Source organism: Oryza glaberrima, chromosome 11 (genome assembly GCF_000147395.1).
Source record: "Oryza glaberrima chromosome 11, OglaRS2, whole genome shotgun sequence".
NCBI lineage: Eukaryota > Viridiplantae > Streptophyta > Magnoliopsida > Poales > Poaceae > Oryza > Oryza glaberrima.
The window spans coordinates 2,419,470-2,557,652 of NC_068336.1; the positions used below are offsets into that span (position 1 = coordinate 2,419,470).

Genomic DNA, 138,183 nt, shown 5'->3' on the forward strand with positions numbered 1-138,183 from the left:
AAAACTGTTCAATTTAATTTTGGTCCATTGTAACTGAATTTATGTGCTATGCAATTAAGTGTAACTGCACCGTAACTAAGTGTAACTACAAATTTAATAAAAAAAATAAATTTTGATGCAAGATCTTACGGGCGAAAAAGTGAAAGACAGAAGCCAAAAAATATGTCGTAAGTGAAAACAAAACCAAAAAGAAAAGAAAAATCCAGTCGCAGGGGTTCGGAGACCGTACCAATTCCCGAAAAATTATGCCAAGCCCATCATCAGTACAGCCCAATTCTTGGGCCTAAACCCCCGTGTATATCAGCCCATCCGTTGGACATCAAGGCCCAACTTCTAATGGGCCCCATCACTGTAGCCGTCTCCAACTCAGAGGTGCACAGTGTCCTTCCTGTTGGTGTGATAGTTCCAGAAACATCCTCCTCTTCGCCATTCCCAACTCGATTGCTGCGCTTCCCTCAGATCCAGCGCCTGCCCAAGCCTACGCGGGATGCCACCGCCGCCGCCGCCGCAGCCGCAGCCGACGACGACGGCGACGACGTCGGCGAACGGGGGGAAGGTGACCCCGAACCTGACGATGGACGCCGAGGGCACGCGGCTGCTCAACCTCACCGTGCTGCAGCGCCTCGACCCCGCCGTCGAGGACATCCTCATCACCGCCGCCCACGTCACCCTCTACGACTTCAACATCGACCTCAACCAGTGGGTGAGCGATCCCCCCCTCCACTTCTCGCGGATCCGATCCGGTTGGTTGCTTGCTTGGTGATCCTGTGAGCTCACTCATGCGCTGTGTTTTTTTTTTCCTTTTTTGTTTCAGAGTCGGAAAGATGTGGAGGGGTCGCTGTTCGTTGTGAAGAGGTGAGTGTTTTAGGGTTTTGGTTGGGGTTTTGATACCGTCTGAGCCTGCGATTTAGGGATCTGATTGATTCGGGGGTGGTTTTGTCTCATTGTAGGAATACTCAGCCGAGGTTCCAGTTCATCGTTATGAACAGGCGTAACACGGGTATGTGAATCTGTGATCTAACCCTCAACTAATTCATCATCGAATGGATATGTTTAGGCATTGAACCGATTGATATGTAGGGTCGATCGCGCGCTTTCAGTCTAGCTGAAAAACTCCCAAGTTTGTCACTAGATCCTATGATTAACAAATGCTCTTCTGAATCTGAAGTTGTACTTTAGCGCTGCGTATGGAGTTACTCGATTCATTTGCTGGGTTTCTCCTGAAATGATCGATGTTACCTTCTTGTTTTACTTGCAAGATAATCTGGTGGAGGATCTATTGAGTGATTTTGAATATGAACTTCAACCTCCGTATTTGTTGTACCGCAATGCTGCCCAAGAAGTAAATGGTATCTGGTTCTACAATCAACATGACTGCGAAGCTGTTGCAAGTCTTTTTGGAAGGTAATGCTCTCCCCATGGTCCTGTTCTCGTGCTGGAGGCATATTCTGTTGTGGCTATGATGTATACTGGAATCACATAGTACAAGGTAGTGAGATTGTTAATCTACTTGGTGTGTATGCCCGCAAAAAAGAAAAATCTAGTTAAGTAGTTAGTGTGTAGATTATAAACATGTAGGAGTGGATAACGTTAACAAACGAGATTGATAGCAGGCTGGATCACATTCTGTCGACTTGGTAGAAGGAACAATACTTATGTGATGGATATCTTTTATTACTTTCTAACTGAATTCTGATGAACACACTCGATGTTCTCTTCAAGGCAATCTACTAATTTTCCTGCGATTAAAAGTGTGAAGGCTATTGGGTTCCATTCTGTTGCTGTATACATTCACCAAATTATAAATTAGAGTACCAGTTGCAATAGTGGGGTCTGATCCGACATTTTGGGAGACACTGCTGCATGATATTCAGACATAGCCATTTTTTTCCTCCTTTTTGGCTGGCAATATGAAGCAACTCAACACAAACTTATGCGCTGTAAAAAGTAAAAAAAAAAAAAAATCTCCCTTAGAGTTGCAGCTTGCAGTCTACAAGTGAGATCCTCCATCACATAGAAGCTAGAACATGCTCATGGTCGTTTGATACTCAGAAGTAATGGTCCGATGATTTCTTCTCACCTATTCGAACAGTAGGACCACCATGCTCTGAAATTTCATGCTGTAGGGAATTATGTATTCTGTATCTAGAAAGGAACAGTATTCTGTATTTTACATAATGAATTGATACTCTTATTATTATTTTTTTACAATATATCATGTCCTACAAATTGTGTTTGCAAGCACTAGTATGTAGTGCCTTAGATTGCTGTAATATGATCTTTGTTGTGTGAAGGTCCAGGTATTTCTGTGTCTTCTTTTGTTCTTTTCACTATTACATGTTGGAATGTCCTGGTTCAATTATTTGTGAAAATTTTATGAAAATCACTTCTCAAGTCGTGTTCCACTCCCTTTCCTCGGCAGAATACTGAACGCATATGCCAAAGTGCCTCCAAAACCAAAAGTGCCTTCCACGAAAAGGTTTTTCATCTGCACTTCTGAATGGAAACTAGTAAAATATGTACAAAGATTTGCTTAAGCTAAGTTCGTCTAGTTGGCAACAGTGAGTTCGAGGAATTGGAGGCTGTGCCTACATCTGCAGCCATAGATGGTCCCCTTGAACCTTCGCCAGCGACCACCACTATAGTTTCTGATGCTCCTGACGAATCCCTGGTTAATTACTTCAGTGTACGTTCTCTTCAAACTTCTCTTGCTTCTTCCTAAAAATATTTTTTTCCCCTAATGTTCACATTGTTTCGTCAATCGTATATTCGATGTAGATAGATTCTTAAACTTGTTTACTGGGATTCTGAATCAATTTTCAGTGCCAAATGCTAATGAAATGTCCTTCTAAACAATGTACAGAGTGCTGCTAGCATTGGCAGTGTCTCAAATGCTCCAATGGCTGGAAGGGCGCATCCATCCTCTGAGAGTGTTGCAACTCCCCATGTGCCCTTGATCATTCCATCTGCTACTCCGACACATCAAATACCCCCTCCTTTAGTCGGCTCATCAGCTCCGCCACTGCCCCTCCATGATACTAATGTCCACACTGCCCGTTCAGCAAATCTTGTAACACCAGCATTTTTTACGCCTCCGTCATCCTCTTCTACATCAATGGTGCCTCCAGCTTCATCCATGATGCCAACAGCACCACCTCTTCACCCAACTTCTGCATCTGCTCAACGAGCAACATATGGAACCCCCCTACTCCAACCTTTTCCACCACCAACTCCACCTCCATCTCTTACCCCTTCATACAATGAGGGGCCTATTATTTCACGGGATAAAGTTAAGGAAGCCCTCCTGAGACTTGTTCAGGTATGGTTCACATTGAACTGATGTACAAGGTATGATATTTATTCGTTATATATGGTTCTAACTATTGCCATATGCCTAACAGAATGACCAGTTCATCGATTTAGTCTATCGGGAGTTGCAGAATGCACATATGTAGACTAATTATTAAGCTGTATGGAGTTGTGGCCGCCACAAGAGTGCTTGTGTTCTTTGTGAGTTTTGTATGCTTTAGTGCTTGGACTTCTGTATAGCTGTCTTCATTGTGGTGATGTAGAGTCCTTATAGCAGTGGTTGGCAGTATTTATCATATTCCTTATTTCACGTACTGTCAATGTCATAGTATATTTATGTAACAAAAAACGGAAGTAAAACAGGACTTGTGTAAGGGTGTTAAATATCATAATTTTTCGTGTGATTTACTGAGCAATGACCACCGCGGTGTCGGGGTTTTCATAGAGGTGTTTGCTCTGCTATTGATCATCATATGTTCTTCATGCCAGCACACATTAGTGATTGTCTTTTTGGATTTAGAGCAGCGGGATTCAGCCCCACCTAATTTCCACCAATGGTGCAATATGAACGATTCCAAACCAATGCTATGCAAATGCAAAGCTTGCAGCGAATTACCCATTTCAGTCATTATTTCGTTGTTCATTCTTAGATACGAAGATGGATACTTAAAGAGGGGTTGTTTTGATATGTCCAACAAGGATGATTTTTAAACATGATTTAGTTGAAGTTTAAAATATTTGAATCTGGGTTCTGAAGCGTCAAACAAGAAAAATAGTGGGAGTATTCCTTTATGTAATGAAAACATGAACTTTGCTGCATTTATGTTATTCAGGAGGATTACTGTATGAAGTGTAGAAAATAGGAAGAGCTAAATATGAGTAAAGAGATTGCCCACGTAAGTAGCATTCCAGATGTCTCAAATCTCTCTCCAGGCATTAATAGCAAACAGGAAAAATTTGTTACTATCAATTTAGCCAATTTTGTGATAACACAGTTCCTACGACACTAGTACCACTTTTATCATATTTACATTTCTTGCCATTCTCAACGAAATTGTACGGTACCCAGCTACGTACGCTGCTTATGCCGTTATGCCTGCCCCGCCGCTCGCCGGACGCCGCCGCATGATCACCGGAAGGTGAGCATGACGAGGAAGCCGACGAACGCCGCCGCGCCGACGCCGGAGCAGCAGAGGTCGACGATGCCCTCACGTCTCGCCTTCCACTCCTTCCTCGCCCTCTTCCCCTTCACGAACTCCTCGTACCGCTGCCTCGCCGCCGCCTCCGCGCCCTTGCCCCGCCGCGCGCCCGCCATGGCCGCGGCCACCGCGCCCAGCCCGTCCTGGCCGCTCACGCCGCCGCCCTCGCCGTCCTCGACGCACAGGCTCACCTCCCTGACGTGCCCGTACCTGTCGTCGCAGGTGACGGCCGCGTCGAGGGCGACGCCGCCGCCGAGCATCACGGTGAACCGCGCCACCGTCTCCCCGGTGAGCCACTTCCGGTCGACGGCCACCGGGCGCCGGCTCGAGGCGTTCATGGCGCGGCCGGACGCGGGGTCGATGAGTATCCAGCTCAGCGTCAGCGAGCTCGGCGTGATCGGCGACGGCGCCGAGAAGCCCTCCTGGACGAGCGCGTCGACGCGGAACGGCGAGCCCAGGAACCACGCCGACGAGGTGTCCGTCTCCACGACGCGCGACATGATGCAGACGCCGCCGTGGTGCAGGTCAACGGCGGAGACGAGGCGTGATGGGAGGGACCCGGGCACCGGCGCCGGCGCCGCCGACGCCACCGCCGCCGCTGCCTCCGGGAACGGGAACGCGTCGGCGAAGAACGCACGGTACCCGTCTCCGCCGCCGCCGCCGCCGCAGCCGAGCACGTCGCGAACCGACGGCCACAGGGCGAGGCAGAGGCCGCGCCACGTCTCCTGGTCGACGGCGAGCTCGCGGAAGCTGGAGCACGCGCACCCCACCGCCGCCAGCGACGCGCCGTCGAGCCGCCGGAGCACGAGCGCGAGGACGTCCGTCGGAAGGTCCTCGATCACCGTCCCGACGCCGCCGCCGTCGCCGCCGCCGCACGCCGGAGCACGGAGCTCATCCATCGCTGCAACCCTTTTCTTTCCTTCTGTGTACGTGTCCGTGACGTGTGCTGCGACTTGGCGAAATTTGTGAGGTTTTGTGTTTGTGTTCGGTGTGGATTTGAAGCTTTAGTTTGGTTTGTATATATATTTGTGAGGATGGTAAGTGATCACGGTCTGAAAGCGAGAGGCTTTTCCTCCTGCTGCAGCTCAATTTGGGAGCATACGCAATGCGCTTTTGAAACTATAGCTTGCGTTGCTGAAAAGCAAAGTTGTGCACAAAATTAAATAGATGAAAATTAATACTAGATGAGATGATAGCGTATCCAAGTCACTGACAGGTGGGCTGTGGCGTGTTGGGCTTAACTAGCTGCTTTGACCGACGTGTCAACAAAGGGGTGTCCTTGTGCTTTAGCTGATAGTATATGGATAGAGCAGGGCAAATGCATTATGCATCTCCTCTGTTAGGTACTCCAGTTCAAAACAGATTTTTTTATTAAATTATTGTAGCGAACTTAATTGCAACGACAAATCAAATACTATTATGTACTCTCTTCGTTCGATATGATTATTGTCTTAAATTTTTTTTTTCAAACGCGCAAAAGGATTGCACGTCAATATATTAGCAAGATTATTGTCTTAAATCAAACCTCTTAAGATTTAATTAAGTTTTTCTTAAAAAACATGCCATCTACTTATATCATATTAGTTCCACCATTTATTATTTTTAGTGTATCTATTTTGGGTTAGAAATGCTACTGATCAAATTTTAAGAACTTTTTTTTTATATAGGATAAATATGAAATGACTTACAATATGAACCGAGCCAGCATCAAAACTACCTAAAAAATAGCTTAGAATATATGTAATGTAGTAGGAGAAAACATTTTGGGAAATTGTATTTTTCAATCCTGGAGTAAATAGTTCGCGACGATAATATAGTAAGTCTGAAAGAATGTTTTTCCTTTAGAAATCTTCTAGAAAGGAAAGAAACAAAAAGGTTTGAATACTATAGAGATGGCGGCTTGTTATACACAGGAACAGAGGTTGCCATCTCTTTGCCTTTGGTTGAGACCGTATTAATGGCACGGACAGTAGAAACAAATCACAGGAGGAGAGCGTCCTAATCGCGTTTTCTACAGTGCATGTGATAGCTAGGCATCGGATGAAAAACGACGCAAATACTAAAGAAGAACCTAATATTAATTTATTATAAGGGACGAGACTTCTAACTCAGATTATCTAGTTCAACATGTTGTGAAGTTAGCCGGAGTATCTACAGACGTTCTTATGACGTCGGATGGACAATTACAGCATGTCGCTTATGAATAATTGGTTCTCAAAACCAACGGATTTTGGATGTTGTTAAACATGTAGATCACAAGAACAGCAACAGTCACACGGCTGAATGGTTGCGTGCATCTGAATTCCGACATTTTCTGGGCTCGTACGGTGTATGGAGTTGTAATGTTAAATCTGGATGTCATCTCAAATCTCAAAAGTAAAATGGCACAGTGTTAGTAGCTGATAATCTCTGCTAATAATTGTGTACATGTGTTTAAGTTTCAAAGTAAGAAAGAAGTGCATGCATCGGAAGAAGAAGTGAATGCATGCATGTACCGAATGTATATATCATAATCTGATCCGTTCCTCTAGTAGATCATCTGTTTTGCTGTAGTTTAGTCTTCTAATTAACTAGTGCTAGTACTGCTACTTCTTATGGTTTCAGATTGCATATAGTTTCTGGTACACTCCTTTCCAGTCATTAATACATGACGTTTGACGGATTATCGCTGTGATTAAGTGTTTTTTTTTGAAAGAGGTCGCTGTGATTAAGTGACATAACAGTCAATTTGCTACCCTAATTACTAGCTACAGTTCTCTTCTCGCAAAATTGAGTTCAGATACAAAGCTGCATTATTTTCTTCTTGTAAAATTGAGCAAGAAACTGTACAATATGGGGTTGCCTTCATGGTTCATTTCTAGCTTGGAAATATACAAATCTCACAATTAAATTTTACGCAGCACGGCCAAATTAAAATCTTATATGAAGAATCAACGCTCAACTCACTGCAATAGGGCTAAAGTACACACGGTACGTGCAGTACTAGCATCATATTTTCTTCGTTTTCGACAAGGTCAAATTTGATCTGCGAAATCTCGTCCAAAATTCAGCAGCTCTTGCACGGGTGTGAGAAACAGTCAAGTCAACCAAACCCTGCAATCCATTGGCCACCAACTTGTAGGTTAAGCCGTCGCGAGTCCTCTCTTTTTCTGCATAAGAAAACCAAACCTTTTTTTTTCCCTTGTCTGCACATGCAATCGCAATTGAGGTTCATGACGACGTCGAACCACACGATCGTGCCATGAACCTACCTCCATATTTTCCTTTTTCTGAATTCTGCACACGATCGAAGATGATTTGCTCCTCCTACCCGGACGTCTACTTGTAGTACCATAGTACCAAGGACGTTGGCGAGTCACTCTCTCATCTCGTCCTCTTTCTCTCGCTCATCTATCCATCTCCAGGAAATCTTTTGCATTTAGATTTCACTATTCAGTGAGCATTCATGCATGCATATGTTTCAGGATTCAGACCAATTCCGTATGAATCTCCGGAATTCGGATCGCCGATATTGATCACTAGAACAGAATTGCTTGATTACTGTCGACAGTTTTTTAAGGGAAAACTTTCGATTTTTTAGACCGTTAGATTTGCTCTAAGATTCGTGCTAGCAAGTATGAGAAAAAATAAATTGGCAAGTGCATTTGCTAAGATTTAACCTCACGCCCTTGAGTTCATTGAGGATCTATGCTACCAGTACCACCGCGCCATACAATTTTTGCGATAGTTTTATTCCAGTAACATATGAGTTACAGTATACTTACACTCTAGTTAAACTATAGTTGCATTTGAAAGTTTTATAAAAAAAAACTTGCGACAGTTTTAAATCAAGCTTTTTATGGGACTCTCTGTCCGCTATGTAAAATATCAATCCGTTCCTAAGCAAAAACCGGAGTTAATATTTTTCTCGGTTTTCGTGAAGACCGCTATCTCACGACAAAGGCTGTGTTCGGGCCTTGACACGTAAAACGAAACTCGTATTATTGCGTGATTAATTAAGTATTAAATTTTTTTTTGAAAAATGGATTAATATGATTTTTTAAAACAACTTTATATAGAAAGTTTTTGCATAAATCACACCGTTTAGCAGTTTGAAAAGCGTGCGCGTAGAAAACGAGAGAGATGGGCTGGGAAAATGGGGAAGAACACAGCCAAAGTCCGGTCAAAATTTGTCAGAATTTGAAATTCAGTTTTGAAATTTATTTTTTTGAATTTGAGGAGAAAATTGAGCGATTTATGTTCTCGTGCGTCACGCAGGAAGTCTGGTTTCGCGTCGGTTTTGTAAACCCTGTTGTAAATACAGTATTCCGTCCAACTTTCTTGGATGTGGTGCATGCATGTACACGCAGCGCAGGAGCAATTAAGCCGATTGGTTGGTTAATTTCGTTTTCATCTGTGCTTTTTGTGTGGCTCTCCTAATCTTGATGGTCCTTTTTTTCGAGGTTTAATTAAGACGGTAGAGACCTGTATCACTGTATGTCGCTATACATTTTTCCCTTTTTTTCCACTCCACTCTTTGCATGCGAACCATCTGAAAAGCATGATTAGCTTCAGAATTAAGTGTGGTCACTTGGTCAGATCTCAAATTAATCCAACAGTGCGAAATGTATACCACACTTAATTCTGAAGTGACTCTGAGCTTTCATAATTTGTTAGTAGTTGTTGCCACATCCTTCTCCATGTCACACAACCCTTTCACTGTGATTATAAGATTAGGACAGAGTTTGTTTTTTGCTTGATATACTTTGATGGTTTGAGATACCTGATAAGTAGTGAAAAAAATGAATAAAGCTCGTAAAAATAATTTACATGAAAAATATTATATTTGTGTTATTAGGGTTTAAAAGCCAATGTCATAAAATAGACCGCAATGAAAATACCCCAAATCTTTAATACCGATTTCAAGGCCAAGATTCTAGCTTACCATTGGGCCACGTGGCAGCCTCAAAATTTAGCTAGACACCTTAGAAATCCTTCCACGTGTCCATCTGTATAGTTCTACCTTTCTCCAGCTTATTGGTACACATGTGCCACTTGAACTTTAAGATAAATCTTAGAGGGAAAAAGTGTCCAGTAGAAAAATTACAGATTCTAGATGCTTCCAACTATCTAGCTGTTTGCAACATCTAGGCTCCAAGAGGCATTAAACTGTTTCATTGAAGATAAATCATAATTGTTTTGGGAAAAAATATAAATCCAGTAAAAAAAAGGTGCAGAGGGCCGGCTCTTACAAATACAAGTGACGCGACGAAGAGAAAAGCGGCATCGAGGAAGACAACATAAATATACGGTAGTGACTGAAATATTTTTACTATGAGTCAGAACAGATATATCCTGGTAACTTCCAATTAAACATACTACCTTCGGCTTTTAATAGATAATGCCGTTGATTTTTTATCAAACGTTTAACCATTTGTCTTATTAAAAAATTTATGTAATTATAATTTATTTTTTAAGTCGTTTTATCACTCAAAGTATTTTAAGCAAGATTTATATCTTATACATTTGCATGAATTTACCATCTATTAAAAACGGAGGGAGTATATACGGATTTAGCCCTCTTCGGATTTTTGTACTATAATTTCTTCTTTTAAAATCTGTATGAGAATAGATTTTTATCGATAAGATAATTATGAAGCAAAAGACTTAGGTGTGTTCTTTTTCCTCTTACTATTATGGATTATCAAGGGCATGCTTCACAAGCTTATGGTTTATTATTTGATTTGTTTTAAATCAATACATCAACTTTATAATATTTAATCCATTTATTTAAGCTCTGAAATAATTGTTATACACCAGTTTCATCTATAGTCCATCATCAATCGAAACTTAAACGCTGCATGAGCATCGTTAATCGAAACTTAAATACTGCAGGAGATTAGGCTAATAGGATGATATGCAAAATAGAATATTTGATGAAAATCGAGATAACTCATAAAAAATCCTGTAAATTTTTCATATTCTAAACACACTCTGGAAAATTTACACATGTTACATAGCGCGCTAATTTTCTAGTCAAATCTAAAATTAAGTTGTAAGAAAAAAATATTTTTTTTTGAAACTAAACAAAAAAAATTAAATTTTGACTGTATACGAAAGAGGCTGTGGTCATATGTACAGTACTCCTATTTGTTAGTAGTTGCCATATCCTTCATGTCACAACCTTTTTCACTGTGACAGTGAGTTTATGACATACACTTGTTTATGCTTGAATTGAGAGAAGCTAGCAGAGTGACTGAGCATCATACTGTCATTAACGAAGGGATTCCACTGCTTTCAGATGACTCAGCTTCTCAGTAGCCTTTGTAACTAACAGCAATATTATTATATTATTCTACAAAGCGGTTGGTTGTTCAGGTTAGCAGTTCCTCTTGTGCATGAGCATGATGGCATCCACATATAATCAATTGAAAAGTGGCATGATTCGTTTCGACTTGACAACTCTTTGACTTGTAACAACCAGTGCTAGACAAATTTAATTATATACTTTGTTGTTGTTTTTGCAGCGGTAACATGCAGTAGTAGTACATAAACACTGATTATGCTTTTCAACAAATCACAAGATGTATTAGTTCAGTAGAAAGCTCACACAAGTAATCAACAGACAGAAACAAACACATGAAAATTAAGGAGTTGAAACTATGACCTGCTCACCTGCAGCTTAGCTAGGCTGTTGGATTTCATGCCATATGCAATCTATCATCTCATCTGAGTTGTCAGGTTATGGTCAATGAACAACCGGCAATCCTGAAAGTCCAAAAACAAAACCGTTCATTCAACCAACTCCCAATGTCCAATGTCACCAACTCCACTTGTGATTTAGATACTAATAATCATATGCATCCATGGCAATATGCAGCGAGAGAATTTAACAACCAGATGTTCATCAATGCATAATCTGCTGGATACCATGGACGGATACCTCGAACTAGGTACGTACCAATTGTTTAGGATCCAGGCAGACAGATCATTGCATCTGCAGTGATGAATAATCAATCAATCTTGGATGCATATAATTGATTATGAAAATGGAAAAGGAGGATGAGATGACAGATCATTGCATCTGCAGTGATGAATAATCAATCAATCTTGGATCGCCGGACAAGCGCGATCCGCCGCCGGCGGCCACCGCCGCTCGTGTTTTTTTTTTTTTTTTTTGCGACAAGCGTGTGGGCCGTCACGGCCTCACGGGGGTCTAACCTAAAGTGCGGCCCATATATGATGGGCCGGAATGGTCATGTAGGGCGCAAGGAGATTACGGCGAGCATGCGGCCCGCAACGTGCGGAGGGCTGTGGCTCTTTTAGGTTGGGCCGGAACGGCCCAACTTAAGACTAGCGTGCGGCCCATGCATCGAACGTGAACCATAATTAATATGGGCCGAATGGGGATAAAAGTGAGGCCCGTAACTGGTCCGGAAAGGGATCATGGCATAAGTTCACTTTAGGTCCCTCTATTTGTCGCCCAGTCTAATTTTCGTCCTGAAACGCAAAACCGGTACAGCCCGTCCCCCAACTTACAAAACCGTGCAAACAAAGTCCCTCGGTAGTATTGTCCCCGGTTTTGGCTGACGTGGCGCCTACGTGGCACTCCATTGGCTAGGTCTTCGTCCCACATGGCACTGACGTGGCGCTTACATGGCAATTCAATAAAATAATAATAAAATCCGTGGGACCCACGCCAATTAAAAAAAGTGGGACCCATGTGGCCCCATATGTCATCCTCCCTACTCTCTTCTCTCTATCTATCGTTTTCTTTTCTTTTTCATTCTTTTTTTTGTTTGCTTATGTAGATGGCATCCTGTGGCCGGCGGTAGCGCCGCGCCGGTGGAGAGGGCGACCGACGCAAGCTTGTCGGGCCGGCCGACGGGAGAGGAGCGGCGACGCACGCCCGGCCGGCGGGTGGGAGGGAGAGGAGCAGCGGGTGGGAGGGAAAGGCGCTCCACCTCCGGGAGCACTGCACCAGCGCCCTCGTCTGCCACGAGCTGGAGCGGCTTGGCCTCACCGCCCGCGTGGTCACCAGCACCGGCGTCGTCGCCGACGTCGGCTCCGGCCTTCCCCCCGTCGTCGCGCTCCGCGCTAACATGGACGCCCTCCCCGTCCAGGTCCCACCTCTTCCCCTTTCTCTGATTTCGGTCTGGGTGATTGATGAATGGTTGTATTAGCTTGTAGGATGCGGAGCAGCTTCTGATCGCTCATGCTTTGTTTTAGTTCGTAGTTCCACTCTAAATCGCTTGTTTTGAGGGATTGATTAGTACTATGACTGGCTTTTCTCTTCGTTCAATTGACTTCATTCGGTTGTTTGTGATGGTAAAGGAATTAGTGGAGTAGGAACACCAGATCAAGGCGGCAGCGGTGGCGAGTTGGGGGAGAAGGAGGCGCCGCATTTGGACGTGCGTCGTCGTAGCTGAGGGCATGAGGCTGAGATGTGCTAGGACGACGATGGCGGCGACATTGCTGTTGGCACTAGTGGTGGCGCTGTGCTCGCGTCCGGCGGCTTTCGGTGCGCGGCGACGTCGCCGGCGCCGATGGGGGAGAAGACGGAGTACTGGGACAGGCCGGTGGAGCACGCCTTCATGGGGCTATTCGCGTGCAAGATGGAGAGGTACGCCGTCGTCTCCAGCTCCGGCGAGAAGGAGAAGAAGAAGAAGAGCTCGTCAAGAAGCTCTACCGCGCCAACTCCAGCGACGATGACCGCCCGCGGTACTGCTCCTCCGGTGGTCCATCCCCCGTCGACAAGATCCCTGTCACGCACTAGCTCATCAAGGTGGTGGCCGAGGTCAACAGAATCCACGGCGGCATCGGCGGCGGCGGCGGCGGCAGCGTTGCTCCTCCACCTTGTGCAGCCGAAGACGAGCGGGTGCGACAGCTGGTGGCGGTGGTGGGTGAGGAGGAAGTCGAGGGAGGTGGCCAAGCAGCGCCAGTCGCGGCACACGGCGTCGTCGCTCCTCCGCTTCGCTCGCTTGCGGAAGAGGAGATGAAGAGAGGGAGAGGGAAGAAGAAGATGAGAGGGGAGAGGGAAGGGGAAAGAAGGGAGGTGTGAAGATGGCATGTGGGGCCCACGTGGATCCTATCATTTTTTATTATTTTCCCGGTTCGAATTGCCATGTAAGTGTGACGTCAATGCCACGTCAGATGAAGACCAAGTCAAATTAGTCACGTAGGCGCCACGTCAGCCAAAACCGCTACCAAAACCGCTGAGGGACCTTCTTTGCCCGGTTTTTGTAAGTTGGGGGACGGGTCGTACCCGGTTTTGCGGTTTAGGGACGAAAACCAGACTGCGCGACAAATAGAGAGACCAAAAGTGAACTTATTCCTTCTTGAGGCCCCGCTTTTGTTGGGCCGGGACGAGAAATATGGCGCACGTGAGGCCCACAAGTGTTGGGTATCATTGATCAGGCACATCTTGGGCCATCTAAACCTCATAGCTAATAATGGCCATTGAATAATTATGTATTAGCGGTGTTGTGTAACAAATCTGAAGATAGGTTTCTCGTGGATCGAATCAGAGTAGAGTAGAGAGAAGGTTTATCTTCATCAAAGCATATATATACAGCATTACAGAAGCAGGGTAAGAATATACCTCTTCTCTATCTCTATTATTATAAAAATTGAAAACATTTTTATCGTACTTTGGTACGTCATTTTTGTTTGAGTCAGTTTTTAATTTCGTTGGCTTTTGGAAAAATATATTCGTGTTTGAGTCCAATTTTATGTTTGTTCGTTTTTGAAAATACAAAATGAGTCACATAACAAATATCTTTTAAAAAACTCGTATGCTAACTTGAGACGAAAGTTGAACTTCTAATTACAGCTCATGATTTTCTAAAAAAAATTCAATCGAATTTTCATAGTAAATTTACTCTAACTAAACCATACAACAATAATAAGATTAAAATAGTCTTCACCCGTTGCAACGCACGAGCATTTTTTTCTAGTATATCTAACTAGATGATGACACTCCACGTGGTGTAGTGGGATATTGGTGTGTACAATACAATTGCAAAACTTCAATACATATAGATATAAGAAAGGTTATATATAAGATGATATCGACTATAAAAGTTTTATTCAGTGGTGTCAAAAATAGGTGATATGCAACTTCCTTATGGCAATAACATTATGCACTAACTAAATCACTAAATGGCGACTTATATACCAATTAATGAGAAATAATAGCTACTCCCTCCGTTTCAGATTGTAAGACGTTCTAGCATTGCTCATATTCATTTAGAAGTTAATAAATCTAGACGCATAGATATGCTTAGATTCATTGACATCTATATGAATGTGGGCAATGATATAAAGTTTTACATTGTGAAACGGAAGAAGTACCAAATAAATGGTTGTGATTAAGCATGAGAATGATCCAATGACTCTTCTTTCTAAATAATGTGACTCAATACATGTTAATGGTCACAACTGTAGGATATATAGATAAAGAGAGAGGTTTCACCCTATATCGTTTGCGTCAATTGTCTACTTTACTATAAAGGAGAAGAACGTGAGTGTTTTGTATCTACTCATATCTTTACTGCTATGAGAAGGATATGGAATAGATTCGGGGATTCGGTAATAAACGCGTTGGTTTATAATACAGTGATCCGCTAATATAAAGCTTTACAGTTTATTATAACAAGCTGTATGCACTCTGTCTCGTCAATGATCACATCACGTCACACGGGCCACTAATCATAATCACTCTTTTTTTTTCCTTTTTGCTTTTTTTTCGAAGCGATCGGTTAATCACTTTGGCCATGCAAAATATTATTCTCTCTGCCGCTAGCTAGCTCGTCGACACAGGTCGATTGATTGATGTCGTAGCAATGCACAAGTTGCTTGTGTATAGCATCAAGCAAAGCTTACAGTTACAGCTACGATAGCAAGTGATCCATTGGCCGAGACTCTGGCCGGCCCAATGGACCAGATACCATTCTGAAAGAGCTCTGCATGCTCCAATGGGCGCGCGTGCACGGTCGGCCTATACCTACCTGGATCCCTCTGTCCCAAAATATTATAATTTAGTACTATAAAATTATACACATGTAATTTTATTATTAGCATCAAATTAAACATTTAATTTCGTAATAGTATTATGTGTTCATCTTGTACCATGTTACTATATTTTTAAGATGGAAGTAATATTTCTTCCGTGTTTAAAGTTAAGGTGGAATTACTTTGACAACTCCTAATTAAATTTTGCTTAACTGAAAATGGATGACGTCTAGTATATCCAACTACTGGCTCCAAATTATATATGGTCAATCTAATAGCTCATTCATACAACAGTTACTCATAAACATATATTACACCATCAGTATATGGTCCCACCTCTCATACACATATAACGTATTGGAATCCGTATATGCTGTAGCCGGCTACAAATATATAGCCCACTTTCTTTCTCTCTTCTTTCTTATCTCTTCCACATGTGCTTATAGCTGGCTTGTAGCCTGCTATTGTACTTACTCTAATGGTACAGTTATCAGTAAGAGCCAAATATATTGGTTATTAAATGGATTGAGAAAATAGTAGTAGTACCTAAAGTTTTTTTATATTGATGAACAAATAAAGAAGTTCAAAATCCATTATATTTGTGAAACAAAGGGACTAGCTAGCTACTACTAGTACGTAGTGCTGATCGATCTGCTCACCAATATGATTCCTGATTGGACCTGCCTGCCTTGATCATATCGCATGGATGCAGCTAGCTACAGTAGGTGCTAGCCTCAGTGACTCTGATCATAGTTTGTCGGCTGACTGTTCCAGCCACTGAATTAATAATGCAGATATCATTACACCATAATGAAAAAAAAGTTTGCTGTTTGATACTACTCCACCTCCCTCCTAAGAGCAAGGTCAATAGTATATAGCCAACTACGGCTCCAAAACATCTATAGCCAATCTAATAACTTATTCATACAATAGTTAACTATAAAAATATACTACACTATTAATACCCGGTCCCACTTCTCATACACACATAACATCTTGAAGTCCGTGTTGTAGCCGGCTACAAATCTATAGCCCGCTTTCTTCTCTCTCTTCTCTTTTCTTCTCGATATATGGTTATAGCCGGCTTATAGCCTGCTATTGTACCTGCTCTAAAATAAGTGTAGCCATGAGAATTCGTGTCCGACGTTTGACCGTCCGTCTTATTTGAAAAATTTATGAGAAAATTAAAATAAATTAGTCACACATGAAGTGCTATTCATATTTTATCATCTAATAAAAATAAAAATATTAATCGTAAAAAAATTACAAATAAGACGAACGGTCAAACGTGAGACATAAATAGTGTAAAACTGTATTTATTTTGGAATGGAGGGAGTACTCACACACTCTGCCAAATTGACTATTACCTAGAAGTACATGCTAATAATCTTGCCAGTTGCCACTGTCGCAAGCAAAAGCAGAGATCGATCGAGCTGGCCAGCTAGCTAATTAACTGGAGTAGCTAAGAACTGTAGGAGGTAGCTTAGCTAGCTCACTTTGTGCTGTTTGTGTCAAGTTGAGGCAACTGGATGAGAGACAGATATGGGTGCATGGCTAGCAATGTACATGTCGTCCTCCTTGACAAGCTCCTTGCTCGTTGGATGGTAATGGTGGCCAATGGAATCTCTTGGGGTACTAGCTTAGCTTCCTGCTGTCGTCTGTTTGCAGTGTGTGTCCATGGAGCCTGGGACAAGCTTCCTTTCAGGGCCAACAAATTGCTGAAACAACCAATCTTAAGCTAGCCAGCCGACATCATGCATCGATTCAGCATATATTGGATTGTAATGTAGTACTACACGTTAGTAGTAGCCGTCGTCCTTTTTGAAGGAGGATTTTGTACTACTCTTTAGTTCCAACAACCGATCGATCATGGATATTGTCGTTGTGTGCATCTCGATGTACTAACGTACGAGTACGATTGATTGCTTCCTTTGTTGCACTACACTGCTACAGTACTCATGGAAGTAGCTATAGCTAGGGGCTTTTGCTGTTAGAGTACAGGCCGGCGACCGGTAGGTACCGAACATCGGCGCGCAAGTCACGGCGCCCGGCCCATCCCTGCCGGCCGGCCTATATACTACCTCCATTTCCAAATATTTGACGCCGTTGACTTTTTAGCACATGTTTGACCGTTTGTCTTATTAAAAAAATTTAAGTAGTTATTAATTCTTTTTCTATCATTTAATTCATTGTTAAATATATTTTTATGTAGGCACATAATTTTACATATTTCACAAAAGTTTTTGAATAAGGCAAACGGTTAAACATGTGCTAAAAAGTCAACGGTGTCAAACATTTTGAAACGGAGGGAGTATCACATTTGTGTTAAACTTTTTTATTAACCAACCACACGAGACAATGCAGGGTTTTAATTTTATGTTGATATAACAGAAAAAAAAGTACAAGATCATAGCCCTAGGAGGCTATAAGGGCAGTAGTAGTACAAACTACACCAACTGAGTTTCCTTCTTAAAAAAAACTCCACGTAGAATAAATCACTAATAAGTCACATTTCCACTGTGTGGGGGTACCCTTGGAGCTCCTTGCTATGACTGACAAGGAATTTTTTATGGGGACCGTCTCGTGGTGAGGTTGTGGAGATCATGTCGCAGCGGAGCACCCGTGCCCAAACCGAGAACCGAGCAACCATATAGCATTTGTGGTAACCCTATATTTGTCTTAATTCAGTCGGTTATATGTATCTGACACTTAATTATTTTACGATTTTCATAAGTTATCATGAACATGTACTGTAGTCCTTTTTTTAGGGGCATTTGTAAATTTGCCACCTTTTTTTTCAATTTTGCAAGGATGTCACTCGAATGATAGTTCTAGTGGCATTTTTGTATTTTTCTAGTGGCAGTCTTGCTATAACGATTCAAAGTAGTGGTAAATTTTCAATTGCCCCTATTTTTTAATATTTGAAACTGGTTATTACATAAGATGGAAAAAATATAGTATTGAAAAAAATCTTAAAGATAACCAAAGTAAACTTTGTGTCGAATAATTTTAAGAAGATAGTGTGAATATGCGGTTAGTTCAACATGGGACACAAGGTTGAAACGATACACCTCTACCACTACACTAACAAGCGCAACTAAAAATAAAAAAAGAGAGAAGGTATTGAGAAACAAAATATGCATTAGAACCAAGATTTATGTGTAGTGGAAAGGAGATGCATGTAATGACCTTGATCCTTTGTGCTGGCTACAACAGCCAACAAACTGCACGGTCTTGTTGCAGTTGTATTAAATCAGCTGTTTAGTGTAGATCAAGGCTGGCTGACTAAGCTGTACTATGGCAGCCAATACTATCGATCAGGCTCAATTTCTTCTTATATTACTATGGATCATTTTTTTTCACCAGGCCCAGCGGTGGAGCCAGCTCCCGGGCAGATCAGGCAGCTACATACAGGCTACACTGCTGCCGCCTCTATTACTAACAACCGACGTCTATAAAAATTTTGATACCGAAAAAACACTATTAGTCATCTTGGCTGGATGGTGCCCCTGCTCCACCACTGGCGCCCAAGCCTATGAGTCATCTATAGCTTTTTTCTAGATAATGGATGAGTCATCTATAGCTAATTAAGCTATCACAAGCTGCACACACCTAGACTCCCATGCACCAATATTGAACCACCATCGATCTACTCAAGTAGAGTAGTACTGTATCATATATGAATCAGCATCAGCTGCTGGCTAGCTGAACATATATGCCTCTACAGAAACCTAACTCTTTTGGGCCACCTCTTTTGCTCGATCGCCTTGTACTTCAATTACTTTCATGCTCTACATCAGGCGCCGTCACTTCTCCCTTCGTATAGTAGATAGCTAGGCTTAATTTGCAGCTCAGAACTGCTAGCTAGCCTTTCCTTCTCTCTGGCGTCCATTATCGATCGAGTTATGCATGTTGCCATTGCAACTGTAGCTTAGCTAGCTACAGGCGATGAGATTAACGACTTGACAACACCCTGTCTTTTATATATACTTGTATATATGGTCGTCATTTCGGTTAACCAAATCGATCAGCTAGCGATATGATATGATCATGCATGCAATTCTGTGGTGATCCGCCCACTGTTTCTTTAGTGCCAATTAATGGATAGCTAGAACGTACGAGTGATCGTCAGTTTTGCTCGTGTAGTCTATATCTTGGATCCGTATCTAGAATTAATTCTAAGATTATAATTAGCGTCCAGTGCGCACATCATTATCGAAGTGATTGCCCTGTCACCAATTGCCAGGAGAGTAGTGAATGTGCTCTGATCTGAAATTAAATCTGTGGATTCAATTTAGCTGTTTTTTGATCGTTCTGAAACTGAAAGTGATGTGTGTGGATTAGACTGGAAATAAAGCTGCTGGAGATAGCTTGGACATAATGATGTTATTAATGAACTATATCCCTTTAATTGGAGCTAGATTTGAGTTGAGTCCAGCAATATTAATGTTGACTGCATGTCTGAATTCATATATATGCATGTGCATGAAGCCTAGCTAAGGATCAGATCAGAGGCATGCAAGAACCCGAGTAGTAAGATTTTGTTGTTCCAGATTGGTACTGATTGATCGACTCAATTCGAGCCAGCTTTTTTGGGGCATAATCATTTGGGAAGAGGCAGCTACCACTACTACTACTAATTGGTGGTAGTAGCAGTATTAGCAGATAGCAACAATTAACAAAGTTGGTGCCTGCTGCTGCATGATAGATATGCTGATCTCCTTCAGTTTCTTTCAGGTTATAAGAGACGACGAAGACGCCTTAAAGCAAATTAAAGATGATCTCTACTGTTGGCGTGCATGGCTGCAGGATACCTCAAGCTACCATAGCTTTCTGAGGTTCCCAGCTGCTAGCCAATGCTTTTTGCTAGCTAGGTAGATGCATGATCAGCATCAAAGTTTTGTTGTGAAAAGACTTTAATCAATTCTTACTAATTAATTAATGTTGGTACTTAAAAATTGTAGCATCAAACGATTGTGATTTGCAAAAAAAGGATAGCTAATAAAGTGTGTTTGTCATGATCTTCAGTTTAATTAATACTAGAATCAAGACCGAGGTTCGTTCATGTGCCCTTGATTAAGGCAGAGGTTGGAACTATACACTGCATCACTTAATTGCCATGCATGGATGTATAATTAATTAAATCGAACACTACTATATGCTGCAAATTATTCAAACAGGTAGAATGCATGCATTGAAGAATATATGTTCCTGAATATATAATTTGTCGATATCCTATATGTGATGTAGCAACAACGACGAATATATACCGATGTCCTTGTGAACATAAATATATGCCTCCAATTGATAGAAGCTTTCCCCATGCTGCAAGTTCATATGAGTACGTAGGTACTATATTAACTCTATATCTACATAGTGATGTGATCAATGCAAATCACACACGTTTGGAGAATCAAAAAAGGATAATGGCATGCATGCATATTATTGAGCCAATCTTTGTCATTCATCTATACGAAGTGATCATATCGTCAGCTTCTAAAAGAGGCCTTTAATTTGTGGATATACTATATACGTTCTAACTTCGCCAGTAGTAACTTTAATTATTGTTATACTGAGCAGCAAAGCTGTGTGCTCGTGTATGCCGTTTTCACTTTGGAAAGAGTGTGGCTTTGTGCTAGTGCTATATTAGAGACGGTTCTCACGGTCCCATCGATTGGCTTATTCGGAGAATAAACCAAATGACATATTTGTAAACGAAAAATAATGTGAATGAAACTTTTATATACATATTCTTAACGAGCTAAAATCAAAGGATGGAAAATAAATTTCGATGAGAAAACCATAAAATCAACTCCAAATTTAAAATTAAAAATTCTAAATTTACCTGATAAGCATAACCATAAGAAAAAAAAAAAAGAGGTTTTCAGACAGCCGTCTCTTTGTGTCTATGATGCATAGGCGGATCTAGGAGCGATCCGGGAAAAAAGTTCTAACCCAATGCATATATACATATATGAAAAAAATCTTTTTTAAAAAAATCCCTTATTAATATATTATAGTGCATATTTTATATTTTTGACCTTTTTATATGTCATTGTTATGATATATAGTCAAGATTCATCGAAGATTATTGTTGCATAAAAGATTAAGCAGACTAACTAAATAAGGCTACGTCTTCCCCCCTTCTTTCTCAATTAATTTTTTTTCCGTACGTACGTTTTCCAAACTGCTACGGTGCGTTTTTGCAAAAGTTTTGTATATGAAAGTTGCTTTATAAAATTATTTTGATATATTTTTTAAGTTTTTTTAATTAATACTTAATTAATCACGTATAAATAGGTAACACTGTTTTCGTGCGGGGAGGTGGAATTTCTAGCTTCACCTCCCGAATTCAGCCTAAGAACGGTTTTAACACGTAGGTCTATGATATATAGTACTACTGTAGAGATATCACTGTTGAAATTGTACATGCATGGGAGCTTTTGAAGATATCATTCGATGCGAATAACTAGCATACATTTTTTTTAGGCTTTGCAGTTAGATTAAACAAAGCTACAGAGATCATGCAATAATTAATGGACCACAATAAGAGAAAAATCCAGCATACAGAGATCAATGCATGCATGCATCTTGAGCGCAAAATAAGGGGCATGGCATCCATACCCCTAAAGTTTAAAAAGGCATGTACAACAGTGTGTAAGAATGGTCACTCTTTGTTATCATTATGCGTAACAACTATGTTTCCATTTCTTCCTCTCTCTCTCTTCCATGTCATCAATTTTGTCGATGAAAATTTTGTTGCATGGGTTGGACAAAAGGAAAGATGGGTTGTAAAAAAAATTATTTTGGTGCATTAATTGTTACTCCATCCGTTCCAGAATATAAGAAGTTTTAGAGTTAGACACGGTTATAAGAAAGTAGGTAGAAGTGAGTGGTGGAGGATTGTGATTGGATGATTAGTGGAGGTAGGTAGAAAAAGTGAATGGTGGAGGGTTGTGATTGGTCGGGAAGAGAATGTTGGTAGAGAGTTATTATATTTTGAGATAAATTCTGAGAGCTAAAAGTTGTTATATCTTGAGATGGAGGGAGAGTAAGAGTTTTTTTTTTCCTCAACTATTGTATAAATATAGTCTACCTTTGTACATGCCATAATACACATGCCAGATAAATAACTCAACATAGCTAGCTAACTTATATAGCACCACCAATATATATATTTCATCACGAGAAATTTGGCAGTACATAATTAAGATATAGTATTAAGATGCATGATACGCTTTCCTATATTGTCAGGTACTCCGTATTGTAGTGCAGGCATCAACAGGACTATCTTAATTAAACATGTGGATGCAACAAACTAGTAGTATAAATAGCTAGGTCAAACAATTCATATGTACTCCGTAGCACCATATTTTACTCCTGTCCTACACAGATTCTTTGCGGTAGGTATACTGACTTTCATTAAACACTGAAGTATAGGAGTACTACACTACTACTCCACCTATTCTATATTTTAAAAAACGTTTTGAGTGCTAGCTTCAACGTACGCTAACTCGTGGTCTCGTAAGAAAATTTAAAACGAAAGAAATCGTAGAATTTTCCAACATAAGAAGTTATCATCGGAAAGTCTTTTACTAAAATTAAAGAGGAGGCCAAAATGTGATCGTTGGCCAGTGTGTGGTACCTTAGTAGCTGGCTCGCTTTTTAAACTTTTAGCTCGTGTGGACAGAAGGTCCTCAGCCTTGTTTTCCCTCGCATACTTATAAAGTTTACTCCTTCTCTATTAAATGAAATTGGCACTTTGCCGATTCGTTAAAAAAAACGTTTTCAATTTATTCTAAATATACTTTCTAAATTTAATTGAGTTTATAAAAGAATAAATATAGCAATGTTTTTTAAAGAAAATAATGAAAATGTTGGATTTGATGGGACCAATGATGTTGTAGATGTTGCTAAATTTTTCTATAAAGTTAAACGAAAATTAAAGAGATTTGACTTGAAATAAACTCAAAAACATTTTGATATACCACTCCTGTACTATCTATATATGTCCCAAATTAGCATAGAGAAAAACAAAATCAAAATACCCTTTATTAATAAGAATGTAGTAATTGTATGTAGGCAGGGAAGATATATTCAAGGAGTAAAAAGGATACACCTTGATTTGACAACTGAGAGTACATGAATATTGTTCCAAAATAAATCAATTCTTATCTTCTAAACTAACCTTGGTTCGTAAATCAAGGAGTTTTAAACCTTTAATACCATTATCTACCATTAGTGAAGGGTACTTTAGTCTTTCTATCTCATTACTGAAACTCTCTTGGGATGTGAGTAATTGGCTTATCTTGGACAAATGGAGCAGACACTAGAAATGAGGCCATGATTAGTTCTGACGCAGAAACTTTTCACCCAATTACATCGAATGTATGGACAGATGCATGGTATGTTAAATATAGAAAAAAAGTAAATTACCTAGATTGTGTGTAAATTACAAGACGAATCTTTTAAGCCTAATTGTTATTACATGATTTGACAATATGGTGCTACAGTAATCATTTGCTAATGACGAATTAATTAGGCTTAATAAATTCGTCTCACAGTTTATAGGCGGAATTTATAATTTATTTTGTTATTAGTCTATGTTTAATATTTTAAACATGTGTCTGTATATTCGATGTGACGTGCCCTAATATCCCAACAAGGAAAATTACAGCAAACATCATTGTAAAGAGAAACCAGTCAATTTTTTTATTTATGTTAATAAATATGAAAAAAAAGTACTCCTACTAGTAGTTATTGGTACAACAAACATCATCTGAGTTGTACTATGTTTTCTTTTTGCTAGTACTACTGCTTTTTTTACTACCGTCACTTACACAGTAGTTGTGTACGGATGGAGTACAGTACTTAGTACCAGTAACGCATCACGAGTCATCTGATCAGAACAGTACAAGGTCAAAACAGTGTTGTTGAATCAACTGTCTAACAGTGTTGGGCAGTACTGGAGCAGACTGCACACGTCCGAGATCTCTGCTATTGGTGCCGTCGTACTCGACACGTACAAGATTCTACAAGATTCACGTTAAAATTAAAAGTTTGGTTGAAATTTAAGCGATGTCACAGAAAAATTAAAAGTTTATGTGTAGAAAATTTTTTATGTGATGAAAAAATTGGAAGTTTGAAGAAAAAGTTTGGAACTAAACTCGGCCCTGGTTGACAGCAAGCTTTTAAAAATATAGTGAAGTTGAATTTTTCACCTTTTAATTTCTAGCTACCCCGTGTTTAGTTCTAAAATAATTCTTCAAACCTTCAACTTTTCCATCACATCAAAACTTCTATGACATCAAAACTGTCCTACACACACAAACTTTTAACTTTTCTATCACATCGTTCTAATTTCAACTAAACTTCCAATTTTAGTATGGACTAAACTTAGCCATCCCTAGTTCATTTTCTGAACAACTACAACTTCTCGAGATATGGATGTTTGGATGAGTTTCCAATTTTACCAGAAGTTGCAGTCTCCAGAAGCTTTCCAAACATTTCCCTAATTTGATATGGAGTTAGAATCGTGGAGTTAAGAAAAATCTAGCTCTATGATATGGAGTTAAGAATTGTGGATTACTCTATTTTGCATAATAGATCCACGCACTTCATTCTTATACAAACACTGAGAATTTATTATTGTTTGGTTTAGCTTTAGTTTTAGTTGATAAAGATCTGAAGCTGAAGCCCTGACAAAACACTTGTCTTTAAAAAGGTACTCCCTCCGTTTCACAATGCAAGTTATTCTAGCATTATTTATATTCATATGGATGCTAATAAATCTAGATATATATATTTATTTAAATTCATTAGCATCAATATGAATGTGAAAAATGCTAAAATAACTTATATTGTGAAACGGAGGAAGTAGTAGCAGAGACACAGATATATAATCGCGTCAGGAGCATCGATCGTGGAGCCCAGACAATTTAAAAGCTGATCTTTGTGGTAATTACTAGCACTATTAGCACAAGCTGTTTTCACAGGAAAATCCAGCGGCTACTTAGCTAGCAACGTGATGGAGCGTACGTACGTCCGACCGTGGATAATGGTGGTTCCATCCCTGGAACACACACGTTGACAGCTGCCCTCATATATAAATCGATCATCATATGGGCCGCATTGTCAAAAATAATAATAAAACTCTCCTGTCAAAAACAAAATACAAATTGTGAAGTAGAATTGTAGTACTACTTATACTCTCCTTTCATTTTACAGCATTCAAAATTTACTTTAAAATATAACAATTTTTCACCGGTACACTTTCCTTTCTGTCAATCACAATCATCATTTATTTAATTTCTCTACTACTCCCATTCTATATTGATCATCATTCTATATTGATCATCATATAAATTTTCTCACCATGATCAAGCAACACTTTTGTTTAATGCGAGTATGTGATAGGAAAGAATAAAAAAACAAACTTTAACTCCCGCATGCATAAATGTGTATGTACATGCATGTAGACTTAATGGCATGCATTGATGCAATAATATTGCACGTCAAATGAAGGAGCTATGGTTATAGGATGATTAATTTAGAATTTCTGATTTTTAGTTATACGATGATCAATGTAGAGCGAAGAGAATACTTTCTTATCTCGATCAATTATATATAACTAGTTCAACTATTTTTTTTTCTAATCTTCACACATAATTTTAAAAGTGCTTATATTTTAAAACATGGAGAAGTTTACTTACTCCCTCCGTCTAAAAAAAGAAAATCTATAACTATATATGATATATTCTAGTACAATCAATCTGGACAGATGTATGTCCAGGTTCAAAGTACTCAGGTGTATCATACTCCGATAATACAATACCACTCCCTTCGTCCCATAATATAAGGGATTTTGGATGAATTTGATCAATCCTAATATAATAAATTTGGATAGACGGTCTGCCCAGATTCATTGCACTAGAATTTGTTATATCTACCTAAAATCCTTTATATTATAGGACGGAGGGAGTAATTTGTTTTTTTATAGAAAGGAGGGAGAGTAGCAGTAGTCAACAGTGGAGTGGAACAGGGAGTGCATTCGATGAAATGGGAAGGGAAGATGCAACAGCCTGCCTGACTGGCCTCGAGAAGCCTGAGATCCTACTGTAGCCTGAGTACATGCATCGTGTCAGATCAGGTTGTGATGGATATGGGTCAATTTGGTGGCCACGTACGGCACACCGCTCGAGACGGATCAGTCAGCAGCAAGCTTCAATTCGATCGATCGATCGAGGTCGACGTGACACATCGCCGGCCGGCCGGCCGCCGCCGGGTCGACATGGGCATGACCCTGCTGCAAGAGCCTAAACGCACGCGAGAAATTGGGTGTCACTGTTACAATTGGCAATGGCAGACCCATCTCCACTATCGATTAGTGAAAATACTCGAAAAATATTATCGATCATAGAGAAATAATCTTCGCCACCTAAATTCAATCGAGAAATAATTTTCACCACCTAAATTCAACCGTGTTTCTGCTGGCTCCACCACCGATAATTGGATGAGGCGTAGATCTAAAGGTTAGCCATACACCATCAATTAACTGATATTTTCTCAATTTCGCTTCTCTCTTGCATAAAACCTCTAGGATGGTAACAACGGGAAAGGAGAAAAATGGTGGTGAGATGTAGAGCGGCACTGCAAGAGGTAGATGCAGTGTCACTATAACAACATATATATGAGATACACAAACAATGGATGGAGTTTGGAGGCAACAAAGGGTGAATAGCTAAAGTGGTCCTCCAAGTTTCATATGAGACTCAGTTTAGTTCTTGATGTTTCAATCTGTCCATATTAGTCCTTCAAGTTTTTATTTTAATTTCAACTTATCCTTGAACTCACATAACCAATAACTCTCTAGATAAATGACAATTATACCCCCCCCTCATTCACGTATATAACAGAAAAAATTGCGTGCAATGAATTCTTTTTTTTATAGATAATGGATAGCAATTTATGTAAAACGAAAATAAATTATGTACTTGCAAGTGTATACGATAGCCTTAGGCTCAAGTTTCATGTGTACATGTTGAAATAATGGGAAGTAAAAATATTGTTTATTCATCTTGGTTTTCTCTTTTCTAGTGTATAGTTGCATACAAATTAAGAACAAAAGAGACATTTTCTAACAAAATTGTTGACTAGAAATAGCCATATAGCATATTAAGTGAGTTCAAGGATGATTTTAAGCCAAAACAAATATTTAGAGGACCTATATGGACAAAATGAAACATGAAGAACTAAATTGAGCCTTCGGTTAAATTTGAGGGACTAAATTAGCTATTCACCTGGCAACAAAAGGAGACTCTGATTAACAGGGTAAGCCGCTAGAGATGGTGGTGGCAGAGCGTTCGGGGGGAAAGAAATTGAAATTTGAAGAGAGAAGCCTCGTTGCTTAAGAAAATGTCTTGATGAGAGAGACGATGAGTTTTTTTGATTAATTTGGATCTGATGGCTCATGGAAGAACAAAAGACACCTTACGAAAATCAAGCAATGATTGATCCTGTAAAGAAAAGATAGATCGAAGACCCTGAAGCTAATCATAGCAAAGCATTCTTTTTTTTCCCCTTACACGCAGAAACCACTGCACACACAACATCACACTTACACACCCACGAATACGCACTCTAATACACATCTAAAGAAACGGAAACCATCAACACACATCACTAATCTCACTGAATTTCTCTTGAAGCCTACTTGCGAGTGTATAATATTTGTGGCATCAGGATTTGAATCATGGTAGATGAAGTTATGCACCCACGACTTCACAAATGTTGCTTCCTCCTAGAATTCTTGTTGTTGTTTTAATTGTTTTCATAATTACTCTCTTCGTCCCAAAATATAAGCATTTTTGAAATTTAACACAGTTTTCAAGATGCTACTTTGACAAGGCTAACGGGCGATCGCCACCCCTCCTCCACGTGGTTTCCTTTTTTAGCACCGCATTACTTCTCTATTTTAGTAAATTTATGCACATAAAGTTTGTACACCTCAAGTTTATACATCTAAAGTTTAGAGACCCAAAGTTTATAAGTCAAAAGTTTATATATCCGATTCAAATTTGAATTTGAATTCAAATATTTTTTATATATAGTATTTCTATAAATCTAAAGTTTATACACCTAAAGTTTATAGACCCAAAGTTTATAAGTCAAAAGTTTATATATCCTATTCAAATTTGAATTTGAATTCAAATACTTTTTTATATAGTATTTCTATATATCTAAAGTTTATACGCCTAAAGTTTAAAGACCCAAAGTTTATAAGTCAAAAGTTTACATATATATCCGATTCAAATTTGAATTTGAATCAAATATTAGTTTATAGACCTAAAGTTTATAAGTCAAAAGTTTACATACCCGTTTCAAATTTGAATTTGAATTCAAATATTTTTTTATGTAGTATTTATATACATAATTTTTTCCAACTTTGTTTTTTTATTTTTTTAAAAAAATTATGGTGTAGTAGGAAGAGAAGAAAGGGAGGAGGAATGGGGAGAGGAGCGTATAGAGGAGATGGGGGTGATCGCCGCCTGGAGTGATCACCCGCCCATTAGCCACGACCAACAATATGTATATAAGTGAGATGTTTTAAATAAAAAGAGTTGCATATTATGATAGTTTGTTTAATGATAAATCCAGTAACATCAAGTTTATATTATTGATCTTTTAACTTTTTTATATTAATACTCAGAGTTAAAAATATTTGACTTGATACTATTAAAAAATATTTGTATTTTGGGACAGAGGGAGTAGCTATTTTCTTCTTTGTACGGCATACATGTAGACATGTGGTACAAAGTATACTGATAACTAACTTATCGCTCAAAGAAGAAAATAAGATTCGCAACGTGTCTCAAGCGGATAATATCAATGGAAGCTTCAAAACCAATCCTGCGACGTCACTGTTTCTAGATCTCCACGTTAGCTCAAATCCTCGAAATGCTTCTCTATATGTATGGTTCTTTTTAGTGGTACTATATATACCCATATACCAGTACTATGATACAGCTACCATCGCTGTAGTCAGTTAGGTTCAATTTAGACACAATATTCTTTTAATAATTAAACACTAAACAGTATAATGTGACACTTATAACACTAGCAGTACAATATTAAACGTACAGAATCTTGTTCCAAAGTAAATTCTTGCCGATCGAGTTCGATGTGCTGATTGTCTTGACCTTGGTCCCTCACAATTATCACAATGCTTCTTATGCTATGGATATAGCAAATTCTAAACATTCTTCCAGTTAGAGCTCTCCAAAACAGAGCGTAAATTCTAAACATTCTTACGTTTATAATTTCCTGAGTTGAGATAAGAAGAGGCCAACAGCGTTAACTACTTTAATTGTGACATTTATCCCTATTTATATGCTAAAAAAAATTCTATTGGTGTTGAAATTAAGAAGATTTAGATAAAAGAAATCACAATATTCGTAGTGGCGGAGCTAAAATAAACTACTATTTTCATCTGAAAATATAGTAATTTTTAGCTATATGTACTTAGATAAGTTATTCAAATCAGTAGCTAAAAATTACTATACTTTACGATGGAGGAAGCAAGATGTTAGCTAAGCCATGACTTTTGTTTTTTTTTCCACAACGTCTCACTAAACCATGATTTTTTTACAAATAAATATACAAAAATTCAGAAAAAATCATATAAAACGTGAAGTAATAGTAATCCACCTGACTATATGCAAAATTATTGATCAATCTAAATAGCTAAACTTGTTGGCTCCATGTAAAATAAACATTAATTTTTCGTGCGGCCGTTAATTTGCCGTCAAGGAGCCACCATGGCACGAGATCGAGAAGTTAATTACCACACCCAAGTCCCCGCCACATCCGACTCTTTATATACCTCCCTCGAGCCTCTCCTCCACCCTCGCCGCATTCACGCTGACCCGACGCACCGCCGCCGCGGCGCACCCAGACCACTCCGTGTCTAGGAGCTCGCCGGATTCTTGGAACGCCGCCGGCCATCATGGACAAGGGCGCGCTGGTGGTGCAGGTGATGGACGACTCGTCGAACGGCGGCGTCGGCGCCGCCGCCGCCGGCGGCTCGTTCTCGAGCCTGCGCGCCTACGGCCGCGCGCTGGCGCAGACGCCGCGGCGGCTGGCGCTGCGCGCGTGCGCCGCGACGTCGCCGGGGGAGGAGATGAGCCGGGTGCGCGCGCGCTCCGGCGCGCGCATGGCGCGGAGGCTGCGGTGGCACGACCTCGTCGGGCTCGGGCTCGGCGGCATGGTGGGCGCCGGGGTGTTCGTCACCACGGGGCGCGCCACGCGCCTCTACGCCGGGCCCGGCGTCGTCGTGTCGTACGCCATTGCCGGCCTCTGCGCGCTCCTCTCCGCCTTCTGCTACACCGAGTTCGCCGTCGACATGCCCGTCGCCGGCGGCGCCTTCAGCTACCTCCGCGTCACCTTCGGTGAGCTGCCAGCCATGGCCGTTATATCAGTTATAGATATCGTTGCCATTGACGCCAATTTTAACGGATCCTATCTCTTTCCATGCATATATACTCAAAACTAACTAACAATGCAAAATCTTTTTCTTTTCTGTTCGTTTATCTTTTGGTATCAAAATTAGTTTGTTATTACTGATTCTGCTGGTTTTCAATTCGTTCGTGCGATTATTTTCATGGGCATTGTGAAATGACATGCCGAAAATTTTAAGAGAGAGAGAGAGAGAGATTTCCTTTTCTCAAATATTTGATGGTTATATATCTCTATCTTTTTTTTTTCTTCCTCTTGTCCAGTTGATCAAAGCCTCACAAGAAGCGTACCTTTTTTTTTTTTTGCGCATTTTCATGTGCAAGTGCGATGTCGTCTCATGAACATGACGCTTCTGAGCCTGCTTCTTCTGTGTTGTCCTTTCGTATCTCACGAGTCATTTGGAGTATATTTATGATAAAAATTTGTAGTACCTGTGTTGTCATTGATTGGTACATTTTTGTGATCTAGCAGTTGTTGTTTGCTTTTTAAAAACTAATTTTGAGTTTTTCAAAAAAGTACCATATACTGGACACTTTGGCTCTTCATTTACTTTTAAGGTTGGATTTGTTTCCCCTTTTTTCTTCCAAGAGAATATCTGTTTTTCCTTGTCTGCTTACTGGTTTTCTTTGTGTTTGTCAAAAGTTTTCTTTCTTTCTTTTTTGCCGCCAGGGTAAAGAATTAAAAAAAACTCATTTCCAACTGTAAAATAAAATGCGTCCAAATCGTCAAAAAGAGAGAGAGAGACACAGTAATTAAGGAGGGAAGCAATCGTTCAACAGTACAAAACTCCCTTGTGATTTAAAAGATTTACAATATCCTAATTTACACAAGCTTTGCTGGTTGACACTGATTTGTCAACTGATGCTGGAGTAAAACAGTAGTAGATTCTACTAGCATGGAGAACAACAGAAGAAAAAAAAGAGAAGTATTATTGCTCTCTCTATCTCTCGAAAAAAGTTGAGTGTGACTTTCAACTAATTTTAATGCACACGCACACACATACATACGGACATCCATATCCAAATAATGTTGGAAGTCCCTTTCTTGCATCTCCCAAAGGCCTTGCTCTTTTCGTCCAAATGCACACAAGACCCCACTCATTTTCACCATCCACCATGCAACACCAAGATAAAGATCCTGACATTCCTCTGTAATTTTGCATGCAATTGATTTCCTTTCACAATGCTCTGAAAATTTTCTTTCCTACCATGCTTGTAATTAATTAACTGATTCTCTCTGAAAACTACTCATCAAAGTAGTAACTTGATTTGTAGCATTTGGCATTCTTCGATGAGTTTTGATCATGTTCTTCTTTTGTGAATCTCAAGTGTGGTTCTTTTTTTGTTGGTGAATAATAATTCAGGGGAGTTGGCGGCGTTCTTGACGGGGGCGAACCTGATCATGGAGTACGTCTTCTCCAACGCCGCCGTGGCGAGGAGCTTCACGGCATACCTCGGCACGGCGGTGGGCGTCGACGCGCCGAGCAAGTGGCGGATTGCCGTGCCGGGCCTCCCCAAGGGCTTCAACGAGGTTGACCTTGTCGCTGTCGGCGTCATCCTCCTCATCTCCGTCTGCATCTGCTACAGGTAATAACACATAGAGCTCTATCTTTTCGCTAATGCTTATGCTTATCAGCCAAAATTTGAATTTTTAACTTTAAATTTGGAGTTGATTTTAGGGTTTTTTCATCAAAGTTTATTTTTCAGCATTTGCTTTTAGATCGTTAAAAACATGTACATAAAATTTATATTCATAAATTATTATTTTTTTGCAAATATACCGTTTGGATTATTTCCCGAATAAGCAAAATGATGGAGCCGCAAGTTCCTCTCTTTCTTTTTCTTCCAAATGTGCATCTGTTTTGTTGTTTAGCTTTATCGTTTGTCTTTCAACTTAATAGTACTAGTTAAAATTTAAATTTTACAACCTAATTCTAATTTTAGAGTTGGAATTAGAATTTTTTTTCATCGTAGTTCATATTTTAGCCTTGGCTTTTAATAATTTGGTATTAAAGTTGTTTTCATGAATTGTTATTTTGGTTTTTATCAGCTACTATATATTAAAGGTTTTTTGTTGCTTGTGTTGTCCTCTCTGCTTCTTGTCACGATACTTGTTTTGACCATGGTGTTCCTCTTGACAGAAGACTCCAAAGTACGAATTACGAAGCAAGTAGGCTTCCTATTTTATCTATGTGTAGGAGTATCAATCTATGGTTCCCATGTTAATTTTTTTTTCTCCTTTCTTTGGACTTTGTTCTTGCAAGTGTGCTGTATTCATCCAATGATCAGCCTTTGGGGTTTTTTCTTGGTTACTGGTGTAGGTTGGTTCTGGTGGTTGCTGCTTGTTTTTCCTTTCTCTGCAACCAACTGCTCTTGGAACCTAGTTTTCTTTGAAATGGCTACATTCCAAAAGGTTCAGAGCAAGTGGGGGCTAATTAAAATTCCTCAAGTTCTATCCATTCTTGAAAAATTTTGAGATATTTGTTATGGGCAGAGGAAAGAATCTTCCTGTGTGCATGCCCATCACTATTCTAATTCAGTGTGTGCAATGTATGCAAGTCTACAACCACCATGCCTTCTTTTCTCTTCTCTCTGACTTGTGTAGGTAACATGAGCAATCCTTTCTCCAGAAAAGGAATCTCAAAAGTTTTTATTCTAGGGGTTGCTTATCAGTTACAACAAACAGCCCATTTCCCAAGCAAACTTGGTTTCTATAAGCACTCGTTTTTACCATGTTTTCTAACAAAAGAAAATTAGTAGCTCTCAGTACCTCGTTGCCAAAATGTGGGATTTGTTTCGTAAACTCTTTCAAGTGTTTTGACAGATTAGTTACAGTATTTGTTTCATGCCTAATTTGAATTGTATTTTTGACAAAATTTATATCATATACGTTCTCAGCACCAAGGAGAGCTCAGTGGTGAACATGGTGCTAACGGCGGTGCATGTGGCGTTCATCCTGTTCATCATAGTGATGGGGTTCTGGCGCGGCGACACCCGGAACCTGACGCGGCCCGTCGACCCGGCGCACAACCCGGGCGGGTTCTTCCCTCACGGCGCAGCCGGCGTGTTCAACGGAGCCGCCATGGTGTACCTGAGCTACATCGGGTACGACGCCGTGTCCACCATGGCCGAGGAGGTGGAGCGGCCGTCACGCGACATCCCCGTCGGCGTCTCCGGCTCCGTCGTGCTCGTCACACTCCTCTACTGCCTCATGGCCGCCTCCATGTCCATGCTCCTCCCCTACGACGCGGTAAGTAATTTCCTTTTCTACTTTATGCAATATACTAATAATCTTAAGAGTAATTAATTAGCTCTACTGTTGTTTTGCATTTATTTGCATGATTACACGTAAGGCATACACATATTATTGTACACGTGCATCCACATGCACACACCCGTGAATATGTTCCTTTGACAAAGGCTCGAAAATACGAAGACCAACGGTAAATCCGTGTACAATCGATATATGCATAAGCTTTTGAGAGAAACCAAATCCTGAAATGTTCCAGGATTCCGTCTACGGCAAAGTCGGGATTCCTGGATAGGCATGTAGAGGTAGCTCGTGGTGTTGTCTGAACTTTTACTTGGGATAATTCTGGGAATATGTTGGGGAGCTATGGTGAAGTGGCGCAGTAGAGACCAAGCAGCTCAGCTTCTGTTTTATTTTTTCTCACTTTGTCCTGCCTGCCTGCGACTTCATTCGTGGTGAATCTGCTGTCCCCATCAGAAGACACCCCACAGTGAGAGGCCACTGTACTTTCCTAGCTAGTATAGATGACCGATCACTGAAGCATCTCAAAATTCACCTTTTCTATGCCCCCTACTTCTTTTTTATCCTCTCCTGTGTGGACCATAGAAATAACTGACACTATTACGGTGCTAATAACCGTGCAGTAATAATTTTCGGATTAAGCAATTTGTTAATCATAAGTATGTTTTTGTTTTGGTGGTGCAGATAGACACGGAGGCGCCATTCTCGGGGGCGTTCAAGGGGAGCTCCGGATGGGGGTGGGTGTCGAACGTGATCGGCGCCGGCGCCAGCCTCGGCATCCTGACGTCACTCATGGTGGCGATGCTAGGTCAGGCCAGGTACCTCTGCGTCATCGGCCGCTCCGGCGTCATGCCAGCGTGGCTCGCCAAGGTGCACCCCCGCACCGCCACCCCCGTCAATGCCTCCGCCTTCCTCGGTGAGCTCATCTCTCTACCACCACAAAACACATTTCACCGTAATAATCGCACGGCACTAGTCAACTAAAAAGAAGAGGATCAGAAAAAAAAGTAAAAATACGGATCGGAATTGGGAGTTCTACCAAACAGGCTCTAAACTATTTGTTTCCTGTGAGCGAGAGCGATGAGCCGTTGCAACTATATATGCTACTGCTACACATAGTGGTTGCTTTTTGTGGACTTTTTTTTTCGTGACCTTGCAACTGTTTTTACTCATGGGAGGCTTGCTTGATAATTGAAAAAGCAGCAGACATGGACACGGGTTTTTTGGGGCTCCAAATATCGATCAACAGGAGAAACAAATACCACAGAAACTGGTTAATTTGTACTTAGTGCGCTGCTTGGGTCTATTCTGGCTCAATCGAAACCGACGATGAGAACGCCTACTTCTCCTCGTGGATGTCTACTTGGATTCAACGCCAAAATGATCCAAAATAGTTGAATCATTTTCCTTTTCTTGTATTTTTTTTTAAAAAATAAAACAGTGGTTTCCCGCGCTTTTTGGGGGTGTTTTCGTAATATTGGCAGTTTGGTGTGTTCGTCAGGTGTGTTCACGGCGGCGCTGGCGCTGTTCACGGAGCTCGACGTGCTGCTCAACCTCGTCTCCATCGGCACGCTCTTCGTCTTCTACATGGTCGCCAACGCCGTCGTCTACCGCCGCTACGTCGCCGCCGCCGACGACGACGCCGACCACCGCCGCGCGTGGCCGACGCTCGTGTTCCTCGCCGCCTTCTCGCTCGTGGCGCTCTGCTTCACGCTGCTGTGGCAGTTCGCGCCAGCGGGGCGCGCCAGGACGGGGCTCCTCGCGGCGTGCGGCGCGGCCGCCGTGGCGACGGTCGGCGCGTTCCGGGCGCTGGTGGCGGAGGCGCGGCGGCCGGAGCTGTGGGGCGTCCCGGCCATGCCGTGGGTGCCCGCGGCGTCGGTGTTCCTCAACGTCTTCCTCCTCGGCTCCCTCGACCGCCCCTCCTACGTCCGCTTCGGCTTCTTCACCGCCGCCGCCGTGCTCGTCTACGTGCTCTACAGCGTGCACGCCAGCTACGACGCCGAGGAGGGCGGTGGCGCCGGCGCCGGCGGCGCCGCGCTCGACGGCGCCAAGGTGCAGGACGAGGCTGCAGACTTCAAGGTGTAGCAGGGTGTGTGGTTGACCGTTGACTTATGCACAGCTCAATCTCGACCTACCTTTTTCTTTTTCTTTTTTGTTTTTTGAATTTTTTTTTGTGTTGCCTCAATCATTAGGAGATTAGGGGTATGATGACTATCACGTTAATTAGTAGAGAAGAATCTAACATGGTTACATGGGGAAGAAAAACACGAGAGAAAAAACAAGGGAAACTTTACTTGTAAGTGCAAGATGAAATGTACATGCATTTTGCCAATTTTTCTCTGCCAAAATTAATTACTGGATAGCATTGTTTTTCTCTCATTTTTTATATATGATCTGTTTATATAGGTACAATTTCATCTTCTGTTCTTGTACTCTTGTTAAATTCATTAGTTTCTCGGAAAGCACCAGTGGTACGGTGTGGTGGTGGAATCGTAGATACACGACTAAAAAACAAGTTAATTAATTACTAGAGCACACGACATCGCTATCTTCCGATCCTAAGTCGATATTTCCATTTCTAAATCTCTTGGGCTTTCTTTTATACTCCCTCCGTTTTTTAATAGATGATGCCGTTGACTTTTTCTCATATGTTTGACCATTCGTCTTATTTAAAAATTTTATGCAAATGTATAAGATATAAATCATACTTAAAGTACCATGAGTGATAAAACAACTCATAACAAAATAAATTATAATTATGTAAATTTTTTGAATAAGACGAATGGTCAAACATGTGAGAAAAAGTCAACGGCGTCATATATTAAAAAACAGAGGTAGTATAAAGTTGGATCGAATAATCTTTTCATCGAGAAAACTGTAAAACACCGAAGAAAAATTTCACGGCCGCGCCGGTGAAGGGAATCTTGACCTGGAATTTCACTGAACAATGTCAATGTCCAGATTCCCCTCAAACAGCCCAACACCTAATCCGAATCTTAATGCTGTTATGCAGAGGAGACGACAGAGACCTCCATTTCCAAGAGACCTTTTGGCAATGCAATGTCTCTCTCCTCTGACTTGTGAAATGGTTGTTGCCGTGTGACATTTTTTCTGCTGCTAATTTGCATCGGAAAGTGCAGAGAAAAATGGATGAATGAATCATATCTGAATCATGGTCCTTTTCTCCTTATGCTTATCTCGTAAAGATGGCACGATTAGTAGAACTGTAGGAGATGTGGTGAACTGGTGATCTGAAAGCTTCTGATGCATGCATGGATCCACTAGCTTGTCTCTGTAAAATGGATGAACACTGAAATAAATAAATAAATAAATATATATATATATATATATATATATATATATATATGTATGCTCGTGGAAAAATTGGGTGGATTGCAACGAGCATATGAAATCACTCACGCATGCTTGCTGCTCGCGTCTCTGTCTGAAAATGGCGCACATTGCGCGTGCAGAAATGTGCAACGACGGCATGAAATTGTGAGTGGTCAGGAAGAGAGAAGAGAAGCGAATGATCACCAATTTCATCCTCCTTTCTCCTGAAAAGAGAAGAGTGATGGATGGATTCAGACAAAAATCGAAGTTCTTTTTCTTCTTCAGACTTTTTTCCAGAATGTTGCAAACTAATGACAATTATTCAGTGATATGATTGACACTGTGTTCAATGTGCACCAACAGTTGCTAGATCCTGTCGTGGCGGAAACACTGTGTTCGATCCTGTTTCTGAGAAATGATGAGAATCAAATCCAGCGTCCACTGACACTGAGGAGGAGAAGGCGGCTGAAGAAATCTTCTTTCTTTCATCCGAATTCCAATCGCATTAATCAAATCCTCCCTTCACCTAATTAAATCTCTGAAAGTGCAGCGTGACAACTACGGCGCACAAAGCTCTCTGCTCCATTTTGCTGAAATTTTTTTTGGCTCGTTTTATTCCATTTGCCGACACTCCGTTTCGAGGTGAATCTACTGTATAGGCTTTGGAAAATTGGTGATGGGTGAGTGTAGGTTCCATTTCTAGCAAGCGACCTCATGGTAATCACCTTTTTCTATTTTCTACATTTCTTTTTTGTAAGTGAGTGCATATCTGATCTCAGTGTGCTAGAATGCTTTGCACCTTAAGAAAAGGTGGCAGGTGTCGGATACGCAAACTCCTGATCAAAATGCAGTTTGCATTTTTACGACTCCTTTGGAGCACAAGAATTTTACTGGATTTCGGCAAAATTACTTTGTAATTAATGAGTTTGTACTAGCTAATTTTACATGAAGAAGGGCACTAGCTAAAGTTTCCAGAGCAATTCAAAGGTTTACAAGAGCACTAGCTAACTGCTGAAACTACTTTTTTTTGCTACATCGTGAACACCTTTTAACTTGATGATCATTATGTTGTCATGATACTGTAATACTTTGTACCAGTAACCTTTACCAGCTCATGTCAGTTGACAACATCTGATCTCTCCTTTTCTGCAGTTGAGAAGCCCAAATGGCCACTGCTCACTAACTGTTAAACATTACCTCGGCAGGCAGAAATTCAGATCTCACCTACGTCTTCTTCAAACCTTTTCTCATCATTTGACTTGCACTGAAGATAAGATTTTGGGGGCAATGCAGTGGAGTGGACTTCACTTTCAGAGCTCAAAACAATAACCTAACAATGTCGCCTATCAGGTGCTTTGCTTACATTACATCAGCGTCGTCGCATGAATGAGAACCGAGCGATTTACGCGTGTGAGAGCGTACGAAGTTTCAGAGACTTTGGTGAGAGCACTCTGAACTTCTGAATGGCGTGCGAGATGGCTGTCTGCGTCTGAAAAGTAAAGAAAGGTAAAAAAAAATAAAAATAAAGGAAAGAATAATGAGAGATCGTCTTCATGAAGTCCAGATGGGTATGAAAGAAATGGCAAGAAAAGGAAGGTGAAATGAAAATGAGGGTGATCGAGCACCGAAAGCAGGAGAGATTCTTGGTTAACCTCGAGTGGGTAGGATTGTGGATGACACAACACACAAGACCTCTAGCTAGCTAGCTACTGCTCCCTCCGTTTCTAAATATTAGTATTTCTACTATTTAAATTTTGTACGCAATATAAATATTTTTGGGACACTGATTTCAACGCACGGGAATTTAAGCATTTTCAGTCAATTAGTTGCTTAGGAAGAAAATTCAACAATTCAAAATTTGATCTATGACAAAAAGAAATATTTCCCTCTCAAACTTAATATTTGGTAAATAACCTAAAAATGGTTATATTTAGGAACCGAGGGAAAAGCAGAAGTGATCGATTATCAACCGATTCATGTGTTGCTGCATTCTGTCATTCTGAAGTACTCTCTCGATATGTACACTGTCATACATACTGATGCGACCGATATATACCGCACTAAAGAGTACACGGGGGTTGCTTTCCTCTGAAATTTGCGCATGAAAATGCATTCGAATTGCCCGCATTGTGCATACATTTATTCTTTCTTAATAAAAAATGCGTGTCTCGCGTATTCCCAAAAGAAAATGCATTCAAACTCAGAATTACAGCTCCTTTGGTCGAAAGAATTTGGAGTGATTTTCTGGTGATTCTGTTCCTGAGTTTATTTTTTCATATAAAATTATTTGGAGATAGAATAAAATATCCAAATCATAAAGATTGATACTGTACTAAATTCACAGAAATGAACAAGAGGTTATTACATAATAATGTATACAAGATTTGATTTACTGGCTATGGAAAAACAGATCACACATCAGATTGAAGCATTTTTTGTGTGTGCACACTTTAAATTTGGTTCCTATGCCAAAAAATAAATAAATAAAGATCACATATATTGAATTTTTTTTCTAAGTAGTGTACAAATCTCCAGTTGCACAGTACTGATTCTACGCATGATTTACAGAATTGATGAACATCTCATCATTTAACCTTTCGTACATCTGATCACTTCAGCAAGGAAATGTTTGTGGATTTACTCTGTTAAGCATTTGCAGAACACCCATGGACAGAAGTTGCACCATATATTGCTCAAAATTTCAGGTAACAACTAGATGACGAAACACATTTTCCGACAATACCTGGCTGAGGCACTGTCTTCTCTTCAGACCCCAAATAGATGAAAATTCCTCTTGAGTATGGATACAGATTTCTGACTGCCTCTGTTAACTCCTAGCAAGATGCTGCAGCATGTGAGTGCATATTTTCACCTAAATATTTCCATTCGATGCGTATGACCAGTACTCCTTGACAAGATCTCGGAAGAGAGATCCTTCAGTTTCCATGAGCTTCATAGGTTTGTCATACTCCACCATTTTCCCTGGAAGTGAATATAGTTTAGTCGAATGGATTTATGGAAACACATCTAATCATGAGACATTCTTTTAGAATCTAGAACAATTGATACAAAAAGAAAACAGGTAATTATATGTTTTTAGTCGCTGGTTAGTGTTCACGGTACAACATTAGTACAAAAAGTTAGTATGGATACATTGTTGGGAAAATTCAAAGAAAGGTTGAAAGCATCACATATCAGTATTAAAGGGAAGGGGGGGGGGGGGGAGCAGAATTATTCGCTCACCATACTAAAGTACATATAGTTTCAAGTATTATTCATATATTCCAGAATAAGCAGTGCTGAACTGCTGATCCATTAGACAGTGATTATAAGCGGATAAAATATATTTCTAATAAGTAGGCAATAAGAAAAACGTACCATCGCTCATTGCAAGGACCATAGTGCAGTCCATAACTGTTGGTATACGGTGCGCAACAGTAATAACAGTGCAATCTTTGAATTCAGTTCTGATTGTTTTCTGAAGGATAGCATCAGTTGCATTGTCTATGGAGGCTGTTGCCTCATCAAGAACTAAGATGCGACACCGTCTCAAAAGTGCACGTCCTAAACAGAACAGCTGCCTTTGACCCATGCTCCAGTTCGACCCATCTTCCACAACTATATGACAATATCACAATTAGTACTATGAATAAGGTGGCTCCATGTATTATGCTACAACATTAGTACGACAAAAGATATCTACAAAAAGAATGGTAAATACCACCCCTACCAAGTGAATCCAATCCATGTTCCTTCTCTTGGACAGTCTCAAGAAGTTGGCATTTGTCAAGAACCTGCAATAGAGTAGCAAATATCATCAGTGGTATCTATGAAGGTCTCCATATGCATAAAAAGGACTGATTAAATCTGGCATAAACTTTCAAAACCTTTGGGTATTTAATCACAGAGAACTGAATAAATCGTCACTGTCAAGAAAAGAGGACAACTTTCATGATTTCAACATTACATCTGGTTCTTTGAAAGTAATCTTTTCTCACGGTAAGCTGACCCAATTGTTGAATACAACTAAAAACACGTGAATTACATTATAGGGTACACATATTACCTCCCATATTTGTTGATCCGAGAATTGCCCAAGAGGGTCTAGATTGTATCTTACAGTACCCTGGAAAAGTGTTGGATCTTGCGGAATAATGCCCAAACACGAACGCAAGTCGTGTAAGCCTATTGTGGTGATGTCCGCAGAATCTATGATTATTTTCCCTCCAGCTGGTTCAACAAGACGAAACAAAGCACCAATCAAAGTTGTCTTGCCACTTCCTGTCCGACCAACTATACCAATCTTGTCTCCACCTTCAAATGTGCAAGTAATTCCATGCAGTACAAGAGGAGCATCTTGCCTGTACTTAATCTGTTGAATGAAAATCAATAGCAGAACAACTTTTTAGAACACAAAAATGGTTTTTCCCTTGTAATCCAACCATACATGAAAATAAATTTACCTTCAAATCTCTAAGCTCCACCTTGCCAACTTGGGGCCAATCTGGTGCTGGCCGATTTTCTTCGATAACCTCTGCTGCTTCACTTTCGATGTCCATGTACTGGTTAACCCTTTCCACAGATATGATTTGATTTGCAAGGTTGCACTGGTTTTGAATAGACAAAACAAAAGATGTGTTCAGGGATAGACCATAGGACAATGCCATTCCTACAAAACCTGCACAAGCATGATTTGAAGTGATTAGCGTTTTGGGTGACAATATCAATTTCTTCATAATATGTATTAACAAATGCTTACATTTAGTTGACTCTGACACACAAATATTAATAGTGCCATTAAAACTCCATTATTCCCAGAACATGCAGGCATTTAGGGCTTGCTTGAATGCGGAAATTGCTGGGATTTGAGTAAACAGTTTACTTCCTAGGAATTGGAAAAGTTCCACATAAATCGTGGAATGTGGTACATCAGAAATGCCAGCATTTAATACTCAGCAGTGCCAAGTAGGATAATTATATAGAAGTAGTTTGCATTTTCATAAAAATAGGGGTAATTCTACTCTCTAATCCTACTCGTAACTCAGAATTATCATAAAGGATTGACTACATGACTAGATTTCAGGATGCTCTGGCTTCTGGAGACCTAACAACACATTCTTTGCAAACAAAAACAGCATCAATGAACCTATAGCCTGTTGTCCACTTTAAATTTGTCCAATATATGAAATGATGTAATGATGCTAGCAGTTACCACAAACAGCTTACCAGGGCTAAAAGTTCCTGGAGGAAGAATCGCCATGACAAAAGCAGAAAAGGAAAGAACTGCAGCACTCATCATTTCCAGGCGTTGAATCAGCCATTCAGTTGCAGCAAAATTGTAGAAGTATGGGCCAGCATTCCTGTCCACAAGCTCCAAATTTTTAGCAAAGAAACGATCTTCTTCCTCAAAGGCCCTTATTGTTATAGCCCCTGAAACTGATTCACCTAGGTGATTGGCTAGAGCAGATTTGGTAGTGCCATTGATCCGCATCAATTCCTTAGCCGAAGCTAAATAGTACCTCTGCATAACCAAATTTTAATAGACTTCAGTAGATAACAAGTTTGAACAGAAAATGGTAAATGAAAACAGCAGCAGAGAACACCAAATAGTAGATGAAATAACCCAATAATTGTAGTCATAAAGAATAAAACTCACATAAAATTACCTGCAACCTAATCGCTAAAATTATCATTGGCACCGAGACAAACAAAACTTGCCATGTGACAACAGCCAATACCCCCAGATTGCTATATGCATTTAAGCTGGCGTTCATGCTAAACATGAAGAAGAATGGAACATCAAGGTCAGCAATACTCAAATCTGAAGAGACCTGCATGAGGAATCAACAATTTAATCCACTAATCGAAAGTATCCAAATGTTTCACATATGCTTTAAGATTTCTTACCCGGCTCAATACCCTTCCTAGAGGAGTAGAATCATAGAAGCACATAGGTGCACGGAACAGTGAGTTAAGTAGTTGCGAAAATAAGGATCTTGAAGTCTGCATCCCAAGGACTACGATGCATAAAGATCTAGATATCAAGAAAATCATTGAGCAAACTCCAATAGCAATGTACACGACTATTAACCTCAATGTACTAACACTAGGGTTTTCGACGTTAGCAGCCATCCATGAATTTTGTGATATTTGCCCACATATGAAAATTATCTGGGAAATAATGGCGAGAGATGCGTATAAAAATCCTTTGTTCTGGCGCAGGTACAGTGTATAAGGCTTAAGACCTGTATCACCTATTTCTCTTTCCTCTATCTTTATCAGCTGATCTGCTTGTGATGGCTTCACAGACTCCCCATATCTGCTTCCATGAATATCATCTGTCTCCTTTGTTGATATTTCCTTTGCTCTGTGGAGGGGCATGTTATTAATATCTGACACTCCTATAGTATCTTTGTGGGCATTTACAAGGTCCTGAAATTCTTCGCAGCATGCCAACAGATCTTGATAAGGTGCTGACTGAATAATCTCACCATCTGACATTAACTGCCATAACAAAAAAAAATCCATAGACGAAATCGGTAAACTAATGTAGTTTATAAAATAAATTTGGATCTTGCAGGCACGGATTCATAAATTTGCTATTTGAGAATTTTTTCCCTGTCCAAGTAGTTGAAAGGGAACTACTGCCATTTCTATTTCGTATAATGATTCGATTAGCTAGACATAAGATTGAAACGTTAAAACTATATTAAGTATGAAAACTTGCTTCTGGAAAATGTGTGCAAATGCACAAAAAGACAAGAGGGAGGCTAGGATCACTTGTGTACACAAACCAGAATGGAATCAAACACAGGCAGAAAATCCACTTGGTGGGTCACCAAAAGAACAGTCTTGTCTGACAAAGCCCCCATGACGTATTCCTACAAAAATATATATATATCTTTTTTTAAAAAAAATGGTCAAATAGCACTCTATTTCACACTTCTTTATGAATTTGAGATCCTTACATTGAAAAGACTTGATGCTGTATGTGCATCAACAGCACTGAAAGGATCATCAAGAAGATAGATGTCTGCATTTTGGTATAGTGCACGAGCAAGCTGAACACGCTGCTTCTGACCACCACTAAGATTTACTCCTCTCTCCCCAATTTGAGTACAATCTCCATGTGTCAACATTGCAAGGTCCTTTTCCAAAGAGCACCTCACAAGTGTTTCTTTGTATCTTTGCTTATCCATCGAAGATCCAAAGAGAATATTGTCTTGCACAGTTCCTGTTTGGATCCATGCATTCTGAGAAACATATGCTATTCTCCCACAAACTTGAATCTGAAACATTAAATAGCTTCATCAGAAAAGAAACTAAATAACATACTTCAAGTTATCAACTATTATCAAGCAAAATTGTCATACTTTGTAGAACCTATATTTGGAAAATCCAAAAACTTGGGTGTGTATATTAAGAAGAAATAGCACTGTACAAGGACCAGAAACAATTCAAAACCTGATGATGCAGTTTTTTGCCATGTTATATTTTGAGAATAGCCTGGAAACTATGGTCATCAACTGCATACAACTAGCAATTTTGATTGAAGACAATTTACACCTTCCACAGAGATAAAGTTTATAAATGTTATAGATTTTGCAAACATATAAGTGATAAGCATGGATTTAATCAAAGTGCCTTTTAGGAAGCGAAGTGCCAACAATTATACCGACGACAATCCAACTTAGACAATGAATAAGATACAATCCAGAAGGAACAACAAGAACATAGTGTGAATCCCCAACTTGACACTTTGCATGATTCTCAATTTCATAAAGGATGAAGATAACCTCAAAGAAAGCTTACCGTGCCTTCGGTTTTGGGTACTTCTCCTAGTACTGCAGCTAAAAGTGTTGATTTTCCTGATCCTACCTCGCCGCAGATTGCAACCTTCTCCCCAACTTTGACCGCTAAATTTATATTCCTCAGAGTTTGTTTTGATGGATTCTCGTCCCACGAGAAGCTGCAGGAGTTTAGTGCTATGGGATACTCCGCACCCGCTCTATATTTATTCCTACGTTGCCCGTTCAGCTCAGGAGCATCAAGAAATTTTACAACCCGGGTGAAAGCAACTTTAGCTTGAATCACAACTCCAATAACATCTGGTATCTGTCGGATTGGTTCTTGCACGAGACGTAGAGTTGCCACAAAGGTGAATACATTGCTAGCATCCAGAGGAACTTTTAAAAGATAGCATGTCAGAAATGTTGCTGCAGAAACCAAAACAGGTGACGACCAGAACAGGAAACCGTTGTATGCCCTCCTAAGCTGGAATGCTGACAACCACTTGTACTCAACCTCCCTCAACCCCTCAATGACCTTCTTGAAATGAGTTTCCCAAGCATATAATTTCAAGACCTTCATATGAACTAAAGACTCAGTCATCGCCTTCAGTCTCACATCTTGTGCTTCCATAAGTTTAGTCTGAAACTTGTGTTGCAGTTTTGCCAGTGGAGCATTGCAGATTACAGTGATAATGATGACAACCAATGACGATATCATTGCAAGACCAACTGCATTGTACAGGATTGCCAGAGCAATGCAGAGCTGGACACTTGTTGTCCATGTTTGGTGGAACCAATATGGGAACTCCCCAATGCGATAGGCATCGACAGTCACGTAATTCATTATTTCTCCAGAAGAGTGCTTCATTTTTGCTAAGTTCGATAGCTTCTGTTGTTTCTTAAAAATAGCTGCTGACAGAAATGACCTCACCTGAAGGCCTAACCTCCGAGTGCGGAAATACCACTGTCTCTGCGACAAAGATTCACAGCATTTGCAAAAGAATATTGTCACAGCCAGAACAATTCCTTCATATTTGAAGGTCCCTTTCCCCAGTGTTACATTGATGAATGCCTTGAGAAGTAATGGGCCTGAGGATAAGGTGAGAACCTTGAGCAATGCAAAGAAACCTGAGATCAGAATCCCACTCTTATGGCAGGAAACAATAGTCCAAAAGACTGATGGTGTGGCATGTGGCTCCGACTGCTTCTTGCTATTCAGCTCATCCAAGAACATCAAGTACTGGTTCTGTGCTCGATCTGTGGAGCCTAAACGCGGTATATCTTTATCTTCAAGGGGCTTCTCATAACCCATCTTCATCAAAGGGTTAAGCCACCAAAATGACATCACACTGAAAAACCCAGCTTTAGCAAAAGGAGTTACATGGATCTCTGAATCAGCCGTGTCATGATCCTTCTCTGTATTCAGGGGCTTGTATAAAGCATTTGCATTTGTTTCATAACCCTCTTCATCATGGCTGTGCCGAATGGCATAAAGAAGAAGGATAAGGGCTCCCGGTAGCAAAAGAACATCTAAGGAAGCTTTAAAGGTGATCTCCTTCTCTTCAACCATGTAAACAACTGAACAGCAACAGATGAATGCTGCACATATGGTCAGACCAACTGACCAAAATCGAACAAATGTTGCTCCAAGAAACCGAGTTCTGACGCTAAAAGTGAAGCTAGTAAGGATCAAATTAAATCCTTGAGCCAAGATCACAAGCCACCAATGTGACTGGGAAATGGAGGAATCCTGACTGAAGCTAATCCTCAGCATCCACAGTCCTAGGCCAAGATTAAGCAAACCCAAGCAGCCATTGAACACTACAGCAGCCAGTTGTAGCGGTGAATTGAACGCGGCAAGCTGTCGCGCAGATGCTCTACTCTTTGGAATTTTGATGAGCAAATGGAGTGCAAGTGCAACAGTGAGCAATGCAGTAATGCCAAACACCACCTGATGATTCATGCAAGTAGATGAGTCCAATATTTCCTTGAAAGCACATGAAACTACATCCTTCTTGGAGCAAATTGGGCTCCCACACAAGTTCATCGTCCAAGAACCTAAAGCATCATTACCCCCAAACCAAAAAAAAAAAGAATCAAGGTTAGTAGGAAAACTAACAAAAAAAAATTGTGTCAGTCCAAAAATGAAGAAGGCCCAATGATGAATTGATGATACAACAGTGTAGTAGGAAAAAAAATTGTGAGAAAACGACTAACTTGTGAGGGAACCCATCGGTCCAATCTCTATTGCACCGCCGGTTGAATCAGACAGTTAACTTCTGCAGCAAAGCAAAGCAAAGTAGCAAACTAGTCAGAACAAGGGGTTAATTAGATAGAGACTTTGTACTGCAGAAGATTAGTAGTTTCAAGAAATTTCACTTCATCACCGAAAAAAAAATCAAGAAATTAATTAATTAACCTTCCGTTCATCAACCAGCCCACCTCACACATTCACCCAAAGGAGAAGAACACAAAAGTGCAACCAAAATCGCGTCGCCGAGGGGGGGAAATGACACGTCCCCTCGATAACAAGAACCCCAAGAGAAATCAAGGCAATGCGCGAGCATCCTGCAGAAGAACAGAAGGCGCGATCGTCGAAACACCCCCCCCCCCCCCCCTCTCCACACCCAAATTAACCCCCCTCCACCACATTGACGCCCAGCAGCAGCAACGGCAAGCCAAACCCCCGCTAGCCTAGCTCTCGGTGCCCTCGAGCCTTGGAGGGGAAAAGACGAGACGAGAGAAGAGAGATGATAACAACCAACCAAAGATGAAAACTTTTATTACCCCCTCTCTGTTGTGTGCGCCAATTGCCAAAGCGCGACTCCAAAAATCACTCCTTTCTTTTTTTCTCCCCGGTGTAAAGACCTTCCGAGTTCCAACCGTGTGTTCTTCCTCCTCGCCGCCGCCGCGCCGGAGTTGGCCAACTGACGGAGTAAATAGCGGAGACGAGGGATGCTGCGTCACTGCGCACGTCGGCAGCCGCAGTGACAACCAGAAAAACTGGACTTGTCTACTTATCATGTTTTTTTCTACTAGGAGTGATGACAACCATGAAAAAGAAATACATATTGACCCAGCGGGAAAAGATATGTAAAAAACAAGGGGTAGTAGTGTGTCCAAAAACCTGAATAAAATGTTTGCTACCTAATGGTTCCATTTCAGTCCATCAACTACAAAAACACGTTACACGGTATTTTGTGAAACAAATACTTCCTCCATCCGAGTTTTAGCTGAATCGGACGCATTCTAAAACAATGAATCTAGATAGGATGTGTTCCATTCAACCAAAAGTTCTTATATTTTAGAACGGAAGGAGTATTTATAAAAAAAAATAACCTCTCAGACGTATGCTTCGTAAACCCAGGTTATCCTAGTTTTGTGCATGTATGATATTAATGAATATATTGGAAAGATGCAAGTGAGAACACGTCATCCCAAAAGATTATCATCCTTTATATAACATGGCTAAAAAAACACGGCTATTCGGCGAGTGTACGAGTATAACATCATGAAATGTCTAATTTACATGGCCAATTGTTGAGTAGGATGATTTGGTGGGCTGGCTACCTAATACAACTATCAAACAAAAATGATTTACTTCATTCATTGGTCCTATATACAAATCCTTTTCGGTTCACTCAATATATAACAATGACCATAAACTATAATGCGAGGATTCACGAGAGGATCTTCTAAAAGTTGAGGTGACACATAAACCAAAATATGTATATGGTTTCTTCACAGGAAGATAATTCTAACAAAAGAACGTTATGATGTGTAATAGACAATTTAGAATCTTTTCTTTCAAAAGTCACTTATCTCAATTTGCTTATAGAGTTATAGTGACGTGTTTTATTTGCTTTCCATATCTCCTCTTCCCATAAGCTGAAAGTATAATTAGAAAATGGTTTATGGGAACGTGTAGTTAAAAAGATAATTTAATTTAGCTGGTTATCATTTCAAAAGCATTGGGAACTTGTCCTGTTACTCAGTTTTTTTTCAACACTAAAGTTTTGCAAATTTGCCACTGGTTTTTTCAATATGTAAGGATGTCACTCGAATGATAGATCTAGTGGTATTTTTATAATTTTCTAGTGGCAGTCTTGCAATAATGATTCAATAAATTTACAATTACCCTATTTTTATTTGGTTAAAAAAACATATTTGGCCACTAGTGCGATTGCATAGAGCCAGAGATCGGTTACTTGTACATGCATGTCAGTGCTGCAGTGCATCTGTGCATGTGCTGATGATGCGCCGGTGATTGGCCATGTACATCATCACTGATTTTTTTTTCATAGTTCAATTTCTTTAAATTTGATCAAGTTTATAAAAAAAGTAACATTTACAACATCAAATTAGTTTGAATATATTTTGATAAAATATTTATTTCGTGTTGAATGTTAGTATATTTTTCAACAAATTTTGTCAAACTTAAAAATATGAAGCGGAGGGAGTACATCCGATCGAGCTAGCTATAGATCGGAGCTTCCCCTGAATAATCTCAAGATGAGATCTTCAGTTTTAGATAGTATTAGCTAGATTCTGAATTAAACTAGTCTTAGTCTCACTGCTGCCTTTACCAAATTCATAATTCTTCCATCTCCATAAAAACCAACTTCTAAGTACAAACCTAAACACATGTTATATCTAGATTTATAGACAAAGTTAGGTTTTCTTTTTACAAAGTACTCCCTCCGTCCCAGAATATAAGAAGTTTTAGGGTTGGACACGGTTATTAAGAAAATACTAGTTAGAAATGAGTGGTGTAGGGTTGTGATTAGATGAATAGTGAAGGTAGGTGAAAAAAATGAATGGTGGAGGGTTGTGATTGGTTGGGGAGAGAAGGTTAGTGAAGAAGTTGTTATATTTTAGGACAAATCCTTAGGGTTAAAAGTTACTATATTTTGGGACGGAGGGAGTAAGTAGTTTGCAATTACCCCCTCTGTCCCATATTTGCGGCTTGTTTGGTAACTCGAGGAAAGGGAATTGGGAGTTTACACGAGGGAATTGATGATGAGATTAAGATGGGAATTTAATTTTTAATCCCAATATCTTGTTTGGTAGAGGTGATGGAAATTAATAGGGAGTTTAGTTGGAGATTAGGTCATTCATAAAAATGGGTGGCTGAGATTTGCTTATACAAAGTAAAGGAGGAATTCCCTCCCAATTACCTGCCCCTACCCAGGTATTGAAAAGGAGGGAGTTCCTTCCTCAATTTCCCATCCCCATCCCACCAAAATTCCCATGTCTTCCAACCAAACAAAACACTTAATAGCCTCATCCCTCTAAACTCCCGATCCCTCCTACAAACTCTCTCCAACCAAACGGACAGTTGGTTTATTCCATGTCAACCAATACTTTGTTTCAAACAGAGTTTCTTCTTTGATAGCTTGGCCGGTCATTCTGCGCTGCCTGGCTGTTAAGTACTTGGTCCGGCCGTAAATATTTAATGATTGAAACAAGATTTAATCAAGCTTTTAAAACTTTAACAAATATTAGCTTCGTAAATTTGATTTGTCTTGAAAAGAACTATCAAGGTATTGTAAATTTATTAGATTTTATCAACTTATATTCTAACATAAAATTGCCGATTAAAGTTTTAAAAGTTGGATGAAATCTTATTATAAATGTGAAACATTTTTTTAAGGGAGAGGCTTTTGACGATTAGATCTCAGGTCGCTCAACTAAGAAGTATATTCTGAGATCTAGCAAGAATCAAATTCTGCATAGGAACACACAAGCGACAGTAACAGAGTACCTGCTCCAAAAATTAGTGGTATTTCGGTTAGTAGATCTGAAGCTACGACTAACCTGTAATCAGCCCACTAAGATCCTGTCAAATTGTCAATGCCCCCATCTTGAATTGCACTTTTAACCTATCCTTCTGTATCCTCTCTATTTTCAAATAACATTATTGATTTTTGGTCATACACGAATACGTTCGATTATTTGTCTTATTTTGAAAAATCTATGCAAATGTAACTTATTTCGTTATGACTTCTTTGGTTATCAAAGATATGATTTATATTTTTCATATTTACATTAAACTTTTAATAAAGCAAATGAATCAATTTTTATCTCGAAAAATCAACCGAATTGTATATTTAAAAACGAAGGTAGTTATAGGACACTTGGAGTGTCGTCAATAGACAAGAACTCGTGGAATAAAAGAAATTGGAATTGCCAAAAGGAATCGGAATTGATAGAAAGGGACAGTGGATAGAATAAAAGGGACTTGGCGGCAGTTTGACACGACGACTGCAGAAGTGCAGGTTCAGACTTGCTCAAGGGTGTGTTTAGTTCTCGCTAAAATTTAAAGTTTGGTTGAAATTGAAATAATGTGATGAAAAAGTTGGAAGTTTATCTGTGTAGAAAAATTTTTGATGTGATGAAAAAGTTGAAAGTTTAAAGAAAAAGTTAGAAACTAAACCAGGCGCAAGAAGGGACAAGAGATCACAACTCCGTGGTATCTCAGTGAAGATGATGGCTGCTGTTCAATTGGTTTTGTTGCGTTGCATATCCATGCAACGTCAAGCTGCTATCAAAAAGGACTTTTGAGGTCACTCGATCGACCGGGCTAGGTAGTAGTTGTAGTAGCACAAAACCAAGTTTGCAACTTAATGGCAAGGTCGTCATCTGAAGGCGATGGAATTGTATCAGCATGCAGAAAGCAGAATTTAGTTCTTGCTCTTGTAATTTTCTTCTTTATATTCTTTCCGAGAAATACTAGTAGGAATCGGTTGTTTCTTGGTCGCTTTTACTGGATTTGTTCTTGCATGATGAAACATTGAGATGACGTGCAATTCTGCTTCGTATCCTCGTAAAGAAAGAGACTTGGCACATTCGAACCTCCTTTTAAACCACGGCAATTTTTACTGATCCCTTGCAAAGTTCATCTGAAATTTCTGCATGCATTTGAAAGAGCGTCAAAGTTGGAAAAAAAAGTGTGCAAGAAGCAACCTCGGTCCCGCATGTTTTGCTTAATTCTTTAAGTTTACAATTTTGCTCCATTATTTTTTCGGGATCAAACCACTGCGTAAGCATCGCATAATCAAAGAAGCCATATAAGCATCGCATTAGCCAAAACCCAAGAATAGAGGGAACAACAAATAGAGGGATCCAGGGTAAACTTATTCCTTTTCCATTGAAGGCCTGTTTAGGAAGCCCAAATTTCGTTGGGCCGTACTTTGGGCATTCCAAAGGAGGCCTGCCCAAGTGCTGCAAGCCTGACCTTTTTTTTTCTCGTTTCAACTTTCAAGCCATTTCGTGTTTTTGGTTTTCCCGTATTTACAGCAGTGTGAATTCGTATTCTCCCTTTCAGGCGGCAAATAAAAACCCTCCCATAACTCGCATCGTTTTTGCCGCCTCGAATACGAAACAAAATCACAACGAAACGAAATTCGTATTCGAGAGCGGTTCCGACGACGATTAGTCGCGCATGCTTCTTTCCCACAACCAAGTCAAGATCAATCAAAACAAGATAATAATCAATGCGCAAGAATCAGCGTCAAAGAAAGACGAATCGAACAATTCAATGGACATAAATGAATAGCCCGATTTGAACATCATTTTTCCATTGATAATCAATCAGACAAACAGTTCATTGCAACAAGCTACTACTAGTACATCCTGGTTCTACTAGGAAGAGGTAGCTGAGAACGATGAAGCGATCAGATTATTGAACTAATTTTAAGCGCGCTCACCGCGGATGCGGCGGGCGAGCTGGATGTCCTTGGGCATGATGGTGACGCGCTTGGCGTGGATGGCGCAGAGGTTGGTGTCCTCGAAGAGCCCGACGAGGTAGGCCTCGGCGGCCTCCTGGAGCGCGGCGACGGCGGAGCTCTGGAACCGGAGGTCCGTCTTGAAGTCCTGCGCGATCTCCCGGACGAGCCGCTGGAAGGGGAGCTTGCGGATCAGCAGCTCCGTGCTCTTCTGGTACTTGCGGATCTCCCGGAGCGCGACGGTGCCCGGCCGGAACCGGTGCGGCTTCTTCACGCCGCCGGTGGCCGGCGCCGACTTCCGCGCCGCCTTCGTCGCCAGCTGCTTCCTCGGCGCCTTCCCGCCGGTCGACTTCCGAGCCGTCTGCTTCGTGCGGGCCATCGCGGAGGAGGGAGGAGGAGGCCTCGGAGCTCTCTGGCGGCGCTTTGGCTTGGAGATTTCGCGGCGGCGGCGGCGGAGTGGGATGAGGCGGCGAGGGAGATGGCGCGCGGTTTGGATTTTAGAGCGCGCGGGGATTTTTTTTTTTTTTTTTTGGGTTTGGAATTTTGGCGCGCGAGAGATGCGGCAGGGAAGCACGAAATATATGCCATTGGATTGTAGTGGAATGGACGGTGGAGATGCGATTTTCGGGGGGCATCACGCGGATCGCGATCCGTGGGGTTCCATCTCTGCGCTGTGATTGGTCGATGCGGAAGCGCGCGGATCGCATCGCTTCTCTCGCGCGCAATGCAATAGCTCAAATCCGCCGCAGCGAAACCTCGAATCCAGACAACTCACGCGTCAGTTGTAATTATGCTACGGTTTGGGAAAAAGGTTAGTACTCTCGTAAATATAGACTTCGGTCGAACAATATTAACAAATATTTGTATCATCATTATGTTTGAACCTTTTATATGGTTTCTTCCGTGTTTATCTTCCAATACTGCTATCGGTGTCAGTTCAGAAGTTTATATTCTTTTTTAAGCTAATAGGAAACATGGGTGTTAATGTGTTGTACTTCAAACACGTAGATATATACCAGTATACATATAAAATGAATGTACTGATGTACTATCTTGTTACTACACCAATCCTACGTGATATAATTAGAGAAAACTCTATATGATATCACCTTAGGTCAAGGTATAAGTAATTAACCACAGTACTAAGTTCAATGCTAAATGAAGTATGTAACTGGAAGTTCAGCATCAAAGTCATACACCCTTGCCAGCCCAGCCCAGACCAGCCCATTTACTCGGCCCATAAGTCGGAAGACGGCAGCCATTTTTTAGAGGATTAAGTCTATCTGGCCTCCCTCAATTACAAAACCGAGTATAATGCATCTTCTATCTTCGAAAACCCATACAAATAGACACCTTCGGTGGTTTGAAAAGTGGTTTTTTTGCAGGTGGGGCCCACATGCTAGTGTGGTATGGAAAACCATATACGGTGGACCCTCCACCCTACGCTCGTGTCGTTCACACAGATGCGGCGATGGTCGTCCCGGTGAGCTGATTCACACGAGGAGGCGAGGCCCGATGGTGACTAGGGCTCGGCGTGGAAGGTAAGGGAGGAAGGCAGGGAGTTCGTGAACACGGCAACGGAATCGTGGATCGGTTCTCACGAGAGGGTGGGGAAGGACACGACGAGCTCCTTCCCATGCATGTCCAGACGACGAGTTCCTCCTCACGCACGCACGCACGCTACCAGCGAACTCCTTCCCGCATATGTGCCGCAACCGGTGACCCCTCCTTCGGCGCGCACCGTGGCTAGCGATTCCTCTCCGCGTGCGCGCCACGGCTGATTGCTAGCACGCGTGACCGACCGCGACCCCTCTCCTTGCGCGCCGTGGCGGCAAGATCCTTCCCGCCTGCTGCTGTGAGGCGAGAGAGGAGGAAGAGGAAAGAGAGAGGGAATGCGCCGATGGTGTTCGGCGGAATGCCCCCACCGAGAGGTATCAATTTTCGTCCTTGCGTTCTGTCATCCCTGAATTGCATGCATGCCAAGTGCGGGGATGTGGGTGGAGGGGAATTGATGGCCTTGCTTCGACGAGGTTGCAGGTCACTCTGGTCAGTGGTCAGTCACCACTCTAGACTTCAGACTTGGCCCAATACTAATGTCTGGCGGCCGTACTGTTGAGCGCAACAACCTTCACTGTTCTTGCGTTGTTGGTGTTCTGCGACGATCTGCGGCGGTTTATGGGGCTTGGGAATTGCTCCAGCAAATGCCGTTCGAACCAACTGCTTCTATATGGGGATCTTTGCTTGGGTCATACAGTATATAAATGTTAGATTAGCCAGGGAAGCAGCTGAAACGGTACTACCTACTTGAACCTGGCAGTGATGGTATCCATGTTTTGCCAGAGGAAACTGGGAGAGTTTCGATGGCAAGGAAATCTTTTAAGCATAGGGGTACAAACAAAGAGTGAGGCAGGTGTTGAATCGACACAAAGCGTAAAATTTTAGGATTTTGTTGTGTTGTTGGAGGTGGGGAGAGCACCCAATAATCAGTCATGTGCACACCACGTTGGAGATAATCAGCTTGCCTCCCAATATCCCAATTACGATGTTGATGTACAGCAACATTCGGATTGGGTCTGTAGAGACTGCCATTCCTTCGTCAAGTTTTGCAACAATATAGCTGAATTTGTAGTCATCATCTGAGGTACCAGTGATTTCACCATTTTAAGGATGGCTCGTGTTCTTGTGGGGGCTTCTGGTGATTGAGGACCGAATGACAAGTAGCAATCATCATCAAGTGGTACTCCCATCATGTAGCAAATTATTGCCCTGCCAGTAGTGGCACTGTTGCTCTAAAGATCTGTGTCAGGACTTATATTGATGGATTCGTCATTCGATCAATAATGTCATGCTTGTGGCTCCATTCGGTGCAATATCGTGCGCTATCATCTGCACTGTGTATAGCAAATGGAAGCGCAGGGGTGTGGGTCCTTGATCATCTGAACGGGTTGAATAGCCTACCCAGTTCAATCTCGTGCAATAGTTATGTCACATATCGTAAGCCAGCGTTTTGCTACCTATGCAAGCTGTTATTTTGTAGAAATATGCACAGCAAGTGGATTCCTGCTGCCCTCGGTTTTTATTGATTTGAGCTTTTGAGGAAAGGTGTTAAGTGTGACTTACGGGATGCTAACAGTGTACTGCAGGTAATTACTGATACTACATCGACCAATACACATTTTGGATAGCTTCCTTACGCCATTTCCACTTCAAAAATGATAAGCTCCAAAAAATGTTCTGCTTTATTCCTCAGGTGCTAGTGCTACTTCTCTCATGTGCTTTGGAATTTGTTTACGTTCATTTTATCTTTGTATTGTATTTTATTATGTTGCATTGCAAACTGTTACATTAAAATAAAAATACTCATGTAAGTTTTTGTTCCATATTAATTATTAAGCTATAATTAATAGCTTAACTTTTTTATTCATCTCAGCGGGGCTTACACGATTGACAAGTGGCAACCGAGTTACTTTGAAGCTTTCATCATGTGCATTGACATTGTGTAACCTTTTATTTACGCAACAATACTTTTCTATGTCTACTATCCTGGCTTGAAACAGGCATACCAAGGAGTAAGTTATTGAATAGTCCAGAAATGATCCCAAACACTTTAGCTCCCATTAGCATTAGTATATAAATAACATAGAGTTGCTCCCTCTTTGCAGACACATGTTTGATTTTTTAAAGGATGCTGTCCAATAACCGTTTTTTTTCTCTTTTGCATACTAATGCTGTTTTTTTTTCCTGCTATATATTATTCATGATGATTATCACTTACTTTAGGATGTTGCTATTTGGGGGGTTGAGGTCTTCGTTCTGTCTGTACTACAGTAAGGCAGAGGAAGAGAGTAAACTGTTGATACAGTGTAGATGTTTTTCATTGTCATTTACTATGATTAACATCTTGTCCGTGGTTTTCACATCATAGTACAACCAGACATGTCTTAAGTCCTTACTCAGAGTCATCGTTGGTCCACCATATGCTCATGTCTATTTTCTCATGGAAAGTACTGTTTGTGTACCGAAGCTGGCATCTACAACCAATAGCAGGGACTGGGGGAACAGCCACAATACACATAAGAGATCACCATTCATCAGGGTACCAGTTTCTTGTGGACCGTGCTTGTTCATGAGCCTCATGAGGACAGTGACTTATTGAAAGCAAGGAGATCAAGTGGCTGGTGCCTGATGGGTGTGTCATGGCCAGCATTTTGTAGGTCCGGTCTGAGTTGCCCCCACTATATGACCCCCTATCTCGGTTGGCTGTTCAGTCTTGTGATGGCTACTTCCAATGCATGCCTCACCATCATGGCATTGCCATTCGAGTATTCATGCTTTGCCTTCTTATTTCCTTTAGAGTCCAGTTTAGTTGTGTCCCAGACAGTGCCTTTCAAACAAGGATGATCAGTAGGGCACTAAAAGCTTTGAACCCAGATAAAAGGTAGAGATTTAATTAGCTGCAAGTTTCTTTATGTGGATGGTATAATTAGTCTGTACTTTGAAGTTGCAATATACCATTGATAATTCCCTTCCCTCGGTATATGTTAACCTAGAGCGACAGTCTACTTTATCATTATGGCACTCACATGACCCATTTGCTCTAAGATAAAATTATTTGGTGTTCAAAAGTGTTAATCATGAAACCCTGGGATAAGCTAGCTTCATCTTTTGTCATTAGGGAAAGCTAGCTTCCACCCTGCACATGGCTTATGCTCTTGTAAGCAGACAAGAAAATCTTGTTCTGTTGATACGGTAGTTAACCTGCTAGTTTAATCACCATTACCAAAATTGATGCAAGTCGCATTCAGATGAACCTGAAATCTGCATGCTCATTCTTTTTATCCTAATCAGTTAAATGCTATAGGACCTTGTTTTTTTAGTTTGTGTCAGTATCTTAATCCTACAGTGCTAGTATATAGCAATACCTACTTAACAGGCAACTTGCTGTTGAACAGTCTTCACATCAAGTGCTCTAGGTGTTAGGCTTTTAATCTAGATTCTCCAGGTACTTTGTTTTAGCTTTGGCGTGTTTCACAAGTTGTCACCACGGTAAATATTTTACGGCTAGCCATGGCTTTGTCCTTGGTTAAGAGCAGGTATCACAACCACGTCAGCTTAGTTAGGTCATGTTTCTCTAGCATCTACTTTGAAACATTGACTGACCAAAACACTAACCTCTTAATTGTTTGCCTCGTGCAAGCTCCCTTTTGTTTTTGGCATGGGCAACAAGGGGGAGACAGATCTATATATTTTTTCCGATGCATGCTTTGAAGAATCTTGTTGGTCATTGGAGTTTTGTGACCTTTGGTGTCTGAAATTGCATCTTAGGCCATCAGCTTAGCCAGCTTTTTCTTAGTATCCTATTAGGGGAAATTGAGACCACTTGTTGTACACTAATCTTTTTGTTGAGCCTTTCCTTCCCTGGGGAACAAAAAGGTGGAGACCACCCATAAAAGATCAAGACATGAAAATCCCCAGGTGTCGGTGTTGTTTTTGCAACGTAATTTCTTTACTGCTTGTCGTTTGCGGGAGTTTTCTTTAGTCATACTATTAACTCATAGTGATTTATTCAGACAAATTACCATGTAAATCATTTCTAAAAAGTTGGAATAAATTGCACATGCACTCCTTAATTTCTTACACAGTGTAATCGGTGAACCTATTGGATTGCAACAAATGGAAGCATTGCATAATTGCATCTGGTCCATCAACAATTGATTGCATCAGGTCAAGCACAGTAGAAGAGGTGAAATGGGGATAAAGTTATGTTTCCTGAGGAGGCAGGAGTGGATACATCAGCTTCAGGGTTTGTTCTTGGACCCACTATACAGACAGATGACACATACTGACATACATACAGCTCTCTGCCTGTCTCTTCAATTCCCCTCTCCTTTTCAACTTGATGTTTCCTGAAACCTCCCCATCCATGTCTGCTGCCAGGGGCCCATACAGTAAGTAGGGTTTCTGGAAGCCAAGATGAAGAAGAAAATAACCTAGAAAAAAGGCACTATGGGGATGGAAGGAATATGCATTTGCCCGGGAAACAAGGGAGTTCCCCCCCACTTCCTTCCTTGTCCTTCCACAAGTCACAATTTAAACCTGTCACTGAATGCAGAGCAGTAGCAACTAGTTCTTCCACTGTTGCTTGCTAGGACTTATGAATTATGATCATGCAGGCATGGCCTCAGATCAGATCTCATAGTCAATCTTCTTATGAATTGCCCCTGTCATGTTAAGTTGTAGTTCATGGATTAGAGAAATGTTCTTGATGCTTATAGCTAAGTAATCACCTCAATTTAGTGGTGTTTGAAGTTAACACTAACCAGTAACTGGGTACTGCAGACATGGCAGCATAGGAGCTCTGCTGGTGCATGTAGCCGTACATTGTTGCCGCTGCCGTGGTGTCTGCCTCCGGCTCTGGCCCGCAGTCGAGGTTGACGCCGAACAGCCTGAGCCGCCTCGATGGCGCCGAGCCTGCACTGAAGCTTGGGCTGTCCGTGTCGCGCGGAGACTCGTCTACAGTTTGGTCATCAGAAATGGTATGAGCAAGCAAAGCTCGAGGTATGAAATGCTATGCTGTTCATGTTAATTTTGTTTATGATCATCAGTTGCTTCGTCTTCGTTTCTTTACCTGCATGGTGCATGTCCCCGTGATCATGATCTGCTGCGCGGTAGGCGTAGGAGTTGGCTGGGCTGGTAGGGTATGAGCCGCCGCCCGACGTGCTGTAACACATTGGGCTCCACGGCTGCTGCTCGCCGGCGTTCTGTGCAGCCGGGGCGACGCGCACGGCGGGCGGCGGTGCGGGTGTTTGCGCGGCGGCGGTGTCGCCGCGGCGCCTGCAGCCGATGAAGAGACGGTCGCCGACGCCGAAGGAGCCGCGCACCCTCTCGAAGTGCACGACGTCGCCGGCGTCGAGGCGCTTCTCCTTGACGTAGCGGCTCCAGCCCTTGGTGAGCACGTAGCTCTGGCTGCTCGTCCAGTAGGAGTACCTGAACCGCCACGGCGCGCCGGCCTCGTCCTCGAACGACAGGATCAGGCCCTTGTCGGCGGCGTCGCCGGCGCCGAGGGGGAAGTACCTCTCGGCGTGCTGCTTGGGGATCACCAGCCGGTTCAGCTTGCCCACGTCACTGGGCGTCAGGGGCTTCTCAAACATGTGCTCCTTCTCGTAGTGGTGGTGGTAGTGAAAGTTGGCGTACATGGCCACCCCCCATGGCCAGGACTGGGGTTGCTCCTGGGAGAAGAGAGGGTGGTTCATGGCCATTTCTGCTAGCTTACTTCTCTTTTGTGGCAAAAGCTTTTGCTGCTAGTGCTGGAGAGGGATAGCAGGGATGGTGTGCGGTGTAGAGAACAATGCAGATGTCATGGCCACGCATTTATAGCCTACCAAGGAGAACTTTGGGGGTGTGTCCACATAATAATGTATTACTATTTCCTTGGTACATGACATGAGGGGGGGGGGGGGGGGGCTTGGTCCATTTTAACCTAGGTAGACAGGAAGAATCAAAGTGAAGCGCATCAAAGATGCTGAGGTTAGAATATGTAGTTTCATTCAGTGTAGCTGCTGCTGATGAGGAATGATCAGATACTCAGATAGTGGCGCTTCAAAGTTGGTGCCTGGCCATTGTGGCCTAATCACAGCCATCCAGGCGAGGTGGAGTAGACTTTGGCCCTACCACTACTCGCCATGTGCCTGGTGGTTGCAACCTAGCTATGTGTGACCACTGTCATTAGCTCCCCCCATTTTAACCTATAGAGAGGTCCAGGTTTCTGATGTTGCAGGGCATTCCATTTCCATCTGGCTTTGGGTTGGCGAAAGGGAGTTCTGGTTGGGAACTCGGTTGCCAATTGAGTGTGCTGTCCATTCCACTGTGCATTTGGAACTGAAGCTAGTGCCTGTGGAGACATGTAGTGAACTAGGCTAGATTAGCTGAAAGATTCCAAAGACCTGACTTTAGCCTGAAAAGCAATTACTGTAAAAAAAATGCTTCCTAATTTAAACCTACTGCTTTCTGTCTTAAAGAATACATTCCTGTTGGTCAAACAAAATCTTGCCCTGTTGGATGGTAAAATGGTAATGGCCAGGCGACTAGGTTAACCTTGTTATTGGACTCTATAGATGGATAGATTTCTGCGAGCAGTCAAATACTTGTTGAGGGTATTGGTTTCTTCAGTATTTGGATGTTACATTTGAGGTGCATGCTGTCAATGTAATTATATTGCGCAAAAAAATGTCGTAATAGTACAAGCCATATTTTTTTTTAATCACAGATTCAACACGATCAAGGGTGGTGTCAGGGCTGTCTCATTGAATGTGTTGCCTGACCAGTGACCACCTAATAATATGGCAAAGACTTTCGAGTAAAGAGCTGGTTTTGGTTGGATTCTTACACAATGAATTGAATTGTCTGTAAGGTTTAATTTTCATTCAAGCCACTGGAGGCAGGACGACCTGCCTCTGTTCAGGAGACTGGGGGCTTTTGTATGGGAGCAAAGCCCCTGTGTGTTATTTTATTTCTTGTGTTAGATGATCACCTCTATAAATTAGCAAATAAATTAGTGGATGCCTTTTGGGCTTAAGATGCATCAGGCATTTGGGGAGCAACTGCTGTTGCTGGAGGACTGGAATACAGTTATACAGAACACTAGGTGATCTGTTTTGTCATATTTTTAATGACAGATCTGTATCAGATTCTTTAAAATATTGGGGACAAAATCACCAATGTCGCTTTGCTTGCTTCTTTGGAGACAAGTTTTCCGTCACATGGTTTTGAGGGATGCATACATGGTTAGATACATCGTGTGCTGACTAATACATGCTTATTCTAAGTATTATTCAGTTTGTCAACCTTTGGAGAAACCGGAGGGGCCATCTGGGGTCATTGTTATGTTATAGGTAACACTGTCGAGAATCCAATCATAACGGTGATTTAACGGATCTTAAAACATATTGTCTACATTCATTTCGTTAGCTGTTTCTTTTTCACATCAGATCACTTGTCAATATGCTGTAAATCACATCTATCTTCTGCTTTCTGCTCTTACCTGCTAACCGGTATCTGAAAAACAGGAAAATGTGATTGTAATCTCACGTGGCCTTGTCATTGCCTGCTCCTACTTTCTGCTATGAGGTTTCAAGTTCCCAAACGCCAGGATCAAGAATGGACCAGTACAGAGTTCCCTTTCAACGATTTCCAACAAGTTCTTGAATCAGGTGATAAGTTTTTCTGTCCCCGATTCGCTCTCCACTGTTGTGTACATCTCCCTGTCCTCATAGATTCTCCTAGTTGTACAAATCACCAGAAGATGGTGTTGTCACTGTTGTGTTGCCCTTTGCTTTTTTTCTACTCCCTCCGTTCTAGAATAAGTTAATGTAGTACTGGATGTGACTCATTTTATTACTATGTGACACATTCTAAACATGTCTCGATTCATATTATTAGGATGTGTCACGTCTAGTACTACATTAACTTATTGTAGGATGGATGAAGTATGTGCATACACAGGAAAAGTAATAAATCTAGAACAAAGAAAACGGAGGTTACCTGGTAGGCTGGTACATGTACTGTAAAAGAATATCTATACTAAAAAATGTACACGTAAATGTTACTAAATATAATATTACCCTATGTTTAGCATCTCTTGGAGTACGTAACATCACGATTTAGTCCAAATTGTTCGTTTGCTATGGAATCTTACAAAGAAAGCCATGGAGGTTACTTACATGTAGCTCTATGCAAATGATGAGCCCTCATTTGCAAAAGTTAAATAGGTCTGTAGAGGTGCATAGATCTAGGGGAATGCATTCTTCTTGCATTTTCATTGAAAGTTAACGGATGATTCTTTTGGAACCTTTAAAATAGAGGAATGATGCTCCAAAAAAAAAGGATTACAAGCATGCAGGAATGTGTTATGGTTAAGCATAAACCCTTTTTACTGTTGACAAATTGACATGTGTAAATTTTGATCAAGAAAACAATTAATCTAGCACGTACATACCATTAACTTGATTTCATTGTGTACATGTTGATGGATAATAAATTATACCGTTGTAGCTGAGTTTGCATATTCTTTTTTTAATCTTTTTTCTGCATTTGAATAGTGCAAGCTCAGTGGCGAGTTTTGACCAAGCCTATCATATTTAAGCATGAACATGAATAACTAGCGAGCCTCCCGGCATGACTTTTTCACAAGTCAATCAAATGAGCAGCTCACCTGCCCAATATTTTGATAATGCTGGTTTGGTTTTGCCATGCACATGAACGAATTGGTATCTTAATGGAATTGAATACAAGATAACTCAAGACGAGGGGCCACATGCCAATGCTCCTCATTTTTTTTATTCTTGGTCTAAGTTCCTTTCCATAAGACCATGCATGCATGTTTTGCCAAGTTCATGTAGATAATCTACTAAACTCTTGAGCTGCATGTTACTCTTTATTCACAGGTGCGTACCATCATCGGAAGTATTCTTTTTTTTTTTTGGAAAGACGGAACAGCCAATTAAATGTTTCCATTGTACTAACATTTAGGGTTCCTTTCGAACCAGGGGCGAAGCTTGCAAATGCGCAAGCCTACGGCTGAATTGATCCATTTTGGTTAGAAATCATATATTTTCAAAATTTTCATACATTTTTTCATCAGATTTGAATCGAATCATGGAGTCAAGCCCTAATTGCATTAGGCCTGGCTCTGCCCCTATTTGGAACACTGGAATTCCTGTAAAATTCCTGCAAAGTTCTTCCATACCAAAGGAGAGACTTTACCATATAAAAAAAAAGGTATATGTAGTACATCATGCTGCATCCATTTGATATGGAGAACTAGTGTGACATCCTAGCTAATATTTCATAATTGTCGCGGTTTGTCCATTGAAAATTTTTGCCACGATTTTGTTTGTGTTTTGCAAAAACGTGATGCTGGAATCTTGCATAATGGTGTAATGAGATCTGGTTGTAATATTCCCGGGGGTTAAACTGCTGGATGTTGGGGGACCATGTTCTGCTGGTACTAGCTACTACTAGGAGTAGTATCACTTGATCATTTCGCAGCTGCTGTTGTTTACATGTGTGGTGCCTAAATTTTTTTGTACCGGGCGCAGGTGTGCGCAGCTAAGTTCGCGATCTTTTTTGGCAGATCTCTCTTCTGTGCGTGTGGCGTGTGATGAGAATGCGTATTGCGGATCATCTAAATTGGAGCTTTTTTTTCTTGTGGCGCACTGGCGAAGACTGACGTGATGGAGATCGAAGGTGACGAAGGAGATGATGGGGGAGAGAAACAGGTAGGAGTATACTCCTATGTGTGTGTCATCAGACTCGGCCTTTTACCCTCGCAGGTCATGCATTGCGTTGTACTACCCTCTTTCTGTCAGCATAAAGAGGAACTTTAGTGAAGGCAGACAAAGTGGAAGAAAGAGAGAGAAAGCACGAACAATGTGAGGTGTGACAGTGAACAGTATCCTGATGATGCATGACACTGTACCCGATTGGCTCAAGAACAGAAGCACCACAAGATGACCCAATGGGTAGGCCTTGTACCGTACGTTGCTGTTCCATTTTCCATACAGCCATTTTTTTTTTCTCCTGGTACAGTACGCTGGATTGGCAGTTCTATCTATATTGTACCTGACCATTAGTTACACAAGGATTTCTTGGCTAGTTAATATTTGTTGCTGTAACTAACGTTACTACTATAGTGCAGAACTGCAGATGACATCCGTATTGCTGACTGTACTGTAGCAGCAGGAGGAGATGGGTGCCAGCCTTGGAGAATCCTGCAGGTGAAAGTAAGTACTCGTAGTAACAGTAGAGCTTGTTGAGTGAGATGACACAGTAGAACTCCTAGGCACGTACTTTCTCCATTCTAAAATAAATAAATAAACTTAATAGTTCGAGATACGACGCATTACATTATGAATCGATCTTGTGGTATTTTATTTATTTTGAGACAGATAGAGTAGCAGCTGTTTTCACGAGACTAATCATCACATCGCTGTCTCAGATTCTCAGTGACAGACAGGATCAGCAAAACAAGCAGGGACATGCGTGCAGCGAAGTGAGAGACACTGTGTGGTGAGAGGAGGCTGATGAGCAGGTGAAAGTGAAACGTGAGGCAGGTGCCATTGCCAATGGCAGGGCACGCCACACACAAGCATCAGCATCAGCAAATTCAGCAGCAACAACCAACCAGCAACGCACGCAGCAAACATCCACAGCAGCTGGCTCCTTCCCCCACTCCAACAGTTTGGCAGCAGCAGCAGCGGCAGCTCGTTTCCTCGTCGCGTGCATGCACAATTGCATAGAGTATGCAGCTGCAGCCGCAGAGGTGAGTACTCCAGCGTCCCATAGAAAAACTGGATCATATGACATTCTAATACTACGAATCTGAACATACATAGGATGTGGTTTTTCATGGGATAAATGGAGTATGCAGCTGCAGCAGAGGTGCCGGTCGATCCGGTCCCCCATTGCTGGGCTTACGCAAGAAGACAGTGAGATCGACCGATCGATCCATCGGCGGCCTGCCGGCCGGCGACGTGCTGTGCAGAGCAGCTGGGTCCTCGCCGTCGCCGTCGCTGGCTAGTTGGCTGTGTATAGCTAGTACCTCCTAGCTATCTAGGTGCAGGCCATGGCATGCATGATCGGTCGATCGATGCAGATGCATGCAGTTAATCATCCATGGTCCATGGACCAGCAGCAGTAGCAGGGTGGCCACTGGCTAGTACGGCCAGAGGATCGATTTATATATCATCATACCATTGATGGAGCTAGCCGTCCAGCTATAGTTCAGCGCAAAGTTTGAATTTTGGTTGAAATTGGAGATGATGTGACTAAAAAATTATGTGTGTATGACAGGTTGATGTAATGGAAAAGGACTGAAGTTTGGATCCAAACTTTAGATCTAAACACAGCCATAGATGGATACAATCGAGGTTCACCTCTCCGATTGAGTAGCGCCAGATCTCAATCCCAGCGGTACGGTGTTTTTTTTTTGTTTTTACCAAATTTTATTTATACTAGAAAAAAGTACATGTGCGTTGCAACGATGGAGGCTATGTTAATCTTATTATTGCTATATTGTTTAGTTAAGTTAAAATTTACTGTAGAAATTCGCTTAGAGAGATATTTTTTTTAAAAAAAATCTTGAGATGCAATTAGGAGTGCAACGTTTTTTAAAAGAAATTTCTTATACGACTCCTTTTCTATTTTCAAAACTGAACAAACTTACAAACCGACTCAAACATAAATCTATATTTTTCAAAAGTGAACAAACTTAAAAATCGACTCATCCACAGATGACATATCAAAGTACCAGTAAAAACATCTTTAATTTTTATAACAGTAGAGATTTTGGTTGAAATTACTGTTCCAAATTTGAATTCTCGAGAACCATTTGAAATTTCACTCGGAAATTGCTTTCGTCCTGTGTCGAAACCACAAAATTTTACATTTTTCGTCGAAAATGTTAACCCTGGACACAATACCACCACATCCATCTCTACTTGTTTGTAGTAACAACACCTGACGTACTACAGCGAGAAACAATCATGAATCGACGGATCAGCCAGTGGCCAACAGTAACTGGTACTCCACTTAATGCAGTAATGCTAATTTTTTTTTCTTTAAGATGAAAATGCTGGCACAAGATGCAACTTATTGTAATAACGTTCATCAAAAATACTCCATCTGTTTCACAATGTAAATCATTCTAGCATTTCTCACATTCATATTGATGTTAATGAATCTAGATAGATATATATGTCTAAATTCATTAATATCAATATGAATGTGGAAAATGCTAGAATGACTTACATTGTGAAACGGAGGAAGTAGAAACTTTTATACTTAAAATTTATAGCTTAGAATATTACAGAAACTTTTCCACCATTGGATATAGTCCGTTTTAAATAAAATAAAAAATGATAAACATGTCAAAAATCATAAATCTAGATATAAAAACTGTTGTAAAATCTCATTTTAATGTAGTGTAACTGAGTGTAAGTGCACTATAACTAAGTACTAAGTGTAAGTTTTTGTACCTGAGTGTAAATACAAGTTGGATGTATAAGAACACAAATCTTGATGCAAAATCCAATGAACAAAAAAGTGAAATGTAGAAACCCAAAAATCTATAGTAGGTGAAATAGCAAAACCAATACAATACAATTAACCATGCACGTTGGAAGAACAGATCTGCTCTCTAGGAAGAGCACTGTCAGGCTGAGTCTAATGGGCTCACAACAGTAGGTCCAACCCGTCCAACTACTCATCACCCATCCCACGGGCTGCACACGATTACGTTTCACCCAGCCCACGGGCCCACATGCACACGATTACGATTTGGCTAGAAATCTGTCGGGTCATTCTTTCCCAACGATTTCACGGATTTTTTGGCCACACGATGTGAGCGCCAAGTCGCCAAGATTTATGCACGATGGTGGAGGCTGGCAGGCTGCATGGATAAGGTCGTGGTTCGATGCTTGGGCCTGGTTTTTTTTTTCGCGGTACAAATTTTTGATGTGCGCCTGTCTGTTTCCTTCTCTCTCGCTAACTCCGCCCGGAATCACTTTTTTCTCATACGTTCTTCTCTCTAGCTAAAATTACAGTCCTTTTTAACTAAAATTACATATGTAAATTTAGTTGATATGATATGTAAGTGCACTGTAATTTCAATAAAAATGATGTGTAAGTAAATATGTATTTGTTATTTTAATTAAAATATAAAATTATAGTCCTATATAGCTAAAATTACATTTGTAAATTTCATCAATATGACATGTAAGTGCACTATATTTTTGGTAAGAATGATGTGTAAGTAAATATGTATTTGTTATTTTCATTAAAATATAAAATTACAGTCCTATATAGCTGAAATTATATTTGTAAATTCAGTTGATATGACATGTAAGTACACTGTAACTTTGATAAAAATACCGTGTAAGTAAATATATATTTGTTATTTTCTTTTTGTATACCGTTGGATGTAAATCTAAGGGTAGAAAAAATCTGGGTGATTTTTTGCTTGAAATCACCCGACGAATAGATAGTCAGTTCCCACGATTATGTTTCATCCAGCACACGTGCCCAATTCGGATGGGCCGAATACATTATAGAGTGAGAAAAATATGCCGAAGACGCCATTATTTTTCGTACTTTCTTTCTTCTTCTTCTTCTTCTTATTATGGGTATGAATAAATAATAGAATGATAAAAAACAATATGGATATAAAACCAATCCACTTAATTAATTCCTAGCTAGCTACTTAATTTTAATTTTTCATGCACATATAGTGATACTACTTTATAATACTAGCTGAGACTAGTGTTTTTTTTTTTTTGGAGAACAGCTAAGACTAGTTCATCATGCTATCTATGGCCTCATCACTGTAGTATTGTTTGAGCCAATCAGCTATGATTCTCATCTCCTGTCTCCGGACTTTCTTGAGCCATTCAGGGTCTTCCTTGGTGGAGAATCTCAGGTCTACGTGGTGTCCACCTGCGCGCAACAACCAAATTTTACTCAATTCCCACACATAAATTTTGATGAAAAAAAAACAGCATGGAAGGAAGTCTAAAAGGTTTTCATTGCAGCTAAAAAGTTCAAATAGATAAATTAAATTCAGCTACTGACTGATGACCTTTTGGCTCAACCAGCGCAATGATGCTGTTGGAAATGCTCTTCAGTATTCTGCGGGAAGAAGAAAGATTGCCGTCAAGTGTGCTTATATAATTAATCCAAGTAAATTAACATTTTGCACCAGATTGGGATTTTAAACAAAAATTACCCGCCGGCGCTCCACGGATCGCGGAGTCCATTGAAGAAGATGATGTTACTCCCAGATCTCTTCAAAACATTCCGAATATCCTGGCGAATATATAAAATTAATTCGATCATCAGTAGTTCATCAATTAATTTATCTGAAATTAACTTAGATGATCGATCAACAGATGATGAAATTACGTAGCCGCCGAAGTAGGACTGGATCCAGTGAGGGCGGGGAGGGACGCCGGTGGTGGCGAGGCAGCCGGCGAGGTAGGCGGTGAGGTTGAAGGGGTCCGGCGGGAAGACGGTGGCGTTGCCGATGCCGTAGCTCATCGTCATGATCACCTCCGTGCAGGCCTGCCATGTCCAGCCGGGGAACATGCCGTAGGGGTCGTCGTCCTCGGCGCCGGCGCCGGGGAAGCACGCAAGCCCGCCGGTGCTGTTGTAGTAGATCGTCATCGCGTCCTTGATCCGCGACACCGTGTCGTTCCCCGACGTCGGTTTGTCGATCGCGCGGCAAATCTGTTTTTTTTTATATTCATAAATATAATAATGTACAATATATAAAACATGTATATGTATATGTATATGTATATGTACGTATAAGTTGTGAATGATGGGCCTCTAGCTGAATTGGTTAGGTGGCTCTAGTAGCACTTCTCAGGTCCTATGTTCGACTTCTAGTGGAGATAAGTTTTAGGCTAGGGTAAAAAAAAATTCCCTCGTCTGTCACACGCCAAAGCAAAGGTCTAAGCCTCTAAGGTTCGGTCCAGATAGTTGTCACACGGACTATGGTGGCCGCTATGTAAGGGATAATTGTCACACAGACTATGACGGCCGCTATGTAAGGGTGTGGTAGGGTTCAGAGGGTTTTCTCGACCTGCATGAGAAGGTTTTCTTCCATGCATGATGCCTGGGGGCTGTTTTACCCCTCTCAAGTTGAGTGATTTTAATTAAGGTCTTTGATAAATCAACTCGAGGTACCTAATTTAACAATAGAAAATATTTATTTTCTCAATAATGATAAAATTACCCATAAGTTAATGAACACAGAGAAAAATGAGTAGAAATGTATGCATACATTATATACGTATATGTATATATATACCTCTCTGACGGGATACGCCGGGAGGGAGGTGAGGAAGTTGGATGGTGTCGGGTAATCCATCATTGAGCCGTAGATTAGAGCCTTCTCGACCAAGCCGGGTATGCCGTCCACGTTACCTCTGCATATATAAAATCAATCAATTAGTTAATTAATCACGTAAATTGAATTACATTAATTACTCCCTTGATGTTCAACCCATCCTTGTGTTTAGAGGAAATTAAAAAAACAACAGTTCTAGAAATATATCATAGAGGCGCATTTAACAGTATTTTTCTATGTTATTAATTTCATAGTTCAAGATCCTGAGTTCAAATCTTCATAGGAGCGAATTTCAGATTGGGTTATTTGAGGGCTAAGTTCCCCATTTGATAGGCTAAGTTCCTAGTTTCTAAAAAAAAGGCTGCATATATCCAGTTGGATATAGAGGCCGGGTAAAAAAACCCTTCTCTAAAAAAAATTCATAGTGATTTATAATCCATTATATATTAGATTTGTTTGTGTGTTAAGTGGTTCCATATAATAGTAGGAGTGATCTCGTCATATCTCACCAAGGGCACTAAATTAAAGTCAGGAATACGGATAAAAATACAGTACAGGGTACAAATAAATACGTACTTGCACATATTGAATGTTTGGTTGAGTCGAGCTCGCCCTGCGTCGGTGGCCAGCGCTTTGTACATCTCACTCCATGAGTTTCGAAGCACATCGTAGCAATGTTTACTTTCACTCTGATATATTAATTAACACGCATTCATATATAATTGTCAAAGCAGTATTTTGCAGCTAAGTACTCGATCGTAATTAAAAAGAGAGAATAATGATCGGTATAATATATATATATATTAAATTGTTATTATACCTTGAAGTCGTTGGAGACGACATTATAGAAGGAGTAAGGATCAGATAGACCGTTTAAGCCAAGAATAGGTGCAGAGGATGCAACGGCGCCCATCACAATGTGCGGGTACTTCATCCTCATCCATGCAGCCAACACTGTTTATTTGCATTAATTATCAAAAGAAAAATTCCTACGATTAATCCAACTTGATGTAATTTCACAGACAATGTATCATGCTAGAATCACATGTTAAAGAATCGCATGCACGCGTACATAATAGAAATACCTTACTCACTCTTTCCCTAAATGTTTAACGTCGTTGATTTTTTTTAAAACGTTTGACCATTCGTCTTATTCAAAAACTTTTATAAAATATGTAAAACTATATACATACATAAAAGTATATTTAACAATAAATCAAATGATAGAAAAAAAATAATTACTTAAATTTTTTTGAATAAGACAAACGGTCAAATATATTTAAAAAAGTCAACGGCGTCAAACATTTAAAGATGGAGGGAGTATTAGATAACGATTTACATTTTTGGCATCTGCTCATCATCAGACATACAACCATATTAAGTTTTGGTATCTGTAATATGCATATAGCACGTAATCTCTCGTTCACCTATTTTTTTCAATGGAAGAAGCTCTGACTTGGACATACAATATCTTAGCTAAATCTATCGATCTATAGTATTTATGAAAGATGAAAAGTTGCATCGGATTATCGATCTTCTAAACAATCAATGTTGTTATATACTCTAATTCCATCCTAAATTTTAATATATTTGGCCGACGTTTTCGTCAGTGGCCCAGCAAAAAGTCCATCAGATCATCTTCGTCGTACGTCCTTGAATTTATATCAGACAGCTAATTAATTATAGCAATTATAGTGAGTAGTACTTAAGTTGAGGTCACGCTATAGCTAGGACTTTTTATCGACTACCCGGCCTGCACGTACGCTATCATCGTCATCTTTTCAGTTTTTAGTTTCTTGCATTCCAAACTAGTGTTAATTCACTCTTTCTCTCAAGAGCCTAGCTATATATCCAGGGAGATAATTTTCTAAATTGTGATGGGATTTAATTTGGACATGTGGAAGCTGGAATGCACTACTCATGCGTAGTACACGTTGGAGAACTTGATACTCTACTGATTTGTATATATCTTTCTCGATATACTCCCTCCATACTCATAAAGAAAGTCGTTTAGGACAGCGACACGGTCTCCAAAACACAACTTTCACTTCTTATTTCTATAAAAATATTTATTAAAAAGTGATATATGTATACTTTTATGAAAGTATTTTTCAAGACAAATCTATACATATAATTTTTACATTTTCAAACTCAACAAATTGAGAATTATTCATGTTTTATATTCCCAAGATTTAACTTAAACATTGTCCCTCAACGACTTCCTTTATAAGTATGGAGGGAGTATATATATGATCCAGTCAGTTTCGTGCCGATTAGTATAATTATTAGCCACCTACTTAGCCATTTATATATTTTCAAATTAATTTTTCTGATAGCTAATAACTACCAATGTACTCCCTCCGTCATAAAAAAAAGGCAAACCCTAGGTTTACGTGTCCAATTTTGATTGTCCATCTTATATGAAATTTTTTTATAATTCGTATTTTTATTGTTGTTAGATGATAAAACATGATTAATATTTTATGCGTGACTTGTCTTTTTAATTTTTTTCATAATTTTTTTAAATAAGACAGACGGTTAAATGTTGGGCACGGAAAATAGGTTTGTCTTTTTTTTGGACTTAGGGAGTAGGTATTAGTCATTTTCTGTCCTACTCCTGAACAATCCTGATCGATTAACTGCACAACAGAAAAGCATCATTAACTAACACCTTTCTCGCCTTAATTGTAGCTAAATAATTAAGACAACTGCAAGTGCCTTAGCATAATAACACACGTATATGAACAGATACACCAACGAGAAATAGATCCTTCACTTTGAGTCACTGACAAATGAACCGATAACATGTCATTAACCTAAAGTCACATGCCATCAACTGTTTGATGATGTAGTTAGTCTTACTGCTTGATGATGTAAGATTAACCAACTGCTTGCTAATGATGCAATTTACTATCTCCACGTTTTGACTTTGATCAAAGTCAAACTGTTTCAAATTTGATAAAGTTTGTAGAAAAAATAACAATATTTTCAACTCAAGACAAATTTATTATGAAAAAAAATATTTAACTATTGATTTAATTAAACTAATTCAATATTATAAATATTATTATATTTATCTATAAATTTAGTCAAATTTAAAGAAGTTTAACTTTGGCAAAGTCGAAACGTCTTACAACTTAAATCTTTAGTTGTAAATCTTGAAACAGGGAGTATTAAAAAAAACTCAAGTTAAGTTAGACTTACTGCCGCCGTATGAGCCGCCGAAGATGACGACGGGGGCCTTGCAGGCGGTGAGGTTGGACTTGAGGCTGAGGATGAGCTCCGCGAAGTCGGCGAGCGCCTGCGCCGTGGTCAGGTACCCCGCCGCCGACGCGTCCGCGAACGCCGCCGCCCTGGTGCCGCCGAACGGCAGCGACTCGCCGTAGTACCTGTGCTCGACGAACACGAGCATGGCGCGGAACCGCGGCGCCGCCTCCCACATGAAACCGGTGTTGCTGGCGAACAGCGCGACGTCGCCCTCGTTACCGGCGTACACGAACACCGGCGCCGCCGCCCCGCCCCAGAACGTGCCGTTCACCAGGTACCTCTGCCGGAACGTGCCGTTGCTCGCCGGCAGCTCGTTGAAGTGGTCCAGCCGCTGCGTGAAGTACCGCGTCTCGTACTGCACCACCTGCGGCGGCGGCGCGGCGGCGGCCGCGTACTGGCGCCACGTCGCCAGCGTCGGTGGCAGCCGGCCGCGAACGCCAGCGCCGGCGGCGACCGCGTGGCAGCACGAGAAGAAGAGGAGGAGAGAGGCGACGAGGTGGTGGATCGCCATGGTGGTTAGGCAGTTAGCTTGATGAGTGATGGAGTGATGGATCGAGCTAGATAGATAGCTGGGGATTGGATTAGCTTTTTATAGGTAACTTGCTGGAGATGGATCGAGAGATGATGGAGATGGCGTATGGTATAGAGGTGAGATTCTCCCGGAATTCATGGAGTCAGTTAGTGACCTTAATTTCGATCCATGCATTTCCAGTTCGCTCGCGGATCATGGACTAACGGTAGGGTTTGTTGCGAAAGAAAGAGATTAAACAAGAACAAACAATCATTTTTTCTCCGTTTTATAATCAGAAAAGGAAACAAAAATGTTCGTCATTTAATTTGGGCCTCTTAGGCCAATTTAGTAATGGAGCAGACGTACGGCCCAATACAAAGTTCCATTGTTCTACCAGATTGGATTCGTAGGTGGAGTAAACCCACTTTGACTCCCTCAATAGCTCCAATCTAACTCATATCCTTCAACCGTAATAGACTCTCTCAGCAGTTTTCTCTAACATGACTCGTTGACCCAATCCATCTGGCTAACTCAGCATGTGGCGCCAACTTCTCTACGGCTTGCGCCGCTGACGTGGATCGTTGAACCGGTCCTTTCTGCTACCACAGTGGCGGCTGTGTCGAGAGGCCGGTCAGCCCAGACAACAACGTAGGCGGTAGAGAAGCTAGTGCCACATGATGAGTCAGCAGGTTGGATGGGTCAACGAGCCATGTTAGCAAAAACTGCTCTCAAAATTGTAGAGGAAGACAAATTACATCAGTTTTAATAGTTGAAGATTAAGATATCTTGCATGATTTTGCTATATCTCACTCGAAAGATTTTTTTTCTTATCTCTCGCTCGATTTTCTCACTCAAATTTACGGTGTATTTTCTTGTAAGTTACACTGTAATTTTTGAATCTTTGCATGTAAGTTTTGAAATTTATATTGGATTTGATCTTTTTCTTTAAGATATGGTAATTAGTGTCCATTATGGTGTTTCTTAGTTGCTTTTTGTTTTTTACTGTATCCAAAGATTAAAAATCATAAAAATCTTTTAAAAGATGCATAGATACTCCCATCTGTTATTGTGATTGAGGGATACTAATTAGATTGGGCCCTTTGTTTAAGGGAGTCAAAGTGGACTTATTCCTTTGTAGGTATGTAGGGTATGTAAAAAATGGGCCCTTCTGAGGCCCAGCAGAAAATGCAGCTTAGCTTCTAGACCCTTTTCCAGGACCGAAAAGGGCACAGCCCTTCTAGAAACGAAAAATGGGTTGGCCTAGTTTGGTTTACCGGGTTAAGTGTATTGAGCCCAAAAAATGAACAGTGCACACAACATTGCGAGTGCAGACAGCTATATCCGTACATAAGAGCAAGTATAACATGCCTACATCAGCAAGTTATAAGGATTGTCACATTGCATTTGTGGTGAGGTGGACGATAGAGAAACTGTGTACCATACTCACTTCGCTCTTAGATATATATAAGAGATTATGTCCTTTTTTTATAAAAAATAGGGAAGTAGTAAAAAGACAAAGCATGTTACAAATGGTGAGGGTTGGAAGAATAAAGTAGTATAAAAGATGATGTCTAGGAGAATAAACCAGTACAAAAGATAATGAGTAGGAAATAAACTAGTACTTCCTCCGTTTCACAATATAAGATTTTTTAGCATTGTCTATATTCATTTAGATATTGATGAATCTAGACATATGCAGGTATTTAGATTCATTAACATTTATATGTATGTGAGCAATGCTAAAAAGTCTTACATTGTGAAACGGAGTGAGTATAAAAAGTGGTAGGTGAGGAACAAAGTATTGTTTCAGAATTAGAAAATCTCTTATATTTTAGGACAATTTAAGGAAATTGCTATGCGTAGCGTACGATAGAATTAGTACAATTTTATTATGATCTTGTCTTATATGTGTATGATTGGGCCATGGAAACATGTTGGGGCCATGTTTTCTGCATGCACAAGAGGCTGAGCAGTATCGTACGTTGTTCGTAAGAAATTTCATCATATATATGTAGTGGTGCTCGTTTGAATGTAAAGGGTAGAATTCTTATATTTTGGGACAGAGAAATTAACTAGTAGCCAAGGCTGCAAGCTTGTCCAAAGGCATAATAGTGGCCCCAACGATCTTTTAGCCGGAAGGTAGCCCGCGCATATGCGCGGGCATCATATTTAACTGTGTTAGAAATTTGATTAGGAATATTTATGATTATTCTATTGTAAATATCTTTAATTTTTAAATAATTTGTGTGGTGTTTCTCTGAATGCTAGTAACCATCGCCGACGTATAAATTATAAACTAAAATTACTTAAAACAATGCAGTTTTGGTTTTATAAGAAAAAAAATATATGAAACTATATATCATTTGTACGTAATGCGTTTCTTTTTTTAATATTTAGCATAACTTAATTTTGTACTTTCTAAACTCTGAGTAACAATTTTCTTTTGTATAATATATATGTCTTTATGAATTTTAGGATATATTAATTGAAGATATTTTCTATTAAAAATATGCCTAATACGACTACATATAATTATGAGCTGAATATGTTGAAATATTGATTTAGTTGTGTGTATAGTATTGCAGTATGAAACTACAGTTTAGCAGTAAATGTTTTTCTCTATGAGAAAATATATTAGAAAAATAAGACTTTTATCGCTCCCAAGTTGTAGTTTAGGGTTGTATACTTTGAACTGAAATTATGTTAGATTTTGTTTCCAACATAATACAGAAAAATTCAAATTTTCTATTATATTTTATTTAAAATTTTAGTTATTTTCATTATTTCAGTACTCCAAAAATATTAAAACATTGCTATTTAGAATGGGTATCAATTTTTTTAAAAAATGTTAAATTTAGAAAAAAAAAGTTCAGTATTCAATTATTTTTATCATGTTATTTTTTTATAGATTTCCATTCCATCAAGCATCTCTTAAATGTTTTGATCTCTGCAATCTAGAATGGAAATATAAGTGGGTTAAGGCTATACAACTTGGCATGAGATAAAGGCATCCCTTAAATGTTTTCAATGTGTTGTGTATGACAAATAGATCCTAGATGGGGTACACGTTATGACATAAAAAATGATATAATTAAAAGTTTTTTCTGTAATCTATTAGTGACATCAGATATCATATGTATAATTTAGATATTATGATCATCTTAGGAACGTTTATTTATCCCTAAAAAGATCATTTATTTATAAAAGTGCATCTAATTATGATCAAGTATAAGTAAATAGCCCATATATGCATGTTAAGAGAAATTAACTACTTCCACTGTTGAGGAAAAATATATCAATATTTACAACACCAAATTATTTTTATTGAATTCAAAATTGAATATGTTTTTATAATATGATTGTTTTGTGTTGAAAATATTACTATGTTTTTTATAAACTAATTCAAGTAATTCATATTGACAAAATTTAAAATGACTTATAATCTGAAATAGAAGGAGTTGGAAGAAGGTGATTAGATGTCTAGCATGGTATAAATAATGGGTTGACTGTTTATTAAAAACATAAGGTGATATATTTTAATTTTTTAATGAGAAATGTTAGTATTCTATTTTATTTATTGGAGGCTTAAAGGTGGATAGATGTGGTTCACAATGTAAGTCAATACAGATATTAAATTATTGATTTAATTGAAAATTACAATAGTGTAGAAATATCATAAATGAATATACGATTTAAAATTTTATGAGTATTTTAAAGTCTAGTTTACGTTGTTTCTATAAGTGCTAGCTTGAGGAGAAAGAGAAGAAAAGCACATGACACAAGGGGAAACTGGCTAGACTTGTTAGACGGAGTCCATTTGTGAGAGTTTTTTTTATCACAAAGAAAGTGTAGGATTTAGTTACTATGGAGATAAAAAAAGAATAGAGAAGGAATGGTAGGGAGAGAGGAATCGGAGGAATGGGAGGAACGGGAGGGGGTTTTGGGATTTTTTTTTTAAAGATAGATCTAACCATATAAAATAGTGGATCCATCGATTTAAGTGGAAAGCGATTGTTAGATGTTTTATTTTCATTTGTCATACTTATAGATTTTTCTAATTTATTAGAGTGTTACGTGGCGAGATCAACTTAGAAGTGTTTATGGGCGTACCATTAGGCCCTGACATTTGTAGTTAGAACGGCAGCACGATCTAATTTTTAGATAAAATATGAGTAATATGGATTTTTAGTTTTATATTTAATTATAAATAACACAACAATTGACAAAAACTGAGTATAAAATTATAACTTGAGAGTCGTGATCATTTAGATGTCCGAATTATTTTTTGATATATTGAGTGTTAATGAGAAAATAGGATAACTTAGCTAGAAAATAGGAGAGGATGGGAGATTCGGAGGATGGAAGGAGTACGTACTACCTTTTTTTACCTTATGAACGTAAAGTGTCGGTGGTGGGGATACCAGATTTATTTTCTTTGCGTTGGAGATCTAATTGTTAAAATTAACGGGTCCACCATTTTAAAAGAAAATCGACGGTGTGATTATAGAATACCACGTGGTGATTTATGAGCGTTTGTAGAAGGCCATATGACGGCTTGAGAGTATTTATTGGAAGTTTAATTAACTTTTAGTATATAAGTCCCTTAAACTTTGTAGAAACGCTATTAAGCTGTCACGTGACACTCATATAAAAGCTTGTAGGTCACCACATGTCATATCTCTCAATTAAAAGAATTATTAAAAATTATAAGAAAAAGAAAAAAATCTAACTGTAGATTTTCACTTAAATCGGTAAGATGTGATTTTATATATCTATTAACACTACGTACGATGTGCGTAGTAGTAGTACGGTTTTCAGAAGGTGTAAAGGAAAAGTACTGTTTGCAAAAAAAAAAAAGGAAAAAATAATACTAACGTGGAGTACGTATGTATGCCGCCGGAAAAAAAAAAGAAAAAAAATACTAACGTTCCCTGCCCGATCCAGACCTCTTGTCTACGGTGTTCTCCTCTTTGTTTTTATAGAGCAAATATGGTAATTTGTTTTAAAAAAAGTAGGGACTCCAGATTTATTTTTTTAGATGGAGATCTAATGGTTAAAGTTAATGGGTCTACCGATTTAAAAAAAAATCGACGGTGAGATTATAGAATGCCACGTGACGACCTAAGAGCATTTGTAGAAGTCCACATGGCGGCTTGAGAGCATTTGTAGAAAGTTTCATGGACTTTTAGTATATAATAGATAGATAGATAACTTTTGCCATGTTCATCTAAAGAATTGTGCGCTATAGCATGATATTACTCCCTCTATCTCATAATATAAGGGATTTTAGGTAGATGTGACACATCCTACACATTCTACTAGTACCAAGGTTGTCGGGATCGGGATACTAGGTAGTATCGTTTTGCTCAAAGTAATATCGTATCGTAGGATCGTACCGTAGTATCGGGATACTATGAGATTTTCTTTTTTAAGTTTAATTAATATTTATATTAATTATATATAGCCATTCTATATAAAAAAAATATAGTAATGATATATGTCATGCAAATAGAGACATTTATCAAGAGAAACCACATTGGTTTTGATATATTTAATTGATTTTCATATAAATTTGAGCATATTTAGTTACATTATTTTCAAACCATGTTATTTTAAATAATGTTTTGTAATATCGTAGGGATCGTAGATCGGGATATCACCTAAGATTTCATAGGATCGTGTAGTAATGAATAGTTGGATCGAGATACTATGAAAATTAGGATACTAGGTGGGATCGGTATCATTTTGCCTTGGTAGGATCGTAGTATCGTAAGATACTAGAATACGGACAACCTTGACTAGTACAATGAATATGGATATAGGATGTGTCACATCCACCCGAAAATCCTTTATATTATGAGACGAAGGGAGTATATATTAATACTGACTAATGGTATGACGATTTTTGTAAATGGTTATACTATTGGACTTTCTCTATGTTCAATTGCATATGTTCGATGAAACCATGTATTTTGCTGTCATGGTTAGCAAAACTGCAGGCCCTTTGACAAGGACTTGATAGTATGACTTAATGACTATGAGAGATAAGAAAAGTCTAAGACGTACTATTTCTTTTGTCACTAAGATAGGAAAAAGTTAACTCATCCCGCAAGTAACAAAAACCAAGAAACTGCACGTACGCATATAATCGACAAATAATAAGATGGTTGATCGGGTTTCAGCCAACAATTTAATCTAGCACAACAAAACGAAAGACAATTTTTTCATTTTATTCTTTAGTTCTAATGCATGGAGACTTAAAAATGACCATATTATTTGAATAAACAAAAAAAAAGTTAAATATGATAAAGACTTTTGGATGGAGGGAACAGTTAGCAGTAACACCTGTTGTGACAAATTGGAATGAATTGAATTTGCAGCGATGGCAGCTGCACTGGACAACCAACAGCTGGTTAACTGCAAACCAAAAGTTAATTGCAAAGCATTCTCTGTATCTGCCCTGCGATTGTGACACTGCAAATGCTCTGCTACCCAAACAATCAATCAATCTCACTAATGACATTGTGCACCGTCGGCCGTCGTCATCGCCGGCGGGCCACGGCCACGAGATCGAGCTACTAGCTCCATCATTTATATTCGATATGTTCTCTGACAGAGTGATGGTTCCATTCCAACTCAACCTATCTCTGCACTGTTCATCTCCTCAATTATGCCGTATGATTTGCAACTTTGCAAGTTCTTTAATTTGCAAAGTCTATATGTTAGCTAGTTTAAACTTAAAGAGGTGACTACTACGGTACGAGTAATTAACTACTAATCTCTGTCTGTTCGATAGGTACTGTCAAAAGTGTGACACTGTGACAGTTTCATTCCAACTCACTCTACCAGCTTCAGATGATGAGATCGACAAATAAACAACATCTGAATGCCCTACAAGAATGGATTATATTCACAGGAATGTGTCATCGAATCAAACGTAATCTCACATCGACACTTCACCGGCAACTCGTGTACCGAATCACCGTTCGATCTTAGTGCTATCTGACGAAGAACCAAGCTGAAAGAAGCTGCAGAGAAGAGAGCGCATTCCGCGCATTGTCATCAGATCAAGAAGTTAATTAATGTCTGTCCCTGAAAACCGTGCAAATTCCTAACTGATGCAGACATAATTAATCCACAGTTTCAGACGACAATCACGTACATGCTCCGTTTGTCTCGTACTTGTGTTAAGTATAGCTACTGTTTTTTCTCGATTGATTAATATCGACTCGAGTACGTGCTGTTGGTTCAATAATCTACTGATTAATTAATATGCAGTATTTGATATAGTCGGCTTAGGCCACGAACAAACGACAGTTCAGTACGTACTTCAGTTTCCAATATAATGATATAAACATATAGGCATATGCCGGCCACATGGAAAATTCAGAATCAATGGAGCTTGTCGATCGATCCATCCATCCGAGAGATGCATGATTAAGAATCATACTAATATATTGCCAACCAATTAAGAATCCTATCTGAAGCTACAGGGAGCTGAGAACTGACTGAACGAACCCTGACTGTTGTGCCGTCCATCCTTCACTGTATTTTTCGGCTGTGTTCTGAGAAGTGTCTGCAACAATAAGCCAACGATATATTACGAAATTAATGGTATCTGCATTGCATGGCTGGTGGATCCGAAATTTTATTCGTTAGTGTCATAACGTGTCTATTATTATTGTAGCATGCTAATTATATTTAGAATATAGTGTTATAATATATAGACCATCAATTTAAGCATAGTTTTTATCGAAAATCGTCGGTGTTGTCTTGGCTGCTGCTTCTCGACAAAGCAACAGGGGGAAGAACGGCGATGATTCCTATAAAGACAAGATATCACTACAGGGAGCACAAAGCAACAAGTTCTTCGCACAATAGTAACAGCTTCTGCAGCAATTTCAAAAAAAAAAAAAAACATCTTCTGCAGCAGTAGTGTTAGCTACCGGAAGCTTTGGTCTTTTGTCACCGTACATAGGTTGTTTTTTTCAGCAAGAATGGAACAATGAAACATCTTTTCTTTGACCTTTTTACGTGCTCTCGTTATGTGCGACGAGTGATCGTCTTTCGGTTATAACAAGCTGTATCTAATTAATCTGGACTCTTGTTTTAGTACTAAAGCAGATATAATTCACAAAACAATAAATATGTTCAGCATATAACCATTTTTTTAGATTTGTTGCTAAAAAGAGTTACTAAAATTTTAGGACGTGGTAGTATTTAAAATCAAAGATATTAGTACTACCTTTATTCATATTACAAGTCATTTTAATTTTTTATTTCAGTCAAACTTTTTAGCTTTAACCAAGTTTGTAGAAAAATTTAACATCTATAACACCAAATTAGTTTTCATTAGATGTAACATTGAATATTTTGATAATATGTTTTGTTTCCTATTGTAAAACTAAGTTACTATGTTTCATTTATTAATTTGGTCAAACTTAAAAAATTTTGTCTAAGAAAAAAGTTAAAACGACTTATAATATGATAAACGGATGGACAACTAAATGAGCTACACTAAACTTGCGGGTGAAAATATATGGTGAAAACCACATATGTTGTAAAAACCTAGGAACTACCGTTGGATAAAAAATGAATATCCGAGATTCGTCTACATCATCACGAGTAAAAATTTTACTCATGAGTAAAAATTTTACTCATGAGTGATCATGACGTGGACTAATCTTAAACGTACTTTCATTCTTCGATCCAACGGTAGTTTTCAAGTTTCTACTACATACTCCCTCTATTTCGAAATGTTTGACACCGTTGACTTTTTAGCACATGTTTGATCGTTCGTCTTATTCAAAAACTTTTGTGAAATATGTAAAATTATATGCCTACATAAAAATATATTTAACAATGAATCAAATGATAGGAAAAGAATTAATAATTACTTAAATTTTTTGAATAAGACGAACGGTCAAACATGTGCTAAAAAGTCAACGGCGTCAAACATTTCGAAACGGGAGGGAGTACATGGTTTCCACTACATATTTTCCAAACTTGCGGAATGGAATACATGAATGGAGGGTGGTAACGTACGTGGATAAATATACTTCGTATATAGCTAGGTCAACTGTGCACACATGTGTTCACGTGCCAACGGCACTGCACGTACAATACGATCGCGGTGCCGAATTTAACCTAACCTGCAGCCAGTTTGCAATTGGGTGTTGGGTGCTGAGGAGACACCACGAGATCATCCATGATTTGCTCCATTTCATATTAATTTGCATGCATGATAAATTGTGGTTGCCTGATTAACTAATTAATTATAAATTCTGCATGTATATATGTATGTTTCGTTGCAATATGATCGATTCTCCTGCCTATCTCGGTTGGGGAGATCGAAAAATTAATAGGTTGACGACGACTAGAGTATCATTTTTGGAGATGGAATATAATTAACTAGGACAAATTAATCAAGTTAATTAGGGCGAGCAACCGGCTAGCTGGTGGTGGAATTAACGCGTTATCCGATCGACCTGGTCATCAGTCGACCAGCCAAATTGCAAACCAAATGTAGTACTACTAACTAGGATTTGATCGAGAGATCGACAAGTTTCCAGCACAGATCATGCATGCAACCTCTCAAATCTGAACTAAATGTTAGAAATAGGACTACAAGTTAGTGATCAACTAATCGTGTAAGATGTAAACATTCAAAATTAATGATTGCAGCATCAAGGAAAAAAATATATTGTCGAGCAACTTGGAAACGGTGAGGACACTAAGTACACAGCTCGTATGCCTTTGACAAGATGGCTCGTGTCAATGTGTTATGTGTGATTTGCAAGTACAACATTCGATCAACGTAACAGGGAGTCTAGTAGAAAACTCGAATACAATGAAATCAAAACAAGATAAACAAAGGATTGCAACAAAATCATCAAAAAATATTCAACAATAACCTATCATTCTAGATCTGCCTTCTTCCTCTATTTCAGTGGTTGAATCTGTCATCTTCATCTATTGATCTGATGGTGGAAGCGCGGAACAGAACAACAACTATGATGCAGAGGGCTATGAAATGCTGATCGATCCTTATCTGCCACTTCTTAAGGCATTATCTCACATGCGGTAGATAAGCACCGTCTTTCTCGACGTGCCACCTCTGATGCTAACCTTGCTATATCTATGTCCGTCGCAACATCTACCTGCCTCTCCTCCAAGACATCTTGGATCAGGAGGATGTCAATGATGATGGCCGTGACGAAGGCAATGATAGGTCTAAAAGAGGCAACCTGCTGGGTAGAGAAGTGCATTACGTGTGCGATGCTTGTCGGTCTCTGCATTTGTCGGGGAAATATAGGAGGTGCATAGTGTCCGACGAATTCCCTCGCATCAAACATCCAAGCGGAATCAGTTTTCTTTTAACAATTTACACCCCCGAACTCACCTATAAATCTTATAGTTGTTGTCATTTACATATAAAAAAATGACCAATAAATGAACCGTCCTCATTCTCAATTTCTCTCCACTCTAAAATATTACTTTCTTTTTTAAAAAATGCTTCTGAATGTAAGCCAATCTAGCGCACGCATGACGTTCTCACACTTCAGATATAGAGGAAAGGGAAAGGAGAGGGTTATCAAACAACACTGCAAATCAAAGATCTCAGATCGACAAGAAAAAGTAATCTTGCAAGAGTTTATGCATGGAGCAAAGCAAAGGTATCAAATATACGTGCAGTGAATTTATATAAGGAAGTACTTAATTACCCAATATCTAAAAAATACGGATACAATGTACTTGGGTTAGCATCATGCATGAGTGAGTGGTCGGTAAGATGAGATTTCACAGGCAAGTAGGAGTACTCTTTCAATTCACCCATAAATGCAATCCTACCACTAGCCGTTGGGGTAATTGCACCCAACCATTACTACCGATCTGATCTATAAAAGGACTACTCTTTCCATCCACTAGCCCACAGGAAATTACTAACATAAATAACCATCCAACTAAACGGCCACAACATATCGAAGGGTACGTTTAGTTCACATTAAAATTGGAAGTTTGGATGAAATTGAAACGATGTGATGGAAAAGTTAGAAGTTTTTATGTGTGTAGGAAAATTTTAATGTGATGGAAAAGTTGGAAGTTTTTATGTGTGTAGTATTTATTGGAAGTTTAATTAACTTTTAGTATATAAGTCCCTTAAACTTTGTAGAAACGCTATTAAGCTGTCACGTGACACTTATATAAACGCTATTTGCACGGAACATTAAGTTTTTATGTGTGTAGGAAAATTTTGATGTGATGGAAAAGTTAAAAGTTTGAAGAAAAAAATTTGGAACTAAAACTCGGCCGAAGTCAGAAAAGAAATCAATATTCAGTATGGTAATATCTAAATAAACTGAATGTTAAGTCAAACCTCCAAATTCAGAAATGCCAAATTGCTGAAACTGAATTTGGGAGGAGTGCGTGCAAGGACTGAAACATCCAGCAATTGTTCATTTCATTTTTCCATTTTAGCACAAGCTTGCTGGGCCTCCTTTGATCTGTCATCTAGCAGCCCAGTTCATAGGTAGATCGTGAATTTGTGATCTATCTATCTATCTTCTAGTACTAGGCAAAATATTTACTGCCCTCACCAACCAGTTGCTGGTAGGCGGATGAATGATACAGTAATGAGTAATATCTCCATTGTTTTGTGTCCTGGATCAATCGATCACTGTTCAGGCCACTCCAGTTAGGTACAAAGCAGCAGTGAACAAAAGTACAAAACCTTAGATTCGCATGCAATTCAATCCAATGCATGCGCAAGTACTGTACATTGCTCATCAACTTTACTTAATTACAATAATTACAAGATGTGAATTCTTCGCTACAGTTATTCCCCATGTTTTATGTTATAATACAGTAATTTTTTTAAAGTTTCACTAAGCTTATAGAAAAATTTGTAAATTTAGCAACAACTATAACACTAGATTACTATTAATAAATCCACAGTTGAATATAAAACTTTTTTATTATACTTCTTCCGTCCCTTAATATATGACGCTGGTTATTGAACTAACCAGTACCTTATAAAAATATTAGAGGGAGAATTTGCTTTCTCTTGAAACGGTTGCTATAATTTTACAAACTTAATAAATCTTGAAAATATTTGACTTTGAAGATAACCGGAACAGAGTTATAATGTGGAATGGAGGGAGTGGTAACAACTCAATTATTCACCAAAATCTCACCTCTCACATTCCAGTAACCATACCCAATTAAATCTTAAATAAAAACCTCCATTTAGAACATGAAATAAATTACAGTTTCCATGACATTAATTAAATTCAACCGTTTGTTAGTAGTACAAAAAAATTTCTGAAAAACACAGAAAAAGAGTGTTTAGTTCACTTCAAACTTCTAAAAATTTCGTCACATCAAATATTTAGACACATGCACAGAACATTAAATGTGGATAAAAAAACCCAATTACACAGTTTGCATGTAAATTGAGAGACAAATCTTTTGAGCCTAATTACGCCATGATTTGACAATATGATGCTACAGTAAACATTTGCTAATGATAGATTAATTAGACTTAATAGATTCATCTCACAGTTTACATGCGGAATCTGTAATTTATTTTGTTATTAGTCTATGTTTAATACTTTAAAAGTGTGTTCGTATACTTAAATTTTTTTTTTGAAAAGTAACTGAACATGGCCAAGGTTGGTTTCTGCTGCGTTTGCAAATGCCATCTCTGAATTCTGAAACCTGAAATAACTTTCAGGTACAGAGGAGTAGATAAATACAGGCACATGACCCACGGTCCCATCCTCCCCCCATCCATGTTCTTCCATCGTCTTCCTCCTCGCTTCCATCTCATTTTCTCTCTCTCTCTCCCATCATTCTCTCTCTACGTACACATGCACCTCGCTAGCTAGGCTAGCTCAAGCTCAGCCACAGTGTCTCGTCGATCCAATGGCCAAGAAGAAGGGCTTCACCTCCATCTTCTCCAGGCTCGTCGTCGTCACCGGCGGCGGCGACGACGAACGCGGCGGCGGTGCAGCAGCGACGACCTCGCCGTCACCGCCGCCGTGGCCGTGGCCGTCATGCGGGAACAGACCCCGGACCGTGTCATCCAGGCGCGACGGCGGCTGCAGTACGAGCGCCGCGGCGGCGGCGTCGGCGGCTGCCGCGAGAAGGATGGCCGGCGAGATGTACAAGACGGTCAACTCCGTCTACTTCGACTACTCCGCCGCCGACGGCTACTCCTGCTTCGACGACGACGACGGCAGGGTGGTGGACGACGACGACGACGGCGACAGCTTCTCCACGACGACCGCGTCGGAGGAGTGGTCGGAGGCGGTCATCCGCAGCCTCGGCCGCACCTCCACCGACCGCTTCTTCTTCGACCCCGGCCCGCCGACCAACTCCATCCTCGCCGCCGCCGCCGCGCCGGAGATGAAGCCCGTGGCAGCGGCGCCGGTGTTCCACGACGAGGAGAAGGAGAAGCTGCCGGAGCCCCCGGCGTCGCTGGTGGAGGAGAGCGTGGCGGTGGCGGTGGAGTCGGAGGACCCGTACAGCGACTTCCGGTCGTCCATGGAGGAGATGGTGGCGGCGCACGGCCTCCGCCGCTGGGACGCCCTCGAGGAGCTCCTCGTCTGGTACCTCCGCGTCAACGGCAAGCACAACCACGCCCTCATCGTCGCCGCCTTCGTCGACCTCCTCGTCGGCCTCGCCGCCGCCGCAACAACCACCGGCACCACCCCAACGACGACGACGACGACCAGCAGCGGCCGCAGCACCGCCAGCACGAGCACCGCCTGCGACATCACCACCACCACCACCATCACCACCTCCTCCGCAATGGCAACAATGGAGCCATGTCCATGCGGCGGTGGATCATCCGATGATCTCGAGGAAGAAGAAGAAGCAAGAGTGATGATCTCACTGGGAGCTAGCAGCTGCAGCTTAGCACCAAGTACATTTGCTAATTCTTGATTAATTCTGCTAATTAATTTGATCTTGGTGATTAATCCAGCAGATATCCTGGAATTAGATCTGAAAAATGTACGTTTTTTTTGGAATTTTTTTAGTTTGGTTTTATGTTTTTTTTTTGTCTTGATAGTATAGTATTTACAACCTGGTGCACATATATAGGTTGGAGGGATCCAATGTACCATATAGTATTAATTAGGGAGCTCCATACTGTATTATGAAAATGAGATACTAGCTTTGACTCTTCAATTCAACGGTCTCTAACTTAAGGAGCAATTCATCATGATGCTTTTTTTGCAAACATTTGTGCTATAATAATTGTGCTTTGCCTAGTTATTACATTGCCCTGTTTTTACTTGTTGAAATTAAACTTGCAATGCACACCATGCATTCATCCCTGAAAATTGAACTAGCCAGTACAACGAGTGAAATGTGTGTACATCGCAATAACTGATTTTTGTTGTACAAAAACTGGTCACTTAATTCCCAGCATCTAGTACAAAAAAAACTGTCCTGCAGATATAAATACATCAGAATAAGGGGCATTATTTCTAATTAATCAACCTATTTTCTTATGGATAATTATGCGTACCAACCGTTCTCAAACTACAATTTTGTTCAAAAACTTTCTATTTCAATATTCTTAATTGGATTTATAGTACATATATAACATTTAATTCTTCTCTATAAGCAATTATCCATAATCTATCAATTAATCATCCATGAAAAATTCCCTCTAAGGTGGTGTTTGAATGTCCTGAAGATAAAGATTAAGTATTTCACGTAAAATGAGGTGTTAATAACGTGTGATTAATTGAGTTTTAATTATTACAAACTTGAAAAATGGATTAATCTGATATTTTAGAACAACTTTCATATAGAAAGTTTTCGCACAAAGCACACTGTTTAACCATTTAAAAAACATGTCATTTTAATCCAAAAGTTTATCTCCCACTTTCATAAGAAACGAACAGGGCCTAATTGGATTAGTAATAAGCAAACCATTGGATCAGTGAGTTACTAGCTAGTTCCACTTTCCCCCTAATTTATCTCTAGCCGAAATTTCTTCTAGCATACTCCTTCCGTCCAAAAAAAAAAGACAAACCCTGGATTTCCGTGTCCAACATTTGACCGTCCGTCTTATTTGAAAAAATTAAGAAAAAATTAAAAAGACAAGTTACGCATAAAGTATTGATCATATTTTATTATCTAATAACAATGAAAATACTAATGCAAAAAAATTTTATATAAAACGGATACGAAACCCAGGGGTTTTTTTTTTAAGATGGAGTAACTATAGTTCTAGCATATTTTGTCGTGGCATGCATATATACTAGTGGAGTATTGGTTAGCACTAAACTAGTACTGATGCTGTGTTAGCGTCAATTGGACACAAAGTAGCCCTTAATCCCGCGGTGATTACGCGAGTAATGACATGCGAGATGGAGTACTAAAGCTACCTAGACAGCCGACCTGCTTGTAATATAGTAGATGCTGATTTAGAGCAATATTACTCCTATATATACTAGATCACACTACTAGCATATGCATGTGCACATTGGAGGAGTACTAGATTATTATTAATGCATGATTGAATTGGTTAACGGTAGTAGTACTACCAAATAGGAGTACCTTTGCTGCATTTTGCGTGCACAGTAGAAAGGCCATTACATGATATGATACCAAACTGGAGTACTGTACAGTGCTGGCTAATTAGCTAGTAGCTGGTTGGCGAGAAACTGACGTTGTCTTGATAACAAGTCATCATCCTTGCGACTTGCCGGTGATTATTGATCAGTCAGTGAGCACATTATTGTATATGTGCAGCTGCTGCAATGTTTTTGCTAGTACTGTTAAGCCTGTGATCCTATAATTGGAGGCTTCTTTGATTTGAGAGAAAAAATTTCACATAAATTTTACAGAAGTAAAAATATTATATATATATATATATATATATATATATATATATATATATATATATATATATATATATATATATATATATATATATATATGGGGTCTACTAGGACTATGAAATAAAATGAGGTACAACCTCCGTTGCAAAATAAGTACAACTTTAGATTTAAATATTATCCCAAATAAGTGCAATCCTATAATAATACTTATCCCATCAATCACAAATTTATCTTCATCTTACCTTCAACTACTCAAACACTAGGGTAATTTTCCTCCCTCTTAATTTCTCCTTTCACAGGCGCGTTTTCACCGTTTTCACTATATCTCAGTCTTCGGGTTATCGTGGGCACATTTTCTAAGCTCTTAAGCGATAGTTTTTTTTTCCTTTAAAAAAACTTTTCTCATTAGTGTTTATTAGGTAGGAAGCTTTTTTAAACCAAGTTATGAACTTAATTTCTACCACTCCTATTTAATTTATTCATTTGCGCCACTGAATAATGGTCATATACTTGCAGTGTCGTCTATCATCCGTGGACCATTTCTTCTCTCTCAATATATTACTTATAAGGCAAAATTCTTGCCTTATCCTTCAATAAAATCATCCATGGACCATAACAATAATCTGAATCTGTTGGGACTGCATATAGTACTAGGATTAAATAAGAGGGACACTGCACAGGAGGAGTAATTTCGCTGCACATCTCGATCACTGCATGTCTCAGACTCAGCAGCGTACCACTCGATCCGTGCATTGCTACTGATGAGTGAGTGAGTGAGGGCTACAGATGCACTGTGCCCTGTTCTGCCGTGCATCGGATTTAGGTCATTTGAGCCTTTCAAGAGCTGACATGCATCGATCCATGCTTTACCTGAATTTCGTAATTCGCCCGCCAACAGCAGCATTGGTTTCGTTGCCGCTGCATTTAAGACCGTCGACCTCAAACTTCAATTTGAAATTCAGAAACCTACCACTAGTCCAGTATCGATCAGATCATGGCCCTGAATATAATAGTGCTCCCTCATGTCGTATGAGGCATGCCATGCGCTTCAGGATGATCAGAACTGAAGAAATTTGCCTCTGGACTTCTCTGGTGAAGATATATATAAAATCCTCAGTGGTTGTAATCATGCAGGAAATAAATGAACTCATAAGCTGAATTAAGATATGAATATAAATGAACTCATAAGCCATGAATTCAGGCATGCGCTTCCTACATGGCTCCAGCTTCAGACTTACAATTTGCTCTGAACTTTCTCAGGCGAAAGTAAATATGCACACACATTGTATGCTGTATATGTGAAGTACTACAGTACTCCTCCTTACTGTCATACTGCATAGAGTAAGTGCTAGTATTACTAATGACTAGTAAATGGCTGCAATCAATGCGCAAATTACTCTTGGGGTATTGTGGAGTGGTAAAAACGCAACGCTGAAGCAAGTTTGACACCGAAAATGGCCAGCCTGCTCAACATAAAGCACGCAGATCAAGGAGGATTAATTGTGGTACACTTGTTCAGTTGAAATGTTGAATGAAACGAATCGATAGATGCAATTCAGTTCAGAGCCTGAAATGTTGATTCGTCATGACAGCCCAGCACTACATTGTGCTACCAATCGGTCGAAGGACGAGGAAACATGAAATGCTGAGCTGGGCTAGGGCAGGCCATGGATGGGCTGCATCTACACTGTTGACATGGTACAGTCGGCCGGGCCCAATATTTATAGTTTCGAACAGGTGTTCAAATGCGACTCCAGTCGAATCACGGAGACCGGCCTCTCGAGATTCGTCGCTTTCGCTCGAAATTCATCGAATTCTATTTTTGATTCAAGCAAACCCACAAAGGTTGGTAACACCATGAATTCCAAGGAATAGATAGATATCGCATTTCCAAAATTGAGAAAACTAATTGGTGCAACTGTACCAGCAACACGCCCCATGCACACGTCCGTGCAGCCGCGCAGCTGCCCCTGCACTCCTTCTCGATGAACTTTGTGGGCCGAAGGAGCTACTCTCCGTCCTAAAATAACTCTACAAAACAACTAATCTACACAATTCACCTAGGTTGAGTTATTTTTGGACGGAGTGAGTATGGGTATTTGTTTTCTACATGGGTATTTTTCTACATTAATTATTCTAGGAGGGATGGAAAGTTATCAAAATTTAAATTTTGTATTTGAAAGTAAAATTTTGTAATAGATGCATGAAAAGAGATTTATTTCAATTTTTTAAAAAACAGAGTAAATTGTAAACTCAAATTTGAAACTTTCAAATCGATATTTAAAACTTTCAATTTCAAAATTTAAAATACTCTACCCAAAATTTTTGAAACCTTCAACCTAAATTATGAAAACTTTCAACTAAAATTTTTAAAATACTCTAAATTTTTGAAATTTTCAACTGAAATTATGAAAACTTTTAACTTGAATTTAAAACTTTCAACACTAAAGTCGAAATATTCGACTCATATTTTAAAAATTCAACTCGTACATTTATTTATTATTTTATTATAAAAATTACGCTAAACACTAATCCTACCCATTAGCGCTAAGCGCTAGATACGACGTCAGCGAGTTTCTACCAAATATCAACTCTTGTTTCTACACCTCATCAGCTTTCTAGTGGCACGGAAGAAATTGCCCCTTTTCTAATTAAGGCCAATACAGTTGAATTTGGTCTTTCGGTGGAGATCCAATGGCTCAAATCGGCTCTCGTTTTACTAATCCTACCCAACCCCATACATTCCCTGATCGACATGTCATTGACCATCGACCTCATGATCTCCTCCCCTATGACCATATTCTATGTCTCTATAACTATTATAGGTATCCGTTATAACTATCTTCTGCACTATTATGGCATCTTAAGAATGCAAGAATTTTACAGAGTTTCATGAAAATAGTTCATTTTATCAAAATTTCTCTATTACAGGGGAGATTTCAACCATATCGAATTGGTTTCATCGTTTATTTATGACTGAGTTGGTAACTAATTGTCTTTGTTTTTTTTATAATTAACTAAAACAGTTTACATCTTCGAAGCTAGTTGTCTTTGTAGATCGATAAGCATTTTTAACAAGATATATCTTCTTACATCAGAATGAACCAATTAAGCAAACAAGGGAAGAGACCTGAGAATACGTGATCATGTTTTTTTGTTTTCAGTCTTCTGGAGACCGACGTGCACGATGACACGTCAGCCGTGACAAGAACAGATGGTGTCACAAGCTTGGCCAAACAAGAAGCGCCCACAGTGTCACAGGCTAATCTGGACACAAACACATCCAATTCACACTCCTAATTAAATTCCTCATTGATCAATCACATATTTAATTACATAATTAAAGCACGTACTTGTAACAATAACTGACTATAGCTGCTTGCCTTAATTCTCTATGGACCTTCATGCAAAACCAAAGGCCACACACACACACAAACACATCCAATTAACTAACTAACTATTCCAATTAACCTCCTAAACAAAACGAGATTAACACACGTACTACGAGTACTAAACAGAGACTAATTACCCAACATGAACTGCATAAAGTACAGAAATTAAAGCAAGCACCTGTACTACTACTAGTACCAGCCAACTTTGCTTAAATTTTCATCAAATTTTAAATAGCTTTTGTTGTACAGTAGTAGTACTAGGAGCCATTTTAATTACTTTTGCCGTTGGAGAGATCCTATCATATCATATCACCGCCCGGTAACTTCACCTGATGACGTGGCATCCGATGCATGGTTGACTGATCAGCTAGCTGCGCCGGTGATGGCCGCCGTACAGCGGCGGCGGCGGCGAGGGGGCGGCGAGCTGGGCGCAGACCTCGGCGAAGGCGGTGAGGATGGCGGCGTGGTGGGCGGGGGCGTTGAGGGCGAGGAGGCGGCGGAGCATGGAGCGGAGGTCGTCCCAATGGCAGAGCCCCATCTCCACCACCATCTGCACCATGCTCTCCCGGAAGTCGGCGCGCGGGTCCGACGACTCCTTCTCCACCGCCACCCCGACGCCGCCGCCGCCGTCGTCCTCCTCCGCCGTCTTCTTCTTCCTCCTGCTCGGCGACTTCGCCGCCGCCTTGCCCTTGGGCGGCGCAAGGTACGGCGGCTCTTCCTCCTGTTTCTTCTTCTTGGCGCCGCCGCCGCCGCCGCCGCGGGAGGAGGAGTAGTAGCTGGCGGTGCTGTAGGTGGTGGCGGCCGAGGAGGAGGAGAACGACGCGGCGGAGGACGACGACCGGAAGTAGTACGGCGACGATTTCGATTTCGACCCCCCGCCGCCACCTCTCGCCGGCACCGCCACCGCAGCCGCCGCCGCCTGCTTGCACGCGGACGACATCGACGACGGCCAGATGAACGACGCGAGGCTGAGCAGCCTCGGCCGCCGCGGCCGGCATCCGCACCCGGAGTCAACCACCGGGACGTGCCGCCGCCGCCGCCCCACCGGGAACTGATGCCTCCCTCCCCCACCGCCGCCGCCGCCGCCGCCTCGCCGCGCCATGGACGTGGACATCTCGAGCTCGAACACGTGCACCAATCAAAGCTACGCGAAGCTACGATCGATGGTGTTCGTCGATCTCGTGGTGGACAAGAGACGAGCAGTGGCCAAGCAAGCTAGCTTTTGCGCCCAGCTGCTTAGCTATTTATGCTTGGTTTGATTAAGGCTAGGGTGATTAATTAGATTAATTAAGTAAGCTGGATTAATTAGCTAGACTTTGATTAGTGGTTGGGCCATGTGTGGCCTTAGCTTGGTAAGGGTTGCTCATCAACTCACCATTTTGCATTGCATTGCATGAGTTGACTTTGACCTGCTTAATTCTCTCTCTTGCCCTGCTTCAATTGCAGAGTAGTGTACTACTGTACCAAGTGTTGATCAAAATGACATAATTTAACTATATATATGGAAAACGTAAGTGAAAGTTCGGACGCAAAATCTTCATTCTAAAAACGTGTGCAGGATTCATGGCTGAACACGCATTGCTGTTTCTAGTTTTTTTTCCCCTACGAATGTGCCTGCGAAATATGGGCAATATTATCCTTTTGTCAGGCGATTGATTTTTTTTAATCTATACTAACTTATTAATCTCTCGAAAAAAAAGTTTGAATGATTAGATCAGAATTTAACAACTTAAATGCCAATCTGTTTGTTGGCTTAGACGTTCTAACTTTGAATTTATTTTAGAAAACTGTTCTATATAAGTACGTGTTCCAGTAAATAAAAAAAATAGTTACACTACAATTTGTACTTATAAGTTGTAGTTTTCGTCGGATTGTAACTGCAGCAAGAATACAAAATATAGTGTAAAATAGGAAGTATTATACACGGCAAATTAATATAATCTTAGTTATGTTTCAGTGTTTGACGTGTACATGCTGCATATATATATATATATATATATATACACAGTGCGAATGAAAACCAGCCAACCACATCCTGATCCGTGTGGCCATCGTGCATGTGTACATACACTGTCGATGCTTCTTAATTATTTTACCAATTGCCATCAATTCGATCTTGAGGAAGCTTCTTTCATCTTCGTTTATACTCCTAATAGGATAAAAATATGTATGTGGAATGATCGGTACTATACTATAGTACACGTGATCAGGTTGGAAGCTTGAACCAGGGCTACAGCCTACAGCTAGCTAGCTGGGTCCATCAGATGAGATTAGTTGATTGTAAGACCAATAAATAAATACTCCATCCGACTCAAAATATAAGTGTTTTTAACTATAAATCTAAACAACTATATGTCCAAATTCATAGCTAAAAGTTGTTACATTTTGGGACGGAGGTACTCCCTCCATCAACTTTTGATAGTCATATTTCATCTTAGCATACAGATCAATGATAAGTAATTCTACTTATCATCCATTTAAACATGCTACTAGCCATTCCTCATAAATAAACGATTTATTAATATTTACATTTCTCAAAGCCTATGTAGCTAATCATATGTGGAAGAATAGAGAGTCATGCATTAAATCCGAGAAAATCATTAAGAGGATAGGTTGTTGGATTGAAATATACCTATCGATCAAAAATAGATTTTCAGATTTGGAAATATAACTATATATAAAAAATAGATGGTGGGAGTAGTATATTTTAGAACGAAGTGAACAGCATGGATCGAGTATAAATTTAGATGTGAGCTGTGTTATTTTTACTCTTACATCTTAATAAAATTTTTTAACTTACTTGCAGTTACTTATAATTAGATCCTATAATTATCTAGGTTAAACTAACTCTCTTTCTCCGGTTTCGAATAGATAACTTAAGTCGATTTTTACATATAAATTTAACCATAAAAGTTTTATACAAAGAATAAAAGTTATAGACATACATAAATAAAATTTAATGATAATCGAGTCATAACAAAAATAAATGATACCTACTATTCTTTTAATAAGATCGTATATTTAAAAGCCAACAATGTGTCATCTATAACTTTTTTTTTTAAAAGAAAAGTAGTTAAGGATGCAATTAATATTGCTACTACCACTAACAAGTTACTCCTCCGGTTTCATTTTAATTAACGTTTTGGATAATGACACGGACTACAAAATATATCTTTGAACTTATATTCCTATTATAATATATACAATAAATAAATACATGTTTACTTTTATTATAGCGCTTTGAAAGATAAATCTATATATGTTGTTCTAGTTTCTTTAAACTAAATATTTTTAAAGTTATTAATGGTCAAAGTTACAAAAGTTTGACCCCAACCATGTCTAAAATATTAATTATTATGGAACCGGCCGAGGGAGTAGTCACAATAGTAATTATGTGGGCGTGCGTGTGGTGAGAGTTGAAAGGGGCTGGTGATGATCGATAGTAATCGGTACGTGAAGCAGGACGACGACCAAAACATAGGTTGGTAATACTGGCACGTTACAGCCCGATACACCGCAAGCCAAAGGATTGGTTATACGGCCGGAGTGGCAACTGCTTACTTGCAAGTTATATAGCCAGACACATGCAATATTGATACACGTACATGTGTGTATACAACGTCGTAAGTACGTATAGCGTCTAAATTCCACACTATATAGTTTAAGAGGACATGTGTATGTTTTTTAATTTATACTCCCTACACCGTTAACTTTTTAGCACATATTTAACCATTCGTCTTATTTCAAAACTTTTGTGAAATATGTAAAATTATATGTCTACATAAAAATATATTTAACAATAAATCAAATAATAAAAAAAGAATTAATAATTACTTTAATTTTTTTAATAAGATGAACAGTCAAACATATTTAAAAAAGTCAACTATATTAAATATTTAGGAATGGAGTATTTAGAAACGGAGGGAGAATGTTATAGCTCGGATATATGTCCTGTATATGGCGCATGACAGGCATAACTTGATACTACTAGTATATACTCCTGCATGTATCTTACTTTACATACACGTAAAGTCTTAAGGCGCTAGCTACTAGTAGTTCATTTTTAACTGACGTGTCAGAGAAGCTTAATCTGTACTTTTTGTATATATTGAAATATTATCAACGGCTAGTGTATACAACGGGAATGATTTTATAGTGCTTAAGAGAGTGTATAGCTAGGTATGATATTTTCTAGTGTAAATTTTGTATTTCTAGAACTAGAAGATATATAAATAAATACTAAAAAAATTAATATCTTTTTAGTATCTATTAATTGGTAGATCTCAAGTACCGTAAAATTATTCATACAAACGGTACTAGCACCACGTGATGTTCCCTATATCTTGGTCATTCGATCTGATCTGAGCGGCCGGCCGGCACATTTAATTACATTGTTTCCTTTCATGTAGGTCTCAATTAATTTTAACTCCAATCATCATGAATCAGGATTTATTTATTTACTTTTACTCCTGATCGGATGAGTACGTATCGCGCTTGATTGATCGATGCTATGTTCCGTATTCAAATATGATTATTTGGGCGTTCTCGCGATCGATTGAAGAAAATTGCGATGATGATTGTCGTGCGCATTCAAATACTATACGATCTTTGATTGCGATTTTCCTTTGACTTGATTAGTTTGGATGGCGACGCGTACATGTACGTGCTAAACCGGCCATGAAATCGTCAAGCTCTCGCGAAACACAGCGCGCGAGAGGAGAAAAAAGAAAAAGAAAAAAAGAGCTCCACCGTGTGCAGTACTCCGGCCTCTCCCTCCACTCATGGCTCTGGTTTGCTGGTTTAGTTTGATATTGTACGACTGAAACTTTAGCAATTTTAAATTTTGGAACTGCAGTAAAATTAATTGGGAAACTTGTATTTGGTTTGATGCTAAATTGTATGGCACCCAGATTTTTATTTTTACACATTAACGCACACCATAGCACGTAACCAATACTAGTGCGCCTTTAATATATGCTTAAAACAAATTACTACTGGAAATGTACATACATGTTTATGCATAATATTTTTGTGGGTGCCAGCATGCATTTTAACCCTCGTGTAACGACTTCACCATTTTGTAAAAAAATGTTTCCGTTGAAATACAAAATTTTGAAAATTTCTTTTTTGGAAATTGGACTTTATTCCACTGAAAATTATATGAGTTCTATGAGTACTAATTAATGTATTATAATACTAATAGCATATTTCAGTGGGGGCCCCCCCCTCCCTTCTCCCCTTCCTCCTCCCCTTTTTTGAGTAAGACGGATGATTAAAAATTACACAAAAACTCAAAGCGACAAGTAATATGGGACGGAGGTAGTATATGAAAAATATTTGAATTCGAATTCAAATTTGAATCGGATATATAAACTTTAAGTCTATAAACTTTAGGTCTATAAACTTTAGATGTATAGAAAATACTATATATAAAAAATATTTGAATTTAAATTCAAATTTGAATCGAATATATAAAATTTTGACTTATAAACTTTTGGTCTCTAAACTTTAGATGTGTAAACTTGAGGTGTATAAACTTTAGGTGCATAAATTTACTAAAATAGAAAAGTAATGCGGTGTAAAAAAAAAGGACATCAGGTGGAGGGAGGGAGGGGGAGGAGGGGGGAGGAAAGGGATTGATCGCTCGCCCAGTAGTATTTCCGTATTTCAGTTACTCTTTTTTCCCAAGGACCCCGTAAATAACTTGCCTTAATCTCTTGTATGGAGCACCAATCTGTTATTTACAAACAATTAGACATCGGGATCCGATCCGATATACTAGTACTAGGAGTAATTGGATCCGATCGATCCTCTCGCATTTCATAATCCAACTTCGGAGTGGAGTTAACTCCACTCCAGACACAGGTAAACAAAGCTCCAGCTTAATGACAGCATCGACAATAATTAACTCAGCCTAATTACAGCATGGTCAACCCTAGAGCCAGAGTACGTATACACGTAATTAAACATTAATAAAATCTGTACTCCAGTTTGTATGTTAATCAAGAGACCATTTAGGAGCCGACCGATTGTCAACCAGCATTCACATACGGCGGCACAGTACATATACGCATACTGACATACGTATAAGACGCAAAGAGTGAAAGACGCCCCAGAGCGCAATACGTATTCGCTGTTCAATTCGTACACATCAGTACTGCATCTGTGACGTACGTACGGTCGGATGTTGCGAACTCTCTTGAGGTATATATACGGCCGGAGCACGTACGATACTGGTGGTGTACATATACATACGTACTCTTGTGGTATATATACGGCCGGAGTATACGGTATATATACGTACGTGAAGGGTTAGACCGGCGGTCAAAGGTCATCAGGCTGCCAGTTTTATGTGGGGCCCACCTGCAGGTGCGCAGCCCTGTTGCGTCTGCTGCTGCACTGGCTATGCAATCAATCGTCGGCAGCCTCGTCTGCAGGGCCGAGAGGTCGCCGTCACACATGGCGCCACGGTGGCCTGAGCCGGCGACCCCACGCCGCAGTAGTACTATACTAGTAGTGGACTGTAATTACTGTGGAAATTACCGCGAGAGATTTTTTCACGAACAAGCAAAAGATTGCACATCAATGTATTAAAAGAAAAAGAGTTATAGTTATATAACACGGTCAACCAGACCGATTTATATCAGGGGAAAGAAAAAAAAGCGAAATAAGAAGCCGAAGCTTAGAAAACTACAGCGGCTAAAGAAATTACCACGAGAGATTACACTGCAGCTTAGTTTCACTGCAGACTACATACCGATCATGCAGAAGCATTGCCCCACTTGGCCACTTTCATGTGTGCCTTTATGCTGTCTAGCTACTCTGTCCGTATTAACTCTCTGTTTTCCTCTACAGTCGTAGTAGTAGATTAATCATCATTGTTCATGCCGGTATTTGTACAGTGAGAGGTGGACAGACTTCCGCTGCATGATCATGGCTGCTCCCTTCTCCCTTGGATTAGAATTAGCTAGTAGTAGATGGCCATTGATCATCAGGTCAGGACCAACGATCATAATAAGCAGCTTTCCTGGATGAACGGATATGCAGGCAGTACGTACTACGTGCAATGTACTGCTATTTTCATCACCACATTTTTCTCAAGCTTTTGATGCAAATCTGAACATCCGGTCCTGGGTTAGCATCATTGCGTTCTCGGAATCCAACGCTGATGCTGCTCTTCGTCCGTCCTAGCCTCGATCGTATGCGATGCAGGTTTGCAGGCACAGAGCTCGATGTTTTTCCCCTTCAATTCTTTCCGTTCGGCCTGCATCGATTGCAGCGTGAAAACCGCCGGACATTCTCCGGGAGGAGAGATCGATCTATCCATCGCCATGGATCATGGATGTCATCACGAACATGATTAGTGCCAATTTCTGCTCACCGGCAGGGCCTTCTTGATCTTTCTGCTCCTGTACACTCGCAAAAGCTTTGTAGGCCCAGTGAATTATTGCTGCTTTTTCTAGCTTGAAAAGTTTTAACCATGCCTGCCAAAAACTATATGCATTCAAAAGTTACATTACCTTGTATTCTTTCTGTTCCAAAAAAAAAAAACCAATCCTGAAAATAAATTTGATCAGGAGGAGTACATAGTAGTACTGCAAGAGATTAAGCAATTACAATACTGCAATGCAATGTATGTGGACTATTACAATACTGCAAGAGGTTAATTAACAGTGAATAGGTAAAATCTCCTGCAATAGTATTTACTGTGCACCAAAAAAGCCTGTGCGATCGAGATCTATTGCTGCACGGCCGGGGCACGGGCATCTGAGCTTTGAAATGAAATGATGAGGCCAGCTTAATTTGTTCTTGCCCGGTCATGGCCTCCTCCCGATCGATCATAGCTACTGTATCATCAGGCTGATCATAGATCAGGGAGGGCCATATATCATCAGGGTGACCCTGCATCTAGTACTGTATCATGATTTATAGGTGTGTCCTGTTGCTGAAAATTATAGAGGGGTATCAGATCTACTCCAGACTCTCCTATGTGACATGTGTGCGTGTGCGTGTGTTTGTGAGAGAGAGAGAGAGAGAGAGAAATCGAATAGAGATTCAGAGATTGGCTGTAAAATTTGTCTGAAGATGGTGGTCCTGGCCGGGCTTAATTTGCCCGGCCACATTATGAACAATGCGTTCAACTTGATTAGTGTACGTAGCATCTTCACTGTACCCTTGAATCGTTCGTTCATGCATGGGCATGCACATTCCTTTAACTAGCTATGCTATTGTCTACTCCTACTACTACTTAGGTGGTGTTTGAATCCAGGGACTTAACTGTAGTCTCTGTATTTAGACACTAATTTAGAGTATTAAACTACTTACAAAACTAATTACATAAATAAAAGCTAATTTATGAGATAATTTTTTTAAGCCTAGTTAATCCATAATTAGAGAATGTTTACTGTAACATCACATAGGCTAATCATGGATTAATTAGGCTTAATAGATTCGTCTCGCGAATTAGTCCAACATTATGGATGGGTTTTATTAATAGTCTACGTTTAATATTTATAATTAGTGTCCAAACATCCGATGTGATAGGGACTTAAAAGTTTTAGTCCCATCTAAACAGGGTTTTAGTGGTAATTTTAAAACTTATAATTAAGTTTTACTTATGATAGCTTATTTTTAGTAGTCTTTTATAAATTTTAAGAACACGGATATAAAAGCTTTTACTTATAATTTTTTCAGGGGCATTTGCAAATTTGCCACCGTTTTTTTCAATATTCTAAGGATGTCACTCGAATGACAGTTCTAGTGGCATTTTATAATTTTCTAGTGGCAGTCTTGTAATAACGATTCAAAGTAGGGGTAAATTTACAATTATCCTATTTTTTTTATCGTCTGTAGCTATCCCCATTGACGATTCAAGTTAGTTGTACATGTCAACTTGTGAGATTGATTATCCTCTTTTTTTTTTTACGAATACACGATATTCATGTATCTCGTTGTATTAAGATACATAAAATCCATGGGTGGAGTCGGAGATAAACCTAGAGCAGTTTGGATTTGAGCTTTAGGTTTTCCTCTATAATCATCCTTAAATCCTTTTAAACTATCTCTTAAATCAATAACCAATTAATTGAGCCCTAGACTTGGGTAATTTCTAGCTCCAGCATTGCATGAAACGACCGAGCTAGAAAACAAACATGAAAAAAGAAGCTCAGGGAGGACTAGGGCCCCTTTAAATCGTAGGAATAAAAAAAAAGAGAAATAGAAAAAACATAGGATTTTGACAGGAATGTAAGTGTAAAACAGAGGATTACAAAACACAGGAATGATTGTTTGATTGGACCATAGGAAAAACATAGGAATCGGATGAGAGATATAGACTCAAAGGATTTTTTTTCAAGAGGTTGGATCTCTTGCTAAGCTTCCTCCAAAACCTATATGCAATAAGCCATTCCATAGGAATCTTGTAGAATTTAAAAAACTTCAATCCTTTGAATCAAAGGGCTACATAGGAAAATTTCCTATAGAATTTCAATCCTATAAAATTCCTTTGATTCAAAGGGGCCCTTAATCTTGCGGTATGGTTTCACGACCGTGCTGCTAGGATAGGAAACGGTATCAACATTCCTATCTGATCGCCATAGTGTTGCCTCCTCTGCAGTGGTTATCATGACTTCGCGCTAGAACGTCGCTCGTTGTCTAACACCTTGTTATTCCGCTACAATCAAATTACCCATCCGTGTAAAAGGACTTGACTTATAGCACATCCCGCATATAGCAATAAAAGCTTGAAAAATACTAAAATGCCCAAAACAAACTTGAAAAGACTAAAATGCCCTGCATTTTAAGGTATTTGTCTCCACTTTAATAAATCCTAATGTATCCCCAGCTTTAACAACTCCAATGCATTCGCTCAACATTTTAACAGACTTCATTGCATTGATTACTCGAAAGATGAATGAAGCTTTTATGGGACAAACGCTTTGCGCTAAAACATTTTAGTATTGCAAGATTTTTTTTTAAACGTCGAAACGCTATAAGATAAACTATGCATTTCAGTAAATGAAACTGTTAACAGGAGAGGATCTCCTCTCTTTCTAAAAAGAGGGTCTTTTTTGAAGGGTGGAGAGAAAGTAGGTTGTCCTAATTAAGTTTTTCGAACGACCAGTCAGATAACTGTCGTTATATTAATAAAAGGGGTTTAATTACACAGCTAAATAATAATAATAAAAAAAAACACTCCTGACCACCAAACTATGGTGTCGTAGCCTCTTCGCGGCTGCCTGGCGTCTTTCTTTCTGCTCTCGCATCATATCATAGGAGAAAAGGATGACGCCCCTCAGGGGCAGGAGAGATCGATTGGCCGGCCTACCTGACGAATTCCAAGCTAGGAAATGCAAAAGAAGTTTTGGGGAGAAATGCTTATAATTAAATTGATCAACAGACATCAGCTGATGAAATTCAGGAGGGTGTTAAGTACTGTTTGTGCCTGGCATCCGGTCAGAATGGTTTTGAGCTGATCATGAGTCGTCCTCGAGCCGCTGGTACACGCATGGCGCAATGGCTCTTGACCTGTTGGTGAATGCAATGGCGCACTATACTGTTACTGTGGCACGGCCAGGGCACTGTGGCTGATTGAATCTGATGATGCAGGAGGATGGCCCTGGCAATGGCAGGGGCAACCCCTTACATTTTTACTGCCCTAGCACGTCACGTCACCGAGATCATCCTTGGAGTTGGGTTCAATCAAACAGGAGATAAATTTTTTAAATAAAAATTGGAACTTAAAATGGACTACCCTTCCTTTTATTATTACCCCTATAATAGTCCCTTTTCACTTTGATGGAGTTGTAAAAATGCGTGATTCATCCAGTCTCTGCCATTATATTCGCTTGGCCCATCCTACAGAAATGAAGCCCATGGATCGGCCCATCTTTACCAGTGAGACTAGAGATGGGCCATGGATCAAATCTGCCAGTGCCAACCCGTATATGCACTGCTTTAAACGGCCCACACACCCCAGACCCAGACCCCATCTCATTTCTTTTTCCAAAAGGAAAAAGTGTACTTTGACTCCCTCAACTATGACCCGAGTATGATTCATGACCTCCAACCACAAAACCGGATATATGGACTCTTCCAAGTATCAAAACCGGTGCAAACTATATCCCTGGGTGGTTTTGGAAACGGTTTTGGCTGACGTGGCCCTTACGTGGCGGTGTTGACCCGGTCTTCATCCCGCGTGTCGTTAACGTGTCGCTTATGTGGCATTTTAGAGTAAAAACAATACTAGTATCCTTACATGCCCGCCGCAGCAGTACGTACCCTTACTCATACGGCCAGTACCAATACCAGTATCCTCCACCGCCGGAGACTGAGCAGCCGCCGCCCTCCGCCTACCTCTCACCGTCCCATTCGTTCCACGGTTACTCCTCCGCGCCGCCGCTGCCGCAGGCCACAGCCGCAGCCGTACGCGCACCATTCCGCCCTGCTCCAGCCTTACCCCATTGTGGATGTGCTCGCCAACATGAACGTCTCCGACCGCCACGACTACCCGCCGCCGCCATCGCCGTCGCCGGCGGCCGTGCTCGCGGCGTCGTCCCCCTCCGTGCTGCCGCGTCGTTCCCAACAATGAGAACCCCTTTTGGACGCAGAATTTCATCGTCCCAGTTGGGCATGATGCCGCCGAGGTCCAGTTCGTTGTCAAGGACAATGATGTCTTCGCTGCTTAGCTCATAGGCACAGTGTCAATTCCCGCTGAGAAGCTCCTTTCTGGAGAAAGGATTGACGGCATCTACAATGTGCTTGAGTCCAATGGAAAGCCATGTGCTCACGATTCTGTGCCGCCGCTGCCCCCGAGACCGTCGGCCTCCAGCCATCGTCCAAGAGAGCTTCCCCGACGCAGGAGCCGACCGCCCCAGCCACCGGTGTCCTCCGCCTTCTCCTGGAGCCGGCGCCGCCGAGCTTCTCACTCGCCACCGCCTCAGCCATCACCATGGCCGTTGGGGTCAACACCGCCGGCGTCGTCTCTTTCTCTCTCGTCCTCAAGCCGTCACGGGGCGACTTCGCCGTGCACAAGCAGTTCGACTCCGCCGCGTGGCGGAGACGACTCGATTCCGACAACGTCCGACCGACCTCGGAGCACCATCCGCGACTCCATATTCGACTTCACCTCCGTCGACGAATCCCTCGGCGCCACCGTGGAGGACTCCTCGTTCCGCCTCGTCGACGCCAAGCCGTCGCCGCGCCACCGGCGGTTCGGCCCCAACTGGCGCTTCAACCAGCGCCCGCAGCTCCCGGAGCGCCGGGACGAGGAGGTAGAGGCGCGCCGCCGTGACACCTCGAGCTGGTCCCACTCGACGCGCAGCCTGGCGAGCTCCTCGTCGGGTACGGGCACCACCTTTAGCTCATTGGAAAGTACCCGCGCGGCAGCCAGCGGGAGAGGAGGCAAGGCAGCGGCGCGCGCCGGGCTATGGGAGAGGAGCGGCTCGCCGGCCTCTCCGCCCCCCTGCCACCTCCGGTCCTCCCGCCTCCGCCTTGTCCCTCTGTGCAACTGTGCCACCGGTGAAGATCTAGAGCAAAGGAGAGAGAAAAAGAGAGGGAGGAGAAAGAGGAAGGAGAGAGACCGGATGACATGTAAGCTCGATGGGTCCCACTGTTTTTCATGTGTGAATGATATGTCGGTCCCAAGTATTTTTGTTTTTTTATTTTTACTCTAAAATGCCACATAAGCGACACGTGGATGAATACCGGGTCAACACCGTCACGTAGGTGCCACATCAGCTAAAACTGCTTCCAAAACCACTTAGGGATATAGTTTTGCACTGGTTTAATAGTTGGAGGAGTTAGTATATCCGGTCTTATGGTTGAAGGTCATGAATCATACTTGGATTATAGTTGAGGGGGTAAAAGTATACTTTTTCCTTCCAAAATGGAGACCTCAATGCAACCCCAGGAATAGGAATAAGTTCATCTGAGGTCCCTTAACTTGTCAACGAATCCGATTTTCGTCCTTCAACCGGAAAACCAGATACAATAGGTCCCTCAACTATTAAAACCAGTGCAGAAAAAGTCCCTCGGCAGTTTAGATGACGGTTTTGGCTGACGTGGAACTTATGTGGCTATTTTGACTCGGTCTTTATCTGACGTGTCGTTGACGTGGCGCTTAAGTGGCAGTTCGATCCGGAAAAATAATAAAACCCATGGGACCCACGTGTCAGTTTTAGACAAAATAATAAGAAATAGTGGGGCTCACGTGGGCCCCATATGTCATTCTCCCCCGGGCTTCCTCTTCTCTCCCCATCTCCCCTCTCTCTCACGCAAGGTTCGGCGGCCGGAGTAGAAACACCACCTCGCCACGTCCGCTGGCGATGGCGACGGCGATGGCGACGCGCCCCTGCCGCCGACTTGTACTCGTCGCCGTGGCCGCGCACAATAAGCTCCTGCAGATGCCTCCTTGCCGTGGCCGCCCATGTGCATCCGCAGGTTGTCGTCGCGCTTGAAGCCCTTGCTGCACACGCTGCAGAAGTGCACGTGCGGCACCAGGATCTTGTCCTTCTCGATCGGGACCACCTAGTAGGAGCCCCGCGGCGGGATGTGCTCACCGTCGGCGTCGACGCCCTCGTCGACGTCGCTGCTATCGCTGCTACCGCCTGGTGGCTCGTGATATTACTGAATCTATCGTCTAAATAAAGAGGTGGTGATTGATGATAAAAAAAAAATGGAGACCTCAAATGCAACCCTAGTAATATGTGAAGGAAGCTCAACTGGTTAGATTTTTTTTTTATGAAACCAGTCACTAGGGTAGTTGTAGACTTGTGGGTGCTCACACTTCAGCTAATTATTTTTTTAGTGATAGGTGATATACCCGTCAACACTAAGATGTTCATGGTGACTTTGTGAGTCTCAAGATATACCAACAGTCTTTCGAAGTGTGCACATTGTGAGCGCTTGCGTCTATACTATTTTTTTCTTAAAAAAATAAAATGCTTCTTCTATTTCACATTATGAATTTAGACATATATACGAGGGGCATACAATTATCTAAAAAAATGAGGCATATACATAAATCTATGTATGTATTTATTTAAAACCTAAAACATTTTAATTATATCGTGAATAAGAGGAAGTATGTGATATGCACGCTTTAGCTAACCGCGGGCAAAGTTTAAAGTTGACCTCACTTAATTTAATTTCCTAGCATTATATTGATGATCATTCTAGAACGTACAAGCGCGATATATATATCACTGAACACTGATAAGTATCACATAGAGTATGTAATTAATTAAGAAGAAATTAGTTAACAGTCATAATGATCCACGACGAACTGAAGTATGAACAAATCATGCATGACTACACGTACGTACTGCTTCTGTCAGCACATTAATTCTAGTAGTATATATAGTCCTAGTGGTACCAGTGAAGTCTTGACTGTATGCATTGACAATCACCACTAATTTAACTACCCACACGGAAACGTTCGTCACCGTGTTTGCGTAGCTCAATTACGTACGCATGCATAAATGTGCATTTGTCCTACGTGTTCCATGTCTGCGAGCAGGCAACACGATAGCTTCATTGACTGAGACTCTTCATTTAGATTAATACATACTTCATCTATTATCTGTATATGATATACCTTCTTTTTAATATATAGTGATGTTAACCCTTATTAGACACACATTTAATTATTAATCTTATTAAAAGAATCACGTAATTATTGTTTTTTTTTTCTTGATTTATTATTAAAGGTTTTCTAAGTGTGACTTATATTTATCCAAGAAAAAACAAAGTTGACTGACCCGATGTATTTAATTTGGACATATATATATATATATGTACCAGTAGTCTACTTGTAATGCGAACGCGCACGGATGAAGAGTTTCGTGACTCGGTTTTGCTACTACAGGACAACTACTAGATTGCACAATTGCACATACGTTGACTGACTAGCTTGATGATAAACACTCCAGGAAATTCACTTGAATTCCCTAACTTTCAAAACGAGAATTGACTGCATGTACTCCATGCATCACTACAATATATGTGGCGTTATCCATAGTTCTTTCCACATCAGAATTTTGACTGTTCTGTCAAAACATTTCCCCAAAAAAATCGTGAACACCAGCTAATAGAAGATAATAATATTACATGGCCAAAATCTAATATTGAATAGTTGGTGGACTTATTTTCACTGCAAAGGGACCACTGCTAGGAGAAAATTACAAGGCGAAGTAATTTCTTTGGTGTTCTCCCTAGTATTGAGTGAGTGTGGGAAACCCAATATTTTCAAGAAAAAAAAGCAGGTACTTTCGGTTTTCTCTTGTATTTTGTGGTCGTCGGCGAATTATTTGGTTACGAGATTTGAAGTTACTAAAGAAATTTAGCAAAGCTGGGGATTTTGTGAGAAAAGAATAATAATTTGGTGGATATTAAATGGTGGAGTCAACTAGTGTACCCTTATTAACCCTACAGAAAAATGGTTTCTGGATGACATGTCCTACCTAATCCACATTAGGCCATTTCTAACCCAATAACTAGAATGTTGTCTATAGCATTAAATAAGCTGTCACCTAAAATGAAAGATGATGTGACAAGTGAATAAATGATGAAAGACAAGGAAACTAGGCCTTAAATAAGTTGTCACCTAGCATTAAATTTAAGTATGGAAAATTGATATTTCTATTGAAAGAGCAGTGTCTAGTACTAGTTTTTTTTATGATGTGAAGTTTATAAAAACTATGTCTAATGTCTTGAGTTAGGAATGGTATTAGGTATGAGAATTTTTTTTTATCAGGAATGGATGGAAAATTAAACGACCGAATCAATGAAGAGACAAACAAATACCCAGAGTGCATAGCAAAGCGAGAAGGGAACATAAATCAACTAATTAAGTTTCTCGTAATGCAATTAACCCATTTAATATATTCGACACGAGTGCTAGTATTTATGATAATCATATTTTTAGTGGTAGGTGATGTACTTTTAACTTAGCCCCGTCTTTCAAAGATACTCATAAGGATAGTTACGAGTGCATGCATGTCTTATAATGAGTGTGTTGTGAACGATTAAGTCTGTAATATGTTTCTTAGTAAAAATAGAGAGAGCAAAGCAGAATAAAAGAAAAAGAAAAATTGGAATGCAGAAGCAAGAAAGATACCGGGCCCCACCAAGTCAGTGACACATGGAGACGTACCGGTGGCAGGCAAGCAGATACCGTGGGCCCCACAGGCAGTTGGTCAAAGCTAGCTTGAGACTCCAACTCACATATCACACACCTCGACCGGCAAACTGATGATCAACTCCTTCTTCTTCCACTCCCGCGCGTCTCCTCTTCCCGCCTCTTCTTCCCCACGCTGCGATTCCCGAGCTCACCGGCCGGCGGCGACATGTTGGGCGAGCTCATCTCCAAGGTCCTACTGTAAGTCAAGATCATCCCTTCTTGTAGCCTCTTCGATCTTTCTCGCTATCCCTTAGTATGCATGCATGCTACCTGTTCGAACCAATGCGTACCTAAGCTATCTACATCATCCTTGGCCTGCATCATCCAATACACATGAATTAAACTTGGTCTACGAACTGAATTCATTGAGGTGCATGTGTGGATGGACTCAGGATGCTGTTCGGGTACGCCATGCCGGCGTTCGAGTGCTTCAAGACGCTGGAGACGCGGCCCGATGACGCGCACATGCTCCGCTTCTGGTGCCAGTACTGGTCAGCTTCCTACCTAATGATTCTTCTTCTTCTTATTCTCCATGAGATTCAGTAGCTTGTTATTGGACATATGAAAAACTGCTGCTGATTATTGGGACTCGTTTGGTTTAGTTCTTTTGTTGCATATGCTTTGCATGGTCTCGATCTGTTTCCATTCCATGAGATTCAGTACCATGTTCTTTTTTGCTTTGTCATGTGGTGATTAATTAATTATGTCCCTTGATCACTTATATGGTTATATACTTATATGGCATCTTGATGTACGTTGTCTGTGGGCAAAAGTAGATATTATCACATTCAGTCCAATTATCCTAAAAAATATTGCGATTGAATATTGATGATGCCAACTTAATGTCTATTTTTCTTCGGTTTCCATGGATAACATATTTCCATGTGGATGTTACGTGGATAAATGACGATTTTAACTGTTTGTAACATGGACACAAACATTTGTCAACAAAACGGGTATATTTGCTTGATGTTTGACGAGTATTCTTGGATATTTGGCTGAGGTATCTTAATAGCATACTGTACTGTCTAAAAGTCAGCTTTATGAAAGATGAATGAAAGTTGATTTGTTTAACAGTTCCGCGTTGGTTGTACATTTGTTCGTCACTGAGACAATGACATGAATAATTGTTTGTAAGACAATGCTTCTAAGCATGTCATTTTTTTATTTCTATAGTTAGACTTGTGCATGCCTCCGCGGATATAATATTGATCTTTTAAAGTATGGGATTAAGGGAAGTTTTCTAAACTGCTTCCGTTAGGTCGTTTTGCCTAATTGACAATTGGGCTTCGCTCCAAATGTTAGCTAAGAAGGATATTAAGAATCGTGAGCTGCATGCACCAGTCAAAATAATGATATTCAGACAAGCATAAAAAAACAGCATATGATTCACTAGCCTCTACAAAACTTGCTAACTAGCAAATTGTTTTAGTTTTGAAAAAAAAAACATAGCACATTGTTTTGATTGAATATTGTTCAAGCTTAAATATTCACCCGGCAAAACTAGGAGCCAATTATAAAGGTTTATAATCAGTTACTGGTCCTACCTTTGATACAGCATGTTTTCTGAACATTAAACTGCAATGTTTAAACTTCTATGCTTGCCAAATTAATTTGAGATTTGTTTTTTTATATAACTTAAAATACACGCTGCAAATTAGCCAAAGGTTTCTGCCAATGCTTGCTAAAGTATCAGTCTTCCTAACGTTCTGATGATGAATACTTTTCAGGATCATAGTGTCCATGGTGATAGCTTGTGAGAGCTTCGTCTCATGGTTAGTTGAATTATATGTGCAAAGTGTTTTCCCTTCCTAATTGATAGTTCGCCTAGTTTATGCTTGTCTACTGTAATCTACCCATGACAGGATGCCAATGTATGGAGAAATTAAGCTAGCTTTCTTTGTTTATCTGTGGTATCCCAAAACGAAGGTCAGAAAATACTCCTACATATGATTGACATACTATGATCCCCTAAAACTTACGATTCAATGGTGTATTTGTTTCACCTGAAAAAAGAACAAGAATAATTATATCGTCTTCTCACTTGGAGAGAGTAACTGTTTATTCAGGGCAGTGATGTGGTGTATGACTCCTTCATTCGGCCTACAGTGATGCAATACGAACCAAATATTGAGCAGAGGCTTGAGCATCTTAGAGCTAACTCTGGCCAGCTGATAGCATTCTACATCAAGAACTTCGCTGACAAAGGGACAGCTTTCTTCATGGACTTCCTTCGCTATGTTGTTTCTGAAAGACCTGAAGCAGCAGCAAATTCAGAGCCGGTAATTAACACGCTTCTTCTTTTCCCTATATCAGAACAGATACATCGTGATATTATCAACTGAACATCTGAGAATCTGATTTTACCTGTTAATAGAGTGAATCAAATTGTACCGTCTGGTAGTCTGACAAGTGTCATCAAATTTACCTTCTCATCTGTTTCATTCATCGTTTCAAAGACTCGTAGTTCCCTTGGGCCATCCAGATCAAATTTAGTGCCAGAAATCTCAAGTAAAGATGTCCAAATCACTGCTTCCTTGAACTACCAAAACTGAGATTTTTTACTGTCCTTGACCATGTGCGGTACCGAATCGTGGCCATCCATCTAGCCCCATCAAACGGCTGATACAGCCTCTATACCGCGTGATACTGCAGAAAGGATCGATACGGTACCATGGGTGGGAGGGTATTTTTGTCTTTTCGTGTTCTCTTCCGCATCGCATAGACGCACACATCTCTTTCTTCTCTCGCACACATCTCTTCAGCATCGCAGGCAGGACGAGAGAGAGCACCATGGATGCGACGGCGGCGGCAGCGACAGCTGGGTGGATGTGATGACGGCCGCGGTGGGGTGGATGAGACGGCGGCAGAGCGGCGGGGTGGATCCGACGGCGGGACCGCGGCACCTTGGATGCGACGACGGCACGGAGGCGACAACGAATGGCGGCCGTGGTGGGGAGGATCCGACTGTGTTGCCTTGGAGTTCATCGGGATCTCGGTAACCCAAATCCAGTCATTCTTTTGGTGGTCAAGGGTAGGAGCTCGTCGATGCGGTACCTGGAGGCCGGCGATGGTTGAGGCGGCCATTCGTCGGGCTCTCGGTCACCAAAATCCAGTCTTTTTTGGTGGTCAAGGGCGGAGCTCGGCGATTGTTGCGGCGGCTTTTCATCGAGAGCTTGGTGAGCCAAAGCTGGATGTTGGTGGCAGAGGGCGCAAGGCTCGTAGCACCAGTGGACGCAGCACGGCAGCGGTCGCCGCAGGGCTTCTCTTAGAGCACGTATTGCTGGCGCAGCCTGGAGCGGTAGCAGTAGGAGTAGGCGCACGCGAACCCCATCGCCATCACCAGCAGCATGTACAGCGCCCCTCTCGTGAAGCACACGCTTCAGTTCTTCAGGCCAAACCATGCTTTTCATCAGGCTGTCGTCGGTGGATGCGATTGAGTCGAGCGGGCGGTGATTTGTTTTAGCCCTCCTAAATCAACGGTTAGATTAGATTGGTACCTCACGATACCCTGTACCTCATGGTACCTACTCAAGGATGGAAAAAGTGCTCACCAAAACCACCCAAAATTCAGAGTTAGTGAGACAGACAACTTCCCCTGAACTAGTGACACACACCAGCTGGTTTTTCCAATCTGAAGAAACTCCCTTCTGTCATCCGAAAACAAGATGCTACAGCAATTAGAGGCTTCCTCCCCATCCTGCCAAATCAACCTTTCCCAGCCATCTCCCTCTCATTGCTCCCAACTTTGGCAAACAGACAGTTTGAGTTTAGTTCCAAACTTTTTCTTCAAACTTCCAATTTTTTCATCACATCAAAACTTTTCTACACACACAAACTTCCAACTTTTTCGTCACATCGTTTCAATTTCAACCAAACTTTCAATTTTGGCGTGAACTAAACACACCCTTTCACTGCTAGTCTTTTTCCCTTCTTCTCCCCAAACTCTGAACATCTCTGCCCCATTCAAGCCGCTGTCAGTTGTCACAGATTTGGCTCAAAATCCTGGCCCAACCTGACAGTGAGGGTGTGATGGCTGAGCCGTCGTGCGAACGACTTGTGCCTCAGTTCTCCGGGATGCACAGCCATGATCCAAGCAGCTCGAAGCATTTCCTTCCACATACCAATCGTCTCTCTCTGCCTCTGCATCTGTGCTGTACTACACATTTGTTCTTCGCAGCTGCTCGATTTTCATGTGCACCACACCGTTGGGATCACCGCTTAACTGGACTTTTTTTCGGGCACGGATAATCCGGTTCCGGCATAAGGCTGGTAAACTACTTGTGCGGAACCATTCTCACGTGAGGACTGCGCCATGATATATGCTATTGCCGAGAATAGTTTTATGGGGTTCTGTTCTATCTACCTGTTTCTTTTCTTTTTTTTTTTGATTTTCATATGGAAATACTGTTTTTCGTTTTTTTCCAGGTGGTGTGGATTTTTCACACGACCGTTTTTACATACAGTAGTAGAGATAATTAAGAAAGTGATGTAATGTAATGCTAATGCATCATACCATGTTCAGCACTGATTGCAATGGAGCACCGGCCCATGTGCACGAATCTTGGCGCGAAAGATACACTGCACCAAGAGACAATCTTCTGTGTTACTACATTTTTTTTCTTTTTTTGTCCATTTCATGGTGATGATCAGCTTGATTTTTGGTCCATGTGTGTGCAGCAGAGGAGCAGTTGGTCGAGTTGGAACCCCTTCGCCAGCCGCCGGCAGGAGCCATCTCCGCCGCCGTCGGCGCCGCCGCGGGAGCGCAGGTTCAGCGGCGCCGACCCCGACGACGAGCCACCGGCCATTGCTGACGTTTTCCGCGCTTCCCTCGGCGGTGGCGCCATGAACCGGCGACCGCACAACAACAACTAAATGGCATGAATTAAGGAGCCAAAATTAAGCTTGCATTGCACCATCCGTTCAAGATGGTGACCCGTGTATATTGCGTAAATACTACTCCCTCCGTTTCATGACTTTGGTCAAAGTCAAACTATTTCAATTTTAATTAAATTATAGGCAAATATAGTAATATTGATATTATCAAATTAGTTTTATTAAATCAATAATTAAATATATTTTCATAATAAATTTGTCTTGGGTTGAAAATATTGTTGTTTTTACAAATTTAATCAAATTTGAAGCAGTTTAATTTTGACCAAAGTTGTCGTATAACCTAAAACTGTTACTACTACATAGTGAATGGATCAAAATCAAACGTCAAGTCGTCAACGAAAAAGCAACAGAAAAAGAGAAGAAAGAAACAGAGCAGATAGTAGAAGCAATCCAATGTGGAATGGATCAAATTAAGAACAGTTATGTATGAACTATGAAGCATAGTGTGATGGTGAGAGAGTTTTTCTTTTTTTTTCCCTTTCTTTGTTGCGTGTTGTTTTGTTTTGCTTTGCTTTGATTTTGCATGGTTGATTACTCCATCAATAATGCATGGAGTCATGATGAGTAAAAATTTAATAATAGTAGTATCACAAATGCATTGCCCTCAAGCTAACCAATCAGGTGTTAGCAAGCAAATCATTTCTTTTTTTGAATTGTTGCCATCATCTCTCTGTCTCACACCTAAAATCCTACAAAACTATTATTTACAGAAACTAATTACAACCCATATTAGAACAGGAAAAATCCAATTTCTGCTCTAAATAATACACTGTAAAAAAACAGAAATTAAAAAAAAAGGCAAGAAAAATCGGTCAAAAGGTCAAGAGACGTGCGGGCGTGTCTCGCCGGAGACGGCGAGGTCAGTCACCGTCCGAAGAGCGCGCCGACGAAGCCGAGGCAGCCGAGGAGGAGGCGGCAGAGCGGGCCGCGGCTGCGCCGCCGCCTCCTGCCGGCGGCGTCCCTCGCCGACGGCGTCAGCTGGAGGTAGGCGTACGCCGCGTGCTTCACCAGCGGGTGGCGTATCATGTGCACGTCCCCTCCGCCGCCGCCGCCGCCGCCGCTGCCACCGTCGGCGGGGGAGCTGGACTTGCTCGACGCGGCGTACTCCGGCGACGAGAGGATGTCCCGGAGGCTGGTGTACCCTCGCGCTCCGACTCCGACTCCGCTCCCGCCGCCGGGGATCTCTATCTCCGGCGGCGCCCACCGCCTCCGCATCCCCAGCCCCGCCCGCTTGCCTGCGGCCGCCGGGCGCCAGTGCCGCAGCTGGAACTCGCTACTGGTGGTAGTATTACTAGCAGCACCACCCTCGCCGTTCGCGACGACCGGCCCGCCCAGCCGGCACCGCTTCCTCGCCGGCGATGGCGATGGCGACGCGGACTCCACCACGGCTGCCACCGCCGCCGTAATCATGGCTGCAGGCAAGAGTCGACGGAGCTCGCTAGCTAGCTAGCAATCACCGCTTCTTCTTCTTCCTCCTCCTCCTAATCAAGTTGGCCTTGTGTCTTGCAGTTGCACGAGAGAATCGAATCGAAGCGAGAGATCACCGGGGAGAGTAGGAGCTCGAGGTGGAAGACGACTTCTTATTGCAGAGAGAGAGAGAGCCACGGTTTGAAGAAAAAACGCGACGATTTGAAGTTTTGAACAGGGGGAGGAGGGTATGGCCCACACGTCAGTGGGCGTATTTATTTACTTTCGAAAAATTTTGTAAAGAAATTTCGGGGGAACAGGGAGGTGGACGGGAACGGAATTTTGGGGCGAAACGGCGGGCAGAGCCGCGAGGCGAGAGCGGCTATGTATGCTGGGTGTGGGCCCCACCGCAATTATTGGGTAGTCCACGGCTATTGGCTGCGTTTGAACCTATGGAGTATATATTTTATGTTTTTTGGTGTGACTTTTTTTTTTTTTAAAAAAAGCAGGATATAAACGCAAGTCACTCGTAACACGCACAGACTATTCCTAAGAATACATACACACATTCTGCCTCTGTAAGTATATCTAAAATATTCGGTTGACATATCTTGAAATTGACAAAATCACAACAAATGTCTATGTCTTGTTGTCGACCGGAACATCGTCTATAATTGAAATAATAAATAATCGTAAATGTGAATACACGTGTTACTTGATGCTACATTTATCTTACAATCATCATGCACAAGCAAAAATATACTGTTTAATTTGAAAAAAAAAGATGAGTCATAATACACTGCAAAAATATTTAGTTTATGCCTAAAATTGTTCATGGAAACGTTTGGATAACGACCAAAATTTGAATAGTATATATTTTTTCTTAAAAAAATGGGGGATAGAGACAGACACGTGCAAAAAGGAGCGAAATAAAATGATCAATTATTCTATTTCGTGGCACAAAGACAACGCGCCCATCACCTACGCATGCAGCCACGAAGACTATTTCAAAGGAGGGCAGAGCGCTGATCACCGTCCGCTCTTGACGGATCGGACGGCCAGGATCGGTCGAGGTTAGTGGCCTCCCACGAAACGACGCTGCAAGTGCCGGAATTTCGACAAAGTGACCTTTTAAAAAAATTATTTTATAAATAATTTGTACCAAAAACATACTGCAAAAATAACCCTTTTTTAGCATTAATCTAGATGACACTGAACTATATAACACTTTAGCACGATGAATTGGCACCTCAGACAGGATCTCAGCGCCAATACACATAGTGTTGAGATGTTATAGCTTTGTGATTAGCGCTAAGAAAACTTTTTTTGTACTAAAAAAGTTTTATAGAAGAGTCATTCTATCAAATTTTCGGCTGCAGGTGAGAGGATAGACACGAGACGCACAAGCGTCAACCTTTTCACGTTCAAGCTCATTCTAAGTGGTGGGGCCCGCCCATCTACGTTATAAGTCCAACTCAGCCTTCCTCATGGATTTATTATCGGACCTCTTTTCGTTTGTGTTTATATTTGTTAGCTAAAATTTAAATTTTTATCTTAAATTTGAAGTTGATTTTGAATATTTTTTCATCGAAGTTTATTTTTTCGTCTTTGATTTAAAATCGCCAAGAACACGTATATAAAAATTTTATCATAAATTATTTTTTGTTTGCAAAGAAACGATGGGACCTATATGTGTGTGTTGAGCGGAAGCACTACTTTAACATAAACGATTTTTATAGAAATTCAGGTGTAAGTGCAAGTATCCCGGTTGACCTGTTTAAAAGTCTCAAATCATCCTCCAGTTTTATAGTTCTCTATGCTTTGGATAAGGTTAGGTTAAACTTTTATAATTTTTAACCATTAATAACTTAAAAAGAACCATCAATAACTTAAAAAATATTTATTTTAAAGACATCAGGACAACATATATATAAATTTATCTTAAAAAATAAAAATATGTTTATTTGTTGTATATATTAATAGAAAAACTGTAGTTAAAGATATATTTTAAAAATTATATAGTATTGAAAACGTTAAAAATTATAGAACCGGCGGGAGCACGTACTAGCTAACAGCTAGCTGTACTATTAAGGTTGCGCTTAAGAAGTTAAGGAACTTTGAGAGTTAATTAAACGTCTACACAAGACAACAAGCCCATCTTTCCGTGATATGATGAATGCTTTTCAACGACAAGTATGATCCGGTCATTGCTTTCACTACAAATATCGTACAAACTCTCATTTGCATATGACAGTACAGTGACCATATAATAAGCTTGTCCAGTCACCAGGCATGTTTTCTTTCATTAATTTAGGGTTTATTCCAATGCAATCCATGCCATTATGAGTTGAAGCAGGATAATTAATTTCTCTGTAATAACGACAAGAACATGAAACAAAGTGCAAGATCCCTTGAATAATCGGTCGGCCATCTGGAGGAAAATGGAGCGGTTGTTTCGTCAAAAAAGCAAAATTAAGTTGAGTTGAGAGGTTTCCTAATTAAAAGAGAGTGATAGAGGGTGCACCTGTTCATGCATGTCTCCAACCGGTGGCCGAAAGCATGGAAAGATCAGAGGCAAATAGCCCCTCTTTTCCTCCTCCATCTACTGCTACCTTCTAATGCTTGTCTCATCATCTTCACCATATGGGTTACATAATATTGGAAACAAAAATCATATTAAAATATCAAAAAAAAAAAGAAAGCTATACAGATAGGAACATGCTTGCCAGTATTGATGTATTTAACCTAATATGAATTTACAATATGACCAAATAGATTGGGATTCAAGCTTAATTACATTATGCAAATAACAAACTATTTTCTTCTTTTAACCATTAGATGTTTGGTTCAATTCTTAATGGGCCTCTAACCTATAGGTCAAATAGAGCCATAGAGGCATAGACCATATATATTGGGATATTTCGAAATACGATAATTATTTTATTATAAAAGATAATTAATTTCCATGTAAACATGGTGCAAAAATAAGAAAATGGTTGACATAATAGAAAAACCGTTTATTTTTTCTCGATCATTTTCATTTGCATTTTCGCACTATTTTTAGATGGCTCAATTGGTAGAAATCGAAAACGAGTGTCGCTTAGTCAAGAATTTCTGTAGCCGTTTTTACCTATTGGCGTGTATGAAAGCTAGATAGATTAAATGTGTATCAGTCTTGAGAAGATAAAATACGACAGATGCTGCATGTATTGTCGCTTTTTCTTCCGTTTACTTGGAACTTATCTAACTTTCTAGAGTGGTTGCGAATTAGAGCATGTGCAGCCAAAGAAACATATGCTTGGCCTAGTCGAATTGACCAACCGGTGTAGTTGATGTTGATACAGATGGTCGTCCTCACGAGACAAATTAATCTCGCTGTTAAAGATAATTAAATGTGGACTATGTGTATATCTACCAGTACTGTTAATAGTTTGTTTTTTTTATGCGGATACCAACGATTCTGCATTAGTTTATCATCACCAGGAGTTGAGTAAAATTTATAGAAGTACAGGTATTCAGACAAGTTCCCTAAAACTGAATTTGGACACGATTGTACATGTCAGTGTGCAGTTTGGGCTCTGTTCGTGTATTGACCTGGGCCGTCATCTTCATGGGCTTGTGGAGCAAGGTATCGGCCCATCTAAAAGGTCGTAACAGCAGGCCCCTCCGACCTGGGCCCATTAACTAGTAAAGATGGGCCCACTTCAGCCACATAGGGCCCATGCATTACGTAAGGCTTACTTTCATGGCCAACGAAAGCTTTGCAAGGCCCAAAATCATCAGTTCACTTTTCTTCTGTTGCTTGCAATTTTATCTGAATAGAGTTTGGACCTTTCCTTTGAGACTCCAATTTGAACACTCTGCTTTTCCATTTTCAATATAGCTTGTCAACAATGTTAAATATTTTACATGTCAAATAATTGTTTTGGAACAATGGATGATTTTCTATTATTTGCAGCGAAGCATGCACTCTAAATTAGAACTATTTCAGAAAAAAAAATGATGCGATTAGCATCTTTTTTTTTTAAAAAAAAAGGTTGCATATATAGAATAAAAGAAATGAAGCACACTTGTTTGGGTGTGAAAGAGGTTTACCAAAAACACACAGTAGAGAGTATATATATTTGTTTGATTCCACACTTGATTACTGAATTTTCCAGTAGTTAAAGGGAATCAAAGGACAATGCGTATTTATATATCCTATCTTTCACCATATATAAAGAAGGTAATTATGTAATGCTAATGTGCTACGGGCTACATGAAAAGGTTTAGCCTAAAACAAGCAACAAAGATGCGTTGTATAGTTTAGTGACCAAGATGCCACCTGCTTTGTAATCCATCAGAAAATGCCATATAAGTGCTTTTGATTGCAATGCCTTTACTTTGCGAAAAGATGAATAAAATCAAAACAAAAATAAAGCCCTTTCATTCATCATGAAGCAGAGTATTATTGATGCACTCCCATCGAATTGAACTCTTGCCAGTGTGTATACCAACACACACACACACCTCTCTAATCCTGCATCTTTTTTTTTTCCAATTTGTTGATGCTTTTCCTTCCATGCATCTATCTCTTCATCCTTTTCTTCCTTTTTCTCTCCAGGCACTTCTTTTACTGCATTTGTATGGGGGGCTTTTTCAAAAACAATTTTGATTCTAATCATGAATACTGTCTTTTGTGTGGCTTTTGGACCATAGGGAGATCGAGGTGATCAGACCAAGCTGATCTACTTTTGACTGGAAACCAGCTGACAGAACACAACTACAGCCATTTTGACCAAAGCTCTAGATTATTGATTAAAAATGCTAAATTAATTAAGGTTGAATATATCTATATATGTGAAAAACCGAACCAAATTAAATGTGCTGTTTCAATCTGCAAGGAGGGGGAATTTAGCAGCATGCAGCTAGCTACTAGCTAGCACAAGATCAGATCACTGGCCCTGATAGATAGATGCAGGACAAGAGACTGGCTTAGCTAGCTTTATTCCAGTCCATGATCTGCTTTGATATCTATCTTTTGGAGGCAGAGATGAAAGGGTTTCACAGTTCCCGATTCTATAGCCTAAACACCATCCATGATCATATGTACATAGATCCATCTATCTCGTGGCAGACCAGAGCCGGAGACCAAGGAGGAATGAGTTCCATGGCTACAGAGATCAGATGTACAGATGAGCTACTAGCTAGCATGCGCCGTTGATGGATCAAATTAAAGTTGCATCATGCATGTAATACAGTGACATGTAATTAATCAACACGGTGGTCACTTGCTGTTTGTGATGCTGGCTGCTGCTCCTTTCTATAAGTGGGCCAAGAACTGTAGCAATGATCCTAATTATTGTTGCACAATTGCAAATACTGTGTGCATGCGCGCATGCAGGAAGAAGAAGCTAGCTGATGGGATCGATGTTCAGGTCCACACAAGCACTCCGGCTAGCGGTAATGAAAAGATATACTAGTATATGCTAAATTAGCAATTTAATTTACTTTAACATGTACAATTCACTCTTATTTTCTTCTTTTCATGGTTATAGTATAAACGCGCTCATGAATATACCCCTTAACACATATGCAAAGAGACATATGTGTGTGTGTGTGTTATAGAGGGGTCTTCTTGTCAACAAATTGAAAGGAGAATTTTAAGACCGTGGTTGAAAATTCAACCATACTAATGGGATTTTCAACCGCGATCTTTTTGTCCTAACCATTGTCCCTTACTTCAACTACCTTTCATTAAATGCGGGCATCATAACATTCTTTTTCTTCTTTAATTAATCTATATAAAAAAATGGCACTGCTTTTATTCAAGATTTTTTTTAAGCTAAGTATTCTTAGCCGTAAAATTTTACAGATCTAGATGTATGACATCGATAATACTTCGATGCATAATTCCGTTCATATTTTAGATGGAATATAAAATCTTAAACCAATTTAATTATTCAGGGTTTGTTTGGCAAAGCTCCAGCTCCACTTCTCCTGGAGCTGTAGCCCAGCTAAATAATTTCAGCTCCACCTAAAATGGGAGCGGAGCTGGGTGAGCATTCTCAAAAAATAAACTAGAGAGGTGGAGCTGGGTTTAGATAACTCTACAACTCCACTCCAGACTTAAGTCCTGAAGCTAAATTTAGGAGTTAGAGCTCTACCAAAAGAGTCCTGATATAGTTTTAACTCCTAAATTTAGCTCCAGGAGTTGGGTCTGGAGTGAAATTGTGGAGTTGCCTAAACCCAGCTCCACTTCTCTAATTCATTCTGTGAGAGCGCTTTACCCAGCTCTGCTCTCATTTTAGGTGGAGCTTAAACTGTTTGGCTGGACGTACTCCAGCTCCAGGAGAGGTGGAGCTGGAGCTGGAGCTGTGCCAAACAGGCCCTAAGTTCCGGGAATTAAACCACAACAATGATATATACCACGAGAAAGTATTTTCTACACCTGCATGCATTTAGTTTAAATAGTTATATAAAAAATAATAAAATTTGATAAGATAGACTATGATAATATAAGACACAATACAAACATGCAAGTCAAAATCGATCTACACATGAAGAAACATAAATAACAAATTTTATCTGCGCTGTACATGTACTATTCACTGTCTGATTTTATTATTTTTATTTCTCTAGTTGTAGATCAAATATAGTCTTGCATGTTTGTCTATAGACTTATATCATCACAATTGATCTTACCAATTTTTTTTGAATTTTTTCTATAACTATTTGAGTCGCATTTAAATAGTGGATGCCATGGTATCTAGGTGTAGAAAATCATTGTCCTATATACCACGCAATGGTGGCTTCCAAATTAGCTGAACATGCATGACGTGGTACTGCCAATGCAAAAAGCTAGCTCTTTACCACATGTTTATAGGGGAATGATGCTTTTTTACGCATTATGTGGCGCCACATCGGCTTTTTCCCCACATACTCCTGAGAATATGATCGATCGAGAGAGAGAGAGAGATAACCACTTTTAATTACGTACTACGTACCCTTCCACATGTGCTGCACATTCTGTAAAACGCTTAGTACAATTAGGACAGCACCACCAGCTAATTTGACCTGCCCTAGCTACAAAGGAAAGGATATTACTTACTTACTAGGTAGCACCAAAATTCTCTAATTGCGAAAAGCAACGGCTCCATGCGTTAATTTCACAATATTTGTATGCGAGCAAGCTAATTTGTCCCAATGTATTTGTAATGGAGCTTGTTCGATCGGCTGCTAGGTGCAGCAAGCGTTGCCTCACAATCTATGGTTGTTTTTACCATGTGTTCTGACAAGCGGCCTGGGGTTATTGTCTAAAATAAAATTATAATTTTAGTTTTCACCTTATATTTATTTGCAGAAGAGGTCCATATTGAATAGCAATAAAAACTGGGTTACTAGTTCTTTTCTAACTAAAGTTTATTTTAAGATATAAATTAAGTTGTTGGTACATTATTTTTTGTCATTTCATAAAGGTATTAGGTATGGATGATATTTTCTCAGCAACCTTAATTTCTTTTCTTAATCTAAGACAAAAATCTAGTGTACTCAAGCATGTAATAGCATACTGGCTAGCTACTGTGTGTTTAAGCTTTGTGTTGGGTTTAAGAAAGAGAGACTAAACAATTACTATATTAGCTATAGCTAGTTAGACATCCCAACCTATGGCAGCACCACAACAAATCAGACAAGGACAATTAATCCCCAAACTCTCATGCCATTAGCCACTAACCCCATGAGAGACAGACATGAGATCAATTGTAACCTCTCCTCACCTCACCTGCAGTATAAGTTACAGCAGCTATACACCCAAAAGCACACTCCTCCACTACACTCTACTACACACTTAGCCACCACAGTTAACACATTTACTACTCTTTTGCCTCAATAACATCAAGCCAAGCAAAGCAAGCAAGCTAGCTGACGCCCATAGCTTTGCTTAGCTATCCATCAATCTCACGCAGCTGAGCTAAGTTAAGGTTAGCGAGATGCGTGCCGGCGGCTGCGCGGTGCAGCAGGCGCTGGCGGCGGAGGCGGCGGGGGTGGTGAGGCAGGCGGTGACGCTGGCGCGGCGGCGCGGCCACGCGCAGGTCACGCCGCTCCACGTCGCCAGCGCCATGCTCTCCGCCGCCGGCCTCCTCCGCGCCGCCTGCCTCCAGTCCCACTCCCACCCGCTCCAGTGCAAGGCCCTCGAGCTCTGCTTCAACGTCGCCCTCAACCGCCTCCCCACCGCCGGCCCCGCCGCCGCCGCCGCCATCTTCCACCATCACCCACACCACCCCGGCGGCGGCGGCGGTCACCACCCCGCGCTGTCGAACGCGCTCGTCGCCGCGTTCAAGCGCGCCCAGGCGCACCAGCGGCGTGGGTCCGTCGAGGGACAGCCGCCGCCGCAGCCGCCGCCGTCGACGGTGGTCGCGTCCAAGGTTGAGCTCGAGCAGCTCATCATCTCCATCCTCGATGACCCCAGCGTCAGCCGCGTCATGCGCGAGGCCGGCTTCTCCAGCTCGCAGGTCAAGGCCAACGTCGAGAAGGCCGTCGTCGCGTCGTTGGACCACGCGAACGCGGCAGGCGGCGGCGGCGGCCACGCGGGCTCTCCCAACTCCGGCCATGGAGGGAGGCGCAAGGAGAGCTCATCATCCAGAGCAAGGGTCGACGACGACGCCATGCGCGTGCTGGACTGCATGGCGAGCGGGACGAAACGGTGCGTGGTGGTCGTCGGCGGCGAGGGCGCGGCCGCGGCGGAGGCGGTGGTGAAGGCGGTGATGGACAGGGTGAGCAAGGCGGAGCTGCACCACCGGCACGAGCGCCTCAAGAACCTCCAGTTCGTGCCCCTCTCCATCGCGTCGTTCCACGGCGCGCCGAGGGAGGAGGTGGAGGCCAAGGCCAGCGACCTCCGCGCGCTCGTCCGCTCCGGCTGCGCCGCCGGCAAGGGCGTCGTGCTCGTCCTCGAGGACCTCGCCTACGCCGCCGACGCGTGGGCCGCCGCGTCGAACACCAGACGCCGCGCCGCCGCCGCCACCGGCGGGCAGAGCTACTGCCCCATGGAACACGCCGTGATGGAGGTGAGCAGCTTGGTGTCCGGCGGCGGCGGCGGCGGCGAGAGGTTCTGGGTGCTAGGGTTCGGGAGCTACCAGGTGTACATGAAGTGCAGGGCCGCCGGGCAGCCGCCGCTCGAGGCCGTCTGGGAGCTCCACCCCGTCGTCGTCCCCGACGGCGGCCTCGCCTTGAGCCTCACCTGCAGTGAAGCTTCACAAGCTACTCATCAAGCGGCGGCGCCAACAGCTGGGTGGCCCTTCGTCAATGGCACCGGCGAGGCGGCGGCGACGACGGCGAGCCCGACCATTCCGCCGTGGCTTCGCCGGTATCAAGATCCAGATCACGCCACGCCGGCGAGCTGCGGCACCGGTTTGCAGGTACATCTCTTAATTACATGCTTAATTACTTTTTCACAAGAACAATTTTTACATGGTTAGATTTCAAAATTACCATGTTTATACCTATGGCTATTGGTTGTTGTGTGCCTGTCGGCAGAGGCTGGAGATGTAAACCGTTTCTATTATATAAAAGTATTAAGATTATTATGTTTATAATAAGATCTACCATTGTGCAGATACAAGATCTGTGGAATCCCATGAGAAATGGATCAGCACCACACCACACATCCGAGCTTACATTGAGCTTCTCCTCTCCATCACCTTCTTCCATCTCAGGATATACCAGCTGCTACAACAACAACATGATGAGCTCCAAGCCATGGCAACTCGAAGCGAGGCAGCCATGGTCAATTCATGGACATGAAGGTCAGAGAATGGCCATGGCATCATATCATGATCATCATCCGTTGGATACAAACCCTAGCCCAGAGTCCAACTCGGTGTCCAATTCATCGGATGGCGGTGAGACGAGGCGGCCCAAGTTCATCGAGCTCAATGCAGAGAACCTCAAGATCTTGTGCAATGCGCTCGAGAGCCGCGTCCCGCAACATAGCAACATTGTTCCAGACATTGCGAGCACCGTGCTCCAATGTCGATCCGGCATGAAGAAGATGAAGTTGAGGCATAAGGAGATCATCAAGGCAAGCTCAACTACTTGGTTACTATTCCAAGGAAGAGATGTTGATGGTAAGAAGGCCATGGCACAAGAGCTCGCAAAGCTTGTCTTTGGTTCATCTACCGAGTTCTCTTCCATCTCCTTCGATGAGCTCACATTGCCCTACTCCGATTCTAGCTCCGGTGAGCTCACCCTCAAGAGGCAAAGATCAGCAGACAGCAATGAGCATAGCTTTGCGCAGAGACTATGTGAAATTGTGAGCAAAAACCCACACCAGGTCATAGTGATCAATGACATTGAGCAACTTGATCAAGATTCAGAAATTAGTATCAAGAAAGCGATTGCGAACGGAAGAATGAGAGGATGCACCGGTGAAGAAGTTGATTTCGAGGATGCTATCATAGTGTTGAGCTATGAAGAAGAATTCGATTCGAGGTCTAGGGCTTCCTCCTCCCCTCGGGTCAAGCAGAGGCTCATGAACAATAATGATGATGAAGAAAGTAGCAGCACGGAGAAGGGAGATAATTCACCACAACGTTTTAGCTTGGATTTGAATGCATGTCTCGAGGATGAAGAAGAGGATGAGGGGTTTTTGCTAATTGATAATGGTGTGGGGATGCATGATATTGTGGATGGTGTTTTCTTCTTCGGGTTGATGGCAGATTTCTGACATTTTCCTTGTTAATTTGGCAAACAAATTAACCTAGAGTAATTTTTCATGTTTTATTTTCCATTTTGTACCAAGTTGATAGTCCTAGATATCTTGTAAAAGAATTTGGGTGTATTTCTACAATGAATTGGCATGGTCCTTTGTGGAAATTATGTAGAAGGAAAGCAAGCATGCATGTATATTATCTTTGAGCTAATGGTAGTAGTTTTTAATTATAATATAAATTTCTTTAATTTTGTTTTATACAATGATTTCCTTAATTTTTGTCATGTAACCCCTTGAAATATATTCTGAAACCGTGCACCATGTTCCACTTATAAGTAGACAGAATAAAAGATCATTTTTGTTTAAGTTAATTTCATATTGATCATTAGTTGAACTTGAACAAGAGTATAGCTAGCAAGCCTTGATTAGATTTGAGATTTATTTGAGGAATAACTTTTTCCCACCCATGTAGTGGAGAAACTAATTTAGCTGGGAGTTCGGACGTGGCAATGCTGAGGACATTCATAATATAGTTCATGACAATGATGTCTGTATACAAGTAGTTTAATTAATGTTGATGTGGTCTGTGGAAACATGCAATGCACAATCATCAACCATATATAATTATATATATGTAATAACGTTCTGCTCCCCACAAGGTGGAAATATATATAGTCCTATGTGAAATTGTTATTATAATAATCTTAATGCAGTCTTTTATTACTTCCTCCGTTTTATATTATAAGGCGTTTTAACCTTTTTGTTAGTTAAACTTTCTTAAGTTTAACTATATTTGTAGAAAATCATAGTAACATCTCCAAAACCAAATTAGCTTTATTGAATATGTTCAATATATACTCTATTTGTTTTGTGTTAGAAAATATTGCTATATTTTCTATAAATCTAGTTAAAATTAAAGAAATTTAACTTATGAAATAATTAAAATGTTTTATAATATGAAACAGATCATAGGGAGTAATGGAGAGAGCTAACCACCTTTTCAACGCAAAGAGTAATCTTACACACACTTTGGAATCATGCAGGATGCGATCCAAATATGCAATTAAGTGCTTGCCACGACATCGACCTTACCTATCTAGTTTGACAATTAATCATTCCAAACAGTACTATCTCAAGCAAGAACTACACATGTTATTACAGACCTAATTATAGCCCCTAAATTAAATTAATAACCCAAACGCCGATCGATTAGATGATGACATGACAGGTACTCATGTGCTTGGTGCTATCATGGAGACCAAATTAGGTACAGACGTCGTCGTTGCCAGTCTCTGGATCGGATATGATGCATCACTCCTTTATAATAAAGTTTTAAATTAAAGAAAAACGTACACTCAGAAATATTATCCCTAACACAAAATTTTCTACGAAGGAAAAGGAGTCCTCGTCACTAAAGCATTTACCAGAACAATCGTTGTCAAATATAGATCAAAGTGCAACGTATCTGCTGGAAGGGTCAAGTAGTGTAGTTCGTTTTACAAAATAATATTCCTATTTTTTTTCCTAGTTGTTCGCATATATCCTTTTCTTGTAAAAAAAAGGATAGTTACAAAACTAGGTGTACATGATTTCAGCAATATTGAGTTAAGTTACTTGTTGGAATTTCACGACCAGAATATACTAGGAGTATCTAGGACAGCATATACAGTAAATATATACCTATCTAGTACTGTCTCCGTCCTAGAATATAGGGAGAAGGTTGTGATTGGTTGAGAAGTATGTAGAGGTATGTGAGAAAATTGAATGGTGGAGGGTTGTTGTTATATTTTGGGACAAAACTTAGAGGCTAGAAGTTGTTATATTTTGTGACGGAGGGAGTAATTGGTTGTCTACATCCCTGTTAGGGTAGAGGTTGGGTTTTAATCCATTATAAGGAATATCTACCTATCAATCAATTAGTATTAATTCTTAGATCGAACCATATATAGATTACAATATATTAAAGAAATGCAAATACAATATAAAGTAATTTAAATAATCAATTGAAATAAAAGGAAACAAGAAATTGCATCTGTATAAGAATTAATTTTTTTTTAAAAAATCAGCTTTTCCTATAATAATAAATATTTTTGAATTGTTGACATAGAAATGATAAATATGAATTGCAACTTTCTTTATATTATATCTCATGTTCAACTTGAAAGCTTTATTAGTTATTACAACTGATAAAATTACAATTCGTGATGGATTAATTCATTCTATATATAATTTCCAATAAAATATAAAGAAATGAAAATTTTGTTATGGAACAGTCAAAGTTTTTATTTTTCTCCTGGACAACGCAAAAACATGACATGGCTTGAGGTAAAAAAACTGATAATTTACCATAGGATAATGTGGCAATTATTTTATAATTTGTGGATCAAATAGAGAGAGATAAAAAAATAGAAAATACTATATGTCTTCCCCTAGGGCTATCACCATGTAACCCAACTGGGTCCAGTTCGAAGCATATTTTGATTTCTAGGGTTTTAAAGAGAGGATCGGGGAAGGGAATGGGGCTCAGGTCTAGTTTGAACCAGACCTAGCTACGTTACATGTTGCTGGTCCAAGGGGTAAACTATCTTTAATTTCTATGTGGTTTTTCTTTCCATTTGGTCCGAAAAATGATAAAGAAAATGTTATTGCATTCTCCAATAAATTACCAGTTTTTATGGTATCCTCAAGTCATGTCACTTTTTTAAGTAGTGTATAGGACCAAAGATCACAAACTTCAAGCGCATGTAGCAAATGTGGCCTAAAGAAATTGATATATACATTTAGAATGCATCAACTAGTGATTTCTCTTTAACTATCCAATTTGACAAAAATGGTTTGTGCTATCCATAGTGTTCTCATGTTACTAGATTCTTAAGGTGATCTATCCATTCAAATCATAAGCTAGAAAAATATCTATTTGTAATTATACTTAAGATCAATAAGCCATGAAAATGTAAGGGTTTATGACTCATTTATAATCTTTTCAAGTACTCTATATGGGCATATTATCAAGGTGGAGCTACATGCCCGTGGTGAAAAGATATACATACTTACGCTTTTTCAAGATTTTAGGTGTCTGAAAATATGTAATTTTCAGTCACCTAACTGAAATTGCATATTTCTAAGCCTAAAATTTTATTGGTATGCAATGTGTAGTTTTAGTTCTTTTTAACTTGAAAATTTGTTGTTATATATGTTTTTCCAATTTGTACATATATCTAAGTTTGATTGTTTTTTCATGTAATTTTGTAGTTTTTAAAATTGTTAGTTTATTTAATGTAATTTTGTAATTTTTCTAGGTTAGAATAATGCACTGTTCATTTTTTTTATCTAAGAAAGAAGAGGCCTTTGTCTAAGTAATAGTGGAGAGAGAGGAAAATCATTGGATGAAAAAGTGACTGAAACTTTTCAAAATTTCAGTCACCTGAAATTTAGACACTATCCAATGTGGATGATTAGATATGGAATGCCCAGTTTTATTCTGAGCGTTATCCATCTCTTGCCTCTATATATGTATCATCTACAGTAGAAGGTTAGCTAGCTGACCAAGCAAGCTCAAGTTACGTTAGTTGCACTCAAACTTGACTCAATGGCTCTTATAGAAAACTACTTAAAGCTAATTTTCTTTTAGAAAAGGAAAGTGATAAACTACTGACCACTGTATTAACCAGGGATAAACATATATAATCGACTCTAGTAAATACAGAGGTTCGTATGAACAATTATTATCTTACTGGTATGCTTAAAAAGACTTTGGGGATGTAGAAAGGAGGCGGCACTTTAGAAGGCAAGGGGTGTAATCTTTATACTAAGGAGATGATCAAAAGGTATTTGCTTTTCATGTATGGTGATACCATTTGTGAAAAAGAAGAAAAGGATCCTCCTTTTAGTGCTTTAGATTTCCAAATTCACATTCCCATCTTAAAAGTAGTGGGTGTGAAAAGCTTAACATGAGGAAAAAGAAAGGTTAACTAAAAGATAAGCATCTCTCTTGGTCATCAGAGACCCTAAAGCTTGGTGCTTTAGAATCCTGGGAAGATAATATATCTCCTGTCTAGCTAGAGCCCCCCCTAAACATCTGATCACTAAAATACACAGAACATGTGTAAGTAGGGAATTTGTCGTGTGTGGCTTTTCACAGATAAAAATTGACGACATCTGTTGAAACCTAAGAGATTAATATGTACTACATGCATACATAAGCCTGTATCTCTCCAATCTTTGTATGTGTGTGTGTCTCTCTCTCTCAAATCTTCCTTGCATGCTGATCTATTCTTTCCATACAGGCACCATACACTTAGATTATTACATGTATCCCATAATGCTTTTTGTGTTTTTATCCCTCCCATTTACTTTTTCTATCTTAAAAGGGGAGAAGAGCCATGCTATACTTTCTTCTCAAAAGCAGCATTGTCATCGATCTATGTACGTATGTACATGAAGTATACGACTGCTGCCATATGCATTTTCGTACATGCATGTTTTAGACATACCACACGATTATATATGAACATATAATTGACCTTCTATGTGTTAGTGATAACCCCTCTAGCTATATATGTACTGTTGTCCGTTTCTGTTTTATTGGAAATTTTGCTTTCATCAATGAATTAATTAATTAAGAGGCAGCATGCAGCTGGAAATAACAGAAAAGGTGCAAGTATTATTGCAGAGCCTGCATATGTGTATACCATGCATTATATATTAGCGAGTCTATGTGAGGGGAAACACTCACTTCATTTGTAAAAGAATATTATTTTAGAATATGTAAAGTTATGTACCATACTTATTGGGCATGTGAAACTTTATAATAAAAGCTTATTTACATAATATTAATTATACTTGTCTAACTTCCCTCAAAAAATTATACTTGTCTAACCTTTTTATTTATTAGAAAAATGAAGTGATCAAGTTAAATGTACTCCCCCGTCCCATAAAAAACGAATATAGGTCCGGATGTGACACATATTCTAGTACTACGAATCTGAACATATGTATGTTTAGATTTATACTACTGGAACGTGTCACATTCGATACTAGATTATTTTTTTATGGGACGAAGGGAGTAAGTAGGAGTAAGTATGTAACAATGCGCCGGTACAACATTTTCATACCGTACAACATTACCAAACAAATCACTAGCTTGCTAGCTAGCATCCATACTTATGTATATATATGCCGCTTCTAGTTAACTAATGCATTAAATTAATACTAGTATATATGTACTCAATAATTAAATCACTGAGTACCTATATAGTACATGTACTGATAAATAATTAAATCACTGAGTAGTACATATATAGTATGTTAAAGCCGGACATATACTCCACAACATGAAATAAACTAAATTAATCTATGTGATTAACTAATTTTGGGTTAGGCCGAAAGGCAACATTCTTGACGAGGGTGATGAGAATATTTCTATATGGTACATGAAGGGTCCCATGCATATTTACAAATATGATTTCCATTTGAAGGCAGCAGAGGCATATATATCTAGCTAGCTATATATTTTAGTTATATTACTGCCTATATTTTGATCAAATCCATTTCTACTCACAGTCTCACACAATGAATTGATAAACAACTTTTATTCATTGGAGGTCAAGTTAGCTTTTCTATGTATGGCCACATACCAGATAAGCTAGCCATAGTAGTAATCCAGTTGCTGACATGATCGATAGATATATCTGAAATTAAGTTGAAGTTAGCATTAAAATTAAATTGCGTGCTTAATTAGCTAGCCAATTAGCTAGCTAAATGTGTGTGCTATCTTTTTCCCCTAGCAAAGCTAGTGGGCTTCATGTGTTGTCACGATGGGGATATTAGTCTCGAGCTTTGTCCAATCCAACGATGATAAAGTGAGACGTCACAAAAGTGCACGCATCTTTAACATATATATATATATGCTATACGAATTGAGAAAAGGATGACACATTTTGTTCCTCTATTTGTAAAAAGATGGTATAATATTATATAGCATGACACGCTAACTATACCAGCCTCCTACTTTGCAAGTGCCACTATATAGCAATTTGATGAGCTAGTAGGACTGTAAGAATCAAACTGTGGGACAATAATTTAGTACTCCCTCCATCTACTTTCCCTCCATCTACTTTTGATAGTTATATTTCCAAATCTAAAAAAAATTATTTTTGATAGGCATATTTTAATTCAACATCCTATCTTCTTAATGACTTTATCGGATTTAATGCATGACTCTTCATTCTTCCATATAAGATTGGCTACATGGGCATCGAGAAATGTAAATATTAATGAATCGCTTGTTTACGAGAAATGACTAGTAGCATGTTTAAATGGATGATAAGTAGAATTATTTATTCTTGGTCTGTGTGCCAAGATGAAATATGACTATCAAAAGTTGATGGAGAGAGTATCAAACTAAACTTGGCCTGAATGAGTTAGCTATAGCCACATTAATTTCTGCATAACTTCAACGATAAATCTCAGTTTAACCACATTTTTTTTAAAAAGAAAACTGATGTGCGAAGTTTTATATTGATAAAACACAAGAAATTTACAAGATCATAGCCCTAGGACGAGGCTAAAACCAGAAAAAGAAAAGGATAAAACAAGAATCTTATCTCTGTGATTTATTAGCATGTAAAACTTATTATTATTTTTAGATAATGGAATGAAACTTATACTAAAAGAGAAGGATGTTGTCTTTATAATTAGCTAAAAATCGACGACCTACACAACTACCACTAACGCAAAGACAGAAAAACAATTATTACCTCCTTATTTTGATTACCCTAACAAATACAATATGCATCCACCCAATGAGCTTAGAGATTTTAAGGGTGAAGGATTTAAAGAAATATGAATTTTAGTAGAGGAGAAGATGCTAGTTAATTGTATTACATGCATGCATATTTTGTATATATTACGAAACATCGAAAACAAAGTACTTACGTTCTTTTTGTGGAGTGTCATTATGCAAAGTTTTTATGGAGAGCAGTTCAGTTTTCTTTTGGTCTTTACCTTCCTCATGGTATATCTCATATTTTTGATAATTGGCTTCTGGGGGTGGACAAAAAAAGAAGAAAACTTGTTCTCATAGAAGCATTCTGCTATATGTTGGGCTCTATGGTTGAGTAGGAATGATATCATTTTTGACAAGTCACCATCTATTTCATATATGAAGGTAGTTTTAAGGGCAACGCATTGGCTTCAGTCTTGGGCACAACTACAAAAGTGTGAGGAAGATAGTGAGCTTTTAAAGGCTGCATGCCGTATTTTTGAGACAACGGTTATGCAACTTTTTGTCAATTTTGGATGGAGGTTCAATAATTGTGTACTCTTTATTTTGGGTTGGCAGTCTTTAGGTTGTTTCTTCTTGATGGTTGGTTTCATCTTTTAAGTTTCTTTGAACTTCACTCATTTTGAGTGTGAGATTATAATAATTGGCTGTAGCTCTTTGAGCAAAGGTCGGGATGCTCTATTCCATTATCTAAAAAATATTTTAGAATGGAGGGAGTATATCGGTCAATATATGTACACATTTTTTTTAAAAAAAATGGGACTTACAAGTTGCAATGGTGCATTCTGTTCTTTGAGAGATCGATCAAACGATTCCTATTCTTTGGTGTCCTCAAAATTTTAAATGAGGCTACTCTGATGTTGAAATTAAAGTAACTCATTCGGGGAATTTAAATTTTCACATGGATATATACACATTGTTTAGTTCTTTTTTTTTGGCAATCTGGAAAATTCTCGCATTATAATTCACCTGTGCATATTCCCGACAAGTCTGGAGTAAACTGCAACTCGATATTGTGCAGCTAATTAATCGATCGATATTGTATGAATTAATGGGGGGCATATACAAAGAAGAACCTATCAAATTAAAATCTCTGAGGCAGGGTTTCAATTCCTTTGGTGATTCTTGTTGCATGGCATCTCTGGAAGGAGCAGAATTAATGCCCATGTGTTTAACGGCATCCTAACGTGAGGCCAGCTTGTATGTTCTCTCATCTTATGAGTTGGTTGCCAGACGATGTAAACGTTTTTGCTTTCGTTAATACAAGTTGTACATTGTACTCCTATATTAGTTGTTCTTGTTCCTCTGGCTTGTTAGTAAACGATTAGTACCTCCATTCTAAAATATAACGATTTTTAGAACTAGACACGGGTATTGAAAAATTTGGTGGAACTAAATTAAATGTGAGAAGGTTGTAATTGGTTGAGAAGAGGAAATAGATATGGAATTTGAATTGTGAAAGATTATAATTGATTGAGAAGAGAATATAGGTGAAGAAATTATTATATTTTGCAACAATACATAAAAGATCTTTCCATGTGGTCAAACTCATTTTCCCATATGGTTGGGTTGCTCGTCTAACCCTAGATGTTTGTAAAAATCAGCATTTTTACACGTGGATGACATATCCGAGTGTAAAAATCAACTTTTACGGGTGGTAAGTTATGCCGTCTGCCTGTGAAAAGAAACTTAACAAAAAAAACCCCAAACCCAAAACCCTAGCTTCCATCTGCCGCGTCGTCGTCGTGGTCGCAGTCGCCGATGCCGTGGCTGCAGTCCGCCACTGTCGTCGTCATCATCATCATCATCATCATGATCGCCGCAACAGTCAACGCCACTCCAGAGGCCGATGGCGGCAAATCCGCCCCTCCCGGAGCCGGGGTAGTGGATACACCTATCCCAAAGATTGGGGCGGCGGAAACCGTAGCTCCCCAAGCCGATGTCGTTGTCGTAGCCGCCACTGTTGCCACCGGATCTGCTGCCGCAGAGCTCCCCACCGCTGGCCGTTCCCGATCTTGCCGGTTGTCGGCCACTCCATCCCGTCATCGACCGTTCGATGAGACAGAGAGAGAGAGGGAGGACAGGATAAGAGAAGAGAGGTGGATGAGTGTAGGAGATAAGGGATAGGGGAGGTGTGTGGAGGAGATAAGTATGGATGGATTTGATTTTTATAGTTTGTTGTGATTTTCGCAAATGGGTCTTTTAAGGAGGTGCCTGCGGAAATCTTATTTTTACATACGGCTACTTATAAAAGGCCCGTTTGCGAAAATAGCTTTATTTTTACATCCAGTCATCATAAGATGATCTACTGCAAAAATGATTTTTGGAAGCGGACCTTGACCCACCTTCACGGGGCCTTGTCCACAAAAATCAATTCTGTAGTTGTATTGTGACAAATTTTGAAACCCAGAAATTGTTATATTTTAGAATATGTGAAACCGTGTTATGCCTTTGTAAATTGTAATAATCCACAAAAACTTCTTGGTCATTTCTCTGGTGGAAACGGGGAAGCTTTGCCCTCCTTGTTAAAAAAAGGTGTAAATTTCCCAAGACATCAGATTTTGGGGCATCCATAACATAAAACCTCAAGTTGTGTATTTGTTTCATGAAACCCCATATTTTGGAATAAACTATTCCATAAAACCTATGTACAGGATTATGTAGTCTATTTGGCTGATATATTTATCCATAATAGTTGTAAAAGAAATATATTGAGATATCCTTTAGTACTTATACACATTAGCCGCTTTTTATAAGCACTGATTATTTCTGTGTATATGTAATCGGTTATCGTGTCATTATTAGTGTAGTTTAAAAGGAAGAAAAATGATAAATAGATAATATATAGTGACATGTTTTGAGTCAACTAATGTGAATTTACATGAAAATAGTCATATATAATATCTTTTAGTACTTATACACATTAGCCGCTTTTTGACAAGCACTCATTATTTGTATGTATATGTAACCGGTTATCATGTCATTATTAGTTTGGATTATATCGAGTTTTTCAATAGTGTAGTTTAAAAGTAAGGAAAATGATAAAGTAGATAATATAGGGACATGTTTTGAGTCAACTAATGTGAATTTAAATGAAAATAGTCGTATATATAATAATGAAATATAAATGTTTTACATAAATCTTGGGTTTTTGGAAACATTTTATCCTAAAACATAGGTTTTTTTGGAACAAATAACAAAACCTGGCGTTTTGTTCTACATATACCCCAACACCGAGTTTGGTGAAATTTACTTAGGGAAAGAAAAACACCAAACCATGCATGTTATGTACTTACAGTGTTATTATTAGCCACCTGGTGATAGTTGTCACATCGGTGGGTTAAAAGAGCCAACCTAGCATAAAATACTCAGTGTGAATATTTTACAGTTAGGATTAGGACAATTTGGAGATAATGGGCTACTTCTCTTTCAACTTTCATGACAATTTGCCTTTCCCAAACCTTTCCAAAGTGCTGCACCCTTTTTACAAACTCAAGACAAGTGCCTTTGGTAAAGATAGGCCACCTTTCCCCAGTTAACCTTAGCAAGAAACTTCAAACTTATATGGAGCAGTATTTTATTTTTATTTTTATTTTTATTTTTTGTTAGGCTAGCCATATGCGTTAATTTGTAGACTTGATTGGTGCTACTTAAAGCATTTCAAATGATCCCTTTGGAGGGTGGAAAACCATCAAACCAACACTATCACAAACTGCCTGTGGGCTCGCAAGTAGCAAGCTAGTACTGATTCTTGTTTCTTATTCTACTTTGTTCTCTCTATATATATTCTCAGAGATTTATCGATCTAGCTAGCTTACCCGTCTTTGCTGGTTAGCTAGTTAGGCATCTAATCATCAATCTAATCCCTTAGCCTCCAAGTATGTAAACACTATTTCCAATAATTGTATCAGATGAGAACGTAGAGGACGAGAAGTCCTTTTTTGTTTCTCAACGTACCTTCCTTTGCAGTGCTGGGTAAATACATATCGAAGTAGTGTTAAGGGGTTATATGAGATTTATATATGCTCTGTGTAGAAAACTTGAGATTCGAGAAACAACTGATGAGTAGCCAGCTGATAAAAATTTAGAAAAGTTAGGTTTCCTAGCTTTTGTTCTGGATTCTAGTTTATTTTTTTAATTATATAACAATAGTTTATAGATTTTCATAATCTATAAATCTGGACTGCGTGAGCTGGAGATATTAGAAGAAATTACAGCCGCTAGAATTAGCTCCCCAAATATGGCATTAGAATCAATACCCGCTACTTGCTACTACACACAAGGCCATCAAAGATGGTTAAACAAAACCATCAAAGACAATAGTTGTGCGATATTGTACTTAAAAATAATTGAGATGATTGCAAAGAAACCGTCTAGGTTGAGCCCCTAACCAAGTTTTGGTTATTGTGTAAGGCCTACCTACGTGTAAATGTAAGAAATTCATTCTAGCTATTTTAGATTATCTATACTTGTATAAAAGAGAGTACTGGTGGTAGTGATTGGTGAATCTGCCACTACTCCCACCACTAACTCCGTACTTTTTGGAAAAGAAAAGATACATATGGGGCCAGAGGCCGGTCCACATGTCAACCACTCCACTACCAACTCCCTATTCTTATGGAAATGAGAAAATGATATTGTAGGGCCAAGAGGATCATGTAACTATGCAAGTAACAAATATATATATATAGAAATTAAGCAACGATGTACACAGAAAATGATGTTAATGATAGGTTAAAAATAATTTCTTTAATTAAAATCCCGTTGCAACGCAGGGCGATATGCTAGTTTTAATTAAAAGATTATATGATTATTATATTATTGTAATATACTGGATCCCGGGCAATTGTTTTCTGGGTTCATCACTTGGACCCAAATTAAGAGTACGAGATCCTCAACTTTGGATTCAGATTTGGGTGCTCTTATTTCTTCTTAATTTACTATATCCCCTTAAATATATAATTGGCACTAGCACTATTCAATTTCATATTTTGACTGTTTCTTTTTTTATCAAAAAATAATTATAAATACTTAATTATAAGTATGTTATACTATACATTATTATATATTGGAGTTTGTAACGTCACAATATAAGCGTTCAACTTTCATTCATCAAATCCAGTTATTCCGAAGTAAATTGTGATCAAAATGAGATGATAATAG

At 40.2% G+C, this 138,183-nt stretch overlaps 12 protein-coding genes and 1 long non-coding RNA gene across 15 annotated transcripts; 6 read left to right on the forward strand and 7 right to left on the reverse strand.

The window, feature by feature from the left end:
* Positions 1-410: 410 nt before the first annotated feature.
* Positions 411-3,753, forward strand: LOC127755104 (mRNA-decapping enzyme-like protein). The gene is made up of 8 exons (XM_052280745.1): positions 411-703; positions 815-855; positions 951-1,000; positions 1,260-1,404; positions 2,423-2,479; positions 2,563-2,686; positions 2,864-3,319; positions 3,402-3,753. The coding sequence occupies exons 1-8, from the start codon at positions 488-490 to the stop codon at positions 3,453-3,455; spliced, it is 1,143 nt and encodes a 380-aa protein (XP_052136705.1). The 5' UTR covers positions 411-487; the 3' UTR covers positions 3,456-3,753.
* Positions 3,754-4,245: 492 nt separating this feature from the next.
* LOC127755105 (probable F-box protein At2g36090) lies at positions 4,246-5,543 on the reverse strand. Its single transcript, XM_052280746.1, has one exon. The coding sequence runs from the start codon at positions 5,405-5,407 to the stop codon at positions 4,439-4,441; it is 969 nt and encodes a 322-aa protein (XP_052136706.1). The 5' UTR covers positions 5,408-5,543; the 3' UTR covers positions 4,246-4,438.
* A 24,799-nt stretch (positions 5,544-30,342) lies between these two features.
* LOC127754045 (cationic amino acid transporter 6, chloroplastic-like) lies at positions 30,343-36,652 on the forward strand. The gene is made up of 5 exons (XM_052279497.1): positions 30,343-30,946; positions 32,377-32,599; positions 33,911-34,262; positions 34,968-35,199; positions 35,785-36,652. Exons 1-5 carry the CDS (start codon positions 30,505-30,507, stop codon positions 36,366-36,368), a joined length of 1,833 nt encoding a protein of 610 aa, XP_052135457.1. The 5' UTR covers positions 30,343-30,504; the 3' UTR covers positions 36,369-36,652.
* A 3,322-nt stretch (positions 36,653-39,974) lies between these two features.
* LOC127754278 (ABC transporter C family member 10-like) lies at positions 39,975-48,402 on the reverse strand. Its single transcript, XM_052279757.1, has 13 exons — positions 48,194-48,402; positions 47,624-47,685; positions 45,429-47,464; positions 44,585-44,905; positions 44,411-44,497; positions 43,524-44,120; positions 43,283-43,447; positions 42,843-43,137; positions 42,080-42,294; positions 41,683-41,988; positions 41,347-41,410; positions 40,995-41,234; positions 39,975-40,598 (listed from the first exon to the last, which is right to left on the reverse strand). The coding sequence occupies exons 2-13, from the start codon at positions 47,637-47,639 to the stop codon at positions 40,489-40,491; spliced, it is 4,452 nt and encodes a 1,483-aa protein (XP_052135717.1). The 5' UTR covers positions 47,640-47,685; positions 48,194-48,402; the 3' UTR covers positions 39,975-40,488.
* Positions 48,403-52,961: 4,559 nt separating this feature from the next.
* On the reverse strand, positions 52,962-53,660 carry LOC127754287 (histone H3.2). The gene has a single exon (XM_052279766.1). It carries the CDS (start codon positions 53,510-53,512, stop codon positions 53,102-53,104), a length of 411 nt encoding a protein of 136 aa, XP_052135726.1. The 5' UTR covers positions 53,513-53,660; the 3' UTR covers positions 52,962-53,101.
* Positions 53,661-58,719: 5,059 nt separating this feature from the next.
* Positions 58,720-60,534, reverse strand: LOC127754282 (B3 domain-containing protein Os11g0156000). Its single transcript, XM_052279761.1, has 3 exons — positions 59,762-60,534; positions 59,454-59,646; positions 58,720-59,354 (listed from the first exon to the last, which is right to left on the reverse strand). The coding sequence occupies exons 1-3, from the start codon at positions 60,390-60,392 to the stop codon at positions 59,342-59,344; spliced, it is 837 nt and encodes a 278-aa protein (XP_052135721.1). The 5' UTR covers positions 60,393-60,534; the 3' UTR covers positions 58,720-59,341.
* LOC127754288 (uncharacterized) lies at positions 59,551-66,088 on the forward strand. Of its 2 annotated transcripts, XR_008012799.1 has the most exons (7): positions 59,551-59,691; positions 62,199-62,342; positions 64,265-64,409; positions 64,500-64,652; positions 64,829-64,913; positions 65,129-65,452; positions 65,526-66,088. It is a non-coding gene; the product is annotated as an uncharacterized LOC127754288 (long non-coding RNA). The 2 variants fall into 2 exon arrangements; XR_008012798.1 differs by having other exon boundaries at positions 64,265-64,652.
* A 2,093-nt stretch (positions 66,089-68,181) lies between these two features.
* LOC127754280 (uncharacterized) lies at positions 68,182-74,035 on the reverse strand. Its single transcript, XM_052279759.1, has 8 exons — positions 73,241-74,035; positions 70,857-70,990; positions 70,613-70,725; positions 69,998-70,115; positions 69,088-69,411; positions 68,912-68,991; positions 68,765-68,814; positions 68,182-68,622 (listed from the first exon to the last, which is right to left on the reverse strand). Exons 1-8 carry the CDS (start codon positions 73,812-73,814, stop codon positions 68,480-68,482), a joined length of 1,536 nt encoding a protein of 511 aa, XP_052135719.1. The 5' UTR covers positions 73,815-74,035; the 3' UTR covers positions 68,182-68,479.
* A 12,575-nt stretch (positions 74,036-86,610) lies between these two features.
* On the forward strand, positions 86,611-88,041 carry LOC127754281 (transcription repressor OFP13-like). The gene has a single exon (XM_052279760.1). The coding sequence runs from the start codon at positions 86,739-86,741 to the stop codon at positions 87,759-87,761; it is 1,023 nt and encodes a 340-aa protein (XP_052135720.1). The 5' UTR covers positions 86,611-86,738; the 3' UTR covers positions 87,762-88,041.
* A 4,568-nt stretch (positions 88,042-92,609) lies between these two features.
* Positions 92,610-94,520, reverse strand: LOC127754283 (transcription repressor OFP8-like). Its single transcript, XM_052279762.1, has one exon. The coding sequence runs from the start codon at positions 94,178-94,180 to the stop codon at positions 93,434-93,436; it is 747 nt and encodes a 248-aa protein (XP_052135722.1). The 5' UTR covers positions 94,181-94,520; the 3' UTR covers positions 92,610-93,433.
* A 14,794-nt stretch (positions 94,521-109,314) lies between these two features.
* Positions 109,315-114,619, forward strand: LOC127754284 (putative HVA22-like protein g). 2 transcript variants are annotated; one of them, XM_052279763.1, is made up of 6 exons: positions 109,315-109,444; positions 109,639-109,737; positions 110,977-111,021; positions 111,112-111,175; positions 111,316-111,528; positions 113,927-114,619. In XM_052279763.1, the coding sequence occupies exons 1-6, from the start codon at positions 109,413-109,415 to the stop codon at positions 114,119-114,121; spliced, it is 648 nt and encodes a 215-aa protein (XP_052135723.1). In that variant the 5' UTR covers positions 109,315-109,412; the 3' UTR covers positions 114,122-114,619. The 2 variants fall into 2 exon arrangements, with proteins under 2 accessions (XP_052135723.1, XP_052135724.1); XM_052279764.1 differs by having other exon boundaries at positions 113,930-114,619.
* An 81-nt stretch (positions 114,620-114,700) lies between these two features.
* On the reverse strand, positions 114,701-116,046 carry LOC127754286 (uncharacterized). Its single transcript, XM_052279765.1, has one exon. It carries the CDS (start codon positions 115,550-115,552, stop codon positions 115,007-115,009), a length of 546 nt encoding a protein of 181 aa, XP_052135725.1. The 5' UTR covers positions 115,553-116,046; the 3' UTR covers positions 114,701-115,006.
* Positions 116,047-123,285: 7,239 nt separating this feature from the next.
* LOC127754279 (protein SMAX1-LIKE 3-like) lies at positions 123,286-126,484 on the forward strand. Its single transcript, XM_052279758.1, has 2 exons — positions 123,286-124,944; positions 125,142-126,484. The coding sequence occupies exons 1-2, from the start codon at positions 123,520-123,522 to the stop codon at positions 126,249-126,251; spliced, it is 2,535 nt and encodes an 844-aa protein (XP_052135718.1). The 5' UTR covers positions 123,286-123,519; the 3' UTR covers positions 126,252-126,484.
* The last annotated feature ends 11,699 nt before the right edge of the window (positions 126,485-138,183 follow it).

Coding starts and splice junctions, on each gene's coding strand:
- LOC127754283 (XM_052279762.1), bottom strand. CDS start 94,180: ATGTCCACGTCCATGGCGCGGCGAGGCGGCGGCGGCGGCGGCGGTGGG.
- LOC127755105 (XM_052280746.1), bottom strand. CDS start 5,407: ATGGATGAGCTCCGTGCTCCGGCGTGCGGCGGCGGCGACGGCGGCGGC.
- LOC127755104 (XM_052280745.1), top strand. CDS start 488: ATGCCACCGCCGCCGCCGCCGCAGCCGCAGCCGACGACGACGGCGACG. Junction 856..950: donor TCGCTGTTCGTTGTGAAGAG/GTGAGTGTTTTA, acceptor GTCTCATTGTAG/GAATACTCAGCCGAGGTTCC. Junction 1,001..1,259: donor TATGAACAGGCGTAACACGG/GTATGTGAATCT, acceptor TTTACTTGCAAG/ATAATCTGGTGGAGGATCTA.
- LOC127754278 (XM_052279757.1), bottom strand. Junction 43,448..43,523: donor TAGGAAGGGTATTGAGCCGG/GTAAGAAATCTT, acceptor TTCCTCATGCAG/GTCTCTTCAGATTTGAGTAT. Junction 43,138..43,282: donor TTTTAGCGATTAGGTTGCAG/GTAATTTTATGT, acceptor TTGGTTATGCAG/AGGTACTATTTAGCTTCGGC.
- LOC127754287 (XM_052279766.1), bottom strand. CDS start 53,512: ATGGCCCGCACGAAGCAGACGGCTCGGAAGTCGACCGGCGGGAAGGCG.
- LOC127754279 (XM_052279758.1), top strand. CDS start 123,520: ATGCGTGCCGGCGGCTGCGCGGTGCAGCAGGCGCTGGCGGCGGAGGCG. Junction 124,945..125,141: donor GCTGCGGCACCGGTTTGCAG/GTACATCTCTTA, acceptor ACCATTGTGCAG/ATACAAGATCTGTGGAATCC.
- LOC127754284 (XM_052279763.1), top strand. CDS start 109,413: ATGTTGGGCGAGCTCATCTCCAAGGTCCTACT. Junction 109,445..109,638: donor CTCATCTCCAAGGTCCTACT/GTAAGTCAAGAT, acceptor GGATGGACTCAG/GATGCTGTTCGGGTACGCCA. Junction 109,738..110,976: donor CGCTTCTGGTGCCAGTACTG/GTCAGCTTCCTA, acceptor AATACTTTTCAG/GATCATAGTGTCCATGGTGA.
- LOC127754282 (XM_052279761.1), bottom strand. CDS start 60,392: ATGGCCATGAACCACCCTCTCTTCTCCCAGGAGCAACCCCAGTCCTGG. Junction 59,647..59,761: donor CGGGGACATGCACCATGCAG/GTAAAGAAACGA, acceptor ACCAAACTGTAG/ACGAGTCTCCGCGCGACACG.
- LOC127754286 (XM_052279765.1), bottom strand. CDS start 115,552: ATGATTACGGCGGCGGTGGCAGCCGTGGTGGAGTCCGCGTCGCCATCG.
- LOC127754281 (XM_052279760.1), top strand. CDS start 86,739: ATGGCCAAGAAGAAGGGCTTCACCTCCATCTTCTCCAGGCTCGTCGTC.
- LOC127754045 (XM_052279497.1), top strand. CDS start 30,505: ATGGACAAGGGCGCGCTGGTGGTGCAGGTGATGGACGACTCGTCGAAC. Junction 30,947..32,376: donor CTACCTCCGCGTCACCTTCG/GTGAGCTGCCAG, acceptor ATAATAATTCAG/GGGAGTTGGCGGCGTTCTTG. Junction 32,600..33,910: donor TCCGTCTGCATCTGCTACAG/GTAATAACACAT, acceptor ATACGTTCTCAG/CACCAAGGAGAGCTCAGTGG.
- LOC127754280 (XM_052279759.1), bottom strand. CDS start 73,814: ATGGCGATCCACCACCTCGTCGCCTCTCTCCTCCTCTTCTTCTCGTGC. Junction 70,991..73,240: donor CGGCGGCTCATACGGCGGCA/GTAAGTCTAACT, acceptor GCAAATAAACAG/TGTTGGCTGCATGGATGAGG. Junction 70,116..70,612: donor CAAACATTCAATATGTGCAA/GTACGTATTTAT, acceptor TTATATATGCAG/AGGTAACGTGGACGGCATAC.